We start from the raw sequence: 143237 nt of genomic DNA, 5'->3' as shown, positions 1-143237 counted from the left end.
TGCCTATTTCCCTGCTGCTCGTGTAACTGCGGTCTATTTACTTAACCACTATCCCGGCCCCTCCAGCCCTGCTGGGACAGCACACCTAGGCACACAGGTACAGGGGGAAGAAAAAGGTAGAGGAAATGCAGACCTACCTCAATAAAGGTGTTTGGGATCTATGTAAGGGGTTAATTTTCCCCTTCTCACAGACCTCAAATCTATCCACATTCAAGGTCTTTCTCCATTTCATTCCATCACTCACGTAGGAGTGTAAGATAATGGTTCCCAAGCCTGCTTCCCTGGGAACCCTGGCATTCCAGAAAGCAGTGAGAATAATTGTCTGAAAAAAATGAGATCTCTCTCTATTTTATAAGACACAGTTTTAAGGGTTTTTTTTTTTTCCTTAAGTATTTCTCCCTTAAATTTTTTTTTTTCCCTCTCAAATTCCTGGCAACAGTTACCCTGGGCAGTGTTTATATGAAACAAAAAAATTTAACAAGAGGCTAAATTGTTTCATCCATTCATCCCTCATTTGGTCACCCAACAAGTATTTAGTAGGCTCTTACTCTGTGTCGAGCACTTGTTGCTGGAGACATTTGGATGCGGTCTACCATATTTACACAAGCAGCCTGTTTGCTTCCTGGATGTGTGTGCTGTGCTTTATGCTTTATGACGTGTGAGTGTAGTTAAGTAGCTAGGTACTTAATCCCTGTGGTATTTTATCTTAACCTGCTTAAAGTGACTCCCTTAAAAATATTCTACATACAGCTAGATGATTTTCATTCATTGGCAATGCAGAGACCTTCCCATACAGTCTAGTCACTTGGGGATTTTTTTCCACTAACCATAATGATCCAGATTCTTAGAATGGAATTCAGTGTGGCCGCGTTGCATGATGGTCTTGAAAGAGCTGGGCGAATTCCAAAAGAATGTCCACATAACCAGGGTTGGGAAGGCAGTTGGCTGTGTGGGAAAGCCCTCAGGATGGGACTCACACAGGCCTTCACTCAAAGCCCGGCTCAGATGCTTCCTAACTGTGCAGCTATGGGCAAGCCAGTTCAGGATTCTGCGCCTTATGTTCTTCACCTGTAAAATGAGACCCTAAAAATCATACCACCCTCCAAGTGTTTTTGTGAGTATAAAGGTAATATACTCACTTTATACAAGTGAGTATAAAGGTAATGTCAAACGCTTGGCACATAATAAGCGAATAGATGGTAGTGGTGTTATCACTAATAATGGCAATGGTATTCTTATTAATATGACATTTTCCCAGTCAAGTTCAACTGGGTGGGCATGTTTCAATTCCCAAGCAATTTTTTATCCCAAACCCATCTCCTTTCGCCATGGGATAGTGTTTTTAAAAAAGCCCTGGAGCCTGCCCCAATTATAAAAGGAGATAAGTTGACTTCATTTAACTGCAGCCCGAGCATTTGAATTTAATTGAATGGGAAATAATTTTTCCTGAAGAGCAGAGGTTTTTGAGGTTCTATAAAGCGATATAAGATATGTATCTCATTACATTAGACCTCGGCAAGTATACTTTTAATAATCAGCTCCTACTTAACATAATAACTTCCTCCTCCTATTAAATTTCCAGCAGGAACTATGGACATGAAGTATTGGGAAAAGAGGGGGCTGAACTGCCGATTAATTATTTAAAAAGTGATTTATTTGCCAAGGTGAGCCATTTGCAAATTCAATAATAAATCTATTAAGGAGCAGTTAACCTCTATAACTCTGTTTTAAATAATCAATTGGTGTTTGGGTAACAGGGGAGCGTCTGTCTCATTAGGTCGGCATTAACACCTTATTTGAGGCACTTAATCTGAAGTATGACCAAATCAGCCACGAGGTGGTAATTAGGTATTCACCATGGGTCCTTCAGCCTCCAAGGAACTGGGTCCTTCTTCCCTGCCTGCAACAGCCCTGGTTGGGGGGCTTGGGGCATGCTGGGTCCTCTAATACCCAACTCTGTGCTCCCTACAGTGCCTCCCGAGACAAAGACTTGACGCCACCACCTTCCTCCAGGGGGAAGAAGAAAAAGAAGAAATCCACCCGGAAGAAGAGAAGGAGGTGAGCGTCCTAAAGGGGCATGAAACCTTGAAGATGGGAGAAAGGACCAAATAGGGGTCAAATGGGTTTCAGAGTCAAACAGTGACTCCCCCTGGGTTCGAATCCCCGCTCTGCCTCTTAAGTAGCTGTGTGACCTTAGGCAAGTACCTTCACCTCTCTGTGCCTGTTTCCACTTGTATAAAATAGTGATAGTACCTACCTCCTGGCGTTTTGTGAGAATCAGATGGAGAAAAATGGATGTGGAAGGAGCTGTCACAGTGTCTGGCACATAGTAAATGACCAGTGTAATCAGCATATTCAAGACCATGAATATTGATTTTTTTTGAGAACTTCTTCTGTGTAGAGGGCTATGCTATATATAAGCATTATGATCTCCATGATGTCTTTCACCTTTGACCACGATTTACCAAACACTATTGTCCCCATTTCAGAGATGAGAAAAGAAAGGCACAGGGAGGGGGTGACAGAATTTACGGGGATCCCAGGCTCCTCAGTTGCTTCTGCTACTCCCGCCTAGCAGGTGAATGCCAACGATAACAAACGGACTTTATATTTTTTGCCGGCGACGGACTCTTATGTACCCCATGGATTTTTCTCTATGTACAATTCCTTTTAATTTTTTTAAGTTTAAAAATATTTCCAGATTTTCTTCCACGCTGCCACCCGCTAGATTAAAATCATGTCCAGTGTTCCAGACCCAGAGGGGTAGGTTGAAAATCACACGGAACCTGGGAGGCTGTGTTTGAAGAAGCCTGCAGGGGGCAGCAGAGAGTAGTGTCTGGATGACTCTGGCCCCACCTCCAGTTTTCCGGGTTCTTGCCACCTCGACAGCCTGGTTCGAAGAGGACAGGCCCAAGGAAGACCCAGAAGGGAATGTGAATGAAGACCCTATGTTGTAGGGTGAAGGGAGGAATTGGGGCAAGTGGCTTGAAGCTCCTGATTTTAGGGGTGGGCAGAACATTTGAAAGAAGGAAGTCAGGCTTCACTGATGTGCTTGGCGACAGGTGTTGTGGTTCCCTAAGAGTCAGGTTGTTCTCAGCCCTGCGTTTCCCCCTGTAGATTTGTTCTGTTTGGCCTACAAGATGTTCTTTTGTCTTTTTAATTGGTGGCCAGCATTTAAAAACCAGGGGATTTCACATGAAGTTATGTTTCTCTGGTGACCTCTGTTGAAAAGGCAGGTGTTCCAGAAGCCCAGGGCTGCATTCCCATGCAAGACCTTCAGCTGATCTGAGAAGCAGATGCTCTCTGGTTCACCGCGGTCCCCACTGCTCCCTATTGTCTCGCACCCAGCCTGCTCTCTGAGAGGCCCTTGTTGGCATCCTCACCTGTTTCAACCTCAGTATTTTGTCACTGGGGAAATAAGAGACCCAGAGATGGGTGGTGACATGGCCCAAGGTGACTTCATGAATTGGGGGTACAGTCAAGGTTGGAACTCGGGTCACTTGAACCTCAGTCTTGAATCATAGTCATAATCATGGTCCTCGGGTGGCTCTGTTTCTTGGGGAACCCCTGATAGCACCATGCTGACCACAGCCTGATGAGGTCTTCTCCAGGGGCTCGATCTTACCGGGGGGCCAGGGTAAGGCAGAAGAGAGGCCTAAAGTATCTGAGAGGAGGGGCATAGCTGGGGGGTGGGGGGTGGTGGAGAAGAGCAGACACAAAGTGTTTGACCTGACGAGGAGGGATGATAAAGGGATTGAGAGCAAGGCCCCTGTCATCGGTTTGAGTCTCGGCCCATCCACTTCCTAGATGTGTGTCTTTGGGCAAGTCACTTTACCTCTCTGAACCTCCTTTCTTTGTCTGTAAAAAGAAGGTAACCATCCTGCCTGCCTAAGAAGCGTGTGGAAAGATGAAGTGAGATAATGCATATAAAACACAGGGCGATGTTGAAAAAAAATGCAAATCTGATTATAGCAAATCAGTAAATGCAAGTACTGATAATATCAGGATTGATATGATTCTTGTGTGTGAGATCCTGTGTGGGGGCTAGAGAAGGGTCTCTGAAGCCAACCCTGGTCCTTAAGGAACTCCCACTGAAGGTGTCTTCTTCCCCCGCAGGTCCCCGTCATATAGTCCATCGCCTGTCAAGAAAAAGAAGAAGAAAGGCTCCAAAAAACATAAGCGACACAGGTATTGTTCTTCTGCCTCGGCAAACAGGTCCGCCCCAGGTGGGCTGGGGGTTTGGGGTGAGAGTGGGGGGCGCCAAAAGTTCACTGGTGATAAGCTTATCATTTCACTTACGTAAGATACTCATCTGTGTGTTGGTATTTCCTTTTCCTTGTATAACTTGGAACTCTGGTTGCAAGGACCCAAGGCCCCCTAAAGCTAACTCTGGCCAGAAGGGGGTTTGTTTGATGATAAGGAGACAGGAATGTCTGAGGGACCAGCCAGGCCTCAGTGAGGATCTAGAACCAAGGAGTGGAGAGCTGGTAGCACCCAGGCAGGATACACAGTCCCTGGTCCACGTGGGGAGACCCGGCTGCACCCTGTGCCCATCCCTCTGTGTGGCCGGCCCAGCCTCAAGAAAACACTGAAGCTCTCTGTCTTATTTGTTCCTCATTCCAAATTCCCAAGGTCCAACTCTGTGGTTGGACCAACTTGTCCTTGAGGATGGGGTCATGTAAAATGTGGCTTCTGGGATTGTCCACCCTTGGGGACAGTAGTTAAGGGGCATTGTGAACTGGACACACATTCCAAAAGGTGCCTACTACACACACACACACACACACACACACGTATATGGGGAAGAAAGGACTGGAAGGATGTACACCAGAGGACTCAAATCTGTGGTCCATGGGCCAACTCAGCATTTTATAATTGGGAAATTGTGCAATGAAAAAATCAGGTTTTCCAGCTCCTCTGTAAAAAGCAGCAGCTGTCTTCACTGGATGAATTTTCCCATAGGAAGCCATCAGCGAAGCTGAGAGGTTGCTGTGCATGTAGACAGAGCGTAGGTCTGAGCCTACGCGTAGAGGGGCGCAGGTCTGAGCCCACTGAGCCCCCCTCACTGAGGAAGCCCTCTGGGCCCCTGGGGGCAGGGAGTGTGAAATTCCGCACATAAGTTGTTTGCTGTGTTTGGCTGTGGATGACAGGGGAAGAGTGGTGTGTGTCCTCTCTTTGCTCAGCCCTATCTTCCAATCTCCCTACATCAGCAGTGGATTACTTCTGCCCTTAGACAGTCACAGTGGAACAAAAGGTAAGGGTTCATGTGGGTTTTCCCCCTGCTTCTCACCCCTGGTTCAAAGTTCCCCCAAAGTGGCTTTTTCCAAGCCAGGGCTGTGGTCACATCTCAGCCCTTGTTGCCAGAATGGTCTCAACTCAGTTTGGTTTCACCAGCTATGTCCACTGTCCCAGACATTTCGACTGATGCTGAGTCTGTGCTTAACACAAGATGTGGGCAAGCCGATGAGCAAAAGGTTGTTAATTTGGTGTTAGAAGCCTTTCCCGGTGTCCTGCCCCTGAGTGGGACTGCCATCCTGTCACCTTCCTGTGCTGACCAATCGGTCCCAGTTTGGGGGACTTCTCCATATCGGGATTGTGGAATTCAAGTGGCTTCTCACTCAAGGGTTTCTCCTCATGAAAAAGAGACTGTACCAGAGGGTTAGAAACAGGCTTTTTCTGCCAGGCACAGCCAGCCCAGGAGGTGGAGGTGGAGAGGGAAGGAGGCCCATCAATGGGAGATTAGGAGGAAGAGATACTGTTGCTGATCCTTTCCAAAGCACCTGCTGAGTACTACCCTCCTTCTGGCCCAGCTTCTCCAAGCTCTTGAGATATTGGGTTAATGATAGTTGACTGTTTTGGAGATAGGAGCAGGGGTGGGGGATGCATAGAGATTTTTCTTTTTTTCCCCTCAATTAGCATGGCTTCAGGGCTAAAAAAAAAAAAAAAAATCCCATTTTTCACATCTATTTATTGAATACTCAATATGTGTCATGAATGAGTAATCTGGGCCCCGGGAACAGAGCAGTGACCAAAATCCAGCCCTTGCCCTTGAGTTGCTCACATTCTAGTCAGGGAGATGGATAATGTTAATAGGCAGAGGTGTGTACTATAAGGCTAAGCTCAGAGCTCACCCAAGCTCGTGGGAGCAGAAAGTTGGCACCGACCAGCCTGAGGGGATCAGAAAAAGCTACAAGGAGGGGATATCTGAATGGAACTCTGAAGAATCCGCAGGAGTTACACGGAGCTGTGTGACCTTGGGCAACTTTAACTTCTCTGAGCTTCAGTGTCTGTAAAATGGTTGTTAGTAGAACTTCGCAGGGTTTGGGTAAAGACTGAGTGGGACTGTATGTGACAGGCACTTAGCACAAGGCCTGGCACACAGTGAGAGTTCCACATATGGGAGCTGGTTGTCCCTGACAATGAGGAAGATGGTGATGAAGAATCCACCACTAGGGAGAGAAAGGTGAAGGTGAGACTGGGTTTCGAGGAGGAGGCAGAGGACTCCCGTATATCCCCCACATCCACCCCCATCCGAGACAGGCTCACAGACAATTTGGGGTGAGGATTGAAGCACTGGTCGTTTAGACTGGAAATTCAAAATGCAAACCAATGTCTCCCATATGGTCTTTGAAATCTGAGGGGGTCCCAACCGACCTCCATGTAGCATGATCACAAACGCACTGATAACATTTGTCCCAGGAAAAAAAACCCTCAGCTCACCTATGTTTATTGTCTTCTCTCCTTCTCATCCTCCCTCCATCCCTTTCTTCCTTCCTCCTCGCTCCCTTCCCTCCCTCCCTCACTCTCTTCCTTTTAATTCCTTTAATCAGGTCGTTCTCCAAGAAGAGAAGGCACAGGTAAGAATCTTTTCACCTCTGGCTGCTTGCTTCTCTTTCCTGCTTTCCTAAGAAGGTTTTAGGGAGCTTCTGGGGTGTGCTCTTGGTCACGCCCCCTTCATCTTCCTGGGCCTCAGTTTCCTCCAAGATGAAGGCCTTGGGTTGGTTTCCCTGAGAGTTCCCAGCCAGCTTTTGACTTCGGTGAGGCCAGATGGCTGCTCCTCGACCAGCCCCTACCCCTGCCCCTCCCTGGAAAGTCTCACTACCCTGGTCAGAGTCCGTTCGTTTTGGCACTCGTTGAAATCCTGGATTGGGGCATGTCGGGAAACCTCAGCACCCCGCTCCCGCCAAAGCCTCCCCAGATCCTAGCCAAGGGACAGAAGCCAAGTCCAACTGTACTGGAAACACTAAGTAAGCATAAATAGAGCTGTCGCTGACAGGGTCTTCGCTATAAATTGGATCCTGCACTGAGCCCCTGCTCTGTGTGTGTGCCCATTGAATCTCCGCTGATCTCCCTCATAACCCGGTACAGTGGATATGTTTATTATTCCCATTTTACAGATGAAGAAACTGAGATTCAGGCAGGAGGTGTGACAGCCGTGTCCACAGACACAGTCAGGTGGCAAGCCCAGATCTGTCAGACAGGGGATCGGGACTCCCTACCGTGGTGTCTTGAGTAACAGCCAAATCTGCAGCAATTGTCAGAGTGCAGAGTCCTTCTGTTTATCCAGTTAACAGGTAGAGAGCGATTACCAGTGTCATCCATCCCCTCAGCCCAGCAGCCTGAGCAATGGCCCCACTTCACGGTCAAGGAAACCAGGTCTTCCAGAGGACAGGTAACTTGCCTCAGGTCACGCAGCGACTGAGCGGCAGAGCTGGGGCGTGAACCTGGATCTTTCAGTGAGGTCCTGGGCTCTTCCATGGCCCAGGCTGAGTCTCAAGCATGGAGAGAAATCGCACAGCTAACGCCGAGGTGCCATTTCAGTTGGATGAGGTTTCCCCCTCTCCAGGACCGGGGCCCATCGTCCATTCTTGGTGACCCTCTGAAGCCAATATTACCAAACAGCATTCACCCTCTGGGGCCTCTAGCTGATAATGCTGGGACCCCAATTCATCACTGTCCATTGGACCCATACCCCAGCCCTCTGACTTAAAAAACAAAAACGGATAGTTAAATATCCATGAGCAGAACATTTCTGAATCTGCCAAGCTTCATGAAGCTTCAGAGTATCTCCCTGCATATACCATTCTTCTCTCTTACAAATTGATTGAACATCAATCAACAGCATGGGCTCTGGGGATCCACGGTCTGGGGCCACATCCCAGCTCCCCTATATGATCCTGGCCAAGTTTCTTAGCCTAGCTGAGGCTCAGTTTCCCCATCTGTAAAATAAGTACGCGTTAAACGTGCCTCTTCCCATAGGTTGCAGGGAGAATAAAATAAGATTGCTGACAAAAAGTATTTAGCAGAGTATTCACTTATAAGAAGTCCTCAAAAAATGACAGGTATCACCTTTATTTACCAGTGTTCTTATTAAGCTGCCAAAGCTTGCCGTGGCCCCCGACGCACCCCATTCTCAGTCCGTGTGTGGGTCCCTGTTTGTAGCTGCACCTGCTGGGTGAAAAAGTCAGCATCGGTGACTGCCCTGGTCTTGGAAATGATTAGCGTCTGTTCCCAAACTGCCCGGATCTGGTGGCCACTGTGTGTTAAGCATTTTAATTACTTGTTTCTTTTTAACTGTAACTGGAATTTTGCATCTTGCAATTAATTGGCCATTTCTCCTTTAGCTCCTCCAGCCCAAAAAGCAAAAGGAGGGATGAGAAGAGGCACAAAAAACAGTAAGTAGAGACCACCTGGAAAATTCTCTCCAGTTTGGGGGAGGAGGGGAACCTGGCCTTGTAACAGCTGGAGTGTTGGAGTTGCCAAATAAACAGGGAGAGGGAGAAGGGGGTGGGTGAGAGGAACAGAGGCAGGAAGAGGCAGAACCAAGATGAACGGCGGTTGTGGGTCTGGGTATGTGTGAGTGCACAAGGCCGTGTATACGATGCATGTGTGCATGCATTTGTGTGAGCATGAGAGTGATTGCGGTACGTCTGTGTGCCTGGCGGGCACCATGTATATATTTTTCTGAAGGATGTCTATGTGTAGGGTGCACCTTGTTTGTAGACCTTTGTACATCTTTCCCTCCTGCAAACATTTGTGTGACCGTGGGTACGAATGTATGCCGTGGGGGTAGTGTGGGTGTGGTATGTACTTGTGTTCACACGAATGCATTCTCTAGGCTCCTGCTTGGGTGAGCATGAAGGCAGACAGTGTGCACGGAGGTGCTGATTTTCTGCACGCTGCGTGCGCGCTGCTTACTTACCTGTGTTACGCATAGGGAGGGTGGGTGCGGGGTGGCTTTTCCCTGTGCACACAGGTGTGCCATGTGTGCGTGAGTGGTGATGGGGGCATGATCACGTGTGAGCACAGGCGTGAGCGTGCATGTGAGTCCGAGCCTTGGCTGATGGCAGTGAAGCTCCTACCCGTGGTCTCGGGGCCCCAGCTGGTTCATGGTTTATGGCTGGTAGTAGAAATTCAAATCAGCTAGCTCTGCCTGCGGAGTTCAGTTCCCAGACAAATTAAAAGTAAATGTGGTTACAACCCACCTACTTTATACCCTGCAAATGTTAGTGCATGTGTTTTCCAATCAACTAATATTTTATCTCCCGCCAAGAAGCTTCTAAAGTGAGGATCAAAGGCAATAGGATGAAAGGTGGTTGGCTGTTGGGGAGGGAAAAGAGGAGGCAGGGATGCAGAGGGAGGGCACCCCGTTTTGGTGCCCGAAGGGTCACTTCATCCAAGGTCAGTGCAAAGGAGGACATTTGAGCCATCCCCACAGGGGGCCTGTGGAGGCAGGAGGAAGGAAGCAGTAGACTTTGAATTAGCTCAGGGAACAACTTCCCGATCATCAAGCTTGTTCAATTCGAGTCAAAAGACAATTATTGGTCATATGTATTGGGTGTGCATTCACGCTAAGCGCAGACAGAGTGCATATTCTCAGAGACCTCTGCATTACTTGTCCACTGGGACTGCAGTATAGACAGAGCCAGGGGATAGACTCAGACTCTGAGAGCACAGGCGGAGGGGGCAGGGTGGGGGGAATCATCACTGAGGCAGAGGCTGCCTGCTTGAGGGCAGCAACGTGGCCACCCTCCCCGGTGCCAAGAGCTGGATAAGTCCCAGAAATTGCTAGGTTACACAAGCCAAAAGACAAGAGTCAGGAGAGGGAAGAGCAAGAAAAACAAGGTGCCGCTAGGATAAAGGATGGTTCTTCTTGCCAAGTCCCATGGTCAGAGCTGCTTCTAAACAAGTGATCACTGGAGAGATTTAGCCTCCTTGGATTCGACATCCCTTAGTAAGGCCCTAATACATGGCAGGCCCTGGGCTGGGCCCAAGGACAGAGAGTAGCCAAATATCCTTCTGGACTCAAGGAGCTCACAGTTCCCAGCGGGACACAGGAGACATGGGACTGGTCACAACACAGCGGGGACCACCGGGAGCCCAGGGCACTGTGGCAGCTCTGGTGTTGGAGAGAGGGCTTGGTGGTGAGCAGGGGCATCTGACAGGAGGGAGTGTCTAGATTGAGGGTAAGGATGGAGGTAACCATTCTAGGCTGCAGGTTAAGCAAGTGGTTTAAACTCGGTGCCTCAGTTTCTTCATCTGGGAAATAAGAGAACCTACTTCATAGGCTGTTGAGAGGAAGAGATGGGTCCATTTAAGAAAAATACTTAGGCTACGGTGCCTGGCAGGCAGTATGTGTTGGATACGGGCTGCTGTCATCATCACCATCACAAGGACATCATGAACTGGGACATAGATGAGCCAGAATACAAGCAGTTCAGACTTGCTTAAGTCCACCCAGCCAGGGCAGAAGATGTCACACAAGGAAGCTAGAGAGCTTCGTGGGGGCTGACTCCTCCGGGGTGCTTGGGGTGCAAAATGAGAGTGCAGATTTGACATGAGGGCAATGGGAAGGTTCTAAGCAGGGAAGGAATGTGGTCTGCTTATCACATTAACAAGAATCCCTGAGTCCTTTATTGGGATGACCAGACTGCCTCCCGATAGAGCCCTCTCTAATTCCCACTGGCTTCCTGCCTTGGCCCAAACCATTGACATTCGTTGTACATCCTCAGTGACCACTGCCTCTGCGGCTACTACTTCTGAGTCCTTATTATCATTTAGGGGGGGAACTGAAGTAATCTGTAATAAAGTGGTTAGAATTTTTGTTGCCAGCGATGTTTGTAACTCTGAAAGTAGGCTTTTGACTCCGTGTGAAAAAGCCGGACTGAATTTTCCAGGTCTGAGGTTATAAATTGGCAGCCCAAAGGCCTCATTTACTCTGCAAATGTGTTTTCTTTTCCCCTAAACAGTGTCTTTAAAAAAAAAAAAAAGAGCTTCCATTTAAAATAGAAATATTTTATATGAAAAAAGTCTGTATTTCTACATTCATTTGAAGAGTTAGAAGATCCAGCAGCACGCCAATATTCTGGAGGCACATCCACTTCTTTCTTGAGCTCTCGCCTGACTGAGTCACACATTAGGGTAGCTGACTGAGATTGAGACTCCTGCTTTCAGGGGGAGAGAGGTGACTAGTGGAGGTGACACTCCTGCCCACGTGTGCTCGCCGTCAGGGCTGCCTCGGCAGGGTGGGAGTCTGAGTCCCCTGGGCCGCTCCTCCACAGGAACCCTTGCCACTCACTCATGCTCCATACGGCTGGTTGGAGCCCCTGAACGCCCAGGGGAAGAGCTGGGGAGATGCGGGGTGGGGGGCAGGTAGGAGGAAATGCCTAACTTTCGAGGGACAGTGACTTGGATGCAAGAGGATGATGTGTGTCACAAGACCGAAATCTCTCTCTCCCTTTCTCCCTACCTCTTACCCTCCCCTCTCTTCCCCTCCCCTTCTCCCCCTCTGACTTGCTCCCCATCACCCCTTCCAAGATCACGAAGCCGGCCCCGAAAATCTCACCGTCACCGTCATCACCATTATCCCTCCCGGTCCCAGAGCTCCGAGTCCCGCTCCTCAAGCTGTGAGAGCAGGTAACCCCTTCTCCCCGGGGGGAGTCGCCCCGCCCAGCCCCTGCCCCCGGGGGGCAGCCCTTACCTGCTCATGTCAGCACCGCCCTGTAGAGAAAAGGGGACCAGCTGCCTCCGTGTCTAGGAACAACAGCAGTGGCCCGTGCGCACACGTGTGCTTCCGAGTGCCCGCCCCCGCCGTTGCCACCGTGTGGGGTGTGAGCCCTCTCCCTGTATCGACCACACAATCCCCTCTACTACCCTATGAAGTAGCTACTATTGCTCTCCCCCATTGTAAAGATGAGGACACTGAGGCACAGGGAGGTTAAGGACCTTGTTAGTCGTGTAGCTGCTAAGTGACAGAGCTAGGATTGGACTGGGGAGTCCGGCTCTGGGCCTGGCCCTCTCACTAAGGGTTGCTCTAAGCACAGAGAGGCTGAGCAACCTATGAAAGGCCACACAGCCCAAGTCCCGAGTTCTGAGGCCCTTCCAAGTCCGGTTTCTCCTAACTTGGACCTGCTCTGGGCCGACACATCAGCTGTGCCGGTCGGAGAAGGGGGAGGAGGGCTCTCTCGTGGACGAGAAGAAGAAGAACAAAGAGTGGGACTTTGTGGATGCTGATCTTTGAAACCAGCGCTGTCCAGCAGACACAGCAAGGCCAGCTTCCGGATGTCAGAGGCTGCTTCATCCTTCCTCACGTGCATCCCACACACCTGGCTACGTGTTCGTGTCGCCTGAGGAGATTTAAAAATGCCACTGTCCTGGTCCCACTGCATCCCAGTTAAACCGGTGCCTGGAGGGAGAAGGAGATGGAGGAGAGGGGGCATATTTGTTGAAGTCTTACTTGGTGCTAAAGTTTCAAATACATTTTCCCTCTTGATCATCCCAAGAACACCATGAGCTAGACTGGGGCTGCACTTCGCAGTCACCTTGGAAGAATTTTAAAATACCGATTCCTGGATCCCGCCCTCGAGGTGTTCTGATCTTGTTCAGATGAGGCGGGGCCGGGGCGGCGAGATTTTTAAATCTTCCCCCGTGATGCCAGTGTGGAGCCAAGTGCGAGAAGTATTTGAAGAAGAGGAAAACGTCCCTGACACCTGCTGCTATCACTCATAGGCCTCGGTGTTCCCGCCGGACACCAACAACTGTAAAAACCCAGGCAAGGTTGCTCTGGGACCCTGAGTGATCAAGACAAAGACCACATCCCTCGGTAGTCAGGTCAGAGCCCCAATGACACAGGAACTTTGTCCAAAACACAAAAGTGACCCAGCATCTCTCTATCCTGGCTAACACGAGGGACTGCTATTTCCTGACCAGCTAGAGGGTTGCTCTAAGCAAGAGCTTTGGCCTTGGTCTAGGGCCCAAGATTTATGAAGATACCCAATGAGAGTCTCACCTCCACTTAATGCTAGCATCCAATCCAGAACAAAGCCCCAGTTCCTTAAACGCTCCTTAAAGTCACCTGCCACCCACCCATAATAGGCTGTTCCCAAGAGACATACTCCGCTTCCTGGCTTCCTGTGGCGCGTGCTCTCCCTCGCTGCAAGGAGCCGTAAACAAGCTTATTCAGCCACAGGCATGCTCCTGCTGGCCTTTGGAGGGCATCGGCTCACTGAGCTCAGCTGCATTACTGATGTGGTACAGCTGAGAAGACTGCATCGTGGCGAGCACAGGCATCCGAGCCAGGTCGCCGCGACTGGCAGGGCTTGGACAGAGCCCTTGACCTCCAGCCCATGCTGAATCAGCTCTCAGCAGCTCAGCCCCACTGGCCCGGGTCAGAGGATGGTGCAGAGAGCTTGCTGCCCTCTGTCCTGCCCTCTGCCTTACCGCTTAGGGAGATGGCTCCCACTGCAGAGCCCAGCCTCGGTCCCCTTCTTATGTCACCTCTTCTGGGGTGTTGCTGCTTGAGCTCCCCCGTGCCTGTTGGGCTGAGGGACACTCCAGGGGGCATCGAAGCAACCTGAGAGCTGGCTCTGGGGCCACACACCCAATAAAAATGATCTGGAGGCCCCAGAGCACAGAGGGACATTCCAGAGCATGACCAAGAGGCATCGGTCCCTCTCGGGGCAGAAAACCCTGCCCTGGCCCTGTTCTGCCACTCGCAAGCTGTGTGACTTCCGGCAGGTCCCCAAATAGCTCTGAGCCTCAGCGTCCTCATCTGTAAAATGGGAACTACCTGCCTTGTTTGCGTTGTGTCTTCAAGTTGGAGAGAGGACTGAGAACTGCCCCAAGAGGGGATTGCAAATCAATAGGGTGTTACCATTATTACTCCTGTGGCCCAGAGCTAATAGGCCAGCAGAGTCTAAAATATACCCTTAAAGAGTCAGAGATTCCTTCACTTTCCGCAGCAGACAGGGCAGCCCAGGGTCTGACAGGCTTACAGAAGGCCTCCTTGTTATTTTTGTCAGCTACTCTTTTTTCAAAAGTTTTGGGTGGCAGTCACTGGGATGCGTCTATTTTACAGATGGTCAAGTCACATACTCGAAGACATACAGATAGGCGTCATCATATTTATAGACAAACACAGATGGACACACCCAGACATACACACAGTCATGTACAAACATACCGATAGACAGTCCCACACACCCAGGACATGAAAGCAAGTCAGGCTGGGACATTTTCTGTCTTCCCAGCTGCCTCCCCAGCACCCCCCAAACAGAGTCAGGTACATTTGTCAAATGAACAAATGAGAGAAGGAGTGAATGAACAAATGAGCAGGTCGTGGGTGGGGGGGTGGATGGAGAGATGGATGGAAGCACGTGTCGTTTATATAAGCAGTCCCAGACACATCCTATAGCCCTCCGATCCTGTGGGCCCTGCAGCCACCTCTCTGCCACACTCCCCTTCCGAAGACCCTCTCATCTCTCTCTCCCGCTCCCCCAGGCACCGCGGCAGGTCCCCCGAGGAAGGGCGGAAGTCCCGCCGAAGGCACTCCCGCCGCTGCTCCAGGACCCTCGGCAAGGCCAGCCCCGAGGCCCGCTCCAGCCACCCGCCCAGCCAGCCCCTCCGGATGCTCAGCCTGCTGTCGGCCAGGGGTGTAGTAAGTATTCCACACGGCCTCCTCGGCCAGTCTTGGCCGTGACCCTCGGGGCAAGGTGAAGGCGCAAGTTCAGGGCAGTGTACGGCACATTTTCACTCAGTTTTGGGCAAACACCCCACTGGCTTTCAGACCTCCTTATTGATTAACAAAGTGGTCATTCAGCAGCCTTTGGCAGCACTCGGTTGGGGGGAGGAAGCAAAGCTAAAGTACCCAGGCTTTCTATCGGGGGAGCGTTGAAAGATACACGCTGGTGTCCAGAGTGATACCTGCAGGAATGCATGTGTGAGGCACTGTAGCAGGTTTCTTCGGGGAGGAAGGAAGAGAGGGGGTCTGTGATGTGGCCGAGGCATTCCAGCTTTCCAGTGAAGTCTGCATCTTTGGTGCCAGCTAGCCTGCAGCATTGATTAGCGGCCGGGATTTGATCTCACCTATAGAAACACGGCCTTGAATGTATATGAGAATTTTCCTTCACGGAGCTCCTAGCGCTTGATCTGTGTCCTCTCATGTGTTCACACAAGGTCTCAGGGCATCGAGGGCGTGGCTGCTCTCCCTGGTCCCTTCCACAGATGGGACCGAGAAACCAAGGCTCAGAGAGGTTACGAATCCGATTTAGCAGCCCAGCATTGAATGGAATCACGTGACGCTCCCTCAGGTCCACAAGGAGGAGCCGGAATGTGACTTCAGACAGTCTGATGCCAGGAAGTTTCCTGAGCAAGGGATTCAGGGTTGGAGCTGAACTCAAGTCCTAGCTTTGCTACTCCCTAGTTGTGTGGCTTTGGGAAAGTCACTTCCCTTCTTTGAAACTCAGTGTTCTCATTGGTAAACTTGCAATAATACCACTTTCATATGGGATTGGTGAGGACATCCAGTAAGATAAAGTACGCGAAGGCCTTTTGTTGATGCTAAAGGGACAGATACACAAGCGGGAGGAGACGCAGTATGGACGTAGCCTACAACCACGGCTGGCCGCTGGAAGGGACCTGTCTCCTCTAGCTATGGGTGAAGTTGTAAATTTCAGGTGAGATGAAAGTGAGGAGAAGCTCGGGGTGCTTGCAGGAAGGTCAAGGAAGGGAAGGCGATGATAAACACTAGTTGGGCCTGGTTGACGCAAGTTATCACCTGCAGTGCATTCTGGGAAATTCTTCTTTACCAGTTGAGGCACCCTGTGCCGCCAAGGTCTCATTTTGCCCAAATCCTCTGCCTAGCATCCACAATGTTCCCAGCGCCCCCCTTTGTAGAGGTGTCTTTGGTTGCTGAGTATTTTGCAGATGGAAAACGCCCACCTGCATTTCCCCCTCCACTGATGTCCTATAAAAGGTCTTCCCAGCACGGCAAAGAGTCTGGAGGCCTGGGTGGGAGTCTTGGCTTGGCTGGACAATTCCTTCTACCCCCCCCCGGCTTCAACTTCCTCACCTGGAAAATGGGCATGATGATCTCATTTGTCTCCCAGGAGAATTGTTGCGAAGTTAGAAATCAATTCAAAATAAAAGCCTAAGAAGTAGAAGAAGCAAGTCAAAATCATCCAGTCTTTCTGGTCCTGGTATTTGTGGCAGCCCACTTGGTGGCCCCCGCTGACCCTCACTAAAAAGAGCCATTGGGAGCAGCTGGCTTATTTGATCACCTGCCTGGGATGGTTCCCTACAGGCTAGGTCTGTCAAGATGTTGCGAAAGGTTGGATGTTCCTAAAAAAAAAAAAAAAAAAAAAAAGTGGGGTCCTCCCACACCAGCTGGTGAGGAGCCAGACTGGCTGTTGGTTCTTGAAGCCTCGGTGTCTCCCATGGGCCCAACCCCTATCAGAAGAGCTGAGAGCTCACCCATACCTAGAAGGGACAGGCGTTAAGAGCTCACCCAGCTCAGTGCCCTGATTCCAAGAAAAGAGACTAAGAACCTGAGACTCAGAGAAGAGAAATGACTTCCATGGGCTATGTCAAGTTGGAATCTTTCAAAACACGGGGCTATGATGATGCCGTCAAATCCTGGCTCTGAGATACGGAGAGTTACTTAAACCTTTCTGAATCCCTGTTTCCTCATATGTTAAAAAAATGCAGAGAATAAGTCTCTTCTTCAAAAACCCTGCAGTGTGGACAAAAGCAAAGTAATATTGTAAACGGTTGATCCCAGTGCTTGGCACAGGGGAAGAACTCAGCAAATATTCGTGGGTGTTACGACTACAGCATCCTGGGTGCTCACGCCTCTACACTTACCAACCTTGGGACCTTGAGCAAGTTCCATAAACTTTCTGTGCCTCAGTTTTCTGTAAATCTGCAGAACAATGAGACCTGCCTCCTAGGAGGTATGGTATGGAGATTCAGGGACTTGATGTAAGTAAAGGTTTTATTTTTTTTTACTATTTTTATTTATTTATTTGACAGAGAGAGATAGAGCAGGAACACAAGCAGGGGGAATGGGGGAGGGAGAAGCAGGCTTCCTGCCGAGCAGGGAGCCCGATGCGGGGCTCGATCCCAGGACCCCGGGGTCATGACCCGAGCTGAAGGCAGACGCTTAATGACTGAGCCACCCAGGTGCTCCTAAGTAAAGGTTTTAGATTGCAACAGACAAGTGGGGAAATGCTACTTCATGCTCGCTGCTAATAATAGTAGTGGCAGCAGTGAGAGTAACCATGGGTATAACAATGGGGTAGCGACAATAGTTAGCACTGGTAATAGTAGGAGTAGTCGTAGTAATAATAGTACAGCTCCAGGTCCAGGCTAGTCCGTGCACGACTTGGGACCAGAGCCAGGCATCCCCCCCGGCCGCCAGCTTCCTCTGCTCTCAGCTTCCTCTGTCCCAAATAGCAGCTGCAGCCCTAATGGCTCACCCCACCCCATTCCTGGTTGCCTGACTTCTGGGGGCATCAGATACCCCCAAGTCTAGCCCTCTGAGTGCCCTCCACGCTAGACCCTTTCTCCTCCTCTCTCCTGCAAAAGGCAGAGTTGGACAAAGGTGCCAGGTTGGACCCCAGGTTTTCTGAGAGTCCTGGCCCAGGATTTTCCTGAGCTCCCTGTTGAAGAGAACAGCAGAGTCACTGCCCCTGAAGAATCCATCCAATCACTCATTCAAATCTACCAATTATCTCCCAAAACATCTATCAAGGGTCAGCTCCGCCATGGCTCTCAGGATCCGGTGAATATAGAACAGTCTGTGCCTTCTTAAGAGAAGTGAGACAGACAAGGTAAAAACTGTAAAAGACAACACACAACAATTAATGCAGAGATGGTGAGATGGGGTGGGAGGTGGAAGGCAGGGAAGGGATACTAGGGTTAGCATTAGGTTGGGGCAGAGAAGGCAACAACTGAGAAACTAGTGGTGAGCAAGAATCAGCCAAAGGAAGCGGGAAACAAAGACTGGAGTCGGGGATGGAAGCAGAATTCCAGGGCAAGAGTTGGGGTTCTGGGGATAAGCAGGAGCCTGAGTGTGGAGGGTCTTCTATGCCCTGGCTCCTGCCACACTCCACTGCAGGTATTTCCAATACACGGCTCTTTAAAAAATCAAGGATAGGCACATTACATCAAGGGGCATATTTGCATATATGAATATGCAAATTCAGGGTTGTGTCTTATTGAAATCCTAGTTGGTGAGCTAAAGATAACCTGAAGCCCTCTTGCTCAGTCAGAACCCAAATCCAAATGGAGGGTCCCAAGGAGATGATTTAGGGACCCTTCACAGCCTCATTCATGTTCTTTATCTCCACTCAACCATCTCTGTTCAAGGCATCAGGGAGACAGAGATGAATAAAACACTCTTCCTGAACTCCAGGGCTCAGTCTGATAGTCAACAGAAGACTGCACTACAGTGAGATAAGTGTTGTAATTAGGGCTGAGATTGAGTCAGTGAGCACCATTTCCTCCTCAGTTGTCGAATATTCAAAAACTTGCGCCCTAGTTGGTTAATAGACCCTGTCACCACCCTATCCCCCTGAGTCACCAAAGCCACCCCCTCCCTCCCCTGTACCTCGGGACCTCCTCACAGCTCAGCAACTAGAGTGATACCTGACAGCTGTCAGCACCAAGGCCAGCTACCTTCGGATGAGGCAATGTCCACACCCCACCAGTTGCTGAATATCCAGACTATCAACCCTGGTGGTGATGGAAGTAAGTACAATGTCGAGAAAGACCACAGGGAAAGGACAAGACAGTGCTGTCTTGGTGCCTGAGAGGGCTTTACAAAAACAGGGAACATTTGAGCTGGGCTTTAAAGGATGGGTTCACCAAATTGAGATGACTGATGAATAAAGGGAGGGGGAGATACCTCTATGTACCAGGCACTTTTGTTAGAACAAAAGTAAAGCAGCATTAGAAACTATCCCATACTCTACCCAGTTGTTGTTGTTATTGCCATTTGATCCACAAAGCAGTTCTTTGAGATAGATGCAATTATTATCACCATTTTTCAGATGGGAAAACAGGTTCACAGAGCTGAAGTGACTTCGGTAGGTGGCCCAGTTGGGAGGAAGGGGAGCTGGTATGAATCATGGCTTGTGTCTCAGAAGGTTACTGTGATAGCCAGAGTACCGATTGGATGACAGAGAGGTTGGTGGCACCAAGGTTTGGCCAAGCCTTTTCGCTGTTGGCATGGGGCTCTCTGTCAAGTCTGCCCTCACTGGAGAGGGAATCTGGAAGAGGGCTGATCACAATGGAAGCTAGACCAAGGAGAAGCACAGGCTCCTTTTCTCCTCCTCCTGCCTCCAGCTTGGGCCAATAGTTGCCATGTATTCTTTGCCAACAAAAACCTGCAGATGCCATGACAAGAAGAGGAAGGAGGAGGAGGAGAAAGGGAAGAAGTAGAAGAGAAAGAAGAGGAAGAAGAAAGAGGAGAGGAGAAGTGGAGGAAGAAGAGAAAGAAGAGGAAGGAGAAAGAGAAGAGGAGGAAGAAAAGGAAGAGGAAGGTAAAAGAGAAGAGGAAGAAGAAGGAGAGGAACAAGAACAAGAAGGAGAGCAGAAAGAACCTGGGGTCCATAAAAGAGGGCCTCATGAAATCTGTCAACAGGAGGAGGCAGCAGAGCGCAGTGATGAAGTCATGGGCTTTGGGGCAGATCTGTAGACTCTGGGGTTCTTGATCTTGTCTCCCTGGGCGACTCCGGGTGACCCTGGGTAGCAACAAAAACCAATGCCAACTGAGCACCTACTGTGTGCCAGGTGCTAGACTGAACTCTGTACATGTACCATCTCACCTATTTCTTATAATAGCCCTTCAAGGGAGTTTCCACTAATACGCCCATTTTAGTGGGCACCTAGAAAATGACGGCCATGTTCTATGGCCTAGAACAACTCAGTGAAGAGCAGCTAAATGAAATGGAGAAGTTAGGATCCAAACCCAGAAATTCTGCCCCCAGAGTCCAGGTGCTTAATGACATGACTTCCCTTGTGTCATTTCACTTCCCTGGGCCTCAGTGTCCTCATCTATACTTGGGGCTAATATGATTATGAGAGCTGCGTGGAGAGCTTTTAGCTCAACCTACTTCATAGGTTGTGAGGATGGAGCGAGTTGGAGTATCCGTTCATTTGAGAAATGTGTATTCAGCACCTACTGTGTGCCAGGCACTGTTCCAGGCACTGGAGGAACAGCAGTGAGCAAGACAGACAAGGATCCTACCCTCATGCAGTTTCAGTTCTGTGTGAGAAACTTAGCCCAATGCTTGGGACATAACTAACACTCAATATGCAATCGTTGCTGGCATTATTATTTGTCATCTCAGTGGTTTTATTAAGCTTGCTCCTAATAAACCCAGATGTGATGGTTTTGAAGTATCTCTGGGTTCAAAAAGCTTAATCATATCCACAATCTGAGGTGAATTTCAGAACAAGGAGGCTAAGGGGAAAGCATATGGTGGCCCTGGCCTTCAGACCCCTGACCCAGGCTCTCACACATTCTGCAAAAACCTTCAAGCTCTCGCTCAGCCAAGAGACTCAAAGGTGCCACACCATTCACTGCAGTTTCGAGAAGAGAGGGACCAGAATGCAGAGGAAGGGCAGTATGAGATGGGGACTTTGTGGGACCTGTTGTGGTTGTTGGGTTTTTTTAAAATGGAAAGTGGGCATAGCATTGTCAACTTTTACTTCTACCACGTCCATTCAGAATAAAAGAAAACCACCATTTTCTATCACAAAGTGACGTCTTACCACCAGAAAAGGTAGTACCGACATGGCCTCCGAAGAAAGGATGAGCCCTTAAATCAAATGCATTTAGCTGGATGAAAAACTCATTACATTGAACTTAACTATTCTCCATTTCAATTTGGGCTGGTACAGAATTTGTCTGACTGGATCCATATTGAGATTTTTGAGAACCGGTGGGCTGGGGGCCCCCGAAGCTGCCATTTCCCCTCAGCTTCCTGCCCAGGGTGGGGAGATGCACAGACAGAGGTGGCCAGGCCACATCCTGTGGCCCAAGGTCAATTGCAGTGCGCTGCCCCGTGGGATCGCCCCAGCCCTGAAGGACTCTGTTATCTTCTTGCCGTCCCCACATCCCGCCTCCTCTCACGCAGACTCCCAAAGGTCAACGAACCCATTCTTTTTCTGTCTTCCTAATTAGTGTACAAAGGAAGATGAACAACAGCAAGGAAAATAAACTTAATGTCTTTGTGGAACAAAAGGATTTTTTTTTCTTTAAGGAATAACCAGAACCCTTGAGCTAAAAGCTCTCCACGCAGCTCTATATTCACATGAGAATTCCCAGTCCCCCATATGGCAGGGAGGGGGAAAAAAATTTATAGCCACTTCTCTCCATGGGGCCATTTGAAGCTCAGTAAATGGACTTGTTCAGTTTAATTGGAATTCTCTTCTTGATTGTATTTTTGTAACCTATTAGGCCGTGCTGCCTCTTGATCTCAGAATTCAGCTGAAATTAAATTTTGAAGTGTAAGTGAGAGGTTGCCTTTTTTCCCCGTTCTTGATTAAATAATGATTTGAAACAAAAACAATAAATAACAGTGCCAGCCTCCCTGGAGGGCTGAGAGAGACTCTCATTGAAATGCCAGGAGCTGGAGTTTGTGGTGGGGGGATTTAATTACTTATTAGAAAAACCCAAGTGTTAACGTGGAGTATATTAAGGAACAAGGAGATGAGTCAAGCTTATGATTTCAAGAGAGAAAAAAAAGAATCGGAGCTTCACATTGGAGGGGGCCAAGGGAGTAAAGGGGAAACGCTTGTTTGCTTTCTTCCAGTGGCCATTAGTTTGTGAAATACAGTATGTCCTTAGGGGGGAAGAAAATCTGAGATTGGCCATCCTGATCCAGAAGGGAAGAGCTTGTCATAGCTCCAGAGTCTGGATATGGCTTGATGGCTCTGGTCTCCTGGTTCCTTCCACTGGCAAAAGCCCAAGAGGGATGAAAAGGATCAAGCTGGGGACAATGGAGCAATCCATTCTCATAGTTCTGGAAGGGAAAGATGGAGCATAGAGGAAGCACTGTGTTTGTGGTGACTTTGGAGTCGTCAGGGTGGCAGCAAACACTGAGGGTTACAGACTCAGACGTCTTAGGGGCCAGGCAGTTAACAGATATAAGCAACTGGGATCTCGTGGGGCTGGGCACCAGAAAAGCCTAAAACGGGCAGCTGCAATTCTCTCGAGCTGATTATTAGCGAGCAAGGATGTGGACCCAGCATTGTCAGATCTTATTCTTCAGCATAAACTAGAAATAGAGCTGTATTGTGAAACTGCCCCATTCTACAATGTTGGCAGTTAATTCAGAGTTACTGTCAAGCAGGCTATGTATCCAAGTACATAGGTACTAAGTGGGCTGAAGAAAACGTAGCTGAAACAAAACATAACTTGGCCTGTCAGTTTTCTAATGGTGATTTGGGGGGTTGAAGCAGACGCTGTTCATTTATATCCCTTCACCCTCCGCGCTTCAGGGCACACGGCCAACCTCCAGCTTCCGGAAGATGCTCTCTGGCCGCCAAAGACTGCTTTGCTTGGCCGTGTGGCAGTATGGACACCCTAGAGAATTGACACCCACTGGGTGCAGCCTTCAAACTATGAGTGATGGGGCATGGGTGTATAAATACCCCAGCTCCCTCCTCGGTTGGGTCAGTTCCTCACTGGCTCCCAGAGTGTCCTCCAGCTGCCCTCCATGGTAGCTGGTTTGATAACCCATCTTTCATTGGTGCTTCTTCTCCCTCATCTCATTTTCCCACTCCCCTATAGAAGTTCCTTGTCCTCTCAGATCACCTACTAGCATTCAAATTCCTGTCTTGATTTTAGGGATAATCCATATTACGACAGATGTTTTGTTTTGGTTTAGTTTTCACTTGGTAATTAAGCAGATCTTACAGGGGCTGAGTTTTTAGGCCAGGCCCCACAGGTAGGCCTTTGTGAAGATAGGGAAAGAAGAACAAGGCCGATATGGAGGAAGGGGCCAGAGTAGACCAAAGAAGAGTTTCCTGGTATGAGGGTTCCAGGTCTTAAACAGGGGCCCCAGGTACCATGAGGGCATTGTTACTGGACAATGGTGGGTCTAGAATGACTCCTCCTAGCAAGTATCTTGAGCAGTGTTTTGCAGCCTAGCTGGGAGGACAAGGGCAAAGGTCAGTTAATGCTTAGAAGAGAAATTCCCAACAGATGAAGAATTCTTCAAAGATGAATTTTGAGAGGGCTGTTATGTAAATGAGGAGCAAGTAGGAGCCATGTTGTCATGTCAATGAGTAGACAACTGTTGGCATCTTACGTGAGCGAGTACTTGTCTAGGAAGGAGCAGAGACAAGAACACAGAGGCCTCTGTTGTGGGCCTGTCATGAAGGTCTCCTTTGCATTATCGTGGCTGTCACACACACACACACACCCCAAACACACACACACACACACACACATTCTGTCTTTGGCTCCCCTCGATATCTTTCCTCCTCTTTGCGTAGAGTGAATAGAGAGCTCTGGAGAAGGTGGAGTCTGAAACAAAGAGGCCATTAAACTATCCAGATTTGTCTGGCCAGAGGGAGCATCTTTTTCTCACTCCTGACCCAGAAGGAGCACCTTTTTATAATCTGAACAAAGTACAGGCTAACAGCCCTGTTATGTGCAAATGGCCAGCCCCAGCCCATTTTTTAAGCTGACTTGCCAGGGTAGTAGACCGTGGAAGGGAAGTAAGGAGACCAATCATAGCTTGTCTCATCTGGAAGTCTTCTCGATCTGGAGCTTCCCACCTCAGCCTGGAACTTAGGCTGTTGAGAATGTGTAGACAGAGCCTCTGGGGGCTTTCTCTAAGGATGCTGGATCTGAGGCGGGGCCAGGAAGGAGAGGAAGAACAGAGGGTATTCCTTCTCTCTGCCACAGGCCTGCACCTGGAACTCAGTTCTAAAGTTTATCTCTTGATCACACAGCCAGCCCTGAGCTGGTCTCAAGACACCAGCCTTCAGCCAAGAATCCACCTAGTTTTTTAGAACGACTTTGAATATGAGGGGCGCCAGTCCCTCCTTTAAAAAGCCATCAAGTTGCCGAAGTTGGCAGTTACCCAGTTGGACCTCACCAGGGCCTGATCACTCAGCCATCTTAACCACTGAATCAAGTTAGGATGGGCCCCGGCTTCCGAGCTCAGGCTTGTAAAGGGCTATGGAGCAGGTTTGTTCATTTAGCCAGATTTAGTGAGCACTTACTCTGTGCCAGGCACTGCTGGTTACTTGGGCACAATACTGAACTGGTCATGCATGGCCTCTGCCTTCAACAGACTCCCACTCAGATGGAGAGACAGGCAATAAAACAAGCAATTACCCCACTGAGTAACAGTGCTGTGGCATACAGAAGCCACTCATTTTTGAAAGAGTAAAATGAATGAAAGATCAAATGAATGAACGATGGAGTGTTGTGCCATCCTGACCTGGGGGGTTAGAGAAGGCTTTCTAGAGGAGGTGGTATGTAACCTGGAGGATGTAGAAATTTAGCCATATGAAATGAAGTAATGGGGAAGAGTGGCAGGGGAAATGGCAGAGGAAATGGCATGTGCAAATGGCCTGGGGTTGGGAGAGCGAGATGTGGTGACAGAACCAAGAAAATTCTAACCGATCGGCTTAGGTTATGGGGGCCACAGTGGGGGTATTTGGAAGAGATGAGGCCTGTGAAATACTCCAGGTTGTGTTGTAAATTATATTGTCATCCATGTTGAAGAATTTATATTCATCCAAAGAAATGGGACTTTTAAACAAACAGGAGATGTTGGTATTTTCAGGCACCAGGGTCAACCCAATGAGAACATTGCAGACGACCTTTATCTCTGTTTTCTGGAAAGGATGGAAAAGCATGATGCTTGATATAGTTCTCAGTTCTAATTACACAAGTTACATGTGGGTATGGTCATGGTCAGGTGGAGACGTGCTGAAAGTGTGTCTGTGATCTCAGGGTGTAGGGATGAGAAGGTGAACAGGGCAGGGTTCCCTTCTGTATCCACTAGCCTAGAGGGGGCTCACACTCAGGAAATCCTTGCCCATGGGGGCCCATGATGCACCAGGACAGATGCTTTGAAATTGGTAGTCAGGGCTGGGAACAAGGACTTGGGGAGAGGAAGGCCAGCCTGGATGCCCCCAGGTATCGAGTCAGTTATAATGGATAGATAATGGAAGCCGTCATACTCACAGGCCCCTTCATTAGAGATCTTCCAGCCTGGCCCCCTCCAAAAGGGCTTGCCTGATTCACTGGCCACCAAACATTCACCATCTCTGAGGCAAAGATTATCTGTACCCATTCTTGGATCAAGGCCCAGTCCGAGAGCCCATCAGACCCCATGATGCTTTCTCATTCCTGACGGAGGTGGTAGAAATACACATGTTGCCATTGAACGCCCAGAGGGGGGCAAGATACAGCATCCATACTGCAGATGGGAAGACAAAAAGGAGGAGCTGAATGGGAACAGGGCCTTTACATTGTTTTTAAAGAAGTCTCACTTAACAAAACTCCAGTTGAGCAATATTCTTTTGAGGTCCCTTGTCCCAAAGCAAAGCTCGCCAGGTCACCAGGCAGATAAAGCAGTAGCTGTGCTGGGTAGAACTTGGTAAAGCTGGACCATCACCTTGTCTGTGTGCAAAGCCTCATGGGAGAATGCACAAAGGAAGTTCCGCCTCCCCCGTCCAGAAGCTGACATCCTGAGCTGCCAGAGTTTGCTGTTACCCTCACAGCTCTGGTATCTCTGTGTGTCACCCTCATGACCAATTGCTGAGAAGGCAGACATGGTTCTCTAAGAAAGCCCCAAAGTCCCACTCCTTTAGGCCCAAGGTACAAGGAATGAGGGGTGGGAGGGAAGCAGACCCTTGATGGTGAGGCCTTGCTAATATGCGTGGGGCCCAGGGCAAGAGTAGAGAAGGAGTCCCACACACTCTACATCTCAATGTTTATAAATCAAGCCAGCAAACATGAACATGATACGTCCTCCTGTCTTGGCAAACGTACCTTGAAAATGGATCTGGGAAGTCAGGTTTGATTTTAGAATCTCATACCCCTCGGAGTGGCCGGCCACAACATGGCAGTGTGGCGGGGGGGCGGGGGTTGGGGACCCTGCCTCAAGGCCCTGGCCCCTCCCTTTCTCCTCCTACCGCTTGCACCAACCAACACCATGGGCCTCCCACACGTGCACGTGGACACCTCAGCCTGGACATCAAAGCTCTGTCCAGATGGCCACCCTTGGACCTGAGAGCGTGCACATCTGAAGCATGGTATGTCCCCAGTAGAAGAGATCCACGGATGAGCCTGCAGAGACCCTGGAAGGGGGCTCAGAGGCCATTTAAACAGAGAATTCTGGGATCTCAGAGACCCATAAGGTGCTCTCAGGGAAAGTGGTTTCCAGGTAGTGTCCTCCCGGCCCCACAGATTTCTTGCTGCCTGAGGATGGTTATCGCCTGAGGAGGCCCAGGGCAGGAGTCCCTCTTGCCCACAGCTAAATAAGCATGGTACTGTTGGCAGGGACCACGGTGTCATCACAGCTGTGACACTGGTCTGAACGTTTAAAGAAAACCATGCACTGTGCTTCTGAATACACCACTGCCTTCCCAAGAGCTGGCTCAACCTCCGTTCCTCCTTCATCTGTCCCAGATCAGACCCACACAGGACTCTGGGAAGACCTCCCCATTCCCACTCACCCCAAGGCCAAATGTCCAAGCCCCTCCCAACGCCCTTTGTCCCAAGCACATCCTCGAGATCTTGACACCTCCACAGAGGCAAGCTCTAGCCCCCACTGCATTTTCAGCAAGAGTTTCTTGATCCAACTTGGGCACCAAGGGACTGACGAGGTTAGTGTTGATGGCTTGAGGTCCCCTTGCTGAGAAAACCAAACAGAACTGATGCCTCACCTAGTAGGAACACTGAAAAACCAAAACTCAAAGCTCAGGGCCAAGTGCGAGGGTGTGCAGAAAGGTGTGTGTTTTTTCTTGTCATTTTCGACTCTAATGATGGACTCACGTTGCCCGCTCTTCCCTTTCTCTTACACCTTACCTACCTACTAAAGGAGGAGCTCTTGCTTGGTAAGTGGATATAATCCGCAAAGACATGAGAGAATTTATTAGAAGCCACTCGAGAGCCTTAGCTACCTTCTCCAGGGGGAAAAGGACACACACAAATATCCGTAGAGAGCTTTTTTTTCGTTTGTTTTCAGTCAGACTATTTGACTTCCATTTTTTTTGCCCCCCTTTCTTTTCCCCTTTAGTTGAAAACTACTAAAATGTCATTTTGTGACCTTGACTTTATATTTAAAAAAAAAAAAAAACTCTCTTTATTTCATTTCTTTTCCCCATGCGATATTTGTTTAGGGTTCTATTCAGGGAACTTTTTCTTTAAAAAAAAAAAAAAAGTCAAATTCGTTGAGGATTTGGTTGAAGTTTAAAATTTTGGCTTTATCTCTCTTTTTTTTTTTTAAGTTAAAAGATATATGTTTTTCATGCCCATTGTCCCATTTCTTCTCCCCTTCCCCTTCCTTCATTTTTATTATTGTTTTAGGTTAAGGGTGTGACACACCCCCGTTTCGATTGAGTTGTCTCTTTTGTTTGAGTTAATTCATTAGAAATTAAATTTTGTATAATTTCCTTTTTCTTTGGTTTAATCTGGATCGCATGCTTTTTCTCTGCATGATACTTAAATCTTCCAGTTATTCTAACAGGGGGTAAAAAAATATCTCCTTTCTGTGGAATTCTTTCAGGAATTTGTGCTTTTGTTTTTTTTGGCGTCTCTCTTTCCTCTTCTCTCTCTCTCTCTCTCTCTCTCTCTCTTTCCTTTCGTTACAGTGCATCATGACGGTAAACATTTCTTGGTTATTTAGACACAGTGCACAGGCCCAGCGATCAGCAGTGTCCAACGGGTGTTTTTGCTTTCAGATCACTGGGTCGGGGTCTGCAGCTGACCTCTTTACCAAAACAGCCAGCCCGCTCACCACCTCCCGAGGACGCTCCCAGGAGTATGACTCAGGCAATGACACCTCGTCACCACCCTCCACGCAAATCAGCTCAGCCAGGTCACGGGGTCAAGAGAAGGGGAGCCCCAGTGAGGGCCTCACCAAGAGCCGGGAGCTCAACTGTGGTAATACCTCCGATTCAGGGAACTCCTTCACCACCTCCTCACCCCAGAACAAGGGAGCCACTCTGGAGAATCTCTCCCCCACCAGCAGGGGCAGAGAGTCAAGGTCAGTGCACCTGGGCTGGAGGAGGGGTGGGGGGAGGGGTTTCTGCCTTAGCTCTACCATCTCAGTCTCTCACCTTAGCCCCGTACCCATGCACTTCCCACCCATAACCCAGGAGGCTTTGATTTGCAAGAGAGAGAAAACTCAAACTGACATCATTTGGGCGGGGGGCGGGGTGGGGGGGGGGGGGGAATCCAAAGATATCAGCTTCAGGTACAGCTGGATCCAGGGACTCAAAAATACATCATTGAGAATCTGCCTTCCCCATTACACCTCTCATTTCTGCTTCCCTCTATTGGCTTCATTCTCAAGCAGACCCTCCCAAAGCATGGCACATATGCCAACAGCATTCACATATGTTAACCATTCTATCTGTTTAGCCAGCCAATGGAAGGAGAATGCCCTTTCCCAAAAATTTCAGCAAAATACCAGGGCAGATTCTCATTGTTTCTGCTTGGCCCATCTTGGGTCATTTGCCCACCCTTGGACCAGTCACTCTGGCCCAGGAGACGCTGTGCTCTTGGCAAGAATATGTCACATGCTACCCTCAGGGTTAGTGAGTAGTCTTCCCACATACACAAAAGTTGGGGGAGGTCCAGTTGTCTGAAGGAAACGTCAGGGTACTGATATCAGGAAGGATGGAGATGGGCAGGAAAAAACAAGTATCAGTTTTACCAGGAGAAAGTCTAACATTAAATTCATTTAAAGTTGCGGTCATGTTAAAACATTTAAATGTACCGAAACCTTGTGTCAACACAAAAACCTGCTCCTGGATGTTTGTAGCAGCTTTATTCATAATTGCCCAAACTTGGAAACACCTAAGACATTCTTCAGTAGGTGAATAAACTGTAGTACATGCAGACAAGGGAATATTATTCAGCACTAAAAAGAAATGAGCTATCAAGCCATGAAAAGACGTGGAGGAAATTTAAATCTATGAAAGAAACCAGTCTGAAGGCTACCTATGGTACAATTCCAACTCTATGACATTCTGGAAAAGGCAAAACTAAGGAGACAGTAAGCAGATCAGTGGGTAGAGAGATGTAGAGGGGCCAGGGGTTAGAGAGGGATGAACAGGTGGAGCACAGATCCATAGTTTACATTTATCAAAACCCATTGGGTTCCCAAGAGTGAACGCTAATGGAAACCGTGGACTCCGGGGTGATGACGTGTCAGTGGAGGTTCACGCTCTTATGTGAGATGTGGAGAGGGGGGGAGGTTGTGGGTGTGGAGAGTACAGAGGGTTCCCATACACCTGCAGTGTGTACATGTGTGCCTGTGTGTGAGTGTGGGTATCTTCACACCTTGCTAGATGCAGTTTTCCTGCAGAGAACCTTGCATGCAGCAGCTTATGAGCCAGGTGTAAACTCTACGTCATTACCCCCTTACCCTCTCATTCAAGAAATCACAGCAAAATGCTAATCACTGAGGATAATGTCACAATTACAGCTAGTAGAAATCGCTGATCATTGACTCTCTATCATTCATTCAGCTACTTATCCGTCTCCTGGTTATCAGGCACCTCCTAGAAGCCAGCCATTCAGCTTGGTGCTGGAGAAAGGAAAATGGCACGGTCCTTTTCCTCAGGAGCATATAATGAGGCAGATGCAGGAGGGGTGGAAGAGATTTGCTGGTACATTCTCATGCTAACAGTGGGGTCTTCTTTCTTCTGGGGGTGGGAGTCTGCTTTTGCTCAAAGTGGCCAAGATGTCAGAATGATAAGCAAAGCCTTAGCAGTGAAGCAGTTAACGGTTTCTTCAAGGACAGGGCGCCCTTTGTCCCCAACACATAGCCCACTTCAGTTCTGGACAAACAGCTTGGCATCTCCACGGAGCCTCTGGTTTGCCTGCCCTGGGACATCCCTGGCCTCAGTTCACACCCAAGCCTGCCAGGGAGCCAGGGCTGGGTCAGAACAAATGTCAGTATCTCCGAGAACAGGCAGTGAAATTCCCAGATGAGTTAGGGAGGACAGGTGTCTACTTACATACTGCAGGGCAAAAAAAAAAAAAAAAAAAATAAGAACCAAAATAGTAATAGTAATAACAACTGATAATAATAATGACTGCTAATATGTGTCGAGCCCTGATTATATGCTAGGTGCCATGCCAAGTGCTTGCCGTGGATCATCTTCCTTCAGTCCTCATAGAACCTTTATGGGATAAGTATTATCAGAGATCTTTTTTAGCTGGTGGGGAAACTGAGACTCAGAGTAGTTAAGAAACTTAGGATCATAAGGGCCAGCACCAGGATTCACGCACAGATCTGTCATAGCATTGAAGCTAAAGCCTGAGTGGCATCTAGCAGTTTCCTGCTTCATTTGATCTCTATGGACAGCCAAATTAAATCATTTAGACCCAGCCTTTCATTTTGAAATATAAATGATCTCTAAATTCATGGCTATTTATGTCATGTCAGCAATGAGCAGAGAGCTGAGAGGAGGAGACATCATCAGCTCTAAATTTAGGGAACCTTCAACAGTGAAGATAGGGGACTGGTGGGGTGACAGGGGCAAAGGCTTTGAAGCTGGACAGATCAGGGTTTGAGACTCTGGGTGGCCTTGAGGAAGTAACTAACTGTTCTGAGTCTTCCCTGTAAATCGGGGAGAATAGTGCCAGTTTCCTAGGGTTGTTGGGAGGACCATACAAGATGATGCTGGTGGAGGCACCCAGGATACTAAGAGGCTCAAATGTTTATTTCACAACTATTTATTCATGACCTATGACAGATGTATCAGGCTCTGTCCGAGGTGCCGGGATACAGTTTCCAGAGACATGAGTCCTCTCCCCAAGGAGTTCAATGCTCGGGGAGGAAGAGACAATTGTAAGACCAAGTGAGTCCTTCTAGGGACAGGGGGTGCATAGAGGCTGGGGGCCGTGGTAACACATTGAGGGTCACCCAACTAGACTCAGGGAGATGTCAAAAAAGGCCTCCCAGAAAAGGTGAGGTCAAACTAAAGCCTGAACCATGAGTAGTTATTGTCAGGTGAGGAGGGGAGGGAAGAGGGTTCCAGGCAGTGGGAATGTTCTAAGGCCTGGAGACAGGGAAGGAACAGGGATATTACAGGAGGAACAAGTAGTCCATTATGGTGGAGTCCAGAGAGGAAAGTGCCAAGAGCTGAGATTGGAGGGGTGTGCAGGGGCCGGATCATGATGAGCATGGAAACCATATATTAACAGGATTGGAACTTGACTCCTGGCCCAAACCAAATGAACACGCCCTTACTGAGAACCCAACAGGAGCTTCACATGGCTCCAGGCAGGGTGGGAACACAGAAGACAGGACCCTGTCATTGGGTGATTTTGAACAAGCCTTCACTCTTCTTTGGGTCTCAATTCCCCCATCTGCAAAATGGGCTACATCAAAGTTTCCCAAATTTAAACCACCTATATGGCCTTTTGTTGATTTTCACCATATCCCTGTACTACTGGTACTCTTACTTTAATAAACTCACTTTTTTATATAAGGAAACTTACACCACTATCTTACCTAGAAATTTTATAGCACTCGTCCTGAATAGAAAGCACCTGCAAAATACATGATTTATATATGAAAATACGTAAAGACGGTGTATTTAATTCTAGTTGCCTGCCCAAGGCACCAGATCTGGGAGACTACAGTGTTGAACCCACTAGTACCCAACCCGGAGTTTCTCATTAATGTAATCAGAAGGACTAGAAAAGACTCAAAAGGGAATAAATCTCTATGTGATTGGTGTTATTTACCATTATGCCCATGCCCACTGACCTAAAATGCTCCCAAGTGCCCCCTGTGGAATGTGTCCCCCTCTGTCCCTATTCCTCTGACATCTGTGGCCTGGAAAGTTTCCGCGAGGCAGTAAGATGGGAATAGGTGGAAAGGGGTTTCTGAGAGTACCACAGCCTAGGCGCAGGTAGGGAGAGGAGTATCAGCTCCAGATGCCTGCAGACCAGCGGGCAGGCCATTGCTAACAGGCGTTCTCCCCACATCTGCAGAGGATTTCGGTCGCCATGTCTGGAATGTGCAGAAGTGAAGAAGTCCAGTTTGGTCCCATCCACAGCCCGGAGCTCCCCCATGAGAGGGTGCTCCCGCAGCCCCTCCTATGCCAGCACCCGTTCTTCCAGCCACTCCTCCCGATCCCCAAACCCCAGGGCCTCCCCCAGGTACACCCGAAGCCGATCCACCTCCTCTGGAAAAAGGTGAGTGCCGCTTTGACCTCTGTTCTGCAGCGCTTTCCTCCTTAGGGAGCTAGTTATGGTAACCGGAGATGGCCTTTGGCCCTCGGCGGGGAAGAAGTCAGACAGACTTGAGTTTTGAATGCCCACTATACCCATTCCTAGCTGGTGGCCCTGGGCCTCAAATAACCTCTCCGAGCCTCAGTTCCCTTATCTGCAAAGTGAAAACATTCACCTCTCTGTGCCTCGGTTTTCCCATCTGTGGAATGGGATTGATGATAGTACCTAATGCTAGGATGTGTTGAGGATTCAATGAGAGAATGCACACAAAGCATTAGTTCAATGTCTGACACGTAATAAAATACACAACAATCATAGCTAACATTTCCTGTGTGCTGCCTATGCGAGGTATGTGATTGACCCTAATTTACTCATTTAATTTACAACTCTATAGGGTAAGTACGATTATTTATCCCCATTTTATAGATGAGAAAACAGAGGCCCAGAGAAGTGAAATCACCTGTTCAAGGTCATACAGCTAATAAGTGGCCTTAAATGGTAAGAATTCAAGAAGAAGTTGTCAATATTATTATTAATCGCCCAGAAGAGAGGGAATTTCATTCTCAGGAAAGGGCCAGATTCCTCGGCCTGGCGTCCAGAAAGAAGAAGGTCTCCCTCAGGGGACCAGCTGAATAAAGCCCTACACATCCGGGACGACCCCGTCGAAGCCCAGCAGGCCCCTCGGGGACTGTTTACTCTCCCGCAGGTCCTACTCGCGCTCTTCCAGCTATTCCTCCAAGTCCGGCAAGAGGAGCCCACCCAGCAGAAGCTCCCGATCGCGCCGCAGCCCCAGCTACTCCCGTTACAGCCCCAACAGGTACAGGCCCCGCCCCCAAGCGCAGGCCCCGCCTCCCCGGCCTCCTCCCCCACCCACCTCTCTGGGGAGCTTCACCCAAGCCCCGCCCCTGCTCCCCCCTCGTCCAGCATTGCAGGAGTAGGGATGGGGAGACGACCCAGCATCCTTGTAGTTTTCTTCGTCTCCGCTGGAGTGGATATGTTTGGGCCCCCAAACATATCCTTGAGTCCTAACGTACCCCCGTAATATACAGCCAGCCACACCCCAGAATTCACATCCCGGCCCTCAACCTCTTCACACACCTAATACTACCCTTCATCCCCATATTCAGAGCCCCCAGTTCTTACGCATGCACCAGGGCCCTCTTGACGTCCACATTCTCACCCCCGCAGCACCCGCACCCCTGTAATGCCCACCCTCGAAGGCTGAGCACCCGGGCACGCGCCCGGCCTCCCCCCACAGTACTGAACCACAGCCCTGTCCTTTTCTCTCCCGCATTCCCTGAGGCCCCGGGAGAAACCATCCCCTGCCCCAGCGGGGTGCAGGGCGCAGGTGAGAGGAAGTGCCCCTGGCTCATGCGGATCTCCCAGCTCCCCAGTAACCCCCGCATCCCTTCAGGGAGCGGGACCCCAAGTACAATGAGAAGGACTCCCAGCAGCGGGAGCGCGAGCGAGCGCGTCGGAGACGGCGGTCCTACTCGCCCATGCGGAAGCGCCGGAGAGACTCCCCGAGCCACCTGGAGGCGCGGAGGATAACCAGGTAAGGCCAGGAGGGCCGGGGTGCCCACCTTCACCCTCACTCCCACCCCTCCCACCCGCTAGGGCCCCGGGTTCTCCCCGTGCCCCCTTGGAGCTGGATTTCAGGATTGTGGGAGCTCAGACACACTTTGCGGGCTCTGCTGGGAGGGGGCAGGGCCTCCGGGGCGGGGCTAGGATGGGTGCCTGGAACAGGGGTGGGATCAGCCTGAGGAATCCGGGGGGGGGGGGGGGGGGGGGGGGGGGGGCGGGGGTCGGGGAGGGGGGGTGGGGGGTTGCGTCGAGGAAACGGGGGCCAAAGCAGTGGGGCAGGGCCTTTGCCTGGGGGGTGGAGCCGGCCAGTGGAGACAGATCACGCCCAGACGCACAAACCAGGCTTTAATAGTCTCTGATCACACCCTGCACCAAGTGTGGAGAGGGCAAGAAGGATCATTTAGGTGCCAAAGGGACTTAGAGGGAGCCCTGGTGGGTGAGGGGGAGAGGTGGGTGAGGGGCTCTGGAGTGGAATCCCGGCTGTGCCACTTTTCAGGTAAGCCGGGAAAGTCTCTTCACCTCCCAGATCTTCAGTCCTCACCCATGACGTATGGAAGGAAATAACGCCCAGGAATATCATGAGGATGAAATGCAAGGGGGCAAAGAGATGGGAACCCACTTTGTAAACTGAAATGCAGAACACTAGAACCCTCAGTGTGCCGTTGTTTCGGATTGAATGGTCAGACTAGGTGGATGTTTCCAGTAACAGCTAAGGTCTTAGATGAGAAAAGCCCTAGAAAAGAAGCCTGAGGTCTGAGCGGACACGTATTTCTTAGGCCTTGAAAGCAGTAGGAATGGCTGAGTCTTGCCCTAAAATTGGCTGCTGACAATCAATTGGGCTCTTCCTCCTGGCCCTCCAAGGGTCAGCCACTCCATCCAGAGACTCACGGGACTGGGGCTGGGGTGTCCTCCTGGCTGCCTAGTGCCTCCTCCCTAGAGATGACCTGGAGGAGGAAAAAGCACTTGTGCCCCAAACAATAAGATGGGGATAAAGCATCACCTTCTCAGATATCCCACAGAACACCCTGGTACACAGGAAGTCCTACACCCACCGCGTTGACCAGAGGTGTCCTTGAGGTTGACTTGGAGGACGGCTGAGATAAACAAAGTGGCATTTCTAAAAGGCCCTCTTGTTTCCTTAGTCAACCTCAAATAGTCCATCTTGATGAACCCATTCAGTGTTTCCCAAACTTCAGTCACCCAGAGCATCTGAGCACTTTTGACTTGTCTGTTTAGTAAGTGTAATGTAGCTTACTTAATTTTCTTTTAATAGATACGCTCTTTCTTAGAGGTCCATACATTTAATTCAAAAGGAATACACCACAGTATGCTATAGTAAATGGACAACCAGCCTCTCTTACCGTAAATAGAAGGTTCTAGTAAAAGTAAAAGCACAACAAAACTGCAATTAAAGTCTAGGTGTTGTAGATCCTATTGCCAGTTGGAGGTTCCGAGCCCCAGGCTTGCTTTATTAAAAAGTGAGATCGGTGACTTCTCAAGACCCCAGCACTAGGCTGAGACCATCCCCTGGATGTTCTCGGGACAGCACGAGGAGCGTAGGCGGAGGGTGTCCCCAGGGGCCTGGGAGGTGGAAGTTAGTGCTCTGCCCCGCCCCCCGCCGGCAGGCGACGGGAGCCGGCGGGCGCCCCCGGGGCCGGGGTGGGCGGAGTCTGGTCCTCAAGCGCGCTCGGTCTGGTCTCCGCAGTGCCCGGAAACGCCCCATCCCCTACTACCGGCCCAGCCCCTCCTCATCCGGCAGCTTCAGCAGCGCCTCCTCCTGGTACAGCAGCAGCAGCCGCTCGGCCAGCCGCAGCTCTTCCCGCAGCCGCAGCTATTCCCGCAGCCGCAGTCGCAGCCGCAGCCGCAGCCGCAGCCGGACCCGCACAAGCAGCGGCTCCAGCTCGCGCAGCCCCAGCCTGGGCTCCCGGAGCCGGAGCCGGAGCTACAGCTCGGCAGACAGCTACTCCAGCACGAGGCGCTAAGCAAGAGCCCTCCCTTGAGCCGGCTGCCTGCAGGGGGGCCCCTTTCACTCTGCCAGCCTCCCCCCCCTCCCCTGCCCACCCTCCCTTCTCCTTGGGGACGGACCTTGCGGGCTCCTGGACCCTGTCCTTCCTGCTCTCCTGGGGAGGAGGAAAAGAGGGTACGGGGCCTTCAGCCTCTATGTCAAACCACCAGGAGCCTCCACCAGCACCACCCCGGGGCTCGACTCGGGCCTGGGCGTATGGAGAGAACCACCCTCTGTTGGCACAAAAAACCTCAAGGTTCTGTAAGAAGCAACGGGTCCGTGACTCCAACGCTTAGGCCTGGCCAGGAAAACAGAGTTCTGCTCACCCACTGCTCCTAGGATGCATATGGAAGGCTAGCATCACACCTGCCCTCCTTCTCCCCTCATTCGGCCTCCTGAGCGGGTGTGTGAACCCTCGTGGGGTGGGAGGAGACGAGAGGAAACCAAGGGCAGTTAGGCCCGGGAGAGGGGGTCAGGCCTTTCACCGCCCACCCACCCCCGAAACAGGCCAGAGCAAAGGCTAGAAGGCAATCGGAAGGGGGAGAGAAGGGATCTGAGTAGGGATCGTGGAGGTTTCAGTGGGGAGGAAGTGTCAGGAGAGAGGAAATGGGTTCTCTGGTTGTGAGTATAGATGCAAAAGGGCAGGGGTCATTCTACTGCCCCACCCACCCCCCCGCCATTATCTTGGCGTGGTCAGGAAAAGCAGTCCAGTAGGTTCTAGCAATGGAGAGGCCCCACATGGCTTAGACAGCCTCTTGGCTGTTCACAGGGCTCCTGAACCTCCCTGAGAAAGGACACAGTGGACAGGACAGCTTGGTCCACAGCCCCACAGCCCAGATTTGCCTCAGCTCCCACTAGCTGGCACCAGCTTAATTCCACGAGACCATCTGCTGAACGTCCCCCAGTGCCATGGCCAGCTGCCAGTCCCCAGCGCCGGCCAGTCTGGCCTTACCCTCCCGTTGGTGCCTGCCCGCCCCCTCCCCCACCGCCCAGACGGCCACACCCTGGAGCCCACCCAAAGCAGCCGAGCATCGGCTCACCCGCCCTCAGCCCCAGCCAACCCCTTTGCCTCTCAGGAATTTTGCCAGGATGGGGCACAGCAGCTCAGGTTTTGGGGGGAAAGACCCAAATCCAGAGAGTGTGAGGGGACAGGGGCTTGGATACTCCATAGCCTGGGATTCTCCTGGCTTCTGAGGCTTCTCTATCAGCTCAAGCCCCACCTTCATCTCTGCCCTCCCCCTATCTTCCCTCTGCCCAGGGCTGGGCAGCACGGGTAAGCTGATCTCCAACACACAAATACCACCAGTTGCTTCATCCACAGCAGGCACTGAGAACAGGGGTGTGAGGGAGAGGATCCTTAAAATAAACCCTTGGGCATCCCCCTCACCAGCTGACTGGCTTTCCGGAGCCTTGTGGGTGAGTTTCAAGTTTGCGGTAGCAAGGGCAGCAGGACAGAGCATGGAGGGAGACAGTGAGGGGGGACAGTTCCTGGCTCTGGATACTGGGGCCAGCTATGGGGAAGCAGGGACCAAACACTATCCTTCCCCCCTCGCGGAAAACATTGGAACAAAAAATTCCTTTTTCTTGAAAGCAGTGACCTGTTCCCCCCCCACCCCCCAATCTTTCCCATTACATCAGCCCGTGGGGCCAGAAACTGCCCTGCAACCACCCACAAGTCCTTCCTCCATCAGGAGAGCCGAAAGCGAGGCGCCCCAGACAGCACTGGACGACCTGGCCTTCCCACGATGCCCTCTGGCCCAGGCCTGGGCCCCACCCGCCCAGACTGACGGATGCCAATGCTGTCACCGCAGAAGGCCGGATGGCAGGTGCCTGGGACAGGGGCAGGTGCCCTGGGAGGGCATGTACAGCAACTGTAAATAACCCTCTTCCTGCCCAGGAACGCAAACTGGGCTCCAGTCTCCTCCCATCATGGAGCCACGGAACCTCATTAGCGGGACAGCAGTGAGCGAGGCCCGAGAGCCTCCCATCAGACTGCCTTCAGACAACTCTAGGGGACCATTTTGCCTGGGGCTCCTAGCAAACCTATTATTTATTTTATTTATTTATGTTTATTTATTTATTTATGTGATGATTTCTCTCTCTCTCTCTCTCTCTCTCTCTCTAGTTGCCATTAGCAGTATTCAACTATTTATTTACATGGAGAGGTGTGTGTATGTGTGTGTGTGTGTATGTGTGTATGTGTGTGTGTGTGTTTCGGGGTGGGGGGGCTTCTAAATTATTTTTGCGCATCTTTTTTCCCTCATGTCTTTGTGGGTGGAATCTGAGAGGTCGGGTGTTGAGTAGGGATGTTGGCTTTGTCCCTGCAGGGGAGACCCACAGAGCTCTAAGTCCAAACATCCTGGAGTTGGCCTGAGAGGGTGGGGGGAGCACTTCAGACCCAAGGTTCGGGGTTACGTCAGTGAGGTTTAGGCTTGCGCCCCAGCTCCCTGCCCACCAGCTGCACTGAGGCATCAGAAAGATGAAGAACAGTCACGAGGCTTGTGAGCTAAGGCCCCGAAATGGTACAGTGGAGTCACAGCTCACGTGGGGGTTGGAGTCTAAAGTTAGCATAACCTAACTAAGGCAAAATTTGCAGAGTCCGAAATCTCGGTGTGAGCGCTTTAGGGAGGCACCTGCTGGGAGACAGCTATACTGTCTCTGGCCCACTGAGGAGGCTTTGTGCAGTACTTATTGAAGTAGCCGCCTTGGGTTTGGGCGGCCATGGTGGTTGAAGCAATGTCTGGTTTAGCAGTGGGATTGAACTTCGAGGTGACAAGGAGAGAGTATGGCAAGAATTAAGCTGACTGAGGGGAGAGAAGATGCACCTGTGGTCTCTCACCCTTACTCCAGGGCATACGGTAGTGGGCAGGATCCCTCACTAGCTTTTCTGAGCATGCCTGGTTGGTTCCGTGTAAATTATACATGCTTCTGCCTCCCCTGTAGCCCATTTCTCCCCATCCCCTGAGGTTTTTCCAGGCTGCTCTCTTCCTTCTGCAGTAGACACACACTGCTTTCCGGAGCAGTGTCCACCATCCTAAGAGAGATACACAGACTCAAAGCAAAAAGCCTTTTACTGTGATCTTTTGCTTTCCATCAGAGGAGAGCACAAAGCTATTTCAGAAATTAGGGAAAGGGGGGAAAAAAAAGACAAGATGAAAGGAGCAGCCAGAGGTTCCCCCAAGAAGGTCATTTCGGGGCCCATCAAGCCAGGATCTAGAGGCCTTTACCAGTCCTGCCTCTGACTAACTGCAGGGTCTTCTTGCTGCTTCCCAGAGAGGGCCCCACCCTTTCCAAAGTCACCATTCACTGCCTTGAAATCGCCAGCTCCTCTGGGTCCAGCTTTGAGTTTGGAGAGATTTCTGCAACATCCCTGGTTGTTTCCCTGGCAATGTGATTTTACCCAGCTCTAACCCCCAGCCAGGGGAAAGTTTGCAAGAAGGCTGCTTAAATGCCTCCTGGGGTGGGGGGTGAGGGAGGGAATCTCTGTCCCTCCCTCTTGCCGGATATGCTTCTCTAATTTCCCTTACATTTCCTTTCTTATGCATCTAAAAATAAAACGCTTGTTGGGGTGCCGGTAACCTTGCTTAACCAGAGCCCCCAGTTCCTGGCATCAGCGTTCCTCTGCCTACTTCGCCCACATTACCTTCTGTTTCCAGGGAATGAGACAAATTGCCTGAAACCTGCGTGTGGTATGCACTTATTTTAAAAGCCAGCATTGGGGGGTGTGGCACGCAGCCCAGCAAACATGCAGCCTTCCTGGATGAATGAACCTGGACAGATCACTCCATTTCTCCAGGCCAAAAATTACCCCTTTGAGAAGTGGCGGAGTTTTTGAGATATAATCCAGAATGTTGACTGGAGGCCTGGGAAATTGTCCAAAGGCAGGGTGAGTTCACCAGGATTGAGAAGAAAAAGGAAAACAGCCTCAAATCTTTTTAGGAGGTTCTCAATCATTAGAGTAAAACTTAAAGCAATATGTGAATTCCCTTCAGTTAAATTAAGAAAAGCTAACTCCCTCAAAGCCCCCATCCAGGAACATTCTAGTTCCTCGAGGTTCGACTGCCTTCCTATCTCTGTTTCTTCCCTTCTTGAAGGAAAGGCAATCTTTCAGAAGCCAAACAACATTTAAGATGTTTGAAAGACACGAGGGTCTTGGTCTCAGAGAGCCCCCATCATCCATGAGCTCAGAACCATCCTCTTTCCCAAAGGCTTTGCTTGAAGAGGGCCAGCGTTCGGTGCTCCCAAAGGTTCCCAAGCACTTTTTTTTTTAAGTCCCACTCCCATCATTTCTTCTGCTGTATTCTTTTCCACGAATATTCAAAATAGTCTCACAAGCATGTGTCTTGCCTTGCTTCACTCTCCAGCTAAATAGAAAAGTTTGATTAAAAAACAAACAGGATTCCTCAAACCGCTCCCTCCTCCGTTAGGCAGCTGCATCCAGCTGAGGAGCTCATGCTAGATCCAGTGTCATCAAGCAATGCTTTATCGCAACCTCTTCCTCCTCACTTCTGCACCAATGACCCAGTGATACGGATGACTTGGCATCTCCCCTCTGTCTGTGGCTGCTGTTTTGGACTTTTTTTTTCTTTATTGAGGGTTTTTTTGGGGGGGGGGGTTGTTTTGCATTGTAAATACCATGATGGGGGGCCCCTCATCAGAACATGGCTTATTTAATAATTTATTGCCTATTTATTGAGTGGTATCGGGAGAGGAGAGGGACCACCTCTTCCCCTGAATTGCTATTGGAAGTCGGTGATCTCCCAGCTCTGGGTGCGGCTGTCCGCAGCAAGGGGCGTGATCACCCAGGTAATGAGTGCTAGAATCACCCAGCAAATTGGAATTGGCAGAAACGGAGTCTTCAGTCATACAAATTAAGCTCAGATGGAACTAAAACACTGGTTATCTCCAGGAAAACCTCATTTTGATGGAAATTAATTGCAGAATAAAATGCCTGTGCACGAACCAACTTCTATTAAAAAGTCACAACCCCTTGAAAGAAAAAAAAGAGAGAGAGACAAAATTGTAATTCCTTTTCTCTGGCCAAGAAAAGATATGCCTCATCTTCTAACAAGTTGAGCCAAAGAGACTGGAACAACATTCCTTTGTGATTCTCTGGCCTGTGTGTGTGTGTGTGTCTGGATGAAATGGAGTGGGTCTCGGGCCTCAGTGTTATCATCTGTAAAATGGGGCTTGGCCTAAGTGTTCTTGGCAGGGGAGAGGGCGGGGGTTGCACCTCTGATGCTGTGAGCTCCAAACTATAAGGTACACGGTCCCTGGTGTCTTCTGCCAACTGTAAGTCGAAGGATGTCTCCTAAGGAAGGAAATAAAAAACCAGGGCATGGACCTCATTTGCAGGATAAGGTGGTAATAGTTGAGTCCTGCAGTCAAAAATGGGAGGCCTCCAGATGCTGCCACCTGAGTGGTGACTCTTGTAGCCTGGGTCAAAGAAGCCTTCTATATGAGCTTGACCTTCTCTCCAAGCCCAGCCGTTATCAAAGGAGAGACCAAGAAGGCTTCGCTGTTCTCTGGAGTTCACCACGGTTCATCATGTCAGACCACATTTTGTACAGTTGTTCGAACAAGCCAGTGACCTAGGTCATGCTGCCATTTGTCAGATGAGAAAACTGAGGCCTGGGAAGGGGGGATCTGGTTTGCCGTAACTCCCTTGAGCTCAGACCCTCCTGGCTCCATGCCCCACTCTCTCGGTAGCTCTTTCTCGCCAGGCCCCTGCTATGAGGACTTTGTGCAGGGTCTTTTCTCTCCCAATTCTCGGCTGCTCCCTCAAGCAGTCATTGGCCAAGGACCTAGCAGCATCCACCCTATCAGCCTGGCAGGCTCGGTGCACCCCAAGGCCATTTCTCCACATCGGGGGGCTAGAATTCCCATCTGGAAAACCCCATGCCGGGGGACCCACCACCAGCCCAGCTCAGCCCGAGCAGCCAGCCTCTGTCTGGAGCATCCACATCAGAGCGGGGAGAAGCTCCTGTGTCCTCCAGCATCCCGGGACCCTGTCCTCTACCCAGTGACACAGCGGCCGTGGCTTGTTTATTTCTGGTGTCCACAGCTAAGCATAACCTTCCTGGGGTTTCCGATTTTTCAGCCTGTACGAAACATGTCTCTCTGTTCTAATAAAAGGTTCCATGGTATGGTGTTCTCAAACGTGGCCCAGCCTCCTCTGTCTATGTGGGGTGCCCAGAAGCGGGGGAGGGGGGGAGGTGCGGCAGGGAGACGGTGTGGGGGGGGGCCGAGAGCCCCTGGGCACGACCTGCTGCTTGCGCACATGGTCGCATTGCTCACCTCCTTTCTTCAGTCTTCAAAACAAGCCTGTAGGCACTTTGGTTTTACATAGACATTCATAGCATCCACGGAATGCCTCGGGGAAACCTTTCTGTAAGCATTTTACGTGCATTATCTTAGTCTTCACCACAACCCTCAGAGGTAGGCATTAGAATCTCCTTCCTCCCAAGAAGGAAACTAAGGCCCTGCAAAGCCCAGTCCCTTGCCCAAGGCCACGGTGTCAATGATAGGATCCATGCAGGCTGAGTGCAGACCCCAGGCTGTGCACAGCTCTGCTCCGCAGCACTTCAGCTGATGCAGAGAGGATGCAGTTCTCTCTGGTAGGACTGTGTTTCTCCCAGGCCTTCATGGGCAGGAGGAAGTTCGGTGTGTAGGGCACGGATGTGGGAGTCCAAAGACCTGGATTCTAAGATAGACCCTGCCATTACTCGCTATGTAGCGCTGAGCAAGGATGATACCCCATTGGGGCTTGGTTTTCTCATCTGTAAAATGGAGGCAGCAACAGTTCTCTCCCCGGGCTGCTGTGGGAACTAACTGGAATGTGGCTCTAAAAATACCTGATGCCTGGGAAGCACTCAGTGAATGTTAGCGTGACTACTCTTCCCTCACCCGAGACTCAACTGTGGGAGCGGGGCTCATGGAGACAGCCCTAAGTAGCCAGCTGGGAACAGTGGGGTTCCTGCAAGGCCCTGTGAAGGCCCCCCGGATACGTCCTCAGCGTCCAACTTCAGAGTTTCCTGCCATAGGGAGCAGAGGTTGAAAACACCCACAGGGGCAGGCAGGTGAGGGAAGTGGGCAGCGTTAGGACTGTGGGGACCCAGGGAGTCCAGCACACCGCAGCCAGCTGGCTAGCTCAGCTCAGTGTTGCCAGATCTCCCCATTTCTCAAGAGGATGAATTTTTAGGTAAAATGTACTGATTTTTAAAACGTGGGTAACTCATTCTTTTTTTTCAAACATTATGCAAGTCAAAAAAAGTTATACAAACACATGTGTGGATAACGTAGATCATCCCAAGGCCCAGACAGCCCTGCCCCCGCCCCCCCATCCCCAGGGCTACAGCCCCCGGCTGTAAACCTGTCTAGGTTCTCAGCTAGGAGAGAAAGAGCAAACAAAATAGGTTACGCTGTCGCATCCCCTTGTATCTTGCCCCTCTGGAAATCTCCCTTAAAAATCATTTGAATGGGACACCCTCCTTGGGGTAAATCCTTTGCTATCCACCGGGGCCCACCAACACCACCACACGCACGATTTCTTTCTTCCCCAACAGGCTAGGGTAAGGCCACAACCTGTGTCCCCTTATGAGGCTTCATCAATAAATAATAGTAGTAGTAATAATAAAAATTAACTTTTTATGGATCAGTGATCCCGTGCCAAGCCCTTTTCATGCCTTAACTTACTTCCTTTTCGTAACAACCCTGTTTAGCCCCATCTGACAGATGAGAAAGTTGAGGGTCACAGAGGGAGGACCACATAGCTAGAGGGTATTTGAATCTCGGTCCGTGGGCTCCAGGACCATTTCTGCTGCACCTCTTTGCCTCTGAAGGTGGGAGCCCCATAACTCAGAGCTAGCCCTTCGTAAGGGCCCCCCCCCAGGACTTTTTCTGGAAAATGGGGCTGCCAGGAGGTTGTGAGGCCAGCCGTCCCTCAGTGACTCACGGAAGAGGGCTCTGCCTTTCTACCTCCTGCTCTGGCTCCCAGTTAGGGGAATCGGGTGTTCTTCTGGCTCTTGGTCTGAAGAGGCGCCCACCCCCTCCCAGCCCGCACAGGGGAGGCCGGGCGGCCTTGGGCGATGGCTCTCTTTCAGGACAAGGATGGAGCCGAGGCAGCCTGCGGCCGGCACCCTTACCTTCCGCAGTCCCAGGGACACGCACAGCCTCTCCTCGGGGTGAAGGCAGGCAGGCAAGCAGGGGAGGCAGGAGGACATCAGAAAATTGAGCTTCGCAAGAGGCAGGGGCCGAGAGCCCTGGTTTGCCTTGTGACCTAAGCAAATCGAGCCCCTCTGGGTCCTAGTTATTTCACCTGTGAAAAAAAGTTGGGTCAGGCCGGTGGTTCTTAACGCTGGCTATGCATTAGGGTGAACTGTGACCTTTACAAAGCCAGACACCCTTGAGTCCCCCACCACCATCCCCAATAATAAGGGCTGCTGAGGGTGGGTGCCGGGGGCGGGGTTTTCAAAGGCTTCCTTGGTCATCAGCTACGAAGTCAGGATTGGGAACCACTGAATTACATGACACCATAAATGTGTGCCGCTCGGTGTGAGCGCGTAGGTGGGCTCTTAGCCGCGGCGACGGTAACGACAGCAGGACCAACAACCCTCCACGCCCCCGTGAGACCGATTCCAAGCCCTTGACGTATATTAACCTAAACTACTTACGTTATTTCATCCCTGCAACAGCCTTATGAGGCAGGGACTATTTTTATGCTGATCTTACGGATGCAGAAACTGAGGCACAGACTGGTGGCCCCACTTACACAGCTAATAAGTGGCACAGCTGGACTCCAGGATGCAGGGAGTCCAAAGGGACGCCTAAAGCCTAAAACCACCTCGGAAGGCATCACAGAAAAAAACTGACCCCTTGGCCTGGGAAATGAGCAGAATGGGCCAGGCCAGGAAAGGGGGCTCAGGAAAGAGGAGGGAGGACTGGGGATCCCAGGCAGGGGCGACTGCGTGTGTACAGGACCAGAGCAATGACTTCCACCTGCCAAAAGTAGGCTCTTGGTCCCCCGCCTACCCCATGCATTCCTTCCATAGTGCTCTACTGTCCGCACCTAGTTTATTTGTTTACTTGTTTATTGCCCGTCTCCAAGAGGACAGAAGCCTTGTCTGCCTCATTCATCCCCCATCCCTGTGTGCCCGGAGGGAGTGCGTCTGTCAAATGATTAAATCTGCCTGGGGCTGACAGATCTGCTTCCTTCTAAATCCCACGCATTTTTGAAATGGTTAATTTTTACTTTAAGTTGCAGGTGCGGAGTATGGCTAGGAGAACTGTGGCAAAGCAACAGCGTGTCCCACACAGGCACCCTATCTCTCATGCACACATTCTACCCACGAGGAGCTGTGTCCCTCCCTGGGAGTGAGAGAACGCAGCACGGGGATGAGGCAGACGGATGTGAGCACCTACTATTCATCCAGCACTGTGCCAGGCTCGGGGGTATAGTCCCTAGGGTTAGAGACAAGTGTGATCTTTAAAAGGCAGTGGCTTGGGAGTCACTAGACCTGGGTTTGAGCCTGACTGCTGCTTCCTAGCTGTGTGTCTATGTGTAAGCAGCTTAACCTCTCTGAGCCTCCAGTTCCTCATCTTTCCAATGGGGATGCTAAAAATATCAATCTCATAAGGGCGCCACGAAGATATGATACATGTAAAGCACTTAGCCCAGCCCCTGACTTAGTATCATTGTTACTGACACAAAAGGGGGTGGGAGTTGGGTAGGTTCAGTTGCCTAGGTAAGATCACAACAAGTTTCTGGGAGGGTTCCAGGTCACCTCGGCAAAGGTCCAATATTCTCTCACCTTTCATCACCTCGAATACCAAATTCTCAAGAGAGGCACTCCCAGCTGCCTCCCTCCATGAGTATCTTCTCCACTCCAAAGAATCTAGAGTCTCCCAAGAACTTGGCGATTTCCCCAGGTATATCTCCACCCTGATATTTCATCAACATTTTCAAGCCAAGTAGTTCTATAGTCCTTTGACAATCTACTCTCAAATCTAAACCTAAAATAAACAACACCAACCACATCATATAGACTTATGTTGCCAAATGGAAAGGGGTTGGGACAGGTGTACGCACACAAACACACACACGCTCACACACACAGAGAGTTTGGTTTTTTCCCTTCGGTTTCCCTCACCTTGAACCCTATTTCTAGATTCAGAATCCATGGCCTCCCATGCTTGGGCTTCAGAGAGTCTGTGAATCCTTTGAAATCCCAGGCAAAGTTTTTACGTATGAAAATACCAACATGTTGATGCAGAGAAGGACATATTCCCCACTAGTTTTCCAAAGGAGCCCAACTTGAAGCCTTTAGGATGGTTCAGCAAAATCCGTCTATACACTCTTGGGATATGGTAGAGTTTCTAGTTGCCTCCCAACAGCCACTGCCCTTTCATCCATAGTAATAATTTCAACTAGGTTCATTGCCACCCAGAATAAAGACGGCATTTCCCAGCAATCCTTGCAGCTAGGTGTGGCCATGTGACTAATTTTGGCCAATGAGATACAGGCAGAATTTTCCACGGTAGCTTCCAGGTATTTCTATAGAAGTGATTTGTCGTGTGCTTTCCCCCTTGTTCTTCATCCCTTTCTCCTTCCTGCTGGCTGGAATGCAGACATGATGGCCAGAATTCAGGTGGCTCCGTGGTCCATGAGGTGGCTTTGGGAATTGAACCCATACAAACAGAGCAATAAGATGGAAGAGTCTCAGTCTCTGAGGACTTTGTGGAGCAGGGACACCATGCCAGCAACAAGACAGAATGTCTCTGGACTTTAATATTAAGAAGAAATAAATTTCCCTTTTCTTTCAGTCACTGTGATTTTGACTCTCTGTTGCTCACAACTAAAATTAACCCTAACTCATATTCAGGGTGAAACTAAGACAGTCCCCGGAAGGAGATATCTTGTTTACAGCTCTCCTCGTCCATCTCTATGCATCCTCCTCAGCTCCTCCAAACTTCCTCCCCTCCCAGCACAAACCATGAGAACCCTCTCAGGCTAAACCCTCCTAGGAGAGGTCATTCCCAGACCTAAGAAACAAAACAAAACAAACAAAAAACAAAAAAAAACTTTCCAAAGCAGTTGCCTTTGGACACCAACTGGTCGAACCAGCTCCCGCTGGAGAAGGAGGGCCTCAAGATTACAGACTCTCCAGGACTCCCGCCCTCCAAAGATCTGAGCCAGCCCTCTGCCGAAGTGCCTCCAACAGCACCATCTAAATGTCCCAAACTGAGAGGAATAGGTAGCCGGTGCTATGAAGAAAAACCAGCTGACGGAAGAGAACCTGACTGTAGATCAAATGGTTGGAGAAAGTTTCTCTGAGTAGGTGGAATTTAAGTAGAGACACAAATGAAGTGAGAGACCAGTCTTGAGGAGATCTGGGGAAACAGTGTCACAGGCTGTGAGAAGAGCAGGAGGGAAGTCCTCAGACAGGAACAGTCCGAAGGACAGAAAGGAGACCACAGGACTCAAGCACAGTGAGCAACGGGCGGATGACAGCAGGGAATCAGATCAGAAAGGTAGCCGGGAGCCTTCATGTACTTCATGAAACTTTTCAGTTTCTAAAATTATTTTAATTGTTGATTCGACTATTTGTTTGACAGATGTGAGAACAGAGACTTTTGTCTCATCTCTAGCCCCTAGGCCAGTGCTTTGTACATAAGAACTTAATAAATATGTAATGAATGAATAATGAATGGAGTCTCCCCACTCCCCGCATCTGCCCCTCCTCATGTGTTCATTAATTGGCACCACCACCCACCGGCTGCCTACGTCTAAACACTGGGCAGTACATCTGACGTGCCCTCTCCTCTCCTCCAGGGCAGTCCCTCAGTCAAAATGCTTCTGCTTCTTTAATATATCATGGATTATGTCCACCCTTTCTCTCTCCTCAGCCAACAGCCCAGCCCAAGCCACCATCTTCCCTGGACCCTACTTTGCTGGTCTCCCTGGAGTTTTGTCCCCCAGTGCCCTCTCCACCAGTGGCTGGTGATTTTCCTAGAACTCAGATCTCATCACACCATTCTCCTTCTCCAAACAGCTCAATGGGTACTCAAAGTGCTCAGGACAAAGCCTAACTCCTAAATGAGGTCCACAAGGCCCTACATCATCTGGCCCATGCCCACCTCCCCAACCATTTCCCACCTCACAATCCATGCCAATGGACGACTGTTGTCGTCCCCCTTTTACAGATGACAAGGCAGAGGTTGAGAGAGACTAGGCCACTGACCGAGAGCAGCACAGCTGCTCTGTTCAAGTTCTTACCCACCAGGCTTTACTGTCTTTCTTAAGCTGTAAGTGCTAACACTGTCACTTCTTTAAAGACCTGGTTAGTTGAGATATTATTTCCCTCGATGCAGAATAATTATCCGGGCCCTGAGAGGAGATTTCGGAAGCCGTGATAAGCTCAGGAGTAAGTAGAGGGGCCCCTGAGAGCCCTTGGCTGGGGAAGTCCCTCTTTGAAAATAGGTAGAGGAGGGTGGGATGAGCTGACCCCTGACTCCCTTATCCCAGAGACACATGCAGGTAAGAGGCGCCCCTACTGACCCCTGACTCCCTGTCTCCCACTGAGTCCACTGAACCCCAGGCCCCTGGCCCGGCTCTGAGCAGCTTTCACGCTCGTGACACGTAAGGATCTCTCTGGCCAACACAGTGATGGCTTGTCCCAGGCAGCCTCCAGGCTCCCAATGTCAGTGGGTTCCTGGCGTCACCTGTTCTACTGAGAAAGTCTGCAAGGGCTAAAAGAAGTTTCCAGACCCAGTGAGGAGGTAGAGGGAGAGGTGGGCTGGTGACCTGAAGGTCAGCTGTGGTCTGTTGGGTCCCTTTGGGTTCGGAGAGCCCTTGCTCCCCACTAGGCAGCGAAGAGTACAGGCTGAGCCATCAGCACAGATCTGACTCTGTGCCTTTACTTTTCAACATAAAATGGGGTTGGGGGCGTCTGGGTGGCTCAGTCAGTTAAGCATCTGCCTTCGGCTCAGGTCATGATCCCAGGGTCCTGGGATCGAGCCCTGCTGTGCAGGGAGCCTGCTTCTCCCTCTCCTGCTCCCCCTGCTTGAGCTCCCTCTCTCTCTGTCCAATAAATAAATAAATCTTTAAAAAAACATAAAATGGGGTTAACAATATACTACTGCCTCATAGGCTTATCATGAGGATGAAGAGAGGTAAGGTATGCAGGGCATTCGGTAGAGCTTGGCACATAGGGGTCTCAAGTAATGGTGGGAACCATTACTGTTTTGTGCTTTGGGTGGTTGTTATTCACAGAATCACGTGGTGGTAAAGAGCACAGGTTCTGGAACCAGACTGCCTGGATTTGAGCATCAGCTCTGCTACTGAGTAGCTGGGTGAGCTTCAGCGAGTTCTTTAGCCTCTCTGTGTCTCAATATCGTCATCTGTGAACAGGGATAATCATACTGATCTTAGAGCAAATTGGAGGAGGATTAAATAAATTGATTTATGCAAAATACAACTCTTACAAAATGTTAAATAAGTGTTATTATTATTATTACCTATAGAGGTGGTCAGAGCAAGTGATCCCTGGAAAGAACTTTGGAGATAATAGTAAGAGGAAGCTAGAGCTCAATCAATAAGCATTAGCTGTGTGGGATTGTGAGGGTGCTGACTTGTGTAGGGAGGGAGCATGTGGGTTGTTTATTTTATTTATTAATCATCTGTTTTTGCACGGGTGTTTGTTGGAGGAAAGAGCACTGGGGGGCTGGGCCTGAGATTGAGACACAGCGGCGTTTTAGAAGCCACAAGCTGGTGGTCTTGGGCAAGTTCCTTCCTGTTGAACCTCAGTTTCTTCATCTCTAAGATGGGGATGATGAGAGCATGAACCTCTGGGAGGGGGCTGTTGTGAGGAATAAATAAACAGCACGCTTGGAAATCATTTCACTTGGTCCCTTCTAAGTATCCTGGAAATTGTAGTTGCTATTCTAGTGCTGTTACTGTGTGCAGGGTCTGTCCCACGTGGGCAAGGCGATTCGGACACAGGGTTGCTAACACGACATCATCTGCTCGGCCAAGATCTGCTGAGCTCCTATAAGGCACCAGGCACCCTTCTAGGCACGGGGGATGATGCTGTGAACAAGACACCCAAGGGTCCTGCCCTCCTGGAGCTGAATGTGCTGGAAATTCCACTAGTGTCATCTGTTGGGGGTTCTGAGAAAGGGAAGGAAAAAAGACATGAGCATATGCACCCCCCGTTTGCTGGAAGATGTGTTGGGCTCCGGGGGTATCCACGGAGGGAACTCTGAGACGGGGCTTCCTGGACCTGGAGCCTGAGTGAATGCGGGAGGCCACCAGGATCGGCCCCATGCCCGGAACGAGAGCTCCGGAGCCCTAGAATTGTAGAGAAAACAGTGAGCAAAAATGCGGTCCCGAAAGCCATGCACTTGAGGGAGCCACAGAGGCTCCTCCTTCAGTCCCGATAAGACTCCACCCCACACAGGGTTAGGGCTGGGCCTACAGGTGAAGGGGTGTGAGGCTGGGCAGGGCCGGGGGCTGGAAATACTTAGAGGAGGAGGGAACGTGGGGTCTTGCTGCCGTGCAAGGGAAGAGCACAGAAGTGGGCAGCCAACCAACAGTGTCTTTGTCACTACCGGGGTGACCTCAGGCTGCTGCCGTTCCCTCTGGACCCCCCCTCCCCCCGTTTCCCAACTGCAGGGTGATGTCACCCTCCTCCTGGGCTGTCTGTTCGAGGATGAACAGTGGTCCTTCCCAGGTGAAAGCTCTAAGAGGAAAGCAGCCCAAAGAACACTTGTTCTGGAACCTGGGGCCTACTATTGCCCCCACCCCGCCCCAACAGGCACAGCCATCCCACAGGGGCTTTCCTTCCCGGGGAGAGCCAGCCTGGCGGCCCCTCTCCCTCCCTGGCTCCTCCTGGGCCTGGCCCCATGTTTTCATCTGACTAATGACAGCCCGTAGGGTTTACTGACCCCTCTCCAGGTGGCTGGGCCAGCAGGCTGAGCATCTGCCTCCTTCCTCAGCTTCCCAAAACAGAAGGCTGGCCTGACCCAGAAATGTGCTGAGAATCTGGGGGCGGGTGGACAGCATACAGCAAGCATGTGGGAAGATGACTGGCCGAGACCCGGGGGCCCCCAAATTCCCCCAAGTGTGGCCCTTGGCAGGTGGCTTCACCCCTCCGAACCACGAGGGTCCAGTGAGGTCATGAATAAAGTGCTGAGCACATGGCCTGGTATACAGTCAGCGCTCAATAAATGTGAGCCATGCCTGTGATTATAAGAGGTAATGCAGCAGAGGGGCCAAGAGCCAGACTGCCTCGGTTCGAATCCCAGCTCTGCCACTTAAGCGGGTGTGTGGACTCGGGTGAGTCACATAATCTCACCGAGCCTCAGTTTTCTCAGCAGTACAATGGGGATAATGAAAGCCCCTTCCTTGTAGGGTTGTAGGAGGGATTCCGTGAGTTAAGATACATAAATCCAAAGGGCTTAGAACAGAACCCGGCACATGGAAAGTGCTGGATAAATGCTAATGATTGCTATTTCTGCTTTCTAGCTGCATCCCTTCCTCTCCTCTCCTGCTGGCTTTGGGGCTGCAAGCATCCTTGAAATGAGAAGGTGGATGAAGGCTCTGTGGGGTTGTGGCAAAGAGACCTAGAGAGGAAGAAGGAGGTTCTTCCAGCTCACACCCATCAGCAGACTCGCCCATAAATAAACACAGCCCCATCCGGGCATAAACACAATCCCCGCTCCACCCACTCAAATCCACACACAAACGAACTGGGGTCCCAGCCCAGGTCCCAGGCAGGGCCGGCTTTCTTCTCTGTGGCAGGCAGTGAATCTCCCCATTGGGGCTCCAGCCCAGCCGGCCCCGCCCCAGCTGTAATGACAGGGAGAGCCAGGCTTCTGTGTCCCGCTATGACGTCAGCCTGGAGCTTCGAGCCCCATGATCTCACCAGAGTCAAGTGGGGACCCAGTCACTCACTCGGGATGGGGGAGGGGGGCGCCTCAGTCTCCCTATCTGGGCTAGTGGGGGAGGGAGAGTGGGGGTCTCCACCAGTCAGCTCTGCGCGGACCCAGGTGCCCCCCCACCCCAGGCCCTGCCACCCCGGAGCTGTGCCTCTGCTTCCTCACCTGCAAAATGGGGGTGGGGAGAACACCCCCGTTGTTGTTGCTGCGAGGGTTTAACATGAGGGGCAGCCCGGGGCTGCCCATGGAGACAGGTCCGTAGGAAGAGGCTGTAAATGCTGGTGGTGGTTGTTCTCCACACTATTATTTTTAGCAAACGGCCTCATGCCCACACTGCCTAATATCAAACTGATTTCTCAGCCAGTGACTCACTGAATTCCTTAACACCCCACCCCACCCCACCCTGTGAGGAAGGCAGGGCTGAGACCCTGCAGCCCACAGATGGAGAACTGCGTGCCCAAATCGCCCACCTGTTGTTGGGGACAGATCAAAGATTGGAACCCAAGCTCAGGGGGCCGTTAGGTCAAAGGACAATTTGTAAGTTCATTCTCCAGAAGCTATGGGGGAGGAACAGGGACATCTAGCAAGTAGGTCCTCTCTGGGCAACGGGTTCAGGCCAGACCCACTGCACCTTCTGATAATTAGCATTATTAGCAGTCATGATCCGAGGACTACTACTACTAATAGAGGCTACCATTGGTTATCACTTCCTAGGGCAGTTTCCTCACAGGATTGTTACTATGGTTGAAGGCAGTTTAGTATTTGGAAAGCACTTAGAACAGGGCCCAGCATACAGCAAGCCTTACGTAATTGAGAACTCAAAATTGAGTATATAAAAGTGTCAGTCTGCTAAATGTTTAAGGATGATCACCTCATGTGGTCCTCATGGACACAGCCACGAGGTGGCTACTATTATGTCCATTTTACAGGTGGGAAGACTGACGGGCTCACAGATGCCCAGGGAATAATGTTACTGCTCCCAGAGGACGCTGAAGGCAAGCTCCCAGGTCGGGTTGTAAGCGGGGGGAATTGCTGCCCAAGGCCACCTGCCTTCAAATCCACTGGGCTCCCATCCCTCTTCTCTCCTTCGGCAGGTCCCCAAGGCGGGCAGGACGCAGCAGGCTCTGGGGAAGGTATTACTGGGGTGACCGGAGCCCTGGCAGGCGGAGGGTTATTAATAGCCTAGCCGCTCTTTGCACCGGACTTGGGGAGGCGGGCGGGGGAGGGAGCGGCGGGAGGGGGCGGAGCTGAGCCCGGCCGGGGAGGGGAGTGTCCGGACTGGCTGGCTGGACTTGGCCGCCAAGGCCCCTCCCCGCCCCCTGGGAGCCCAGCTGTTCCCTCAGCTGATTCTCGGGGACTGGTTCATCACCTCCGAATACTCCTGTGACAGGACGCACTGGTAAAGCCCGCCCCCAGCCCCAGGCAGCAATAAATAGAAGGCTCTCAGCCCAGGAGAAGCAAGGAGAAGTTTCTAGGCCCGTGTCCCTGGGTTTATTAAGCTCCTGACGCTCCTCCATGAGACATCTCAGCGGCTCTGGCTGAGAGCCTGGACAGCCTGGGAGGACAGTGACTGGCTGATCGCCGGTGAGGCAGTGCGAAGAGGGGCCCTCTGGAATTCTGCTGGGCCGGCTGGTGGTCGCCTTTGGAGTGTCTTTGGGGGCTGGGACCCCAGCCGGGTACCCCCTCTGTCCTGGGCAGTGGATGGTTCAGCGTTTTCTGAAGCTGAAGAATAAGCTCGGAGGGCCAGCGCCCCCCCCCCATCACCTTGCTGTGTGACCTTGGGCAGGTGGCTCCCTCTCTCTGAGCCTCCGTTGCCCCTCCAGCTCAGCAGCCATGGCTGATGGTCAGATGCCCTTCTCCTGCCACTACCCAAGCCGCCTGCGCCGGGACCCCTTCCGGGACTCGTCCCTCCCCTCGCGCCTGCTGGATGATGACTTTGGCATGGACCCCTTCCCCGACGACCTGACGGCCTCATGGCGCAACTGGGCCCTGCCTCGATTCTCCCCGGGGTGGCCTGGGACCCTGAGGTCAGGCATGGTGCCTCGGGGGCCTACGGCTGCAGCCAGGTTTGGGGTACCTGGGGAGGGCAGGAGTCCCCCACCCTTCCCCGGGGAGCCCTGGAAAGTGTGCGTCAACGTGCACAGCTTTAAGCCAGAGGAGCTGATGGTGAAGACGAAGGATGGATACGTGGAAGTGTCTGGTGAGTGAGGGGCAGGAGTGAGAGAGAACCAGGAGAGGGGTGTAGGCCTCAGCCCCGGGAATAGTCAAGAGAACGTCTCTTCCCTTAGAGGGTGAGCTGTGACAGCAGCGTGTGACTCAGGTGACTTCAGGGCTGAGGAATGCAGCCCAGAGAGCCCACAGAAGTTATCTTTCTGGAAAAGCGCTCCTGTCCTGTCTTCCAGGAGACACCTCAACCTGACCCAGCTGGGGGGGCCTTTGGGGGCTGTATCAGTCAGAATAGAGGCTGGGAAATGGAAACCACGGCACATGTTTTGACAGAAAAAAAATTTCATGTAAAGAATGAGTTCAACAGACATAGAAGAAATACAAAGACAAGAGATAGGACTCTCGGCGCCCCAGGGACACAGCACAGTCTAGAAGGGTGTGCCATGATAGAGCTAATAATCAGCACAGGTTTCAAGAAGAACACCTCCCCTTGTCCCAGATAAGGAAACTGAGGCATGAGAGTCACTATAACGATTCTAATTGGTAACCTTGATTGAGCGCTTACGCTCTGCTAGGCACCCCACTACACGCTTTACCGGTAGCATCTCAGTTAAAACAACTAGAAGAGGTGGGGCCTGTTTGTCTCCTCTTTTTACAGATGAGGAAACTGAGGCACAGAAAGCTTAAAGTAACATGCCCACGGCTGCCTGGATTCAAACCCAGGCTGTCTTGGGAACTGGGAGGCCAGAAGCGATTTGACAGCTTATTGAGCACCTACTGGGTACCAAGAACTGGGCTAAGACTCTTATATTCCTTCTACCAAATAATCCTCACTCACTCCAGCCCTGGGAAGCGGGGCTGTCTACTCCCATTTTACAGCTGAGGAGGTTGAGGCCCAAGCAGGACTTGTCCAAGGTCACGCCGTGAGTCAGCAGCCAGCAGGAAGAGTTTGGGCCTGCCCAGGACTCCAGGCCCAGGGCTTGCGCCACCTCCCAGCCTGGGCGAGAGGAAGAGGAGACAGGAGCCTCAGTCCCCATTAAGCAGGGCAGCAGGGGAACGGCTTCCTCTGTCTTCCCTCCCAATTAAGGCTGCATTAAAAGGAGTGTGTTCCTGGCAGGCTCCCAGCCAGAAAATCAGTAAAAGCCATTGCAAAGCCAGGCTGGGCAGAGACAAGCCCGGCAGGGCAGGGCGGCGTGTAGGGGGAGTTTCAAAGCCTTGCAGGGCAGAATTATAAACATCAGAGGCTCGGGGCTGGGGGGGGGGGGGGGCGGGTGTGGTGGGCCACGAGGCATGTTGGGGCCACATGCGGATGGAACTGTTCAGCCGGGCCTTCCCAACTCGGCTGCAGTTGAACCTGGCTCTGCCATGGACCAGCAGGATGTGCAAATTGTTTATGTTCTCTGTGCGTTGTTTCCTTACCTGGAAATGGGGGCTCCAGTGGCTATGCGGCATGAGGATCGCTGTATTACATGGGCCGATGCATGTCCAGTGTGGACCTGCTGCCTGGAACACGAGGCATCAGTATTCCTATGGCTGTGATGTTGCTGTTATTAAAATGCTGGGTACAGAGCAAGGCCCCAGGAGACCGTAAATGGTAGATGCTCTTTGAGACCTGGGTTCCAGTCCCGACCCTGCCAGATGGATAAGGACAAGAAAGTCTTCCCACCACTCAGAGGCTCAGTTTCCTTATCTGTAGAACAGGTTGTGTAATAATATAGGCCCTGCAAGTCTGTAGGGAAGATTAAAAATACATGCAGACAATATATGATAATAAATGCAGAGAGTCTGTAAAATGGGGAGAATGACAGTGTCTGTCGGGCACTCTGTGAATAAGGGGATTATTACCAACACCTCTCCCATCTTTGTTTTAATTGGGATTCTAGAATCTTCCACCCCAGGTTGGAGGGTTTCCCGTGCCCTGTGGCCCCTCCAGGAGACCTCTGGAGGATGTTTCCTTCATTCTCCTTTCTAGGTGCTTCTTACTAACTGGGCTGTGGCAACTCCAGGCTGAGATCCCAGATAAGTACCTTACTAATCCAGCGGCTCTGCATGAGGCTTTGAGCGGGTCATGGAGCCTCAGTTTCCATATTTGTAAAATGGGGTTGTTGGGTGCTTAAGTAAGGCAGACAAAGCCTTTTAAAGTTGTAAAAATGCCTCCCAGGTGTGCACTTAGCAACCTCAGCTTGACAGAAGCCAAATCCCCTGAGAGTACGTACAGAGACTTTCACAAATGGATTTAAGAAATCAGATTGATATCAGGGCTCCATTTAAAATCAGATCCAGTCTTTTCTCCTGTTATCACATAATGACAGACCTATTCTTCCTCCAGCACCTGGTGCAGGGCACTGTGCTCAATGCCTGTGTATGTTGGCTCCCTGGTTCCTCACATGGACTCTCAAGGAAATATGGGTAGGTTTGTAATACCCACTTTACAAGTGAGGAAGTTGAGGCTCAGAGAGAGTAACTCACCTGAGATCCCCTGTCCTCCATGGCACGTATCTGCAATTCAAAGCCAGGCCTGCTTAGATGGTTCCGAGTCAGGATGGCTGGATTTTCTTCTGCTTATACGGCCTTGGGCAAATCCTGCCACCTCTTGGGCCTCAGTTTTCCTTAGGAGGAGTTGAACTCAATCAGTATGTATTTGCCAAATGGTACATTTTAAGATATCAATAGGTATCTAAGAAATGCAGGATAGGCGGCCCAGAATTTTAAAAATGTGCCAGAGGAAACAAAATCATAAACAGGTCTCCTCACTGCAGGACTTATCAGAGCTTTGAATTTGCTTAGGTAGTTTGTGGATCTCTGGAGGCAGCCCTGTCTTATCTGACCACATCTGAGTGTCTAGTTCCAGGGAAGTATTTGGAAAATGCTAGACTAGATGCTTTCCATGATGCCTTATCCACCCTTACTCCTACCCCGCAGCCACCAGCCAAGAAATATTCTCTTCATGGGCCACTGGGCCAGGACCTGGCCAGGAAGGAACTGGAAAATCCAGAGGCCTTATTCCCACCCCTTCTCCTTAATCCCAGGGCCTCTGCCTCCCCTGGAAACAGCACCTTCTTTCTTTAGCTGGGCCAATGCCTTTCCCCGAAGTGCTGATGCTTGCTTCTTGGCACCTACATTTCTCTGAGGCATGTTGAAAAAATAGTAGCTGTGAGGCCTCTGGCTTGCCCTGGCCTCCGGATGAGTTCTTTTTTTAAAAAAAGAATCACAATTACTTTTTTTCTGTTTACAAAAATAAAATATTTCCACAGTAGAAAATGTAGATAGGAAAGCAAAATCAGAAATTAAAAATCACTCATAATCCTTAAGCTGCCCTAATAAATAGATATTCAAATTATATGCAAATTAAACTTCAACATGAACCTCTGGTAGCAACATCCATTTTCAACCAGGCTTCTCTTTATGGAAATCTTGGAGCTGCGCCTGCTCAGAGATCTTCCCCTCCCTAACCCCGATACCCTATTTTCAGGGTGTGGACAGGCAAGCTTAGCCTTTCAGGAGCAGTCCTTTCCCGGACATCAAAATAAGCCACAAACCTTCACCCTCACACAACATTTTTACAACTTTCAAAGCAAGTTGAAAGCAATCCTGTGACTCATTCTCATTTGCTCAGCAACCCAATAATTAGGAAGGTGTTGCCATCCCCATTTTAGAGAAGAGTAAACTGAGGCTCAGAGAAGAGTGGGGTTGTGCTAAGAAGTGTTAGAGCAGGGACTGAAAGTCCAAAACCTACATCCCTTTGCTCCAGCATTTCCAAGCTGTGTGACCCTGGGCGTATCACTTAACCTCTCTGAACTTCCGATCCCCATCCACAAAATGGTAATAACGAAAGTCCCCGCTTTCTAAGGTTGTCGTGAAAATTAAAGAAGTAGCTGTAGCCAGGGGCTGGGAGGGTGGCTGGCACCAAGTAAGCGCTATGTAAGAGTCTGTTATTGCTATTGTTTTGATCATCATCATTGTTTATTATTCTCAGGACACCAAGTGTGCAAAAGGGCTGAGTCAGAGGCACTGGCCGGTCCCCAGGGGAAGCAGGCCTCCAGAGGCCTGGGCTCTGGGGAGGGTTTCAGGGAACAGACAATGTTCCCCTGGCCACAGGCCTGGGTTAGGGCTGGACAGTTGGTACTCATGGACTTGGCAGGTCCAAATCTACTCTCCCAGCACCTTCAGAGCATAGCGTGTTCTGGGTAACCAGACACTCCGGTTTAAAAACTAATTCCTATCTGGTACCACTTTCTGCCCCCCTTGTGAGTGAATAAACGGATGCAGCCTTTCCTAAGGGCCATTTAGCAATACAGATCAAGCCTCAGAAATCCTAGAACTTAGAATTTATCCTAAAGAAGTCATCAGGCTGGATGCGAAGATCCAGCTGTAAGGATGTTCGGTGCAATGTGGTACAATAGGTTCTTTCTAAGGTCACATATCTGTCTCAGTGCCCAAAAGCCAGGGAGTGACTAAATGAACTTATGTATCCCTACAGTGGAATGTTGTGCAACCATTAAAAAGTCACGTGGTGGAAGAATATTTGGTGTAACATGGAAAAATATCATGTGTTAGCAAGAGATAGCAGTTTTGAGCGTAACATAAAATATGATCCCATTTGCTAAAATACATGATATACATCTATGCCATATAACATTTATGTGTGCCTAAGTAACAGAAAGAAAAGTCTGGAACTTACACAAAAACGTGGTTTCGTTGGGGGGTTTCAATCATTTATTTCTTTATTTTCTACATTTTCTAGGATACCCTTGTATTATCTTACAATCACAACAAAGTCATTAATAAAGTATGAATAGTAAAAAAAAAGCAATTAATAAGGTAATCACCTATAAATTGTCAGTTTTTAAAAAACCGGGGCTGCAAAAAAAAAATCCCACAGGGTTATTTACAGTCTGGATTCCAAAGCTTCTCAGAAGGGTGTCGCTGTGCGCATGAGGGTTCTTGGCCGGGAAATGTGGCCCCACAGATGAGGAACAAATAAAAGATAGGAGCTAGAAAGCTCCACTGGGCACTAATCTGGTTTGTGTAAAGAGAAATTAGAGAGGCACTGGGGTGGCTCAGTCGTTTAGCGTCTGCCTTCGGCTCAGGTCATGATCCCAGGGTCCTGGGATCGAGCCCCGCATCGGGCTCCCTGCTCAGCGGGGAGTCTGCTTCTCCCTCTGCCCCTGCCCCCAGCTTGTGCTTACTCTATATCAAATAAATAAACAAAATCTTAAAAAAGAGAGAGAGAGAGAAATTAGAGGCTTTCCCCATTAAAAAGAAAAAAAAAGACTGAAGAGTGGCCAGGAGGCTCAGAAGTTGCTATATAAATTGCAAGGTGATAGCCAGTTTGGGCCCAAACCTTCATGTAATCTTACCTTTTTCCTTCCTGAGGAAGAAGAACTGCCCTCCCCTGCTACCCCGTGGAAGGCGGGGCAGGTAGAATTTCAAATCTGTGATGTCTGACGTGTTATTTCTTTTTTTTTTTTTTTTTTAAAGATTTTATTTATTTATTTGAGAGAGAGAGAATGAGAGACAGAGAGCATGAGAGGGAGGAGGGTCAGAGGGAGAAGCAGACTCCCTGCCGAGCAGGGAGCCTGATGCGGGACTCGATCCCGGGACTCCAGGATCATGACCTGAGCCGAAGGCAGTCGCTTAACCAACTGAGCCACCCAGGCGTCCCTGACGTGTTATTTCTTAAGGAGACCTCCCCTCCTTTGGAGATTCTGGGTGTTTTTGTTTTGTTTTGTTTTTTAGCAGATTGAAGCATTATTTCCAGGCAACTCATCCGTTTTAGGTACAGATAATGTGGCTCAAAGAGCTAATTGCAAGCTGGAACAGGAAGAGGGGCGTGAGACCCCAGCACTTGGCATAGATTCAGGGAGAGCTGGTTCAGAGCCCAGGCCTGCCGTGCCCCTGCTGGGTGACTGGACCCATCACTGGGCCTCAGTTCCCGCCTCCGTCACCAAGGAGGAAGGAAGCCCACCTTCAGAGCCAGGAAAGGCTCTGTGCGTTGTAAAGCCCACTGGGTGGCAAGCCAGCCCTCAGCATGTGACCCCACTTCTTTCCTACCACCCCTCCTGGGATGCTAGCGTCCAGGTTTGACTGGCTGGCTAGGGGGAAGGGCTGAGGTTGCTCAGACAACTGGTGTCTCCAGACTGAGCCCCGAGCCAAAGGGTGGGGAAGGGGCAGGGGCTGGGGCAGGATTCGAACCCAAGCCCGAGTCCTGACTGAAGTCCAGGGGCATAGATGCTTACATGTGGCATTCCGCTCCCTTCTAGGCAAACATGAAGAGAAGCAGCAAGAAGGTGGCATCGTTTCCAAGAACTTCACAAAGAAAATCCAGTAAGTCACCTGGCGGTGTGGTTTCCGGGGTGGGGGTGGAGCAGCGGGTAGTGTCTGGGACCCGAGATCTGGTGTGTCTCCCTCTTGGGCATCTCTCTTTCAAGACAAGCCCCAGGGCGGGGAATTGAACCCTCACCGCTCACCCCTCACACCTAAAGGGGAGAAGGTGTCACAGCAAACCTGTGATTCCGTGAAAATCGGGGCACTCTCCGACCCACGCGGTATGTCTGGGGAGTATCTCCATCACCATCAAGAGGGCCTGTCCCCTGATGCCCAAATGCCCAGTAGAATCTTGCGAAGGTTGCTTGCTCTGAGTGTCCCACCACCACCGGGAGAGCATGCCGCCTTCCCTAGAGCATGAAGCTGGAAGGTGTCCCGACATTGCTGTTTCCTCCCGGGAGGGCTTTGGAGGCTGAGACTTTGGGACACGTGAAGGGCAGGTTTTGCTGAGGGGTGTGGGAAGGGCTGAGCCTGGGGGAATCATGCCAGCACCAGGAAGACCACCAGGCCAGGCCAGTGAATCAAAGCCAGCCGTAGGGAGGGAGCCTGCGACAAGGTGCTGATGAGGGACACCTCTTGCCACGCACACCCTCTAGGCAGCAGCACTCCGCCGCATACACTTCTGGCCCCAAAGTCTTGTCCCAGTCAGTGCATTTAATCTCTGCTGCGGGCAGAAGAGACATTACCCTCCTTGTATGATGGGGAAACTGAGTTCCCAGAGGTGAAGAGACCTGCCCAGAGTCCTTACGATTTGAATTTAGAACAGCCCCCAACCGATCCCTGAACCCTGAGTGCCACGCTCATGCCTGGAGCAAGGGATGCCCCTTCCTTACCCGTAAAAGGGATCGGGTGGGTGTTCATTCCAGAGTCACCAACTGAAAATGAAATGAAATCATGGCACAGCCACCAGCGCACAGTAGGTCCCCAGAAGTGGCAGTTTGTTGTGACTATTACTGGTGGTGGTGTTGAGTCTTCACGCCTGGCCCTGGCAGAAATGTCCCGGGGCTGGAAGAGAGTATGCTGGCTGCATTGAGGCTTCTTTCAGCTTTGGGATTCGGCAGGCCTGTCTCTCCTGCCATGTGCCCAGTCCTGACCCGCCCAGCGCCTCTGGAGTTCTTAGAAGCCCATGGACGCTTCCTGATAAGGCAAACGGCTGTTTTTCTTCACGCTCGCTGGCTCGCCTGCCATCCCCAAGACCCACACCTCTCCCTGGTATAGCAGCCACATGAAACGCTGCTCAGAGGGAGAGGGGAAAGGAAAGGGTGGGGGGAAAAGGTGCAGGGGGAGCTGATGTTTCTTGGAAGAGACTCAAATAAGGTCTCAGGATGGAGTCACAGGCAGGGCAACGCTGGGGAAGGGACTGAGCTGGAAAGAAGTCAGGGGGTTAATCATCTTTATAAAATGTGGATTTCCCCATCTCCGAGGCCTCCGAGAAACAGCTTGCTGGGGTGACTTGACCAGACAGAAATGCCTAAAGCTGCTCAAGGCACGGCTGGGGTCCAGCAGCGGAGCGGAGCTACTTGTTACAATATTGGACTAGCCATTGTCCTGAGCCCCCCAAGTGCCCTCCCTAGCCAGCCTGGCCACCCTGACCCTATCCGCAGGACCCTCCGAGCTTCCCCACATTCCAGAAACAAAGGGTCTCCAGCACCCTCCTCCATCACTGTGGCACGTATCCATCCATTCTGGTGGGTCATTGTCCCACTGGGCCAGTTGCTAAGTATTTTGAAGCTCCTCTGGACGTAGGGAGTCCTGGTTCCATGATAAAGAAAGTGGATAACTTGGAACAGCTCCCTGAACTGTCCTGAACTTCTGTCCCCACATTCCCTCATGGACAGAGCTGTGATGGGGGATGAGAGGAAGCGTGTAAAGCATTTAGCATGGGGTCCAGACTCAGTGTTCAGTCCGTGGGGACTAATATTATTTAAAAACTCTGCAAGGCTGGAGTCACATGAGAGCAGCTGGGACCTCCTGGGACGCCCTGGCTCTGCCCAGACTCTAGACACCAAGGATGGCCCTGGCCCACTCTCAGGAGACTCCATTGCCTCTCCCAGGAAAAGCTCCGGTCATCAGAGGACAGGGAAGCTCCTTCAGCCAGACTGAGATCCTTGGAGATTTCCTCCCAGGCAGGATTCTACAGCCTTTGCCACGGCTAGGAAATTCTTCCCAACACATCCATCCCCATGTGAAAGGCGCCATTTTGACTGGGTGAGGGGGAGAAGGAGAGGTCTTGGAATTTGCCGATCAGGTTGGGGGCCAGGGCAAGACTGTAGATGGGATCTTTCCACACCCAACTTGGGTGGGAGGACAGGAAGCAGGGGACTCAGGAAATCATCAATGGAAGATGCTCAGAGTCAAAGCAAACTTTAGTTCCTTGCTCCATCTCTTCCCAGGTATCCGCTCTGCCTTTATTGACATCTGCAGTGTGTCAAGAGCCATGTGACGAGGGGGTTAGGTTTAATATTATTTCGCCTTTAAAAGAATCCTATGAAGTAGGTATTATTAAGCCCATCTTCTGCATGAGAAAACTGAAATTCAGAGGGATTTTGGAATCCCACAAAGGTCACACAGCTAGTAATGAGCCAGATCTGGGATTTGAACCCAGGTCTCCCCACCTTCAAAGCCCATGGCCCTCCTACCTGGTTAGGTGAGACCAGATTGCAGTCATTCACAGACCATCGTCAAATACTTTTTGCCTTATGTGCTTATATTCCCATATTATTATTTGCTTAAGATTTCTTTTCTTTTTGATCAGGTCATTTTTGCAAAAGTTAAATTCCTACTAAAACGTTCACTGAAGAGGGCAATCGTAAAACAAATCCAATGAAAGAAAAATGCGGTTGAATAGGTAGCACTGTCTGCCTAAGGGTCCAAGCCTTAGATCAGCTATTTGTTAAAAACAGAAAATAGCAAGGGATAGAGGCTAAAGGTGTTTAGGTCATGTTAACACTTAGCTGAGACCTTCGTTTGGATGCAAATGGAAGGATTGAAAGAGAATACAAGAGGAATAGTTTTCCTACAGCCAGTGACTGCCGTAACGACTAACACTTACTGAGCACCTACTGTATGCCAGGCACTGGGCTAAGCCTTTTGCTTTCATTATCCCGTGTAATTCTCGCACTACCTTAAGAGGTAGAAACCAACCGTTAACCCACTTTTCCTATAAGGAGGTCGGTTCAGAGAGGCTAGCTCACTAGCCCGAGGTCACACAGTCGGGAAGAATCAGAATTCGAACTCAGGTGTGCCTGCCTGTAAAGGCCATGCTCTGGATCGCGGTGGCCCTGCCCCATTGCATCAGGTGTGCTATGTGTTAGCATGCAAATAGTTAAACAGAGTTGGCCCATCCCCAGTAGTGGGAGGGAGGTCCAGACTTTTGGCCTCCTCTGTGCTTCAGAAGTTTGACTTGGCGGCTGCCCAAGTTCCCTCTTTCTCTTCCCTCCTTCCCAGCGGGGCCCTTGTTAATCTCTGTGGCTCTAATTTAGCAGGAGTCTCCTGGGTAGATGAGGCTCATGTGGTTACATGTTGCTACTCACAGCAAAAACTCCCCACCCTCTTCAGGAAGGATCCTGCCCTGGCCAGGAATGGGTCTGCCTCCTTGACTGGTTCTTTCATCAAAACCTCTGCTTTTCTAACAAGCAGGGCCATCCTGGACCAGTGGAAAGATCTATGCTGATCAACTCTCCTGGCTTCCTTTTTTTTCAAAAGTCTGGTGTCGGGGGAGGCAATAGGACATCATGATCAGCTGCTCTGACCTTGGAGGCCAAGATTCCAATTCCATTCCCATCTGCTTCTTTACGGCAGCGTGACCTTGGGCAAGTCACTTCACCTCTCTGGCCTCAATTTCCTTGTCTGTAAATGGGGACAGTAACAGAATTTGCCTGGTGGGATCATTGTCAACAACTAGAGGAGATGATACACAGGTGAACTACCTGGCACATAGAAAGTACTCAGAAGGTCATAGTTTTTGTAATCTTTATTAATAATGGCATCCCAATGAGGCCATGAACATGTTCTCACAATTCTCCAGATTGTCTCTTTCACCCAAAACAATCAAAAAATCATTAAAAAAAAAAAAAAAAGCTTCAGAACTGGAACCAGAGTTGGATTCAGAAATCCCTTTGAGGTTCTCACTCACTGAGCCTGCCACTTGATTTCCCCAAGTCTCTGCTAACTGTTCTGTGCAATGGGCATATTAATTCCTACCTATGAACCACTCTGGGCTCTTTATAAAGTTCTAGCCAGGTCACTTCCTACAAATGTGTTTTGGGAACAAAGCAGTTACGACCTGTTAAGAGATACTTCAGCTGTGACCCAAATCAAGGCTCATTCTAAGCATCAGAGAGAATGTTGCCAGGTGGCCAGCCTGTTCCATCCTTAATTCACCAGTAACGCGTCCTGTAGGAAAGCACCTGCAGCAGGCACATGGCAAATGAAAGTGTGTTACCTGCTGTGAGTTACCACCTTACCTGCATTTTATAATGGGATGGTAGTGCGGGCCATTTCTGCCAGCAGCCGGTCCGATGTGGGCGAAGACCTCAACCAAAGGCCAAACATCTGGGCCACAGTGATCTTGTAAGTTAACTGTTGGAACACCATGTTACCATTTGCAAAGCGTGTTCAGACTCTGGCTTCAAATACTATAGTATACAAGTTTTATATTGCTGTCTCCATTTGCAGATGAGGGCATAAACTCAGAGCAATTGAGTGACCTTCCCAAGATTGCCCAGCTAGAGAGGGGCAGAGCCGGGCTTCAAACCCAGTGTCTATGCCCTCAAAGCCTAAATTTGTATCAAAGCTATGTTCTTCCAGATGCACGAAAGTTTGTTTAAGCTATATGAAACATAGTACATGAATAGTATCTTGTGCTTCTCCTAGGCTTCCCGCAGAGGTGGATCCTGTGACAGTCTTTGCCTCGCTTTCCCCAGAGGGCCTGCTGATCATCGAAGCTCCCCAGGTCCCCCCTTACTCACCATTTGGAGAGAGCAATTTCAACAACGAGCTTCCCCAAGACAGCCAGGAAGTCACCTGTTCCTGAGACCCCAGTCTTGGCCCATCTTTTTCCCTCCCCAACCCCAGGGCTTCTCTGATTCCTGGGTACATGACTTTAGCTGAATTCGTAGATTTAGTGTGACTAAAATTTTGGGGGGGGGGGTTGCAGGGTGGCCTGACCACCGACTCCCTGGATAGGGTAGTAGTAGGTGTTTCCACAGGATGGCGCAATTGGCAGACCATGCTCAGTTGCCTGCAGCCAGAATGCTGGGAGATTTTCTTTCTTTCCTTTTTCTCTCATGATGAAAATGTTGCCCGTTCTGTAGTTGCAAAACAGAAGGGGACATGACATTTCACACTGTATCTTCCCTTGCAGCGAATGCAAGGGTTGCTTCTCTCTGGGGACCTCCCTGTCACCCAGATTCCTGTTCTGGGTTCCCACTTTCCATGCCTGCCCCATGGTTTGCTGGATGGAGCCCATTAGCTCACTCTACTGTGTTTCCGCAGCGCTGGCCTACAAAGGGGGATAGCTAGGTCTTCCCCCCCATATGGGATTTATCCAACAGCCACATGAAAACAGTGCCTTCTGCTCTTCACCCAAGCGTTTATATAGCATGTTCCCAAGTTGGCACTCCCTGAGGACTCTGGAAGCCCATTCATTCTCTGCCTAAAGTGCTCCCCCTCCCCCGCTTCTTGTGCCTCCTATGTCCAATTTGGGATTTTTACAGAGGGGGCTGTCTCCAAACAGCTCCACCAGGAACCAAGCAAAGGCCAGACAGACTGGTAGGCAGGCTAGTGGTATTATGTATATGAGTGGGACTTGTGTGTCATTGTTATTTGAATTGTGCTGTTGTTTGGGGGGAAATAACAGTAAATAATAATAATAATAAAAGAGCTGATGTTCTTAGCCTTGTGTGCTTTTTTGATGGGGAATGCTAAATGCTATACCATTGAGAGAGCTGATATCAATTAGGAATACTTGTAGCTACAAATAATGATACGCAACAAATAGTGGTTTAAATGACATAAACATCTATTGTCTAACTTTACAAGAAGTTTAGAGATGAGCGATTTCAGAGTTTTTTTTCAGTTCGTACGCCACCAAGAGCCCAGAGATCTTTTTCCTCTGCCATCTCTGACAAGTCTACAGGATCTGTCCTCATGTTTGCAATATGGCTGCAGCAGCTCCAGTCATCTCATCTTCATATGACAATGTACAGGAAGAGAAGGCAGGGGTAAAAAAGTCTTCTCATCTGGCTTTCTCTTTTATCAATGAGCAAGATCTTTTCCAGACGCTCTTAGAAGACTTCCCTTTTATCTCATTGACCAAACTGGGCCACATGCTCTATCCCTGGAGCCAATCCCATTTAACCCCCATGATACCCTAAGAAGTAGACATTCATTTTACAATGAAGAAGCTGATGCTAAGCGGCTTTGGTGAGTCACAGGATAACAGCAGAACTTGAACCTGGACGTTTGCTTTTGGAAGAGTTCATGAGGGGCTTCTGGGCTGCAAAGGCAAGGGCATCTCTAAACGCCCAAATTGACAGCAGAAGTCAGTGACTATTTCCTGAACACTTACTTGCTGGGTCCTGTGCTAGAAGCCAAGGATATAGTGAACAATGAGCCACCATTTCTGCCCATAGGAGCTCACAGACCCATAACAGGAATAGGCAGATAAAGGCAGGCCTGTCCCTCACTTACCTCCTTCCACATACGAGACATCACTCTAGGGTTTCATGTGTCTGCTCAGTTCCATTGCTCAGCAATTCTCTGAGGTATGTTCAACTCTCACCTCCACTTGACAGATAAGGAAACTGAGGCACAGAAGGGTTAAGGGCACTGCCCCAAATCACACACCTGGTAAGCAAGGGGCCCAGGAAATCTGACTCCAGACTTACTATGAAATAGGACCTTGTTCTGCTTTTCTCTCAACAAAGAAAACGTAAGCGTGGCGTCAGTGAGTCCATTCACCTTGTGGGAAGAAAAGAGAGATGGTATTTCAAGTTGGAGCTTTGCAGAGGGGTGGGGGTAGGGATGATGGCTTATCAGAAAGGGGGGGGCGCTCCTTTCAGACTTGAAGATGGACAGGGTTGCAGCACTTGAGTAAGTAGGGGGAGGGATGGGGAGGGGCCTCACCGGCAGAAGAAAACACAGGAGCCCAGATGAAAGGTATGTCCCTTTTAAAATCCTTTCATGGTTCCCCACCGTCGGAAGGATTGAGTACAAGCTTCTTTGTGAGACTGGCAAGGCATTATGGGATCTGTCCTCAGGCTGTCTTTCTCCACCCTACCTTAACCCCCTACCTTCACCCTCCAGCCCCACCCAGCTTCCCCTCTGTTCCTCCAACCAGACAAGTCCTCTCTTGCTACCAGAACTTTGGACACGCTGTTCTCTCTCTCCACGATTACTCTCTGACCCTCCTCACTGGCTCATTGTTTCGGGTTCCAGCTCAGATTCCCACCAGGGTGGCCAGCGCCCCCTCTCACCCTCGTCCCCACGCAGCACACCATGTAACAGCCTGGGTATTTGTGCAGCAGAAGAAATCATAACAATCATAAAAACCCAACTGACCTTGACTGCCCTGCTTTAAGGGTGAGAGGAGGAATCATTCAAGTCAAGGGGGAAAATCCCTACCCACTTGATGTTTGTTCAACAAAATATTTATGGGGCATCCACCAGGTGTGACTCATTGTGCTGGGTGTCGGATCCCGTGTCTTTACACTGGGAGGGTCAGCTGAGAGAGAGAGAGGAAAACAAAGCTATGATTTCCTTGTTTGCCACTTCTGGGCTTAGGGATGGTGAGCCCCCGAGTGGGGAGAGTGGCGAGCCCATCCTGTGCGTCTTCTGGGCTAAGTGCAATGTTTGGTACATCAAATAATAAATATGCCTTGAACGATTGAATGGTGAGTGTGGGTCACCCTGGAAAATTAGGCCAAAGGCACGATCTCAAATCCCAGAAACCTGGCTCCTTGCGGTTCTGAGCGTTTCCGGCTTAAACACACAAGCCTTGTCATCAAAATAGGTGACTCGGCCCTTCGCAGGAGATCTCCAACCAAATGAAAGAGTATTGCTCCTGTGCCCTCACTTGCGTGATGATGCTGGGACACTGAGTGCCGGGGAACCTGCTTCCCCACCCCATTCCCTTGACCCAGCTCCCCAGAACTTCTTATTCGCTGCCCCCTCTGCCCCCTCCCAACTGCCTGCCAGCAGTGGCTACCAATGGTGATGTATGGAAATGCCTTGATTTGACCTTGAAGGGAAGAAACAAATTAATGTGTCTCGAAATAAATTCCGGGAATCAGCGGCTGGCTTCTCCCTCCTCCCACCCCCCACCCAGGTGCCTCACGAGTTGTGCATCATAATGTGAAAATCAATACTGTCTCTTAAATGAGCCAACACCTGGAACTGGCAGGGTGTGGGGCTGCTGGGAGGTCCCTCCCCACCCACTGTCCTGAGCCCGGGAGTTGTCAGAAGGGGTGGGAGGCTCCAGGCCGGCTGTGGGAGCTGCTGTCTGGCTGCTGAGGGCTGGCTGAGTCACTTTGTCTGCAGCAGGGTCAATCCACCTGACCCCCAGCTCCGGGCTTCCCAGGTGCAAGCAGACGTGAGCTACTTGGGAGGCTCCTGAGGGAAAGGGAAGGGTGGCCACGTACAACAGCATCACCGTAGCCATTCTCCAAGGATAACTGGGACATGGGGAGGGGGGAGACTGTAGGCCCAGCCCCCCAATCGAGCAGTGCAAGGTATATTTACTTGAGTGCCTTTCTTCAGGCTCGGCCCCCATTCAACTGTATGCCCAGGTACGTTGGTGCCAGGTGTCCAAATATTGAAATACTTCAGTATTTATCACTTGATAAATATAACACCGCCTGAGCCTCCAAGGTGACCCTATTGTCCTCGCCTGTATTAAGCATCTCTTTTTAGTCTGATGTTTTGATCATGTGGGGGCTTACTGGCCCTGGAGGGACCGCCCCTCCCAAGCTTGGCTAATTCCTAGACATAGTAAAGGACTCACCTGCAGGCACACTTTTCATAGGAAAAGCAACCAATCCAGAGACCACACTCCAACCACCTTCTTCATCACACTCTTAACTCTCTGAGCCACTATCCACCTGCCCTGATCATCCAAGGTCAGGTGCCAGACGCCGGGAGACAGCCCCTGTGCCCCAAAACTGGCTGAAATTATTCAATCCAGCCAATCCTAAACCTGCCTACCCTGCCTCACCTGTTCCTTCCTGCAGAAACCACGGTCAAAGCTCCTGCTCACATTTCTGCCTATTCCCTTTGCCTCTTAACTGCCTCTCGTGCTTCTCCATGTGGCCCCCCGCAACGTGGCCCCCCGCAACGTGGCGAGCCCTCTCTTCTTGGGATCTGTAAGTATAACAGGCTATTTTTTTCAGTGGCAGTCATCTCTCCTGATCTTTCGGCCCGGCCATAACTGAATAATAATAAAACCTACATTCCAAAACATAGATACCTCCCCTGCCCTGCCAGTCCCCCTGGGAATAAGGGGGTGCCTTTGGACCCGTGGCCATTCTGAATAGTCAGGGCCCCGGCCCTACCTGTTGTTAAAGGTTTGGAATATCATCCCGCCCTGCCCAGCCTACTCTGTATCAGTTACCGCACTAGACCCTGGAGAAGAAGACAGACGTGGGGATCTGCCCTCGTGGGTGTAGTGGGGTCGCGGGCAAGAAGAAAATAGCAGGTCCCAGGGCAGGACTGAGCATGGGCTCTGAGATCAGGAAGCAGTGGGGCCAGCAGGAATCTGAGTTCTGACCCCAGCTCTGCTGCTCACCACTGCGTGTGACCTATGTGACCTTGTCACTTGACCTCTGCAAGTGTTCATTTCTTTATCCACAAAATTGGGTGATGGCGATGCGGGGCTAAGATGAGGATGAACACGTGTGTGTGTGTGTGTGTGTGTGTGTGTGTGTGTGTAGTGCTCAGCCCATCGGTGCTAATACAGTCCAAAATAAGTAAGGAGTGGAGGGTCCCTCCAGAAAATCCAGCCCCTCCTGAACAACTGAGTCCAGGGTCTTCCAGGGACCCACGGTGGGTTACTGAGCCACTGGACAGCCTGGAGTCTGCACGTGCAATGGACACTTTCCCAGCACCTGCCTCCCAGTCCCCAGTGTGTCCGACTGGCAGAAATTAGGGGCACTGAAGGGATTTCGCTTTCCATTATCAGAGGTCTAGAGGTAACGAGACACCACATCTCCGTAATCTTAGTGGCCAGGCCCACCCCCGGCCCAAGAAGGAACCTGTTATTGTACCCCAGGAGAAACCAACTTTGAAATCTGAATTATGCCATTTTTAATGAAAGAGGAGGCTGGTTGTAGCCCCTCAGCTGTCCTCACAGTCCCTAGGGCATGGCAAGTGCTCAGAATATCAGCTATTGTCATCACCTACAAAACCGTGGACAGGGTTCATTTTTTTTTTTTCTTTTTAAGAGAACAGGGAGGGAGGGAGGGGGCCAAGAACCCGCTGACGGTGGACTATAGCATTACCCTCCCTGGAAGACTTGGAAGCTGGGGACAGACGCAAGGTGGGCAATGCTGCTTGGCTGGGTTCGCGCTCTTCCCCATCAGGCGCCCAGTGGAGGTGTGGGGATTCTCTCCTAGGCTGGAGCCCAGACGCCCAGCCTCCAGCACCCCTCACTGGCCCGAGGGAAGGGTAAGGGTAAGCTCATGCTCTAGAAATACTTCAAGATGGGACGCCTGGGTGGCTCAGTTGGTTAAGCATCTGCCTTCGGTTCAGGTCATGATCCCACGGTCCTGGGATCGAGCCCCGCATTGGGCTCCCTGCTCAGTGGGGACCCTTCTTCTCCCTCTCCCTCTGCCACTCGCCCTGCTTGTGCTCTCTCTCTCTCTCTCTCAGAAAAATAAATAAAATCTTTAAAAAAAATTATAGAAATACTTCGGGAAATTCTGATGTTATTGGTCTGGGGTGGAGCCTGGGCAGGGCTATTTTTTAAAAGCTCCCCAGGGGATTCTCATTTGCAGCCAAGGTTAGGAACCACCGGAGGGCTGGGCAGGGGGACAGGGGCTCCCCTGGAGGAGCCCAGAGGAGGCTTGGACTCTGCCCAGATAGGCCGTGAGTGGTGTCCAAGTTGAAACCCGAAGGATTAGTATTAATACTAATAGTGTTATCCAATGTTTATTGTCTCTGCTCTTCACAGCTGTTGTTCCATTTAACCTGTAGCCAAACTGCAGTGATCCAGAAATGTTCCCAAGGTCCCACAGCTGGGAAGTGGCGGAGTCACTAAGACAGTTTTAAACTCAGGCAGACTGGTGCCGGCCCTCTGTGTCACTAAGCCAGGGAGCAGGTGGGGTGGGAAGGATTGTTTCTGGCAAAGGGAATAATGCATGGGTTCAAGTAGATGTGTGACTTAGGAAAACAAAAAACCAAAAACCAGAGCCCTTAATCCTCTGTTTCTTCATCTCTAAAGTGGGACTCATTCATTGCCACCCTGAATGTCCCCCAGAGGGGTGGCTGGGAAGAGGAGCAGAAAGTTTGGAAACTGCAAAAGACCCCACCTCAGCAGCTCAGGAAAGCAGGGGGAGCAGAGGAGAGCCGAGGCCAGCTGTCTTGGAAACGATGCCTCGTGACCCGCTATCATGGGACGGTTTCATTCTCCCTACGCCTGTTTGTGCTCTGTCTGAGCTGCGTGACAGACTGGCTTGTTCTGGTTCTAACTGTGACAGCTTATAAGATCCACAGCAGACAGGATGACAGAGCTCACCGCCAAGAGCTGGGCATGCTTGTGCGCACACACGCGCCCGCAAGACCCTCAGAGCTGAGCCGGCCCAGACACAGTTTGGAGGACAGATCATGTCTTTGCGGAAGTGACAGAAATTGAGACTCTCTGGGGACGTCCAAGATTTCACACTAGATTGGCAGCTCCCAAAGGGAGTTCCATAAGAAGAAAAGGGAGCGGGGGTGGGTTCTGTGGTCAAGTAATTTTGGAAAGTGCCAGGGTAGACCCACTTAAACATCCTTCTTTAGTCTGCCAACATGCATCGTGACCCCGCAAAGGGAGGGCGTCACTGGTAGCCCTGGTTGCATTACAAATGAACCCTAACACGCACTGACCTAAAACCACACGTACTACTGGACAGTTTCGAAGTTTCAGGAATTCACCTGAGTTCAGCAGAGTGGTTCCGGTCTGAGTGTCTCATTACATGGCGTCAAGATGTCAGCCAGGGGTACGGGGGTACGGTCATCTGGAGGTTTGACCGGGGCTGGAGGGTCTGCTTCCGAGCTCACTCTCATGGCTGTGGGATGGACACTGCTGGCCCTTACCCCGCGGGCCTTTCCAGGGGGCTGGTTGAATGTCCTCGTGACATGGCAGCTAGCTTCCCTTGAAGCAAGGGATCCCAGAAACAGCGTTAAGACGGAGGCACGTCTGTCATGTCTTTTGTGATCTGGCCTTGAAAATGGCACTACATCACTTCCTCTACAGGCTATGGGTCAACAGCCCCGTAAAGGAACGGAGAGCGGATCAGAATGTGTTCCAACCTTGTCAAGGGATCTGAGCTTTCATTCTTCCATGCCGACACCCATTGGCTAAGGTCTGCCCTAGGGATGGAAGGGGGGGGCGATGCAGGCATCGAGCTCTGATCCTGTGGGCAAAGTGGTTCTAGGAGCCCCCGGGTGGTTCTGCAAAGAGTCGTCACAGATACAAACCCACCCAGAAGCCAGGGCAGGTGTGCACAGATGGTTAAATCTGAGCAGACCGCTGCCAGTATCTGCTGCATTTATACTCACACAGAATTGGAAATGACAAAACGGCTCAACTGTCCGGGGTTCGCCGGACAAAGGATGGTGCTTCCGTACAATGGGAAAAAAGTATGCAGCCGTTAACTGTCATGCTCCTGAAGATGATTTAATGTCACAGAAGCAGTCCAAGAGAAAAGCTGGCCTCACGTAATCAGTATGTGTGATCACCCATGTAAAAGAAATATAAAATCGCAGCTGCATTTCAGTTGTTTCGTTGTTATAAATTTGCATTAAAGTTATTTTTCTAAAGAAGGTGTGTGTTCCGAGTTTTTTTTTTTTTCTTTGTGCATTTCTGGGTTTTCCAAATATTCTGCATAAAGAATGTATTGCCTTTGAGACCAAAAAAAAAAAAAAAAAAAAAAGGAAACCGAGTGGTTAAATCTAGGATTTGATTCTCCTAAGAGACACTTTGATGGACTAGATCACCTGACGCAGATTTCCCTTCCTCTCCTACCACAGGGCATTTGCAGGGCGGTAGAGTGAAACAATCATGCACACACACTGCAGAGCAGGGCTGCCCTGCTTTGAATTCTGTTCCATCATTTACTAGCTGGGTGACCCTGGGCAAACGTCTTAACTTCTCTGTGCCTCAGGCTCTCGGGCAACAACATAGGGGTGAGGAGGGAATGCTTTGCAGAGCTGCTGTGAGGAATAAATGAGTTAAGATATGTAAAATACTTAAAACAATTCCTGGCATATAAAAAGACAGGCCGTGTGGACACCCTCCCCTAACCACCCCGCCCTGTCCCTAATTACTAATCTGAATGGCTAAGGTCTTAGTTTGCTCTTCCTCCTCTCGTTAAAGCTATCCTGTCCCACCTTCTGTCGCATCCCTTTGGGATCCTGCCAGGCGTAAGTGGGTAGTGATGAATGAATGAATGAATGAGGTTGCCCAATCACATCATCTGTGCTCAAGTCTCGCCTCCTCTGGGGATGCCCTTTGAGCCCCGTCTCGGAAGCCCTGGAGAGCCCCGGAGAGCCCTGTGCAGGTCCCAGGGGTGCATACCTATGGCTTCTCCCTGGCAGCATCCAGGTCTCTTTCGTCTCAGCCCCTGCATATGTTTTTGGGGTATCCTCACCATTATGTGCGGCTTCATGGGGCTTTTCCATCAGAGGGCCCTGTCCCAAGCTACAGCCATCAGGGCCTCCCTCGTGGGAATTTGAAACTTCTGCAGAGACTCAGGGATGGAAAGTAGCTGAATTGATTCATCCCAGTGACAGTACCCTGAAGAGATGTTCATTTTTCTTACTTTCTAGATCCCTGGAGCGGCCCCATTCCTGTCCTTCCTGGGGTCCAGTGCTTAGCTTTCCTTTCAATTATATGAGCTATACCACATCCTTTTCCCATAAATTAGGTAAAGTCTATTTCTTTCCCTTGAAAATGACAAACACCAGCTGCTATTATAGCGAGAGAGGGAGAAGGACAGAGAGAAGGAGAGGGACAGGTGGTGGGCCAAGTGACATCTCCCCTGCCACCTGTAAGGTGACACCTGGACATCCAGTCCAGCTCAATGAATGACTCCTTCTGGGACCCTGGGCAAGTCTTCCCACCTCTTCCTTTGATCCTCTGTCTCCTGGAACCATCCCATGAATGCAGTGGTGCTGGGAACCCTGTCCTAAGCTCCCCATGAGTCTCCCTGGGATCATCACACACATCCCAAAGCTCCACTAGCCGTCTTGTCTAAGCTAGCACCCCCAATCCCTCTCTCTGGCCCAGATCAGCAATCCTGAGCTGCAAATGCCTCCTGGGCATTTCCATGCAGGGGCTTCTCAAGCTCCACGTGTGCAAAAAAGAATTCAGTCTCTCTTCTTGCAAACTGCTCCCTCCCTTTCTCTGCCACTTTAGAACGTGGCATCAGTATATACCCCTCCTTGTCAGCCGGTCACCAGGCATTGTCCATACTCAGGCGTCTTCTGTCATATGAGTCCTATTTGTCTAGCTGTGGTCACTTTCCAACATTCATTCATCTGCTTATCACTTAACCCTTAGAAGTCCCAGCCGTGGGTAATATCATCCCAATGGGAGGAAACGGGGAATCAGAGAAGGGAAGCAATCTGCTCAAAGTGACACAGGAAGTAGGAGAGCAGAGCTGGAATCTGAACCCAGGACTGTCAGAGCCCATAACCCACGCTCAGTCCCCCAGGATCCCCTGTCCATGGTGCCCGAATTCAGGAGGAGCAAGATTTGGGCCAAACTCTGGCCGGTTACTAAGGTCCCCCGTGCAAACAGCAACAGTGTTGCTCATGAGCTCATCTGCTCCACCTTACTCCACCCAGTTCCTGATCTGGGCTCACGACCTTGGAGCTCATCTCCTAGACGACCAGAGGGATGCAACAAACAGAGGGGACCTGCCAACTCGGCGCTGAGCCTCCAGGGCAGGACAGGTGGTGCCAGCCCAGGACGGGGAGGTGGTTGGGGGCGCTGACGTCCCCAAGGGCTCCAGCCCAGAGCCTCCACTCTGCGTAGCTACCACCACGTGCCCCGAAGGACCAGAGGACTCCAAGACCCGGTCCTAGCTGGGCCAGCAGAACCAGGAAGCCTTGGGTGGCTGGAAGGGCGTGACCTGCAGTGAGCAAAAAACGCTCGTTGTGTGATCCTGGGGCTCTCGGGAAGGTTCCAGAGACCCAGGTTCCAACATGGCTCTGGGAACCACTGACTCCACAGCTTGTCAGGAAATTCGTAACTCCCCAGTGTAGCCGGCATCTGAGCACCTCTCGCCTCTTCTGCCTCCACCTTGATCTGAGCCCACGGATGTTACAGCTGAGGTCACTTCCACCCTTGTCCCCACAGTCAATTTTTAAAAACTATGTTCATGGCAGTAAATAACATATATAATAGAATTTACCATTTAACCCTTTGTTTGCAAGTGCACGATTTGGTGGCATTGATGACATGCACAATTTGTGCAACCGTCGCTGCTATTTCCAAAACCTTTTCATGACTGCAAACGGAACTCTGTAGGCATTAAGCACAAAACTCCCCATTCCTCCCTCCCCCGGTCCCTGGGAATCTCTAACCTACTTTCCATCTCTGTGAATGTGCTTACTCTAGACAGCTCATAAAAGTGGACTCATACAGTATTTGTCCTTTTGTATCTGACTTCTCTTGCTAAGCGTCATGTCCTTAAGGTTCGTCCATGTCGTAGCAGGTGTCTGAACATCTTTCCTTTTTATGGCTGGATAATATCTCCCTGTATGGATAGACCACATTTTGTTTATACATCCATCTGCAGATGGGTACCTCACAGTCAATTCAGCCACAACAGCCAGAGTGATCCTGGGAAAATATTACTCAGACCATGGCTTGACTTTACTCAAACCCTCCTATAACTCCTTAATTCATTCAGAGTAAAAGCTGTTGTCCTTATTATGGCTACAAAGCCCTAAAGGATTCTCTCCGTACACACACTGCATTCCCTCTGTGGCCCTTCAACCTCATCCCTTCCCACTTTCCCCACTGCACCCCTCTCTGTTCGTGAACACCTCAGGCACACAGCCTGCCACCTCAGGGCCTTTGCACGTGCAATTGTCTCTGCCTGGGAGGCTCTTCCTCCATCTGAGTGGCTGACACTCTCATCTCCTTCAAACGTTTGCTCAGCTGTCACCTTCTCAATGAGGCTCATCCTGAACACCCTCTTTAAAACTGCAGGCCTCCCCCTTCATCCATCATTCCTGAGCCCCCTTGTCGCGATCTATTTTTCCCATAAGACTTATCACTTTCTAACATGCTATATAATTTCTGTATTTATTATTTCCATTGTTTGTTATCTGTGTCGTACCCCTAGAATGTAAGCTCTGTGAGGACAGGGATATTTTTTGCCTGTCTTATTCATCAATCTATCCGAAGCACCTAAAACAGCAGCTGGTGTGCAGTAGGCACTCCATAAATATTTGTTAAATGAATGAATATGAGTTGAGACCAGTTGCTGCATTTCCCTCAGCCCGTTTCCCTATTCATGAATCAGGGACTGGAGTGTCCCTGATGAGTATACGCATCAGATAATGAGGATCAGGACCCTTTGTAAATCGTAAAGCATTTTTCGAGTAACGAGGGGAGAAGAAAATCGATCTTCACAGAATGCCGTTGAAGCCAGCTACTTTCCATTTGACAGGTGGGGACACAGAGGCTCAGAGTACCTGGCCTCAAGATCTCACACAGAGAAAGTGTAGGAAGTCAGAGCTTCAACCCAGCTGTCTGGCTTTTCCTCTAAGTTGCTTCCAGCTCTGGTATCTCAAAAGCCTGAAGGGAACACTCCCTCCTTCTCCAGGGACCTGTTCTGAGCCCAGGGGAATAATAATGAGGATAAAGATAGGAATAATTGCTGCCTTTTTTAAAGAACTTCCTTCATATGTCAGCCTCACTTTACTACGTGTCAGGTGCTTTAAGTATTCTATCCTCACCAGACAGCGGGGAAATGGGTGTTATTATTCCCTCATAACAGATGAGGAACTCAAGGATCAGAGAGGTCAGGCCATTCGCTTGAGGCCACACAACTAATAAACAGCAGAGACAGCATTTGAGCCCAGAGCAATCTGATTCCTGTGGCATCTTAAAAAGGTCCATGACTGTAAGATGTGGTTTCTCTGATTCCACATAAGGCCTCCCTCCACCTCCAGCATCATCCCCCGGGACCACCCCACCCAAAGCAGACCCAAAAGGGTGCTTCTGCGGGTGAGAAGGCAAGCACACCACGAGCCCCTCATGCCTACCCCGTTCAGTGTGAGCAGCAAGATACGGAAGAAATAAGGCATTGAGCCGAGATGGGGATCCCACGGGCTTGCACTGCCAACAAAGACAAATGAATGAACCACTCAGCAAACCAGGGCACTTCCACCCCAGAGCAGAACTGTCACTGGTAAATAAATCATTGACGCTCCACACCGGACGTGCCAATTTCAGCGGGAGAGGATGAGCACATTTATCTGCCTGGTGACACCCTGGCTGTCTTCAGGCGGTGAGGGGGTATGAAAATACTCCCCAGCATGCAGCCTGCCTGGGGCTAGTTCCGGGGCGGGGGCGGCGGGAGGCGGGAGAGGGTCTCTTTGCAGGAACGGTGTTTGTCTCAGACTCCCCACCGGTGCCCAGATGCAGGATCCTCATGCTTTTATATGCCTTTCCAAGGGGTCATAAGCATAGTAATAGCACATATGGCGTGCTTTCTATGGGCACTGGGGTGAGTTTTTTAGGTTTATCTCACTAACTGGCTAGAAATAAGTTATTGTTGCGGAGTCTCTTTTGCATAGGAAAGTGACTACTTGGAGGATGTCTATTCTCTGCAATTATTCTCAGATGTTAAATGACGTCTAGGAAAAGGCGGTCCAGCACCAGGTCACCACCCAAGGGCTTCACCAACTTCCCATCATCCACAGCATCAAGCTTCTTCTCTCGGTGGTGGGTCTCTGCAAAAAGACACAGTTGGGAACTGTGAAGGAACACTAAGCAGGAAGCGGAAGAGGAGGACCTGGGGGTGGGAAAGCCAGCCCCACCCCCACCCCGTGGGGAGAGAAAGGATGCTGAGGCCCAGGGCACAGGGGCCTCAGAGCCAAGTTCCCAACATTCAGAGGCACCAGTCACGCTGTCCTGCCAAATTCTGCTGTGCCCTGACAAACGTTACTGTCTTGGAATAAACGCTACTCGATTCCATTGTCCTTGGGAGGGGCTTGCAGACCCTCCAGTGTCAATGGAAGTGTCTTGTGTTAGATCCACGGAGCTCAGAGGGAAAAGGAGTAGGCGCTGTGTGGGAACCCAACGGGTTTACCACATACAATTCTCAAAGCAGCCCCATTTGACAGAGGAACCTAAGAAGGTGAGGGCACCTGCTCACAGCCTCATGACACTGGCGGAATATTATTCTAAGGGCTCCCCAGATTTTCCCCATCAGCAGTCTCCTGAGCCCTGACTAGCCAGGGAGAGACTGCAGGTGGCCCCTCCTTAAAGACCCACCCACTAAAGCCCTCTTATGTCCCCTCTGAGGGTCCCTGACCCTGCAAATCAACACCCCAGGCAGGCCCGAAGTGTTTCCCCATCTCTCACCTCTTTGGGGACGGGGAATAGATCATCAACAAGCAGAAATCTGCAATTAATAAAAATGATGTGAAGTTGCTTTTATGAATAAGATCATAATACATTAAGGGAATCGGGTTATGAAATAACATGTGCAATATGATCCCATTTGAAAATTGCATAAAAACAGCCCTGGGGAAAAAAATATATCCATTATTAACAATGATTTTTTGGAGTAGGGGAGTGAAGATTTATTGGTGATTTTTATTTTATTATTTTAGCTTATATGTATCTTGTTTGTTTGTTTATCAGCAATATACATGCAATGTATGTCTTACTTGGATAATAAAGAACAAAAATAAAAGGGCTTTTTCCCCCTGGAAAGAACAAAGTGAGTATTTTGGAAAACTTCTATAAAGTTGCTTCTGGAAGCCAAGCGAGCTTCTAAGCCAGTGGTTAACGTTGCTCTGACCACAGTTCTTTGTGTTTAGCTTTTTTTATGTTTCAGGAATGTAATATAGCTGGATCTGAGCTCTAAGTGTCTATGGGACAAATAAATAAATAGATCATCAGAATTTCTATCATTTTCATTTCTACATGGCAAAGAGAAAGAAAGGGAGCCTGTCCATGTGACTCATAATTCCTTCTCCTGCTTGCTCTAACATCCAGATGGACATGCCACCAAATCCCCTTATGGCTCCCAGATTCCTTCACTGCAAAGCCCCAGGCCTCCAGACCTTTGTTTTTCTGTTCACGGATTCCCTGTCGTCTTTGTGGGAGAATGTACGGTCCAATGGCCTAGACCTCAAGTTCTGAAATCCCACTGTCTCAGTCCAAACCCTCATTCCACCTGAGTTTACATCCCCACTCAGCCTGAGTTCACATCTCCACTCAGCCTGAGTTCACATCCCCAGTCTGCTGGAGTTCACATCCCCACTTTGCCCCTGAATAACTAGATAATGTTGGGCAAGTCTTCCCATGTCTGAGGCTCAACGTCCTCATTAGTAAAAGGGATAATTTTCATAACCTTGGGTTGATTAAGAGAAATAAAGCCCACAAAGTCCTTGGCAGTATGTTGCAGCCAAAATGAGCCCCCCCCTCTCTCTTTTTCTCTTCTATGTTTTTCCCCTCTCACAGAAGTGACCAAAGGGTCAAGGTGGTATTTGGGAACATAATGATTTCTTATCCTCTGAGGGTCCAGATACAACTCATAGTCTTGGGGGTGGGGGAATGGGTTAGCCTGGTGATGGGTATTAAGGAGGGCACGTTCTGCATGGAGCACTGGGTGTTATGCACAATGAATCATGGAACACTACATCAAAAACTAATGATGTAATGTATGGTGATTAACATAATATAATAATTAAAAAAAAAACCAACAACTCATAGTCTTGTAATAGGACTTGTCCCTCCCAAGTCTCCCATGGAATCGAGAGATGCATGGCCCCAGATGGGCACAAGAGACCTTGGACCAGCATGTGCTAACAGACTGACCCCCAACTCACCGGTTTGCTATATTTGCCAAACATGCCTTGACTAGCTTTCTTGAAGATTTTCAATGACTATGAATATGGTCCTCTTAATAAATTGGTCTTGAATATATTCTCAGCAGCATTTCATATTCTCAGCAGCATTTCCAGCTCAATTTGTCTAAAGCTAAATATCATGGGAGCTGTTTAGTTTTCTTATGACTATCTTTTAATGAAGAATATATTCTTGAATATCTTAGAGTCTTGAATATAATTAAAATATCTTGAATAAATTTGGGGGTAAGATATTCAAGAAGTATAAATTCATCGAGTATTACCAGGGAGCATATTAAAATACCACATGTAGAAGAATGTAGTCATTGACTATATTCAGGAGGAGTATATTGATATTCATTAACTATAATTGATGAGAATTTTCCTTAAATGAGGTTTGGAAAATTTGACTAATTTGAGCAATTGGTCATTAGCAACTTGATTTTTCAGAGAACTACATATCATGGATTTGATTTTTGGTGGATTGGCCTCGGAGCATCTTTTATGAGGTCTGAGGGAAGTCCACCAAGATTCACAACCAATTTTGCCAGTCCTGACCCTCCAGCTCTGTCCTTGGCCCTCTGGGGTACTCCCACCCTCTCTGGGCTCTAAGGGAAGCCCGCATTTTGAGAGAAGCCTATCCTCTTCATTTTTTTTCAACTCACAAGCATTTAGTTATGCTCCAGGAATGTGGATAATGAACTAAGCCAAAACTCAAACACCTAACTCTGGGTTTGAATCCCAGTTTCTGCTACTGGCCCGCTGTGTGATCTTGGGCAACTGACATAACATCTTTGAGCATCTCATGGGCCTATTATTATTTTTAAATGAATTTCTAAATAAATATTTTAAAAATATGTTAGCTTTAATTTCTAATATGGTAACTACTGATAGGTCTAATCACACACACACTCTCTTTGGGGTCCTCCGTAATTTTTAAGTGTGTCAAGGGATCCAGAAACCAGAGCTTTGGAAACTGCTGAATTAGATTATTTCAAAAGGTCCAAGAATCTGGGATTTTTATGGTCCAGGCACTCCTATGTTGCTCATTCATCTTCGTTCATTTATTCTACAACAGATATTTAATGATATTTAATGAGTGCTTCCTATCTGACAGACTTTTCTAGGTGCTGGGGATAAAATGAGGAACAAGACACACTTCCTGTAGGGAAGAGACCAACTTAAGGGCCCATTGAATGATACAGGCTCACACACCTTATGATGGTCATGAGGCAAGAGCAGGGAGAGACTTGTGTGGGCGGGGGGCAGGGGGCAGGAAGGGGATGACACCCTGGGTGAAGAGACCAGTGTTAACATTCTCACTGCTGCCTTGTTTTGCTCTTGGCATGAAGCTCTTGGCATGAAGAGGGAGACTCAAGCAAAGAATTTACGTGAGGGGTGCCGGGGGGATATAGTTGGTTAAGAGTCCGACTCTTGGTTTTGGCTCAGGTCACGATCTCAGCCCGAGATCAAGCCCCGAATGGGGCTTACCACTCAGTGGGGAGTCTGCTTCCTCTCTCTCTGTCCCTCCCCACTCCTGTCCCCTGCTCATGCTCCCACAGGCTCTCTATCTCTCGCTCTCTCTCAAATAAAAAAAGAATCAAGGTGAAAAGGGGGATGAGGGTCCAAACATCTTGGCTATTGATCAGGAATGATGGTCTCTGCCTTCAGACCAGGACAGATCCTCAGTGTCTCAGCGAGAGGCAGCCAAAACAGAGTTACCTAGAATTCCATAGTCTCAGCGGTTTAAACAGTGGAAATCTGGTGCTCAGTTTTGGAGACTAGGAAGTCCAACATCAAGGTGCTGCTGATTTGATGTCTGGTGAGACCCACCTTCTGGGCTTGCAGAGGGCTGCATTCTCACTGTGCCCTCAGGGACCCTTCCTCAGTGCATGTACATGCATGCATGAGCACACGCTCGTAGGCGCGTGCACACGCGCGCACACACACACACACACACAGTGAGCTTATAAGGACACCAATCCTATCAGATCAGGGCCCCACCCTTATAACCTCATTTAAGTATTATTACTTCCTTAGAAACCCCATCTGCAAACACAGCCACCCAGGGGAGAGCTCCAACATATGAATGTTGGGGGGGGGGGAGTGTGGGACACAAACCTTCAGTCCCTATGAGAGCCAATTCCAGTAATCACCACCTCCCTGTTGCATTCTTCTACACATACCCACTGAGAAAGAAATTGCTGGTGGCCAAAACAAAAGCTTCCTCCCTCCTACAGGATATGGAGAGGAAAAACAAAAGAAAGAAATGTTTGCCCAAGCAGGGAGTATTTACAAACTTGGCATAGCCCTCCCTGACTTCCCACCCAAATGCAAACACACACTGGAGGCTTCCACTACTGTGGTCTTGGTTTACGAAAGTAAACATATTTGCCACTGAAATGCTTTTATTAGTGGTATAATTAGGATTTTTTTTTTCAGCAGACAAAGTCATTACTGGAATAGGAGCCCATGGACGTCTAAAGAGACATCACAGAGGAAGCCTACGCAGGTGGCTCGTCTTCATTTCTCTCCTAGGATCTACATCAATTCCTTTTTTTCCCCTCTCATTATTTTTAACTATATGAAAATATTTTTTGAAAGAGAATCAGAAACTCAGACGAAAATAAAAATCACTCACATTCCCCCCTTTCACAGAAGGAGGCAACTACTTTTTTTTAATGATTTTATTTATTTGAGAGAGAGAGAGCCCAAGTTGGGGGGGAGGAGAGAGGGAGAGAGAGAGAAGCAGGCTCCCCACTGAGCAGGGAGCCCAACGTGGGGCTCCGTCCCAGGACCCGGGAGAGATCACGACCTGAGCAGAGGCAGATGCTTAACCAACTGAGCCATCCAGGCGTCCCAGGAGGCAACTACTATTATATTTCATGTGTTTCTTTCTCGTGAATATTCATATATTGAATATAGAGACCTTATCACTACTACTATGATGATTACTATTTTACAAAAATGGTATCAAGCTTGGCTTGTATCCTCCTTTTTATTTTATTTTTTTTTTACAGACGTTTTTAACGTCTGCCTACTCTACAATTCCATTAAATGGATGTCTTATAATTTAAGTTCACTCCTATTGATGCACGCGTAAATTATTTCTAATTTTTTATTCTTTTTTTTTTTTTTTTTTTTAAAGATTTTATTTATTTATTTGAGAGAGAGAGAATGAGAGACAGAGAGCATGAGAGGGGTTAGGGTCAGAGGGAGAAGCAGACCCCCTGCCGAGCAGGGAGCCCGATGCGGGACTCGATCCAGGGACTCCAGGATCATGACCTGAGCCGAAGGCAGTCGCTTAACCAACTGAGCCACCCAGGCGCCCCTCTAATTTTTTATTCTTATAAACAAAGCTGAGGGAAGCATCCCGGCAACTAGACAGTTGCACTCACTCATGCTTTCTTTCTCGGGATAAATTCCTAGGATCCACATTTCTGGATTCATGGAGATACACAGCTTTGCTTGTTATTGTTGCATGTCCATAAAACACATGCATATAGATTTCAGAATAAAGGGGTCTCTTTTTCCCCTTTCCTACCTCTTGTTGGGAGACATTTTCAGAAAGACAGAGGGAATAGTTCAGAAGTTTTTTTAAAATACAATAACACTTCAATGTTATACCACGAGAGTTCATTGATCATGAAATTGGAATTGCATCACGGAAATTTAACTAACTTGAATTCAACCGTCTTTCATTAAATCCATCATTGATCTTTTCATTTTTTTATTTATTTTTTTTAGTAATTTCTGCACCCCATGTGGGGCTCAAACTCACAACCCAGAGATCAAGAGTCTCATGCTCTTCCAACTGAGCCAGCTAGGCACCCCCATCATTGATCTTAATATACCATTATTTTTCATAAAATTAAGAAATTTTTTAAATAAACTTTTGTAATTGAGTTACCACCCGCTGCCTTTATAGTCCTTTTAACACCTTAATTGGTCACACCATGCCTCATTTAAAATTCCCTTCATCTTTTCTGAGGGATTTGGCAATTTCTCTTGCCTCCTGTTGCCTGGCTTGGTATGTGACAAGGAATCTTTCTGCACAAATCTCGGTGACAAAATGCAATCCATCCTCACCGACTAGTCTCTTACTTTTTAGGCGTTCAGTAAAATTTGGTTGTTACTTTGCAAAAAATATAAACCTGGAGTCATTCCCCCAAAGACAAGCATTTGCTTCACTAATGTGAAAACTCCACCCCACTGTCCTGCTTGGGGGCCTTTCTGTGGACACGGAAACTTTCCACTTCAATGCCAAACCATATCGTAGTGTAATCTTTTGAAGACATTTTAAACAGCAATTAAAATCAACCCGTGAAGGACTGGCAGTGTGCATAATTGGGCGGAAGTGACGACAATATGAACGACTATGACCAAGTTTCCTTGGACACGGGGAATGGAACCACATTCATACCTGCCTGCTGGCTGACCGACAGCAGACTGGAAAATGCATCTCCTTTTCAGAGAGGTTAAAATTAGACAAAGTGTGCTTAGAACTGATAGTGTGCTTAGAATTAGAACTGATGAAATACGACTAGTGGGAGCCTCAAAAGTTAAGATAAAAAGAGAAATATCAACACAAGTGTGCTGATAATAATGCTCCCTTATTCCACTCATTAAGCGTCTGCCCCAGAATAGGCATGAGATGGGAAATGTGAATTTATCAAATTCCCAGTTGGTGTCATTTCTCACTTAGCTCTCAGGGTGAAGACATCTTTGCCACACTGAGAATGATTCTAGAGTTTAAAGATACATAGATACAAATAATATACCTACTTAGATAAATAGATCATAGGTAGGTAGATAGATAGATAGATAGATAGATAGATAGATAGATAGATGTAGCTCAACATGTTTCCTAACAGAAACCCAATAAACAGTCATCAACTCCAATTTTGGAGGAAGATTTAGTGAGAGACAGCATGTAGCTCTGTAATATGATGGCTCCTAAGGGATTTTCAAGGGCAATTTTAAATTTTTGAATTTTGAGATCGTCACCTTTTCTGCTGATTCAGGATAGGGCTGGGACACAGGAGGAGAGGAGGGGGTGGAAGGGAATGTGAGCAAGAGAATGTGAGCAAGGGGAGAGAAGATGAACAAAAGCCACAGAGGAAAGACACAGCTGAGTGGGATTCTAGAGGAACTCAAAGGAATAGAATGGAAAAGCCATTTTTGCCTCAATCTCTGGACTCCCCATTTGTTCGAGACCAGCCTCCTCGCATATGATTGTGTTCTTTTTATACCTGTGTGCCTTTCCAGATGCTGTGAGGTTCAACAGCAGGATAACGTTCATTGAAGGGCCACCATTTTGCCAAGATCTCTGATTTTTCTCCTTCATCCCCCATAGCAACCTTATGAATTCGGGATCTTTATTATTCTCATTGCCTAGATGAAGAAACTGAGACTTTGGCAGATTGAGTAACTTGCCCAAAGCCCCGCGGCTGGGAAGGAGGGAGGCAACAAGGTGAAAAAGGTGGAGTGAATGGGATTTGGAGTGAGGATGACTGGTTTCTGTCCTGTAGTAGTTTTCTATTGCTGCAAAGTAAATAACCACAAACCTGGAGGCTTAACACAATACACACTTATTACATCACAGTGCCTCAGAGTCTGAGAATGGCTTATCTAGACTGTGCTTCGGAGTCTCTCATCAGGCTGCAATCAAGATGTTGACCAGGGCTGGGGTCTGACCTGAGTGTTGTAAATGACCTGCTTTCAAACCCATAGGCTTGTTGGCAATATTCAGTTCCCCAAGGCTTGTCCCACCGATGGCCTCAGTTTCTTGCTATTTTCATCATATAAGCCTCTACAGCATGGCAACTTGCCTCTTCAAAGCCAGCAAGGGACAGAGTATGCTATTGGGATGGACGTTATGATCTTATGCAACATAATCACCTTTGCCATATTCCATTGGTTAGCAGCAAGTCATGGATCCTACCCACACTCAAGGGGAAGGAATTACACAGGATAGGAACACCAGGAGGTGGCATCATTGATCAAAGGAGGCCATCTTAAAGCTGTCTGCCACACATCCTCACTACACTTCTCCCTGCTAAACCAACCTTTCTGTGTCTCAGTTTCCTTACTTGTAAAATGGAGACCCTACTTCCATAAGCCAATCTCATAAAGTTGTAACAGGGATTGGTTGTGTTCATCTTTGTAAAGTGCTTCAAACAATACCTAGTTCATAGCCAACATCACACACACACAAAAAAAATCTGTTAAATTAATAAATACCAGAACTAGAATCCAGACCCAGATTTGAAGGCTCTGAAGGCCATGCTCTGGATCATCATACTTCTGTAGAGATATTAGAAAATACAGAATAAGCAAAAAAAAGGAAAAGTATTCCCATTCAAAATCCCAGCAACCCAATCAAAATCCCAGCAAGCTATTTTGTGGTTATTGAGAAACTGATTCTAAAGTTTATATGGAGAGGCAAGAGACCCAGAATAGTGAACACAATATTGACAGAGAAGGTCAAAGTTGGAGGACAGACATTACCTGACACCAAGACTTACTATAAAGCAACTATGATCAAGACAGTGTGGTATTGGTGAAAGAATAGACAAAAGATCAATGCAACAGAATAGAGAGCCAGAAATAGACTCACACAAATAGAGTCAACTGATCTTTGACAAAGGAGCAAAAGCAATTCAATGGAGAAAGGCCAGTCTTTTCAGCAAATGGTGCTGGAACAACTGGACATCCACATACAGGAAAAAAAGAAAAAAAGAACAACCCACAAGATTCCAAACATAGATAATATCCCTTTAACAAAAATTCACTCAAAATGTATCATAGACCTAACTGTAAAATGCAGAATTATAAAACTCCTGGAAGATAAGAGGAGAAAATCTAGATGAACTTGGGTTGGCGATGGCGTTTGAGATTCAATATAAAAAGCATGATCTACAAAAGAAGTAAATTGCTAAGTTGGACTCCATTAAAACTAAAAATTTCTGCTCTGTGAAGGACATTGTTAAGAGAATGAGAAGATAAACCACAGAAGGGATAAAATCTTTGTGAGGCACATATCTGGTAAAGGGCTGGTATCCAGAATATACAAAGAGCTTTTAAAGCTCAACAATATGAAAGCAAACAACCCAAATAAAAAATGGACAAAAGATCTGAATAGACACCCCACCAAAGAAGATACACAGATGGGATCTAAGTATATGAAAAATGCTCAACATCATAGTTTATTGGAGGACTGAAAGTTAAAGCAATAAGTAGATACCATTACATACCTATTAGGATGGCTAAAACCCAGAACATGGACAACACCAAATGCTGGTGAGGATGTGGAGCCATAGGAACGCTTATTCATTGCTGGTGAAAATGCAAAATGGTACAACCATGTTGGAAGACAGTCCTGGGGGTTTCTAAACATACTCTTACCATACAATCCAGCAATTGCGCTCCTTGATATTTACTCAAATGAGCTGAAAACTCATCTCTACAAAAAAACAAAAACAAAAAAACCCTACACTTGAATGTTTACAGCAGCTTTATTCACTATTGCCAAAACTTGGAAGCAACCAAGATGTCCTTTAACAGGTGAATGGATAAACAAACTGTGGTCCATCCAGACAATGGAACATTACTCGGTGCTAAAAAGAAATGAACTATCCAGCCATGAAAAGACAAGGAGGAACCTTAAATGTATATTGTAAAGTAAAGAAGCCAACCTGAAAAGGCATCATACTGTATGATTAAAGCTGTATGTCATTCTGGGAAAGACAAAACTATGGAGACATTAAAAAGATCAGTGGTTGCCAGGGGTTTGGGGGGAGGGAGGGAGGAAGGGAAAGATGGGCAGGTGGAGAATAGGGGATTTTTAGGGCAGTGAAACTATCCTGTATGACACCATAATCACAGATACATGTCACTATACTATGTCCAACCCATAGAATGCACATCAAGAGGGAACCCTAAGTAAACTGTGGACTTCACTTACTAATAATGTACCAATATTGGCTCTTCAATAGTAACAAATGCACCAGACCAATGCAAGGTGGGGTTAGTAATAAAGGAAGCTGTGGAGGAGGGGTACTGAAAACTGTGCTTCCTGCTCAATTTTTCAGCAAATCTAAAATTGCTCAAAAAATTGTCTATTAATTTTGAAATATATATCCTTAAAAACCCACCACCCAGAAACAACCACTGTTCACTGTTCCGTGGTTAAACTTGCAGTCTTGTTTCCTTGCGAATATATTTATATATTTAATGAGAGCATCTTCAACAAGGGAATGCACATTTTTAAGAGTTTCAATGCAAGTGGCCAAAATTTTCCTCCAGAAAGGTACCTATTTCCACCACCCCCAGAAAGTACGAGTGCTCTTCTCCCTGAACCCTGACCAGCACAGAACTCCAACCAGGTTCACAGGCGACCATGCGGCTTCTTGGGTTAGTTTTCTTCCCTGCAGTAGGTGGCAGGGCCTGGGGGACGTCCTGCCTACTGCCTGCTGTACCAGCTGTTTGAGGAGGAAGCAAGAACAGACCTGGCTGTCTCCTTAGGCTTCAGCTCAGAGAATTTAAGAAGCTCGAGGCAGGATGAGATCTGGCTTTTTGCCAGGATAAGATCTGTCATAACTGTTGAAAAGTCTCGTCAAGGTCAAGTCCAGACCTCCCCAACACATCCGCCCCAAACTCTGGTCCTCTTGGGCAATACCAATAAGTACATTCTACAGAGTCCTACACACAATTCCAGCCCAAGGGCAAGACAGCCCAGAGCCGAGCGTCAGACTGACATTTGGAAGTTGCAAATCTAACTGTAGGTGACCTTGGATAAATCATCTTCCCCTAGACTGTAAGGTGAAAAATAGTCTGAACCCTTAAGATTATTGTTAACAAAACTAAAACAGAGGGATTTAGACTGTAAGGTCCATTGCTGGCTTTCAAATCCAGACCCAACACTAAGTAGCTGTTACTCGTTAACAGCTGAACAAGTTACTTAACCTCTCTGAGCCTCGGTTTCCTCACATAGTAACGCTGACGTCATAGGATTCTTGTAAGGATTAAATGAGATAACCCTTATAAAGAGCTCAGCACATCATAAGCCCTTCCCTAAAAGGAAAACGTTATGAATATTCAAGAGCCATTAGGGACCAATGAATGTCCCCCTTTCCCCACTGGTTTGTGTATGGGGTGACTGAAGCCTAAGAAGGAAATGTCTTGCTCAAAGTCACACTGTGAGTCACTGTTCCTGCCTGGAAGTTTGGTTTTGGAAGCTCCATGCAATGAGCTTTTTACCGAACTCCAAAGAACTCTTGCAGAATGCAAAGTGCTCAGACCGTGACCTCTCCCCACTTACTGGGCTCTGTTTTGCCTTGGGAGCCCTAATGAAATACAGGGCAGATGCAGTTGGCATCTCAGACAGCAGGTCTCTTACAGAGACATTATTTAGGACCTGAGTCTGTTCAGCACCAAATGTAATCACTCCATCAGTCCTGTGACACAGCTTGTCAGAAAACTGGGGACTGGCTGGGGGGCACCTGGTTTGCCAAGAACGCTTATATTGGTTTGCTTTGTCCTTTGGATCTTAAAGAGCCAGCCCCGAGGTGTGGGGACAGGGAGATTCATTTCCCGGGTGGGGCATCTTGTTTCCAACTAACAGCAAAGCCCCAGCCTTCATTTGCAAGCATCTCTCATTATTACTGGAGAGGAACAGTAGCTCTTCACAATCTGTGAAGATCCCCTGTGAGGTCCCACCTCTGTACCTTTAGTCACTAGGGACTCCCACCACCCCCAGCCTGGAGAGTCATTCCCCACCAGGTGTTTCTAGCTTGTCTCTCTGCTTCTACACTGACTCCTTCCCCCTCTGATCCACAGAATGACTCCAATAGGGGACACTATCCTGCACTGCTCAAATACCCCTTCAGGCTCATTTCCCGAGCATCGGTGGAGAGCTATCTTGCCCGATGTCTCATTCCCTTTCCAAAACAGCTAGTATAGAGACTGGTCATTATAAGAGCATAAAGATCCAGCCTCTTCATCCCAATCTAATATAGCCTGAAGGCATGAACATGTGAATCCAACAAAATCCCTGCCCTCTGGGGCTTATATTCTGATGGTGAGGACAATCAAATAAATCATACACAGACCACAAACACATGCACACATTTATAATATATGACGCATGTGTTCTGATGGTAAGTACTATGGAGAAAAATCAGAGGAAGGGAGTTAAAGAGAATCGGGATAGAGTTGTCATTTTTAAATGGAGTGGGGTCAGTCAGGGAAGGCCTGACTGATGAGAAGGTGGCATTTGAGTGAAGACTTAAGGAAGTAAGGGGATGAGTCACATGGATATCTTGGGAAGGAGTGTTTCAGGCAGATAGTTCGGCAAGTGCAAAGGCCCTGAGGTAGGAGCATGCCTAGCATTTTTGACGAAGACAGAGGGTGGTCTGGCTGGAGGGAGTGATAGGAGATGAGGTTAGAAGTGGGTGAGGGTTGGGAATCATATAGGGCTTAGTAAGCAATTCCAAGGACTTTGGCTTTTACTCAGAGCATATGGGAGGCCACTGGAGATTTTTGAGCAGAGAATAACATGTTTTGCCGGGACTTGTGGCTATTGCTTTCAGAATAGACTGAAGAGAGCCACAGTGCAGGTGGGAGACTATGACAATAACCCAGGTAAGACTCAGTTTATTGTCAGTTTTCTAACAAATTCCATTCTCCCTTTCTTCCATAGCAATAGCTGAGCACGTGGCTGCTCAGCTGAGGACTACATTTCCCAACCTCCCCTGGGCACAAGATGGCCCATGTGACTAAATTTTAACCAATGGAACGTGAGCAAAAGTGATGTATTTAGCATCGCCCCATTTGCTTAAAAGAAGATTGTGCATCATGTTCTTTTTCTTCCTTCCCCTTTATACAAAGGCCTAGGGATGTGCTCAGATGCAGCTGAACCATGCAGATAAGGACAATGCTAGGGAAGGAAGCTGGTTCCCTGTGCGAGGGTGTGGAGCAAAGCCTAACGTTCCAGTTACCACTCACCCCAGGACAGCTCCACGAATAAGAAACTTCTGTCTTCTTTAATCCACAGCATTTGGGAATTCTTTGTTACAGCAGCTTAATCTTTACCTCAACTAATACTCAGACTTTTATGGAAGGTTTAGTGATATCAGGAGTGAATTACAGCGCAGTGTGAAACAGGAAACAACCTAAAATGTTAACACTCAACATCTCCATTCTTAAAGCTCCTTAAAGTCTCGCAGACTGTCCTTCCCCCTAGTTCCCTGCCTGATACCTTTTCTGTTTATGCCTTCTCACTCCCCGGATCTGCATCCTTCTCCAACTTCCCTGTGCCAGGGGACATCTGCAAAATTTTATTCTATTTTGTGAAGCAAATGAATATTTTTCCTGATCTCCATCAGTGACAACTCCAGGACCGTCTGTGGCATTATTCAAAATTCTTGGTGGTGCATCCTCAGAAAAGAAAGATGCACCTAACCCAGGGTCTCCATCTTGACACTAAGCATTGGCAGAAATTTTGAAATCATGTTTTCCTTCCCTCTGTAAGCAGAAGGGAGGGGGGCTGGCGGTGCAGAAGAAAATATATTTTCTTAGAAACCTTAGGGTTTGCTCCTGGGGTTTTAGATTCCCTCTCCCAGATACTCAGAAACAAATATGCACACAATGGCACCTGTGGAGATGCATCCATGTGGTTCTTTCTCATGTACACACACTCAGGCACTCACGGGGACACAGACAGCTGAGGTGTGAGGGAAGACCCTGGGTTTGTCCATTCTGTTCCTTTCTGCTTTCAAACCCCAGCTCCCAACAACACTGTCACACTTTGAGCGTCTCACCAAAATTCACAGTGGGGACATGCTGTTCTCTCATTTCCTCCCTGCTTTTATGGTCTGTTACATTCATTAATAACACTGTAAAGTGAGTTGTAAAATGAATCAGAAGCCAAGCCCCGGTTTGGCAGTCAGACTTTGCTATCATGTCAGAAGGGCCATCTTTACCTCCAGAACAAAATGAGATGTCTAATAGGGCGAACTACTCGGGCGATGGCTGCAGTCCCCTGTGTGTCCACACCACCCCTCCATAGGCAAAGTCAATGACAGAAACAGGGCCAGGATCTGACCAGAATTAACCCCACTGCTCCTGGGGATGTGAGGGGAAAGGAGGGGAAGCAGTGGGGAATTATATGTATCTTTCTGTGTCTCCTTATGGACAGATGTGGATGCGCACTATGTGTTAACTGGCTGAGTCGCACTCATCCATGTGTACGTTATATTTTTACATAGACACACGTGTTGATCTCTCTGTGTGTGTATGTTTCTGTGTTATTGGTCCGGGCTTATTTCTCCAGCCCATTTCATACCATTCTTCTTCCATTCTATGTTCTAAATACATGCACTTCGTAAATTCCTTAATTCTCTCCAATCTGTCTCTCTCTACGCTTCTTTCTTTCACTGTCTCTGTTCTTCTTTCTCCCTTTGTCTCTTACTCTGCTTCTCCCCTCTTCCTCCTACCCTCCTCCCTTCCTATCTCTCTTCCTCCCTTCCCTCTCTTCCTCCCTCCCCTCCCTCCCTCTGTTCCTCCCTCCTCCACACACTAATTGCTTCCACTGCACGCATCTCCCCTGGCTGACTCCTACCTCCCCATCACTCCTCAGCTCTCTGTAGGGTGAGCGCCCCCAGGCCCTCTCCCTTCCCCTTCCAGAACTCTCACAGTATTGCCACTTCGTTTGTTACCCTCTGTCTTCCCTGTCTGCAGTGGTTTTGTATGGTGTCTTCTTGGTTAAGTGCAAACCTTTTCCCTGAATCACCTCCCCTGTAGGGTTCTGCGTTCCAGTTGGCCACAAGAGAAATTTGGGTGAGCTTCGAAAGGTGGACGTTGTTAAAGTCAAACACAGACAGAGACCACACTTGAGAATTCCTTGAGCAGACCAAAGCAGTTAGTCACACAAGCATAGCTTAATTCAGCTTATTTTGCAAAACAAGTAGGGTTAGCTTGACCTGGGTCACTGCTAGCTTATGCCTCCGAAAATCAGAAGCAAAACTTAAATAGTTCCCCCAGATTGATAGGAGATCACCACTAACCAATTCCCTTTCATTTAAGAACATTCAAATATTGTCCCTGGTCACAGTATAGAATGAACACTCACCGCCTACACACCATATAAGCTGCGTGGTAACAATGTATCTCTGAACCTCATTCCATGTTTTGGTTTGAGTGTCCCGGGTTTGCAAACTGTCTTTTTGGTGACTGCACAGTAAGCTTTTAGTAATTACTGTGTAATTGATTGGTTTTAATTTTTTTTTTTCATGAACCTTAACAACATGAAGCGCAAGCCGGCTGCGTTTATGGTCAGAGGGTCAATGTAAGTTCAGGTGCTATCACAACTTCCGCCCAGGTCATGGATCAGGTGGCCCATCTTGGGGGCTTGGGGGCAGCAGACAAGTCTATGGCCCCTCCATCTCCTGCCGGATCTTCTCTTCTACTTTTCCAAATCCCAGGCCAGGATTGGGTGCAGCTATGTGGTCCTCCTATAGGTCACAGCATCCCTGAAGTCTGGAGGCACCAAGAGCCATACGTGGGTCCCAGAGAAAGATAGATGAGGGTTCCAGCCCATCTTCACGAGTTCTCTTTTGCTCTTGCTGTCTCCCATTTCATGTCCATATGTTCTGACTGGCAGCCCTTTTGACTTCAGGCTCAGCATCCGATGCAGGGGTAATGGATTTACATGAGCAGCCCCACCAACTGTCTAGCTCTATAATAAAGCCCTTTGACCACTCATCATGGGTCTGCTTTTCCAACCTGCTGCAGAGCCTGGAACCTCTTTGGGGACAAGACTCCAGCTCTCAACTTCGAGGGGAATGCAATCGTTCACTGCTGAATCCCCAGGGCTCAGAGCGCACGCACCCACGGCTTGAGAATAGCTCAGTAAGAAAGCTCCAGACTCTTTCACAATATTGACGTATTCACATAGTGATGTATGCACACACAAGAATTTCTGTATCGTTCTGACTAGATTAGCCGTCACAGACTGGCAGCCCTGGATTAAATATGTCACACTTCTGGGTGTTACTAGGTCCTTGGTGCTTTCAAAATTTTTAATTAGTTGTTAACATTTAGGAGTCAGATGACACATACCAAATCCAGGATTTAAGCTCCTTTTAAAAGATCAAAAGATCAGGCAACGTTGAGAGCATGTGGTGCCTCCTGGAAGCAACTGGGTGAAGCTGGGTAACCACCGCCCCCTTCAGATGTTTACCTTACTTTCTGGCCCCTGGAGAACTTCAGGTTTGGACTGTTCTCCCTCTGGGCTTCTTTTCTGTGAAAGGGGCTAATCTTTCAACGTGTGCTAGCCAATATTTTTGTGTCTCTGTTTCTCGCAGCTGCATGGAAATCCTAAATGATGCAACAGGCACCAGCATATTGCACTACTAAGAGCGGAAGGGGAGGGATATATATACTACATGACCAAACACCTTCCCATGAGCTAATCGTGCATATACCCTGAATCCAAACAAACACACAGAACAGTCCTTTTCATTATGCTTCAGTCAAGCGTTTGTACCTGAACAGGGTCCCCGAAGGGTGGGGAGATGGGGTGGCTGTTCACTTCTATTTAAATCATTCCCCCACTTCCGAATGGCCATGGGATCTTCACTGCAGACTCTTGGATCTCCCCATCACCTCTTTGGAGCTCTCTCTCTCAGGTCTGTAGGCTGATGATGTTAGTACTCTGCCCATCCCCTCACCACACACCAATACAGGCGCCTCCCATCTATCGCAAATACCAATCCCCCCTATCCCCCCCATGAAGATGCCTTCTCCTAGCTTGGTTCAGGATGGAGCGGATACAAGGTAACTGAGCCTCTGGTGTAGCCGCACTGGATCCCTCTTAGCATAGCAATCCAGAGGAGTCCCTCTCTCTTCCTCTGCCTTGAGTTATTTTATCAAGACACCTCCTTTGTGGGGCGCCTGGGTGGTTTAGCAGGTTAAGCGTCTGCCTTCGGCTCAGGTCATGATCTCAGGGTCCTGGGATGGAGCCCCACGTCCGGCTCCCCGGTGAGTGGGGAGCCTGCTTGTCCCTCTTCCTCTGCCTCTGCCCCTCCCCCTGCTTGTGCTCTCTCTGTCTCTCTCTCTCAAATAAATAAATAAAACCTTAAAAAAAAAAAAGACACCCCTTTTCTTAGGACAGCTTTATTATGTACCTGATATTGTTTCTATATGCATATTTAAATATGTATTCATTTCTATTTGCATACTTCCTTCTATAAACACCTATGGGGTGGTGTTTCCCGTAGTATGTGCGTTACGTGATCCTGAGTACATGTGTGTGACACGACATGTATGTGGATATATTTATGAGAGGATACCTGCATATGAAGGTGCTTTGTACAGGCCTGGAACTAGACAGGACTCCTTAGGATCTCATTTGATTTGCACAGCCCCTTACAATGCGATAGCACTAGCCTCATTTTACACAGAGAAAAATTCAGGCTTAGAGAGGCAAGTCTTTCAGCCAAACGGACAGTGCAACAAATTTGTAAGCTTGTTTGTGCTGTTGGTGCCACCCTCCTGCCCCCCCCCCCGTTACCGGGGCACCCATCACCAACCACTGCCAATGTTGGCTGCCAACATCTCACACCTGCAAGCCTTGCTCAGAGATGCTGGAAGCTTGTGTCCCTTTTGCGGGAGAGATTCTGAGACCACTGCCTGGCTGGTGTGGGGGAGATGAGAGCCCACCAGTCACTTTACAGGAGAAGGAGAGTGAAAGAAGCAGATCAGGGCAGAGGAAGGAGCTAAGCAAATGTGATTTCAAGAGAAATCTAGTCTGAATTCCCATCTTCCGTTCAAATTCCCATCTTCCGCTCTGCTTTTGGGGATCCTGAGCTAGACATCACTGGACGGAGTTGGAGGCTAGGCGCTGTTTAACTGAAAGCCTCGGGATTTTGCTGCACACCACACTGCCCCCTCCCTTGACGTGCACATTACAATTCATGCTCATCTGGGTTGGTTTTCCTATACCTTTCTCCAGAGGTAGTCATGAATAGGAATTGTTTGTTTGTCTAAAAGGAGAGTGGAAGCTAACTCTTTTAGACTGTGAGGCAGTGTAATAGACACTGTGCCTGTTACATTACATTTTATGGTTTTATAGCAATTACACTGCATTTTATGGTGTCATAACATATTACATTTTATGGCTTAATATCAGCTTTAATACAAGACACCGTGGTCCAGAATTTTAACAAGGGGAAGCTTCTCCTGGTGGGATAGTAATGGGCTTTCTGCATGACCACACCAGGACGCCGGGGAAGGTGTAGCTGGGACGAAGTCTCCCTCAAGTCTCAATAGCCACCCCATTCGGTGCCCCCCCAGTCAAGCTTGGCTTTCTCGCTAGGGGTCCTTGTGCAAACTCCGAGAACAGATGCTGCTCTGGGCCTCCAGCCCCACACTCCCATCTTTCCCTCATCCCCATTTTCTTGTTCACACAATAAATAGGATGCTCTTTCTGTAGCACAAAGCTGATCATGTTACTGCCCTGCTTCAAACTCTAGACTCAGGTCCAAACTCAGCCTCTGGTTCAAGGACCTTCCTATTCTGATTCACAGCCTTGACTCATCCATCCCCTCCACGTACCCTGTGTGAAAGCCACCGTGAGTTTCCTGCCATTCCCAAATGTGTTGTGTCCTTTGCATTCTCATGCCTTTGCACATGCTGTTCCTTCTGCCTGGAATCCCTTCCCGGATCTTTATTTTTCTAGGCATTCATTCAACAAATACTTATTGAGCACCTGCAATGCTGGGCATTGTTCTGACTGCTAGCCTCTACTCTCATGGAGCTCTCTCTGGTGGGAAGAGGTGACATTGTATTAATCCTCCAAAACTCAACTCAGGTCCCTTCCTCCAGGAAGCCTGCCCTGATGGGCCCAAGTAGTGAGACAGGCATTCCATCCTGGGTCATAACAATGATCATCCCAACTGTAGTCATCTGTTCCTTTCTCTGCCTTCCCCAAAGGCAGGGACAATGCCCTACCCATCTTTACTTTTGTTTTCCCAATACCAAATAAAATCTCTGGCCCTTGGAAGTGCCCAGAAAGATAACCAAAAAATTGAATGAATAAAGCAAGAGAGAATAAATGATTAGTGTGATTTAGGGGTGCTGGTGAGATTCTACGCCCATCACAAAACCTCCAATCCTGCCCACCGGAAACTCATTACTTTAGGTTAAGCATTGTTCACTCCCAGCAGTGCTTTTGAATGCAAATGGCCCTGAAAGTAAGATGTTTGCATGAATTATTCCATCAAGCCTCCTGGAAGCTGGGGGGAGAGGAGAGGACTTAAATGAGCTGCTCACCTGTACTGGAAGATAAAGAGTGAAGGAAAGGAAGGAGGTTTTGCGCCGGGCACCAGGCTGAACCCAGGAAATTGGTTGCAGATATTGACAAATACATTGACTAAAAAGCCTTGGGAATCATAGCCTGTTAGAGAGGTCCTGGAGGGGAATGAAACCAGCTCTAGGCTAGGCATTGGATTCTAGCCCTGGCCCTCCCACAGACTTGCTGTGCAGCCTCTGGTAAGACCCCTCAGCCTCTCTGGGCCTCAGTTTCATGAACTATAAAATAAAGAGGTTGGCCAAGATATGATCAGAGCCTCTGAGGAGTTAACAGAGCTGACTGTCTTCACTAGCTGTGGCCTCAGGCAAGCTGCTTAACCCTGTGGACCTCCGTTTTCTCATCCATAAAATGGAGCTGGGTGTAAAAATATATATTCCTCAGAGTTTGGTATTAAGTACTTCATAAGTTAATACAAATAAAGCAGTTAGCACAGAACCTGAGCTATCATAAGCACCCAATAAATGTCAGTTATTATGAAATGAACCAAAGGGTCGGGGTACCTGGGTGACTCAGCCAGTTAAGTGGCCAACTCTTGATTTCAGCTCAGGTCATGATCTCGGGGTCGTGAGATCAAGCCCCATGTCGGGCTCCGTGCTGGGTGTGCAGCCTGCTTGGGATTCTCTCTTTCTCCCTCACCCTCTGCCCCCTTCCCCACGCCCCTGCTCACAAGTGTGCACATGCATACTCTCTCTCTCTAAAAAAATTAAATGAATGAATGAATCAATCAATCAATCAATCAGTCAGTCAAAGGGTCAACACTGGAATCTCTGTGGAACCACAGAAGACCAGAGCTGGAAAAGGCTGTAATAGAAGTCACAGCAGAACACTACCAGGGGCTCACCACGTTCCAGGCTCTGTGGCAAGTGCTCCATGAACCACATCTCCTGTGGGCCTCACAGTGGCCCTGTGAGGGAGGTTACTCGGTGAAGCTGGACTCACCACAAAGCTCAGAACAGGTGACTAATGTACCCAGGCTCACACGGGTGCTGAGGGGCATTGAACCAGGATACACTTGATGCCGAAGCTTTCCATCTAATATAGCAAATGTTCGGCCATTCTTTCTTCACATCTTTCATCCTGTATTTCTCTTCTTTCCCTCAAGGACTCCAATTAAACATATCTTGGGCTGTTTGAAGTTGTCCAACAGCTCACTGATGCTCTGTTCATTTTTTTAAAATTCTTTTCCCTCTGTGGGTTCCACTTTGGATAATTTCTATTGCCGAGTCTTCAACTTCGCTAATCTTTTCTTCTGCAACATCTAATCTGTGGTTAATTGCGTTTGGCATATTTTTCATCTCACACATGGGAGTTTTCATCCCTGAAAGGTCAGTTTGGGACTTTTTTTTTTTATGTCTTCTGTATTTCTACCTAACATCTGAGACTCATGGAATACAGTTAGAATGCCGGTTTTAAGGTCCTTCTTAGCTAATTCTAACATATGTGTCTGTTCTGCGTCCTTTTCAATTGACTAATTTTTCTCCTCATTATAAGTTATTTTCCTGCTTCTTGCCATGCTTGGCAACCTTCAACTGGATGCCAATCAGGAGTGGTGGTGTGACCTAATTTTGTCTAACAAGCACTGGTCGAGGCCAACAATAGAAGTTCTATTCCTCTAGCAAGTGACTGGCCCAGGAGTGAGCATATAACCCAATTCTGGCCAATGAACCATAAGGGAAAATCTGCAGGGAGACTCTTGGAAAAGGTTTCCTCACCCATAGGAAAGAAACCAGCTGCTCTGGATATGACCGCTTCCAGATGGAGCACTAGGAACTGCTACATTTATTGAACACTCAGGCCCTGTGCTAAATGCATCAAGTCATGTGATCCTAACAATACGCCTTTGCAGTATTCATTATCATGAGGATCATTTTACAGATAAGGAAACTGAGGTTCAGAGTGGCAAATGCCCTTTCCCAAGGTCACATGGGTAGTAAAGGGCAGAGATGGAATTGGAAGCCAGGTCTCTCTGACTGCAAAAGTACTGACCTTAAAATCCTACTCTATACTGTCTCTGTGTTTAAAAAAGAGAAAAGAAAAGAAAAAAACAACACCCTAATCCACATGATCCCATTCCTCTCACTGATCCATATTCATGTTGCTCAGAGCCAAGTAATTGGGGCTGCCAAAGGGTGCCGAGACACCATCCTAATGAGCTTGCTCAGCAAATCTGCTGAAACTGCATCCCCTGCTGGGCGGTGGGGCCTCTTCTGTCAATACTGATGCCTCTCTGAGACACTCAGAACCCACCATGGACAGAGGAGCAGCTACTGCTGAGATTTAAAAAGAGAAAGGAAAAGAAAAATACAAATCCCCTCAACAGAGCTACCGCCTGGCATGGCAGACCCAGCACCCCCCTGTGCATCTCGGGAACCTGGGGTGGAAAGGGCCAGAGCGCATGTGAGCTGAGCTGCAAGGTGCGTGGCCAGCCTCCTGCCCCCAGCGTCTGTTCAGCGGCACCATGGAGCTCTGGGGAAATCTGCTCTGGCAAAGGGATGATGCCTCCTTGCTCGGCCTGCCCCAGGGCAGCTGTGATTTCAAGTTCCTGCATCTGCTCATGGGCCCTCCCCAGCCTGCAGCCGGCTGGAGAGACAAAGTCAAGCCCCAGGAGGACATGTGCCTGGGAGGTAAGAAATCAGGGATTGGGAAAACAAGCCCTCCTTTTCCAGAAGGACGATGCAACAGTCAGAAGCACTGGTTGTAGAGTCAGATGGTCCGGGGTTTGAATCCCCTAATAAGTGGCAAACGGGATGTGTTCACTCAACAAATATCCATGCATCTGGAGACAATGACAGTCCAAGGTCATGGGGATGTAAGTAAAATGCCAAGCATACAGCCTGGCACCTAGTACGTAAGAAATCCAGGAACTCCAGATGGATCATGCAGGTGTCACCAGCCCGTGGCTGTCTTGTCCAAAGGGACAGTAACATGTCCGCATAAAACGAGGCTTGGAGACAGCCTCTGTGCTCCAGCCCTGTCACCAACTGTCATGCAACCTTGTGTAATTACTCTGTGTGATGTTTCCTTTTATGGGTCTACTTGACTGGGCCACTGGGTGCACAGACTTTTTGCCAGACATTATTCCAGGTGTGTCTGTGCGGGTGTTTCTGGAGGAGATGAACATTTGAATCAGTAGACTCAGTTAAGTAGATCGCCCTCCCCAGGGTGGGTGGGCCTCACTGAAGACCTGAACAGAAGAAAAGTCTGTGCGTTAGAGGAAACTTCTCCCTGCCTGACTGCTTGAGCTGGGATGTTAGTCTTTTTCCAGCCTTTGAATTTGGATGGAAACAGCAGCTCTTCTCAGATCTCAAGCCTAGCGGCTTTCGGGCTAGAAATGTATCACTGGCTCTCCTGGTTCTGGGGCCTTCGGACTCAGACTGGAACGACACATGGGCTCTCCTGGGTCCCCAGCTTGCCAACTGCAGATCCTGGGACTTCTCAGCCTTCATAATTGTGCAAGCCAGTTCCTTATGTTATCTATCTGCTTATCTCCTTCTGGTTGTTTTTCTGGAGAACTCTGACTAATACACTCCACTTCCCTAATTCTGTTTCTTCCTCTGGCGACAGATGATGATCAGTCCTACTTAGTGTCAATTACAGTATATGTTACAGTATATGTTACAATGTATTTTGCCGAGTGCTATGAAATGGATAAGTACAGGTTGCTGGGGAACCCAAAGGAACACATGATCCAGTCTTAAAGAATATCTTCTTATAGGAAGAGAGTTAGTTGATACCAGAAGAGGGTACGGAAAGGAATTTCAGGAAGACGGAACAGCATGTGCAAAGGCCAGGTGCCCTTCTTGGAACATTGAACATAGCTCAGTATGTCTACTGCCAAAGCACAGGGCAGTTTTGCATCACATTAATAGCTTGGTGTTTGTTTTGAAGGCAACGAGGAGTCATTGAAAATTTTTTAGGCACAGCGGTGACATAAATCTATGGGACTTTAAACCATTCATTTTGACCTCTCAGAGTATCAGTCTCCTATGACTAACATCAAATAATTCCACCTGCCTCACTGCATTTTTGTAAAGCTCAGATGAAGCTATGTACCATAAAGGGCTTTGTAAATCATTGAGTGCTTGGCAAATAGAAGGCAGGGTTATCAGCCAAGAAGTCAATATTGTTATATCAACTTCAAGGCTTTTGTGTCCCCAGCAGTTTCTGTAAGCAAAGCTAAAAGTCAAATAAGATATGGGGGAAGAACTTACCGAGCAAACTCTAGAACTTTTGATTAAAGGTAGAGATTTGTTGGGTTGGCTCAGTCAGTTAAGCTTCTGCCTTCAGCTCAGGTCGTGATCCCAGGGTCCTGGGATTGAGCCCCGCATCGGGCTCCCTGTTCAGTGGGCAGTCTGCTTCTCCCTCTCCCTCTGCCACTCCCCCTGCTTGTGCTCTCTCTCTCTCTCTCCTGTCAAATAAATAAATAAAACCTTGAAAAATTAAAAAAAAAAAAAAAAGGTAGAGACTTGTTAGTTGCCTCCCTGGCACCTGTGTTAATCCGGGTCTTCCAAAAGAGCAGATGCTAAAATGGGGTTAAACATGCAAGAGATTTATTAGGGGAAGTGGAGGGGGAGGCCAGAAAGGCCAGGAGAGGCTGGGAGAGCCATCACCTTGATGCAGGTCAGATGCCAAGTGAAGTGTAGAGAGGAGGAAAGAAAGAGGGGTGTGTGGGAAGATCTCACACTACAATGCAAAGCCATTCAGCGGGGTCCCTGGGGAGTCCTCAAGCCAAAGGCACCTGTGTCTCCGGGGAATGGGCCTGCCTCAGTATTCCTTCTGCACTCAGGGCTGGCTGGGAGCAGCCTCAGGGAAATATGACCTCCGCACCAACAAGGCGCTAGGTTTCCGAGCACAGCCGCTGAGGTCCCCGATCCATCATGCTTCCTGCAGCCAGAGGTCGATCACCACAGTCTGCATTGTCCTTCTTGCGACCACAGTCCTGAACTGCTGCAGAAAAATCCGTCCCCTTTCTGCTCTCGCTTCACAGGACTCGGATCTGAGACATTCTGAGCATCGCAGTCCCCTGGCTGCAAGGTTGGCGTGTTCACAGGCATGTGACCTAAGCCGGTCCAATTAAAGTGAGTTTCAGAGTTTCAGGAAGACCGCTGGGGAAAACACGCCGATTTCTTTTCTCTGGATCTGAATGTAGAAGGAAAAAGTCCAGGAGTTGTGGCAGCCCCGTTGGCCACATGAGGAGGGCCCCTCTGGGAGAGGCCACACAACCAGAGAAAGGGAAATTACACAAAGACGGTATCTTGTGAGCTCTTTGTCTTTTTTTTCCCAGACACTCTTGGAGCCAGAATTACTCCCTTGACTGTTCAATTTTTTCAAGTCTGTGTATTCACATTTTTTCTTTTTTTAATTTAAGGGCTCTATTGAGGTATAATAGGCAGTAACCAGCACAGATTTAAAGAGTACAATTTGAGATTTTAATGTATGTATACACCAGTGAAATCATTACCACAATCAAGATAAGAACATTATCCATCACCCCCCAAATTTCTTTCCACCTCTCCTAATCCTTCCCCCCCTCCCTTGCCTTGGGCAATCACTGATCTGCTTTCTGTCACTAAAGATAAGCTTTACATTTCCTGAATTTTATATAAAGAATCACACAGTATATACCTTTTTTTTGGCCTCACTTCTCCCACTCAGCACAATTATTTTGAGATTCATCTCTGTTATGTGTATCAACACTTCATTCTTTTCTACTGTTAAATAGTATACCATCATATGGATATCCCAGTATGTTTATCATTCACCTATTGATGGACACTTGGGTTGGTTCCAGTTTAGGGCTCTTACAGGTAAGGTTGCTACAAGCGTTATTTGTAAGTCTTTATATGGACATATGCTTTCGTTTCTTTCAGGTAGATACCTAGGAGTACAATAGCTGAATCGTAGACTAGGTATAATTTATTTTTTTAAGACTGCCCAACTGATTTCCCAAATAGTTGTGCAATATTCCATCGCAAAGGCAGCATATAAGAGTACAATTCCTTCACTCCTTGTCAGTGCTTGGTAGGGTCGGTCTTTGGGATTTTAGCCATTCTAATAGTTGTGTAATGGTATCTCAGGGTTTTTCAGTTTGCTTTCTCCTAATGACAAATGATGTTGAGCATATTTTGCTGTGCTTCTTTGCCATCCCCATAGCTTCTGTGGTGAGTTGTCTGTTCAAATAGTTTGTCCATTTTTTAATTGGAATATTTGTTTCCTTATTATTGAGTTTTGAGCATTCTTTATATATTCTGGGTACAAAGCCTTTATCAGATACATGATTTGCAAATATTGTCTTCCAGTCTGTGGCTTGTCTTTTCATTCTTGTAACAGTGCCTTCGAAGAATGTACAATGAACTGAACTTTTATGTCCCCTTAAAATTCATATGTTGAAATCCTAAGCACCAAGGTGATGGTATTAGAATGTGGGGCCTTTGGGAGGTGATGAAGTCAGGAGGACAGAGCCCTGCTGAATGGGATTTGTGCCCTTATATAAGAGAGCCCAGAGAGCTCCCTCTCCCCTCTCACGATGGGAGGACACAACGAGAAAGTATAGTCTATGACCCAGGAAGTGGGTCTTCACCAGACACTGAATCTGTTGGCACCTTGATCTTGGACTTCCAGCCTCCAAAACCGTGAGAAATAAATTTCTGTTGTTTATAAGCCACCCAGTCTGTAATATTTTGTTATAGCAGCCCCATCAGACTAAGAGCAGAAGATTTTAATTTTGATGAAGTCTCATTTGTTCATTTGGTTTTTTTTATAGATTGTGCTTTTGATGTTATGCCTAAGAATGTTTTGCTTAAACCAAGGTCACAAAAGTTCCCTCTTATGTATTCTTCTAGAACAGAGTTTCCCTACCTTCATACTATTGACACATTGGGCCAGATAATTCTTTGTTGTTATTAATAATTCATTGCTAAACTCACTTACTAGTATAGGAGCTTTTTTGTAGATTCCATAGGATTTTCTACATAGATGATCCTGTTGTCTACAAATGAAGATCGCTTGCTTCTTCTGTTCTGATCTGAGTGCCTTTTGTTTCTTTGTCTTGCATGACACCCCCTCTCCCCCAAACTGTGTGAGCTATGATGTCAGTCCCAAGATCATCAGGATCAACAATGATTTAATTTATTTGATCAAAGCAGAGTACAGAGACACAGGATCTGGTCCCCTGTGGATACGAGAGCTCTGAATTATTCAAATTCTTCGATTGCACCTTTGTGCTGAGAATGTCTATCATCCTGACTGCCCAGCCACAGAGCCTCAGAAAGGGAAATGCCTCTCCCCATGCCCTGATTAAGAGATGGCCCCGGGCAACCTTGATCTTGGCCCACTGCTGATTGGACCACACCTGATTAGACCCACTCCACCTGACTCTATAGACTGCTGATGACACAGGCCACAGCCTGGTGAGAAAGAGATGAGCCTGGCCACTCACAGTCTCTCTCCCGGAAGTGCGGACTAAGGTATATCCAGAGACTGAAACAGTCAGACGTTGGCATTGAAGTAGTGGGGTGGATCTCTGGCGAGGGAGGCTTTGATGGACCAGGAGCAGGAAGAGGCTTTGAGGAAGCAGCATGGTGGGTAAGCAGAAGGAACCCAGAGAAAAGAAGCCTTGCCCAAAGAGAACCCAGCTTGTTCCTAAAGCGGCTTCAATTCCCAAATGTTTCCATTCCATTTCCGGCTGCAATTCACACGTATCCCTTTTGGAAATAACTTTTTCTTTTCTGAACAGAAAAAAAAAAATCAGAACTGAAAAAGCTCAGAAAAGAATGTAAAAATAACCCTCATCCTCATTCTCATCTCCTCAGAGTGGTGCCATATATATATATATATATATATTTCCCCCCCCATAAAACTGAGATCATACTATCTACTATCCTATTTGGTTTCTTTCACTTAACAATATATCATAGACTTTTTGCCATTCAATACATACTCTTCTCAAATATGCTTTTAAATGATTTTATTCGAAGGATATGCCATCATTAATTTATGTAATTCCTTGTCATTGACAATTAGGTTTTTCAAGGTTTTTTTTTCCTTTGCTTTTACAAATAACGTTGCAAAGAACACAGCTGTAGCTAAATCTTCAAACACGTAAGTGATTATCGTCTTATCATAAATGATTAGAAGGCTAATTGCTGGGTGAACGGGCATGCACATCTCTTAAATCTTTTGATAGACATTGTTACATTGCACTCCAGGAAGGTTGCAAAAATTTATATTCCCACCAGTAGTGTATGAATGTGTCTGATCCAAGGAGTATTTTGATTGATTCTACCAGATCTTGGACACCATATCTCCACTGCCTGGCATGGTGTCTTGGTATACAGCAGGCACTCAATCCATGTTTGCTGACCCAAACTTAAGTCACAAGGGGTGATTGAAGAGTCTTGTTTCTTTCAAGCTCGGTCGATGATGGCTCTTGTATTCTTTGCAGCCACCACACAGTCCCTAACACACTTCCCGGCGAGGTCTTCTATGGGAAAACATTTCTAATTTCATCAGAGAATGTGGAACCCCTTGAGGGGGGCAGATCCAAGTCAGAGACCCTCCGGTCTTTGAGTCCATGGCCTCCCAAGAGTGGAGCCTATCCTTTCTTCTCTCTGAAACCCACTACCGGGTAGGGAAAGACAGAAGAAAGTAAGACAGATGGAGGGCTCATTAAAACAATCAATTATTTTGATGCATTTGGACATGACAAAGTACACCAGGGCGTGTGGGTTTTTAATAAGGTCTGTGCCGGGAGAGCAGCCGCGGGACCGACTGGCAGAGAATGAGACGTTGCTTTCTAGAAGGCACCTACTGTGATGTTACCTGCCGTTTATGCTGTGGCAGAAAATAGACATGGAATCAGAGAACGTTAAATCTGAGATAATGGGTTTTTTAATTGTTTTCAAATTTTGGATGAGCATTTTAATTGACGTGGTTGGGAGGTTAATATAACTTTTGTATTTGATTATCTGGCAAGGAGAGGGGGAAATGAAGAAAAGTGGGGGAAACGGAGGTAGTATTTTTTTTTTAAAACTAAACCTCTCATAACACATAGCATGATAAATTCCATTTCTGTACAATCGTTTTCATTATACGTGGCAGAAGCAAATGATTTCTGTACATAATTAGTGCCAAGATTAGAGAAATGCTAACAGCCTGAGGTTCTAAGTTAACCCTCTGCATGCTGGGAAGGGGAAATCTTCCTTCTCTCAATCAGTTTTTGTTAAGTGTTGAGAAGGATCTAGTATTTTGGAGTGGCCACTGTTGACAGACACAATGCCAGCCACCTTCCGTATTTTCTTCTTCCGTCTCTCACCAGCTCGAGATGTCTTATGACTCTTATTCCACAGATGAGAGAATATGGCTCAGAAAGGGTAAGTGACTTGCTGAAGGTCACACAGTGAGTAAAAGAAGGGCTGGAGGGGCGCCTGGGTGGCTCAGTCATTACGCATCTGTCTTCGGCTCAGGTCATGATCCCAGGGTCCTGGGATCGAGCCCCACATTGGGCTCCCTGCTCTGCAGGAAGCCTGCTTCTCCCTCTCCCACTCCCCCTGCTTGTGTTCCCTCTCTCGTTGTGTCTCTCTCTGTCAAATAAATAAATAAAATCTTTAAAAAAAAAAGAAGGGCTGGAGCTCTGACCCAAACCTAGTTGACTCCAAGGTCAGCATCCCGTCAGTATAACAAAAGGGAGGGCCCGCAAACCTGGGTTCAGCCTCCCCCGTCTAGGACCTCTATGACTTTGGACTTTATTTACTCAACTTTTCTGAGTTAAGTAAATTTCATCTTCTATAAAATGGTAATAATAATAGAAAATAATAATAGCACTTACCATCTGGGCTTTGTATTTCACTTTGTTTTTGAGGATTTACTGAGGTAATGATTCCTAAAGCCCTTAGCGTGGTTCCCGGGATACGGCAAGTGCTCAGTGAACCTTGGCTGTTAGTATTAACAGGAATCTGTTAAAACCTAAAACAAACAGAAATCTGTTAAAGCCTAAGTCAGATAGAATGACTTCTCATATCCAGATTCTGCAGTGGATCATCATTTCATTCAGAATAAAAACCAGAGTCTTTACAATGGCCATGAGGCCCACATGACCCAACACCTGTGCCTTTTCTGCTCCCACCTACCATTACTCTCCCCCTCATTCACTATGCTCCTTTCTAGTCTTCAAACATACCACAGGGCCTTTGTACCTGCTATTCTTCTCTTCTCCAAAATTTGCACATGGCTCACCTTTTGCCTGTGATATTGTAATTTATAATAAGAAATATATATTTGATCTTCCATCATTTCTAGCACAGAGCTCCTAAAACCCTTGGAATTTCCTAAGTAATGAGAGTGATACAGGTGCTTTTGTTATGTTAATGAGTGGCTTTTGCATCTCTCCCCCCACCTAAGGATAGGGGCTGGTTGCCAGGAGAACCAACCATGTGATTAAAGGGTTAGAAAATTCAGTCCCACCCATGACCTCCCGGAAGCAGAGAGGGGCTGAAGTTTGAATCAATCGCCAATGGCCAGCACATGGCCATCGTGCTTATGTAGGGAGGCCTCCGTAAAAATCCAAAAGGAGAGGGTTCAGAGAACTTCCGGGTTGGGGAACACATGGAGATTTGGGGAGAGTAGCGTGCCTGGAAAGAGCATGGAAACTCCACACCTTCTCCCCAATACCTTGCCCTATGCATCTCTTCCTTGTAGTCTCGTAGGACTGAACCTTTAACCTGTGGGATCTGATGCTACCCCTGGTAGACAGTGTCAGAATTAAGTTGAATTCTCAGATATGCTCCTGGTGTCTGAGAGTCATGTGGTGGTGTGGGGAAGCCGCCAACCACCAATACTGGAATTGGCAGAGAAACCCAAATAATTGCCTTTTTCAGGTCTTTGCTCAACTGTCACCTTTCCAAGGGAGGCTTTTCCTGACCACACTTTTTTTTTTTTTTTTAAGATTTTATTTATTTATTTGACAGAGAGAGACACAGCGAGAGGGGGAACACAAGCAGGGGGAGTGGGAGAGGGAGAAGCAGGCTTCCCGCGGAGCAGGGAGCCCGATGCGGGGCCTGACCACACTTCTTAACAATGCAAGCTCATCCTACCCCCACCGTGGCCACCCCCATCCCAGGCTTTCTCTTTCTTCCAGCACTCCTCGTCTGATACAGCAGATGGACTTACTTGTGAGCATCCGTGGACCCATAGCCTTCAAGAATGCAGAGTGTGGCCTTCTGGTCTGTCTGCTCTTCAGCTAGGTCCCCAGTACCTAGAACAGTGCCTGCCATATGCTGGGTGCCCAGTAAATGTTTGTTGGATGTATAAAGGATGTATGAATGAATACAGAAAGTGTGACCTATTTTATCATCCACGGGGCGATGAGGCCTGACACACGCGGGCTAGGCGGCCTCATAGGGTCATCAGGGGCGTGAATGTGGGCACATGGGAGGCGCTCAGTGGGAAGTATTATTATCAGTGTCGTTGTTGTTGTCCCACTGTCCTGGGCCATCTCTGATCCTATCCTCTCTGCACAGTATTCCCAGCCCCCCTCATCCCCTGAACTTGTTCTCAACGGGTCTCCTCTCCTCGTTTATTAGTTCCTAGCAGCCCTTCAATTTTCCTCTCTTGCTGCTACTCAGGGAAGCAGCCAGCCCAGCAGGCCCCTGGGACCTCATTCTGTGTCTCCGCTGGGTCGGCCTCGCTCCCTGGGAAAGCGAATCGTCGTGAATCACTTCCTCCCTGGGCCAGAGACCCAAAGCATCCTTGACAATATGCACCGGTGCTGGCTACTGACAGACCTTTTCAGATGGGACAAGCTTCAAATCAATTTTCATTTCTTCCAGGCGAGAGAGAAAGGCTGTTTGGTGACCCAGGGGGCCCCTGTGAGCCTCCAGCAAGAAATCACTTTGGCTTCTACTTTTCTGCTTAGGTGAGCTGCCGGCCTCTCTACAAACTCAGATCTTTCACCAAATGACCCACAAAAACAAATGCTCCCCGAAGGCAGAGGCAGGCCTGTGCCTGTGCGCTGTGTCGCCATATACCGAAACAGAGCAGCATTATTACTTAACATTTAAGACAATCACTAAGTAATGGTGGTCATCATGAACCCTCATAAGCACTAACCAGGTGCGAGGCCCTCGACTGGTTAATAGTTGCTTATTTAACCCTCTCCACACCCTTGGTGGGAGATACTAGTCCCACTTTACAGAGGAGGAAAATAAGGCACAGAAAGGTTCAATAACTTGCCCAAGGTCACACAGCTAATGAATGGAGAAGCCAGGATTTCAACTGAGGCAGTCTGGCTCCATTACTGAACACATACCCTATGGCCAGACCCTGCTGGGTGCTGTGAATACAGGAAGGAAGAACAGAGACACAGTCCCTGCTCTCATAGAGTTTATGGTCTACCGGAAGGCAGGGGCATTAAACCATGAGGTATACAAATCCGTGTATAACTACAGGTTGCAGTGAGGCCAGGAAGGGAAAAGAGCATGGCAGGCCCTTGGGCATCCTCTTGGAATAAATGATATCTGGAGAGTTCACTTTCACCAGGGCCCACTGATAGCTTTTAGTCCATGAAGGCCTGGGCTTAGAGAAGCCAAGTGGCTATTGTTTCTTGGGCACTAGGTAACAAAGGGCATGATTCATACCCAAACTCCCTTCAGTCATTCCATTTTCATCCCCTTTGACAGATGGGAAACAGACTCAAAGAAGTCAAGGGACTCGCTCAAGGCCTTCTGCCAGCAACAGTCAGAGCCAGGGCTGAACACGATGCAGTCCAATTCTTTCTTCTGGATCGTAGATCCAATTTCTCAACTTCAGCACCACTGACATTTTAGGCCAGATGATTCTTCGTGTGGGGGACTGTCCTGGGCATTGCAGGATGGTGAGCAGCATCCCTGGCCTCCACCCACTAGAGGTCAGTGGCGCCCCCTCCCCAGTTGGGAGGGCCAAAGAGGCCTCCGGACTTTCCCCAGTGTGGGGGGTGGGGGATCAGTCCTGCTTGAAAACCATGGCTGTAGATGCCCACCCATCCCCACCCAGTGAAGACTGTCTTCTTTATCTCCAACTACCTAACACCCAGCACAGTATCTGGCCCACAACTGGTGCTCAACTAAAGTTTGTTAAATAAAAGTAAGGGAAGAAGTGAGACAGGGAGAGGAAAGATGAGGGACAGAAGGGGGAAGTCCACCCAGTATGCATACTATTGACAGTCTGTAGGTGACTCAACCCAAATTGATTTTGTAACTGAAATTCTATTCAAAGTACCCCAGGGGATAGTCAAGGTTTTGGAGAATCTTGTGAGAAATTCTTACACGAAATGAGCAGTCTTTCCATGACATGATTCAGTGCACACACACACACACACACACACACACACACACACACATGGGTAAAAATGCCTTGCAGGTTTGACTTTTCTGCATGGTTTAGCCAGTGACCACCACCCTTGGCTCAAAGTGGGGTGAGCCAAGCCATCGCTGCTCCGTTCAATGGGAATCCAATTACCCATTTGGCAGAACACCCCGGGCTCCTCCAAACCCCTTCAGGGAACAATATTTGTCAGTGACTGACTGTCATTATGACCAAGAGGGTCCCAGTTGGCCTGGGAGCTGCATCTCACCACCCGGGTTCTCCCACTCCCAGCTCTGCAGGATATGGCTGATAACACCACAGTCTCAGCTCAGAATGTCCCTGGACCCAAGGACAGCTTTTCTGTTCGCACGTTTCAGTCAACAGAAGCTCCAGTATTTCCAGGGCAGGTGTTTCCTGCCTGTACTTTCTGTGTCCGGAGCAGGTGGCCTGTTAAGGCTGCATTGTTGGACAAGCCTTTCAAGCAGTTTTTATTCCTGGATATGAGTGATGGGCAACAGGAAAGGGAGTTCTGATTTCAAAGCCGGGCAGGAAAGAATTGTGCAATCAACTGTCTCTGTGTGCTTCCACATGAGACCAAGATACGTCCCTGCCCTGGGCACCTGGTGAGGAGCAGGGCATGTGAGAGCCACGCACGTGAACTTAAATCCCGCCTTCAACATCCAGTAGTTGCGTGGCTATGAGATCATAGAAAATATATATATTGGCCACTGCCCCTGGTTCCTGACACAAGGATCCTAAAACCCTTGTAATTTTTTAAGTGCTAAGAGCATGAGGAACATCTTTTGCTCTAATAAGATGACTCTGGATGGGCTCCTGGATGGGGGCTGGTCCCCAGAAAGATCAAGCCATGATTAGAGGCTTAGAATTTTTGGCCCCAACCTCCCATTGTCTAGCAAAGGGAGAGGATCTAGGAAATGGAGTTAATGATTAATCATGCCAATGAGAAGAAGCCTCCATAAAAATCCCAATAGCATGGGGTTTGGGGAGCTTCCAGGTTGGCGAACACATCACATACTGACTGGGGTGATGCACCTCAACCCCACAGGAACAGAAGCTCCTGTGTTGAGGATCCTCCCAGACCTCACCCTGTGTACCTGTTCATCTGACTGTTATTGGTATCCTTTATCATATCCTCTAACAAGCTGTAAACATAAGTGTTTCCCCAAGTTCTGTGAGCCACTCCAGCAAATTAATAGAACCTGAGGAGGGGGTCATGGGAACCTTTGATCTGTAGCCAAGTCTGACAGAAGTTGCGGGTAACCTGGGGACCTACTATTTACAGCTGGCATCTGAAGTGGGGTGGGGGGCACTCTTGGGGGACTGAGCCCTTAACCTGTGGGATCTGATACTATCTCCAGGTAGATCATGTCAGAATTGGGTTAAATCACAGGACACCCAGCCGGTGCCGTGGAGAACGGCTTGGTGTGGGGGAAACCCTCCACATGTTCGGTGACCCCAAGTGTCTGAGGTGAAGTGCTGTTCTGTGTGAGTAGTAACGGAAACACACAGCAGGGAAAAACTGGGTTTTGCTTAATGCAGTGACTTTGGAGGGGCTACTTTAGCTCTCTGGGTCAGAGTGCCCTTGTTTATAAAACAGAAATGCTAATATGACCTACCTCCTAGGCAGCTAGATGCACTGTTAGCCAGTTCCAGGCGCTGGGGGCAGAAACGATTTTTATGGAAATGAAATGGAATCCCGGAAAAGGCAGCGTGGCCAGGGTGGGGAAGTGGTAGTCACAGCGATTTGATTTGTGACACAAGAATTCACTTGCGCACCCTAAACCTGAGTCAACTTGACTTAGAAGGGTGTGTGCAGGGCCTCGAACAAAATAGCTGAAACTTGCTTCCATACAGCTATTTCCTATAACAACACTGGGATTCCTACGCACTCAAGATAATGCCGAGTACGCGATCATTTCCTTTATTATCTGCAGTTTGGGCTGTCTGTATTGAACGGGCATGGACAGGAAGTTCCTGGCTCAGAATGATGGGCAGGAGTTTTCCGGTGTTTTTTAAAGAACAGAGCTAGTAGATTAAGTATGAAGGGTGGTTGGATAATTCTCCAGGTTTCTAGAGAGAAGCCTGGCATTTATAGCATTAGATTTGAGACAGAAGCCCTGAATTTATATCTTAGTCCCAAAAGCCGGAGTCTGTGTGACTTTGGATGTACCTCTTAACTTCTCTGAGCTACCTCTGAGTGTAGTGGATACTTTGGGTTATTTTTCCAGACCACTTCTCCCTTTTCCACCAGAACATTCACATTTTTTGTGAGTCACTCCACCCCCCCCCCCCCCGTTATCTTCAGTTCCGCTGTAGTCAGTGGGATTGATCCCACCCTGTGCTCTATGGTGAGCTGTGATTGGCTTAAGCCAATGATGTCTTCCACTGTGATTGGTTCAAGGATAGGCCTCTGACCAATAAGACATGGGGACAGGTTTTCTGAGGTTTTGGGGATAGAGAAGTGCTCTGCCCTACAGGAGACCTCAGTAGACCTCATCTGTGTCCCTTTGGGGCATTGCCATGTGAGGATATAAGAATTGGAGGCCGCAATGAATCAGCCTGAGAAAGAAGACAACGAGGCAGCAGAGAGAACCATCCAGAAACAAAGCCAGAGCCTTAATGACAGCATGAAGCTCTGGATCAAACCATTCTTGAATCAGAATATCCCAGGGCACTTCAGTTATGTGAGCCAACAGTCTTCCCAGCCCCCTCCCCGATTTCTTTCTTCCTTAAGCTAGTATAGGTTGAATTTTCTGTTGCTTGCAACCACAATATTCGCAACTAGAGCACTGTTTTCTCTGCCTTACTCCCTCCCCAAATTTCTGGAAGAACAAAATAGGATAGTAAGGCATGTGAAAATGGTCTGTAAACTGTAAAGCACTGTACCAATTAGATGTGACAAAAATCAGAACAGTTGTTGTCACTGCCTCAAGGACTTCTTAGCCCAGAATAATCCAATTTGCAGCAGTTGTGGAATATTTCCTCCCATTCCTCTGAAATATATTAGCTTCATTATGTTGAAATTATTAGATCACACATCGATAATGGTGCTTAATGGGACTAACAGTATTATTCTCCTGTAAACAGAAATGTATGTAATTAATAACTCTTTGAGACTTCTTCTATTCGTGGGTACTAACTACAACCCAGCCCTTACTGATGTGAGTCCAATCTGAGTATTCTGCGTGAAAATGGACACCCAATCCTCGAGGAGAGAAATATGAAGACTCCACATCTACACTGACTGCCAACTGGCAGGCTTGTCTGAAGAAGAGAGCATAAGGCTGTGTTCCAGCTCTGCCACTGAATCTCTCTGTGACCTTGGATATGTCACTTAACCTCTGTAGACCTCAGTGTCCCCACCTACAAAATAAGGCAGTTAGACTTACTGGAGATTTTTAACTTTTGGTGAACATCTGTGAGAAGCTGCTGAAAATTCTGGGTCTTCTCCAGAGGAATGCTCTTCTACTCTTTATATATGGAATAGTATATATTTTATTGCAGAAGGCCCATGGAGAACTTGATTTGCTCTTCCTTTTTCATCAAGCCAAACCAACAAGTAAGAAATCTAGAGTAAATGACCTCTAAGGGCATTTTAAGCTCTCTATATTAAGTGTCCATAATTCCATGATTCCCAAGAAGTCATATTTGGGTTTTAGAAAGATTACTTTAAAAAAAATGGAAATTCGGGGCGCCTGGGTGGCTCAGTCGTTAAGTGTCTGCCTTCAGCTCAGGTCATGATCCCAGGGTCCTGGGATCAAGCCCCGCATCAGGCTCCCTGCTCGGCGGGAAGCCTGCTTCTCCCTCTCCTACTCCCCCTGCTTGTGTTCCTGCTTTCTCTCTCTCTCTGTCAAATAAATAAATAAAATCTTTAAAAAATAAAAAAATAAAATAAAATAAAAAATAAAAAAATGGAAATTCTCTGGGCATGGGTGTCGGTGAGGAGAGGTTAAAACAGGGAATCAGTGAAGAAGCTGTCGCAGTCATCCTGGTAAGATATGATGTGGCTCAGACAAGAAGAAAAGGGGATGGATTGGAGAGAGAGCCAGAAGTTAGGACTTGGTATAAGATTAGATGTAGGGAAGAAATCCCAGGGTTCTGGCTATCACTTAGGATCAGGTTCAGCTGCAAGTCACAGAAAACCCCAAATTATAGTGGCTTAACTAAGAAAGAAGAATCTTTGTCAGGTGAAAGACATCTGGGGATAGACAGTCCAAGGCTTTTGGGCAGCTCTGCAATATTTAGAGAACTTGGTTCTTTCTACCTGTTCCGCCATCCTATCACATTAGTTCTATCCTCAGGGTCCAAAATGGCTGCAGGAGCTCCAGCCATCACACCTGTGTTTCAGAGTATATGAAGAAGAACAAGTGGAAGTGCAAAACAGAGCCCGCTTAAAGAGCTTTCCTGGAAGCAGAATTTCCACTTGTCCTTCACCATAGAATAGAATCATGTGGCCACACCTACCTGTGGGGGAGGCAGAGAAATGTAGTAATTAGTGAGTTGCTAGGCATATTGCTCAAGATTCTGTTACTAAGGAAGAAGGGAGAATGGGTATTGGGAGGCAACTAGCAGTTTCTGCCACAGGTTCCACTGACAGACACCGGGAGGTGGAGGGGGATGGAGAAGAGTCCGATTTGGGGAGGAAAATAAAGAGTTCAGTTTGGGACATGCTGAGTTTCAGTGCCTGGGGAATAACCATGAGAGCTGTATGATAGCTGGAAACACAAGCATGAAACTGAGGGAAAAGGCTTGAACTGGAGCTAAAGATTTGAGAGCACTAGGATAGAAAGGACACGTGGAACGAATCATCTCAAAACAAATCTGATGGCCTCAAACTTCCTTGCCATCCTCGAGGTAGTTCACGGTCTTCTCCCAGCTCTCAAGGGTGAAAATCCTTCATGTCATCTACACTGATTTGTCATTTTCCAGCTCCAACCACTGGTTCCCTCTCATACCACTTACCCCTTTGCTCTCTAGACCCGGGACACGCTCGTCCCTGCCCAAGACCCTTGTGAGTGTTGGCCGGCCCCCCTCCTCCATCTCCAGCTCTCACATTCTACTGAATTACCTCTGTTGGCCTTTACAAGCCTGACAATGTTGGAAAATGACACTACTCACCCCATTTTACAGTAAGTGTAATACGAGCTCAAAAAGTGGTGGGATATCTCTAAGGTCACACAACTGGTAAGCAGCAGAATCAGAAATCAGAGCTGAGTCTCCTAGCAGGTGGTACCCTGTTCTCTGCACTCAGCACGCCAGACCACTACCATTGGGTGCCTCTCCATTCTCCAATAAGAAAGGATGGACAGAGAGAGAGAGAGAGAGAGAGAGAAACCCAAGACACTCAAAGAGCTGATTCCAGTGAAGGGCTTATTCAGTCTGGACAAAACCCTGCCCCATCGTTCTCTTCCCCCCGCCCTCCCACCTTTCCTTCCCACTTCCCAGAAAAACTTGATTAATCCATTAGATTTAACCTCGCTTTGACTTCCTGATTAGTTACATTTATAAACTCCATTTGTTTTTGCTTTCTCATCAAGCCAAACCAACACCCCCAGAAAAAAAAAAAATAGGCCAATTTTCAGTGCCACTGATTTACTGCAATTTCTGAAAATCAGACCGAACTGAGGAGAGACACGACTGGAATTTCAATTTCTTCTGTTCACATTGCAGGGATCTTTGCTGAATGCAAGGGAAAAGTAACAGGGAAGAAAACTCAGTAATGGCAGGATCCCAGATTTGACCAAGGCAGCAAAGGACCAAGCCCGTTCATAAAGCAGATGAATAAATTCACCTCCTGGTTGAGTGACAAAGCCACAAAGTACAATAACAATAACAACAACAACTAAAGCAATTATATGTTTTTATTGGCAAAGCGAAAGACTCAAAGGGATGGTTCAAGTGGTTGGATGATGGTTGGTTGCCCTGCCTCTATTTCCCTCCCCGCAACCCATGGTGCCCACAGCAACTAGAGGGGATATTTAAAAATTAAATGGATTTTTACTTTAACAAAAATAATGCATGTACATAAAGTCCGGTTTTATTATAAAATTGATGACAAACTTTCAGAGGTCCCCTGTACTTCCTCATACACCATCTCTCCCGTGTCCCGCTCCACCAACGCAAGGACCTTCAATACTCTGGGCTGTCTTTTCTGGTACTTATCTCCATATTTTAAGTAACATACCAATACTGCTATTTATTGGGTTATCAATTGTAAGCACTATTATAGTTCTATTATGAACAATGAGAATTTAAGTCTCTTATGTCATGATGACACCCATTATATATATATTTGTATATATATAATATTTTAAGGCACTGATGCATTTATTTCCATCTTCCAATATTACTGTTAGCTGACTGATGCCATTCAGATTCTTTCATGTAACCTGTACTTTAATTTTTTTTCCCTCTGGATGCTTTTATGATATTCCTTTTATTCCTTCTGTTTTAAAACAGCACGGTGGTATGCCTTAGAGCGGATATATTTTCCCTTTCCTGATGTAGATCACTCAAAAGACCCTCTTAATCTGAAATCTCATATCCTGTGGTTCTTGGCATTTTCTTGTACTGTTTATTTAATGATTTTACTCCCTCCGTTTTTAAAATATTCTCTTTCTAGAACTTCTTTTGTTTACCTTTTGAACCTCTTACACCAAATCTCTGATGTCCCTACTTATTCCTTTCTAATTTCCAACTCTCCATCTTTTGGTCCACCTTATGGTAGATTTTTTCAACTTTTCCTCACACCCTCTGTATTGATTTTTTTTTTTAGCAGTATAATTTGTTTTATCCTATTTTTAATCTTTTCAAGTTGTAAAATATAATATACATATTGAAAAGTGCACAAAACAAAGATGTACCCTCAGTGATTTATCACAAGACATCCATGTTCTTTTAAATTATTTTAATAACTCATTCTTAATTCTTACTGTCCCTTTTGATAGTATCCTTTTCTTGTTTCATGGATGTAATAGCTTCCCTGAACTCAAAAAGGATATTATGTATTTCTTTTCTTTTCGCTTTACTTTAGTTTTCTGTTCCTCTGTCATCTCTGTTCTGATTTCTGTGTGTTAACTTTGTATGATTCATGTTAGAGATTTTTCTGAAATGTTGGCCAATCATTGTATGTCCTGACATGTAATGTCATGTAACATATTTATTAGTTAAAAAAAACTAGAAAGCCAATTGGAATTTTTTCTTGTTCACAGGATTTTTCAACCAGTGGACTTTATAAAAGGTGACCAGATAGGAATCGGTCCCATCTTCTGGGTGTGTGTGTTGGCGGTATGGGGGTATCACCCAATCAGCACCAAAGGGCCTGGTGCATAGTTGATTCTCAACAATTACTTGTTGAGTGACTAATATTAATTCCTGTATTGTTTATATTAGTGAAAAGTTAGATTTTCTAACTTTTCTAACTTTTTATTATGGAAATTTCAAAGATACATAAAAGAAGAGTATCACAAATCCCATGTATCCATCATATCTGGCCAACTTTGTTTCATCTATAGTCCACTCTCCAGAGGATTTTCAAGGAAATACCTGACATCAGATCACTTCATCTGGAAAGAGGAAGCCCTTTTTGACATGTTGCCTTTGCACATGGGAGGAATCTCTCTGGCTGGAACTCAAGATTGTGGGGATTGTCATTCTCCAGTTACCCTTGGTTTCAGAAGTAGCTCTTTGTCTCCTTCTATAATGGTGGGCCAACCCCACCAATGGCTTTGGGCTCAACCCAAGGAACATTCTTTGGAATATTAGCCCCAAGGAAATAATTCGTTTTAGCAGAACCAAGACCTGTCCTTACCAGGTCTTGCTCTTTGAGGAATGAGGACAAAGGGAACCCTGCTAGCAGAACTTTCGGGAGCTTTACTGTCCTCAGGAAAGCCTATGGTATCATGGCAGCAGGTGACAAGATGTTTAAATCTAAACTCCCACGAGGAAAGTTAAACCAAGTTTTGTCAAGCTTAATCTGCAATTCCACCTTGCACAATCCCCTTTACCTCTCCTATCACTATAGCAACCCATAATAAGTAGTCAGGACATTGTCAGAAGAGACAAAGGGAACTAGCCTGAAAATCCAGACTTCATTCCCAATCATTCTCAATTCCTTGATGTTTTCTTCCTATAGGTTTTTGGCATCTTGTGACCCACAAGACCTACCTATTGGTGTCTGGAAACAGCTCCAGATGAGTCAGAATGCTCATAACATCTCGGCATCAGGCTCATTCAACCCCAAATTTCCCAATGTCCTACACCCATTAGTATTACATGAGTCTTAGGAATTTCAGCTCAGACTTTGCAACCTGCTAACAGAGGTGGTCAACCCACAAGGCACAGTTTCTAAACCAATGCTTCTCAGGTTATCCTGAAAGGTTAATTAGTTTTCCTAATCCTTCGTAAGCCAAAACTTGCGGTCTATACTCTGTTCAATAAGATGACTCTACTATCACACACTTGGATGTTGTAAAAAATGTTAAATTGCTCTGTAAGTTTCTAAATGCTTACCCTTGATTTCTGTGTTTATCTTGTCATGGCAAATAACAAACAGTTCATGAACCAGTGTACTCTCTATCAGTGTATTCTGCCATTCATGGATGGAGTGGGCATCCATCATGTGGCCAGGCTGTCCCAGCATCTGTCTCTTCCTCCCACTTCTTTCCAACAGCTCTTAATTCTCTGGGGAGGATGACACCATTCCTGGCTATAGGCATGGGATATGTGACCTAAGAGAAGCCAATCAGTGAATTCCATCCCTCTGGCCTCAGAAATTGATTTGAGGGTTGATATGTGACCCAAAATGGTCCAACTGGCCAACTGGAATGAATCTCAAAACATTTCCTTGGAATACTGGGGAAAAGATGCTCGCTTCCCCTGGATTTCTGTTGTGTAGGTATGAGATCTGGTTCTGCAGCTGCTAATTTTGCTGTAATGAGGCAAGCCTTTCTGAGGACAAGGACACAAAGGATGGCAGATCTGAGAAAATTATAGAGAAATGAAGTCATAGTTCAGATCACATCCTGAACCTCTGGACCAAAACATGCCACAGCCCACCTTACTCCTGAACACTTCTCTTTTTTTGTTAAATCAGATTGAGGTGAATCTTCTGTCCTTAGTAACCAAAAGCTTCCTTTTCGATTTCTGAGTTGCATTCATTTTTCCTAACAGGCACCTATTAAGCATCTACTGTGTGCCAAATATGGTGTTAGGTATAGAAAAAAATATTCCCCACAAAAAAGACTGTGACTGAGTCCAGTGAGGGATGGGTGGCTAATATAGCTAAAAGCATTCAGGGATAGCATCTGGCTCACTTCAAGAGTCCTATGCAATTTTAAGATAATATTTAAAGCACAGGTGTTTGCATTTTATTTGCAAATTATTAACTTTGAAATTAAAAAATGGAGCAATTTTAAGGTTATCCCTAGAAGGACAGCCTGACTTCCTTGGATGACAAAAATCTGCTAATTTTATAATCTCTTCCATTTTTGCATACCATCTATTCATTTTTATTTTACTATTTTTAAATTGATTTGCTCATAGAACTTAAATAAATGTATCTGAAGAGGAAACTTCTATAAACCTCTATAAATGGAAAACCAGCACCACTTTACATGAATAAAGGTAAGCATAAAATAAATACAATGAAATTATAGAATGTTAATAAATTCTGAGTACTGTAACTTGACCAAAGTCCTACTCCTCTGTCTTTCATGAAAGGAGAAATTAGCAAGTGTCTAAAAGATGCTAAAGACATGTGAGCACCAAAGCTGAGATTTTTTTCCTTGTTGTGTTTAGATGGGATGAAAGGAAATTGAAAAAGGGGATTAATTTCAAGCAATTCATTGCTATTTAATAGTGCCTCTGTGTATAACTGCAAATTCTCTCCTCTGCATAAAATGTTTTCTCCTTACCACTTTTCAGGAAACACTATTCTGGCCAAACCCCATTTTATAGCTGAGCAAATGGAAGCCCAGAATGGCAACGGGACTCTCCCAAGGCTCTCTGATTCCCAGCCTGCTCAGCTCCCCAGTGTTCAAATATTTGATGACTTTCATTGGATTCATATTGTGATTACCTTCTAATCATGACAGGTGACTCTGTTTTTTGTTTTTTTTTTTAAATTTATGGCCATGGTATCACATTTCCTTTTATAATAAGCTTTGGTCGCTGTGAGGGTCCTTCCCTCCCCAGGCCTGTATGGAAAACTAGAGGCTGAGATGCCGAGGTTTCTCTAAAGTCGGATCTCTCACTATTGACATTTGTTTTGGAGCCTGTCCTGTGCATTAGCAGCGTCCCTGGCCTCTGCCTGCTAGATGCTAACAGCACCTCCATCTGGTTGTGACCTCAAAAAATGTCTCCAGACATTGCCAAATGTCCCCTGGGAGCAAAATCATCCCTCCTTGAACCACAGGTTACTCTGGCTGGCTGGCTGACATATTCTTAGCCAAGCCCTACAAATTTCCCCAATAAACTTGAACTACAGAGCATCCCTTTGCCAATAACATTGGGGCAACTGAAGTCATTTTTTTTTTTTAAGGCTAGGATACTTTCTAAGAAAGAAAGGGAAGTAGTATCAACTCCCCATAAAGTTCACTCCCTTTAGACCATTCACCTACATCCTCCCAAGCCAAGGAAGCATACAGGGTGGCACCTCCGGCGGGTCCTCACTCCTGCTCACCCCTGGCTTCTCCACGGCGCCTCCTGGAGTGGGTATTTAGTTCCTCCAAATCCTGTGCATCTTGACTTTCGAAATTTAAAACCAGGGGTATTTCCGGGCCTCATCCTGGCATTTGGGGTCTGTTCACGACAATGGTGTTAATGATGAGATGCTGTACCTGAGAAAGTTCAAGAAGGTCTTAGGGTCCCAGAGAGCTATGTACTCTTCTGAGAGGAATCACAGATGTTAAAATATAGGTACCACAGTAAAGCGTGACTGACTGACTGACTGACTGAATGAATGAATGCATATCGATATTTACCCATTCTTTATAAAATACCATTGTCTTATTTTGGGTTCTTCTAAAAAGAGACCCTGAGATGAGAATGTGGGTACAAGGAGTTGATTTGGGAGTGATCCCAGGAGGTGCAATGAGAAAGGGGGGAGGGGGAACACGAGACAGCGAAGGGAAGACAGCCAATATGGAGCGCAGGAAAGAGCTGGTTTCTACTGTGGGCTGCCGGGGCTTGGTCCTGCTGGGGAATTCTAGGAGGCAGGGCACAATATGCTGCCAACTGTCTCACTGAGGGGCATGGGAGCTGGGGTATTTGTCCATCTCTTCCTGTTCCTCACGGGTTGAGGTGTCTCTCCTCTGGCTTTTCCTGCCTCCTCTGAGGGATACCCAGCACACTGCCATAGCCAGAGGACACCCTGAGGCTGAGAGACCCAGGAAGTCATCAGAGCGCACAGAAACTGCACAGTCTAAGGGGTAAGCCTAGGGGACAGAGGTGGATCCCAACAGCATCTGCCTGGAATAAGCACAAGAGGCTGCCAAGCTTAGAGCAGACGCTTGCACCTGGACCACCGCCCCATCCAGGTGCAGTCTCTGGGATCACTCTAACAACCTCCTTGTCCTCATGTCTCCATTCGTCCACTCTCCACCCGGCAGCCAGCGCCATCTTCCTAAAATACAAGTTTGGGTATCCACCCCTCCCCCCTAAAACTCCTCAGGGCCTTTAAGGGGCATCTCAGTGGCTCAGTGAGTTAAGTGTGTCCAAGCCTAGTGTCTGACTGGAGCCTGCTTAAGATTCCATCTCTCCATCTCCCTGCCCTTTCCCCACACCTCCCTCTCTAAAAACAAACAAAAACAAAAACAAAAAAACAGAAAAACTCCTCAGGAGCTTCAAGATGAAGCCCAAACCTTTCAACAATCCAACCTCACTTACCTCTGTGGACCACACGTTCTCGACCGAACTCCTGCAAGTCCCCAAATGGAGCACCTAGTAATCCCCAGAATTGTACCAAGCCCTGGAGAGGAAGGAGACAGTACAGTCTACTCCCTGTCCTCAGTGACACCATGAGGTCTACGGAACAGTCTAGCAGGGTGGTGGGGGCCAGGGAGACCAAGATGGAAACAAGGAATTCTAATATTGTGTACACCCAAGGAAGCTACTATGGAAAGAACGCATCACCTAGATGGAATCCACAAACAGAGATCCGTTCATTTCAGATGAACCCTTTGCAGTCACCTCACAGAAAGTCAGAGGAGGGGGACACAGGACAGCTATGTTTGAAAAGAGAGTCTCTCCTGATGGGTGCAACAGGTGGCATGTGAGCCCAGGAAGCAATGGCATGGTGACTGCTCCGGACGGAACCAAGAGGGAGAAACAAAGGGTGCAGAGCTCTGCCTCTTTATTAGCAGCCTCCGTGGCCCCAGGTGACAGGCCCTCCAGTGAGTGTCTCCTGGGATCCTCAGAGCTCAGCAGCTCCTATAGACCTTCAACTGATGAGCCTCAGAGGTGGCTGGGCAGCCCCAGGAAGCTAGAAGCAGAGCAAACGGGGGTGGGGGTGGGGGGGAAGCGGGAGGGTGGATGGGTCTAATTATGCAGGAACCATTTTCTGTTTACATAAAATATCTCGAGTAATCAGCAGTGATGAGCAAGAGGAGGAAAGAGCCTGCCTGAGAGTCTGAGGATGTTATGATCAATTAAATACCACCTTTGCAAACGTTCGCAGAGGGAAATTTTAAGGTGGAACTGACTTCAATTTGGCAAAGAAGATTTGAAGTGCTTCTCCTTGGGGCTCCAAAATGCATGCATATCCGCCTAGCCTATGTCGCTAGTTTCACGAAGGTGTATATTCCGAGTTTTATCACCCCTATAGTTTTAGGATGAGTGAAAGAACAAAATGTAAATCATGTCGCCTACTCTGTGCCAGGTGTTTTGCAAATATTATTTCTGAACTCGTGAAAACCCCTATAAAGATGAGCATTATAACTCCACTTTATAGGTAAAGAAATGGAGGCTTCAAGAGGTAAAGTGATTACTCCAAGGGGACGCAACGAGGCGGAGAGGTAAGGTCCATTTTCACAGTTATGCAAAGTTGGTGTGATTGCCATGGGTCCATTTGCAAAGTCAAAGACAAGGACTGGAGAGCTGCCAATGTACCCCTGTCCCAGAGGATAGAAGCTGGGCTCGGCACGAGCATGCTGAGATCTCACACCAGACTCTTCCTCCTCTTCACTGTACAGCAAGACTGGACTTAATGAGAAACAGGCCCTACAAAACTCTTACGGCCTCTGCTGGTCAGTGGGTTTGGCCATGGCCTTGTTGCTCAGGAGAAGTAACTATTCTGAGCAATAGAGCAAGGTGGAGAGTAAGTGTATTCTGGAGCCAGGCAGGCTCTATTTGCAAGCTGGGTGATCTCGGAGAAGTTATTCAACCTCTCTGAGCTTCGATTTTTACATAGGTGAGTGGGAGGTAAAATTTACTCTGAATAATCAGTGCAAAATTCAATGTGAAGATGTATGATCATCAGTGATGTATGATCATCAAGTGATCAATGATGATGGTGATGTCATGCCTGGCACAGAGTGGGTGTGTGTTAAAGTTCGGCACCTCCCTGTCCCTTCTGCCTCATCCTTCTAGGCCAGCCCCGTGCTTGGGGTCCTTATCCCCTTCATGCAGGAATACCTGTGCTGTGTTCAGAATAGGTCAGTTCTGTGAGCTTCGCAAGGCCGCACACACAGAGCTCACAGTCAGAGCATGATGATGAGAATTATTATCATATCATAAGCACCTTTAATTATTATTGCTTTAAAGTGTACCACTATCATCCGAAGATAACCCCTATTAACATTTTCACATATACCCTTACAGATATATAGAGCGTAAGAAAGAGATCATACTGTACCTACTCTTTGCCCTGAATCGTCCACCTAACTTCTATATTGTCAACCTCTCTTCATGTCCATAAATATCCATGTGCACCATTACTTTAAAAAAACTCTGTAGTATTCCAGTGTGTCTGCACACCTAGAACCTTGTTGTTGGACATTTAACTTTACATTCTTTTTGCTCTTTTAAAGCTGCAATAAATATCACTATAGCTAAGCCACCATACACGCTCTTACTTCTGTTCATCAAAAAAGAAGATATTCATCACAGTTTTAAAGCCCAGAACAGAGGCATGTCATCAATTATATATTTATCGATTCATTTATTTAAACCAATGTCCTACAGCTGGATATTTAGGTCATATGCCCTTTTCCAGCTCCTATAGATAATATTGATATATGTCTGCATATCACATCTTCATCTTATCTGATTATTTCCTTGGGATAAATTCTTAAGAAGGGGAATAAATGGTGCCAGAGGGAATTTATTTATTTATTTATTTTTTAAAGATTTCATTTATTTATTTATTTGAGAGAGAGAGAGAGAGAGAGAAACAGCATGAGAGGGGATAGGGTCAGAGGGAGAAGCAGGCTCCCCGCCGAGCTGGGAGCCCGATGTGGGACTCGATCCTAGGACTCCGGGATCATGACCTGAGCCGAAGGCAGTCGCTTAACCAACTGAGCCACCCAGGCGCCCGGGAATTTATATTTTTAAGGTGTCACAAAGGCTCAGCAAAATTGCCCCCAGAAAGGCTTCCAGGGGCTCATTCACCCACCATCTTACTCAAGTGCTTGCATTCATTCAACAAACATTCACTTTGTTGGGAGGGGCTCCTAACCCAAGCTTTCCTTCTCAGTAATGCACTGCTGCAACCGAGCCCCCAGCTTGCTGTGTACTGGAGACTTGGCTCTGCCCCCCTTTGGGCCTGCATGACTCTGGGCCCCTCCGCCCACCATCTCACCAACCTGCAGGTTCATTGGGACGATCACGTGAGAAGCAGGTCTTTGAAAGAGCTTTGGGCACTGAACAAATTGAGGGGACATATTGCTAACACAAAGGGACTTTCTCATGCAGAGTTCTCATTATTATGTTTTGGCACAGAAACTTTAAGTTTGCTGGAAGACTCCTTATTAGGTTTTCTTCACTCTTCCCTGCTGTGGTTACCAAGACACAGATGGAATATAATTTCTGATGGAGAAAACAGGCCTAGAGAGACTCATGGTTTTCTCCAGACCACATCAGCCTCGGGACTGTTACCCAACTTATCATCAGCCTGCTCTCTGAGCCGTATTTCCTTTTTCTAGATTAGCAGCATAAAAATGGCTATTACCCCCAGAAGATGCACTTGTATTCATAGTGAATCTGATGGTGCCAGCAATTTAAAATGGAAAGGCAATTTGCCATTTAGTGCTTTGTAGCCAAATAAAATGCAGTGACCCTTTCTTTCTCTTTCCAGAAGATTTGGAATTGTCTCTGAGGGTTGGAAGGGAGGAGAGAGAGATTGTAAGACTGTGCAGTTCCTTAAGCATTGAGTTTGCTACTTATTTCTGTGTTTACCATGATATCTGAGCACAGCCCTAGGCCCCCATCAGAGGCATCTGTCATGCCAAAGAATAAGCATGAGTCTCAAAGCCTAAAACCTACAGCCTAAATGGTTTTGCCACTTACTAGCTGATCAATCAACGTATAACTTATCAGTTCCTGCTTGTGTGTCAAAACTGCACTTGGTGGGGCGCCTGGGTCGCTCAGTCAGTTAGCGTCTGCCTTCGGCTCAGGTCATGATCCCAGGGTTCTGGGATCGAGTCCCACATTGGCTCCTTGCTCAGCGGGGAGCCTGCTTCTCCCTCTGCCTGCCACTCCCCTTGCTTGTGCTCACTCTCTCTCTGACAAATAAATAAAATATTAAAAAAAAAAAAAAAACTGCCCTTGGTACTGTGCAGCTTTGAGCAAGCTCATTCACCTCTCTGAAACTTTGTTTCCTTTTCTAGATACTGGAAATAATTTCTACCCAATATGAGAATAGAGAAAGACTTGGTCATGTCATGGAGCTTCAGTGACAAGTCTGAATAAAACTCATAAAATGACTACTCAAATGACACAGCGGCACTTCTTTGTGTAAATATGTAATTGCACCCACGACGTACACCCCTTGAAACTTTGACAAAGGGAAGTGTGATTGCCCTCCTAGGGTACCCCTTCAAGGCATATAAATGATGCAGGGTCAGTAATATATGGCATACATACCTATATCAAACACATTAGTCTTTGCCGAAATCCTTCTAAAATAAGGATTTCCAACCAGTTATAGCCAACAGAACAGGGTTGACTAGTGTGATGAAACCTAGCCAATCCCAGATTTAATTGATCAGAGCACAGTTATTTGAAATAATCCTCCTCGGAGATTTTCTTCTTGCAGTTGCTAGAACACAATGCCCCTTTAAGGATAATGCTGGTGAAGTAACATTTCCTCTGCACTGAAGATCATCATAGTATCCCTTTCAAGGGGGTTCAGACCCCTCCTAATCAGTGGACCACAACAGTAGCTTCTTACAAATGCCGGGAATGCCAGAGACTCCTCAAGCCAGAAGCCACCCAAGCTCAGGCTTACAAAAGACTGGGGTTTGGTGCCAGCTCTGAGTGGCTCTGGGCTCTGCCCTCCCACCCCTCCTCCAGAGAATGTGTCCAGTCCAAAGACAAACTAGCCCTCTTACTAGATGTTTAACCTTGGACAAGTTATTTGACCTCTTTGTCCCTCCGTTTGCTCAACTCTAAAATGGGACAATTAACAGTATCTACCTCATCGATTTGATAAGAACATTAAACGAGATGATGCGTTTAAAGCCCTGGCATATGGTATGTGCTCAGTAAGCATTACTTATTATTTGCTATTATTATTAAGCACTTACCAGGTGCTAGGCATCGTTGAGCATTATCTTAATTGCATCTTGAAAACAATTGTATAATGCAGGTTTCATGTTGTTACATTTTTTTTAAAAAACTAATTGTTGATTGATTTGCGCGAGCATATGGTGTTTGTTGGTGGGAAGCATTTAATGATGAGCGTGTTGAATTTCATGCCCCCATGTTCCTGGGAGTTCTCGTCACAGCTTCAGGAATATCATGCAGGACACTGGACCACCTGAATTTTACATGGCTTCAACCAAATGATGTGGCCATTATGCAGTGGGGGTCAAGATTTGAACCCAGGTTGTGTTGGTTCTGTGGAGCCACAAGGCCCCCTCTGGGTCTCTACCACCCCTCTCTTCACATCCACTTTCATAGAAAACAAAGACACAAAAATAAACAAACAACAAACATCAGAAACCTAACCTTTGTGCTCTTATTGTGTACCAGGTAATTTCTGACGTGTTTATCCTCTTTGCTTCATGTCATTGTCAGGAAAGCAACCCTTGAAAATATAGCCTTCCTGCCTTAGGCCTCTCCCACCACTTTTACTAGTTACGGGAGCTTGGGTTAGTTCTGGATCCTCCATTTTTAGAGATAGGGGTAATTACTGCTAGCCCACAAGACTGTCCTTCATTCATTTGTTTGCTAAACGTGTACTGGACATCTAATGTCAAGAATTGTGTTACATGCTTGATATATACTGGAGGGAACAAAATGGGCATCATCTCTGACCTCAGGGAGCTTCCTGTCCAGGATTAAATGAGATTATTTGTATAAAACTCTAAGCACAGAGCCTGGCAAAGAAAATATACTCAGGAAAAGTTAACATCACTGTTACTGTTACTGAAGGGGCCCAGTCAGGATGTGAACAAACATATTTTCGGTTCTAAAATCCTTTCCATAAAATAGGGTTTTGTAGGGGGCCAGCAGGAGATGAGACTAGAAGGGGACTTGGGGATGTCCAGAGAAGGCTTCAGATGCCAGCTTTTTAATACATACAATAGCAAAGTGCATTCCTTACCCCCCCAAGCATTTTTTTTAGGTATTCTCACTCTCTTTCTCATCATCGAGCCCAGCCAGATGTATCCATCTTTAAATTTCCATAAACACACCCCTCTCTGCGGGAATAAATGCATTTTTCCCTTGAATGTGGACCCTGTGTGTTTGATTTGCCTGGAAAGGTGTAGAAACCACCCAGACACGGTGCTAATGGGATGTGACAGAACTCGCAGCTTCCCCGGGCCTGGAAGGAAGAATGTTGACGAAGTGGAGCTTAATGAGCTTCCACCCACATTTCAATTATCCTAACAAGCTGCCAAAGGAAGCCCTGTTTGCAGTACTGTGTTCTGGAAGGTTTTGACAAGCCCAGGAGGAATCTATCTGGGCCGAAGCTGAGTATGTCTAAGGAAGGAAAACACTCTTCCTCTGGGAGAGAGGTACACAGATGACGAGGTCCAGCCGGCAGTCAGCTTTGTCACCTGGTACTTGAGAGGGCCCTTCTCGAACACAACTCCCTCATTAGCTCTCCCTGTACAATTGCATCAGCTATCTACTGCCACCATAATGCCACATAACAAAGAACCACAAAACCTCAGTGGCACAGCATAAAAATTTTTAACCGCATGTCAGTGGGTCAAGTGGGCATTTCCAATCATCTGAGCTGAATACAGTGGAGTTCACCCATGTCCCTGTGGTCGGCTAGGTGGCTTTGCTGATCTTGGTTGGGCTGTCTCACTTGTTGAGGACAACTGGGCTGGCTCGGTATTTCTCCACAAAATCACTCATCCTACCCACAGGTTTCTTGACAGGGGAGCAGAAGGGTTCCAAGAGAAGAGCCAACATTATGCAGGGGCTCTTGATCCCAAGCATAGGAAATGTATAATGACACTTCTGCTGTGTTCTGTTGGTCAAATCAACAACAAGCGTAAATGAAATTTAAGGTTTGGGAAACAGAGCCCATCCCTTGAAGGGAGGGACTACAAAGTCACAGGGCAGAGTGTGGATACAGGAAGAACATTGATTGGGTCCATCGGTGCAATCAAATTCCCACAACAAGATACAAAATGACAACCACCATCATTGAACAGCAACTCTGGGCCTGTTTTCTGTGCATAAGAGGATGTTAAAATGGGATGCTTTGGGTCTTGGCTTCACCTGAAGCCAAGAGTAAAATGAAACGTTCAAACACCTGACATTTCAGAGCAAGATGCTGGCCTTGCAAAGATTCTAGACGAAAATAGTTTTGTAACCCTTGGTCCAACACCCACCTCCAAGGCATAAAAAGGTTGAGTTGAAAACCGGGGAGAGAATTTTTGAAGGGAGTAGTCCAGTGAGAAGTGAGGCTCAGTCCCACTTAAGAAGGAGAGAGGGGGTAGCAGTGGAAGCAGGTGCCAAGGATGCATGAGTTTCCCAGGAGTCAACTGGATAGAGGTATCTGCTGGGATCAAGCCATCTTAAAAGTATCCTGCCTTGCCATTTGCAACGACGTGGATGGAACTGGAGGGTATTATGCTGAGCGAAATAAGTCAATCAGAGAAAGAAAGGTATCATATGATCTCACTGATATGAGGAATTCTTAATCTCAGGAACAAACTGAGGATTGCTGGAGTGGTAGGGGGTGGGAAGGATGGGGTGGCTGGGTAATGGACACTGGGGAGGTTATGTGCTATGGTGAGCGCTGTGAATTGTGTAAGAATGATGAATCACAGACCTGTACCTCTAAAACAAATAACACATTATATGTTAAAAAAAGAAGATAGTAGGAAGGGAAAAATGAAGGGGGGGGGAATTCGGAGGGGGAGACGAACCATGAGAGACTATGGACTCTGAGAAACAGACTGAGGGTTCTAGAGGGGAGAGGGTGGGGGGATAGGTTAGCCTGGTGATGGGTATTAAGGAGGGCACGTATTGTATGGAGCACTGGGTGTTATACTCAATGAATCATGGAACACTACATCAAAAACTAATGATGTAATGTATGGTGATTAACATAACATAATACAATTAAAAATAAATAAATAAATGGAAGAGAAGAATTTAAAAAAAAAAGTATCCTGCCCAAAAGCAGCAGAGAGGGGCACTAATGTCTCCCACCTGGCATGGGAGCTGGCAAGGATGGGAGGAAACTAAAAATCTCTACCCTGTCAGGGGACTGTGCCATGCAGAAGGCACTAGAGGGGGCCCCCCAAAATCCACAATGCACCTGGAGGAATAGACTCAGTTTTGAACACCTGCCAAACCCAGAGGAACTTTAAATACCTGCCAAGCAGACTGTACCAACACCAAATTGTGACAGACAGTACTGGCCACAGAAGCCCTTTCCCGCCCTCACCAATTGCCCCTCTGCTCCCTCAGGCCCTTGGCCAGGAAGCAGGGAGGAGGTAGGGACTTAGGGAATCCAACTTCCTTCTCCAATGTCTGAGTTGAGAAAGGGGCAAAGCAGAACTACTACTAACCCACACTAACACTACGCCTTTTAACTGGAAAAAGGCGCCCCCTGCAAGAAGCTTTACTTCCATGTACCTGAAATTTGTCCTAATATATTGTAATAGCTACCTATTACTGTGTAACAAATTTTTCCAAAACTTGGTGGTTTAAAACATCATTTATGACTTCATGGTCTCTATGGATCAGGAGTCTAAAGTCACGGTTTAGCTGGATCCTCTGGCTCAGGATCTCTCACCAGGTTGCCGTCAAGGTATCAGCTGGGCTGTGATCTCATCTGAAGGCTTAACTAGGGAAGGATCCACTTCCCAGCTCATTTGCATGGTTGTTGGAGGGCTGTTGGCCAAAGGCACTCTTCATTCTTTGCCGTGTGGGCCTCTCCATAGGAAAATTCAACATGGAAGCTTGCTTCATTAGAATAAGAAAGAGAAAAAGCAAAGAGGAGAGTGCCAGCCAGATGGAAATCAGTCTTCTTTTTTTAAGATTGTATTTATTTATTTGAGAGAGAGAGAACTTGCACGGGGTTAGGGGCAGAGAGAGAGGAAGAGGGAGAAGCAGATTCCTCGCTGAGTAGGGAGCCTGATGTGGGGCTCGATCCCAGGACCCTGAGATCATGACCTGAACCGAAGACAGGCGCTTAAACTACTGGGCCACCCAGGTGCCCCAGAAGTCAGTCTTTTATAATCTAATCTCAGAAGTGACATCCCATGACTTTGACCATATTCTGTTAGTTAGAAGCAGGTCACTAGGTCCAGCCCCAAAGGTAGAAGGTCACACAGGGTGTAAATACCTGGAGGGAGATAACTGGGGGGGTCATCACAGAAGTCAGCTACCACATATACTGATTTTATTAGCACTACACACCACTGCTATCGGTCAAAAGTCTGTCATAATAAATACACAGATCCACAATGTCCACGATATGAACCAAAGCCACTAGTCTTAGGTGCTGCACAACCTGCCAATCATATGTGGCTGCTCTGTGGAGATGCTTTAACATTTTTAAAACTTTTTTTTGTGGAAGTTTTCAACCATTTACAAAAGAAAGGGAAATAATAAGATAAAATAATAAAAGCAGTCATTCTTATTTCACTTACACCCCAACCCATTGCCCCATTGCCCCCAGTTGTTGAAAAGCAAATCTCAGACATCACCTTATTTCATCTTTAGGAATTCAACACCAAACTCCACATACCACATTTACCATTACACCATTAACAAGAGTCCCCTAATTTCATCTACGAATTCAGTCAGTGCTCAAATTTCTCCAATTTTTTCCAATTTCAGAAATGTCTTTTTTACAGTTGGTTTGTGTGGGAAAAAGCTTCGATGCAGATTTTTTAACCATGACTTAAGAGTGGGCATTTTGATTACCGAGACAGAACTATTCTGGGAGTGGAAATGACTGCAAGGTGTTTTATCATACAGGAAGAACCAGTGAAGGGATGGAGGTTGCTCGAGATTTTACCCAGCGGCCGAGAAAGCCTAGCTCACCATGGCCTCATCCAGGGACAGGGAGGAAAAGAAGGCCGCCTCCTTTTTGGTACCTTATCACGTGCTGCTTGCTCATCAGGATGGTGACACACAGGTTATCTTGAATGCTCACTGGAGTCCTTCAAGCTGGGTGTTCTAACTCTCACGTTCACGTGTGAGAAAATGTCCTAGGACATGTCCTCCTAGGACATGAAGATACTGTCAATGCCTTGTTACTTGACCATACGTCTTCCTTGTGAGAGCCTTTCTACCTGACGTTGGCAGGAACTGGACCATATCTGCTCCTCACTTTTGTTTCCTAGTACTCAGCACAGAACTGGGTACATCGTAGGTGCCTAATAAATGTAACCCATACAAAGCCTGGCTAGCCTGCTTCAGCCCTGAAGTCACCATAACACAGAACCTCATGCAAAGAAACCCCCGTTCTGATAGTCAGACAACTGGTCTGAGGAGCAGTTTAACTCCCCTGCCCCAGCCCCATCAGCCACAGAGGGGCAATGAAACAGATTCATGTTCCCACTATAGAAATTCACCTGAGAACATTCCATTTTCTTTGCTTTCTGGAAGCTGGGTGTTGGGAAGAATCTGGAGGAGTTCCCAGCATTGCTTCTTTCGATGGGGCACCTATGGTCAAGTGAATGGTAGTCTTCCATCCCATGAAGCTTTCTCAAAAGTGGTTACCTGGGTCTGAAACCATCCATACACCGCACCCCCTCTCTTTGCCTGACAAACTCCAATTCCTTCAGGGTTCAGCATAAATCAAATTTGCTTGATGAAGCCTTATCTGTCTTTCCAAATGAAGTGTCACCCCCTCTGGTGTACCCATCACGTGCTTGTCTGTCTTTCCCTCAAAACTGTAAGCCCGATAAGGCAAAGACTGCATCTGTCATACCTGGAACATGGTAGGTACTCAATAAGTACTTGTTGATTGATTGTTTCATTTTATTTTTTTTTAGGTTTTATTTATTTAAGTAATCTCCACACCCAACATGGGGCTCGAACTTACAACCCCGAGATCAAGAGTCTCACTCTCCCCTAACTGAGCCAGCCAGGCACCCCTCTCTTTATTTAAAAGAAAAAACCCCATAATTTGAAAACTGCATTTACTGAAGTCTCTCAAAAAATACCACAGAGCCCAGATGCATTGTCTCCAGGAAACAAGGCAAAACTTGAAATCCACTTTCTTCTCCCCATTGCTGTTCCCACAGTTCACTCCACCAAATTCTTCTCCTTTGTCAATTTCCTAAACTCTCCAAACCTAACCAAACCATAGTTCATGCTCTTCTCTTCTGATGCAGCCTTTTCTCCTATAATTAACTTGGCCCTCCTGTCTCTTTTGACCCATTCACCCATTCATTCTCTGGATCCCAGAAAGCAAAGAAGGCCTTGAGAGTAAAAAGAATCTTACCTCCTTAGAAGGTGAGAGAGAATAATAAACTGCTGAAGACATGGATTTTTGCCCATTTTGTTACCTGCTGTGCTCCCGGTGTTTGGGATAGTGCTTATCACATAGTTGGTGCTCAGTCAAGATTGACTGGTTGGGTAATATATTTTCTTTCAAAGTCACATGTTTTCGTTGTTGTTAAATGAACGGATGGATAAATAACAAGAGGTGTTTCATGAGAGAAAGGAAGCAAGGGAAAGATGAACAACAACAAAAAAAACCACTATTTTTTCCCCCTCTATTTGGAGGACTAAGATGGGATGTTTGCCTGAAGAACCAAGTAGCCATAGCAAGCAGGACACAGCCCCCGGTCATTCTCAGACTTCAAGGGCCGTCTGCTGCTCAATCAGCAGGAAAACAGCACCGGGGACAGGGGCTAGGTGCAGCTTGGCAGTGTGGCAGCAATTTAGCTGACAATTTCCTTCTATGTTTCAGCATAATTGAATTAGCATCCATGGAGACTGTCTCCCAGACATCGGCAAATGCAATACTGTGGAGCAGGCACCACAATTCATCTGGCATTATGAGGCATTGAATTGCCATCCAATCCTGCACCTCTCCTCGTTGCTTTGTGTGTGCTCGTTAGAGGAAATTAGGTGGATGCGACGAGCCTGGGAACAATTAAAATCTTCCCACTTAGGCAATTCCCAGCAGTGGTACCCAACTTCTCTTGAAAAGCACTCAGGTTTGCTCAGCAAGTGTGTATGCCCAATGTTCTGGATGTGCTTTCTCATTCTGAGCAATGGATGACGATTCATTTTGCTCCAGCTAAGGCTACGGACTGGTAGGGCATAGAGGAGAGAGGACATACGGGGACAGCCATGATATGAACCAACCAGAACAGCATCCATAATGGACAGTGCCACAGCCAGGAGTCTCGGGACTCAGTCCACGGGGAAAAGCTCAAGATGAGTCTAAGCAATGGGGCTTGATGGTGGACCACAGACAAGGACCAGGAGGACAGCACCCAGCAGCAAGTTAAGACTAGAAGTTGGGAAGATTAAGAGCAGGATGAAGTGGGGAGTGAAGAGTGCCATTTGGGCACATGGTTCAGAACCAAGATTGTGAACATTAAAAGCATGCTAGATTGAATCTACTCTGAGGCTAGAGGCCACTTAAAGGACCGTGTTTTACTGGCTGGAGGGAACAGCTGATAGCTCCTGGGAGCAGAGCGGTATGGGAGAAAGAGCAGATTTTTGGAGAAATACGGATTGGAGATTGAATACCAGTCCTACCATGTTTGACGGTTAAACCACGTCACCCCTAGGATCTTCTGCCTCCTCGATGGAGAAAAGAAGACATTTATCTTGCAAGACTCGGAGAGGCTCAGGGTTGTGCTAAGTGATACGGGGCGGTGTCATGTGTAACAGGACTTTGTCTTGGTTGGGGTTCCACCAGAAAGGAACCTTTAGATAAGGATTATAAGGATTTGAGTGCAAGCAGTTTATTTGGGAGATGATGGAGGGGAAGTGGGAGAAAGAGGCAGGGAGAGAAAGAAACCAAGTAAGGATTTGTGATCAAGCCAGCGACCACTGTGGGCTCCAGAACTCATCCCATGGGCGACTCTGGGAAACCACACAGAACACAGGTCTCGGTATTAGCTTAGTGAGAGATCTGGGAATTTTAGACACTGACTCCCATCAGTCATTCGCTGAGGGCTGCTCCTGGGGGCTGTTCACTGCCTAGCACTTTTGGTCTGCCTTGGGAGTGGGCAGGCCTGCCTTCCTCATCTTCAGAGAAAACCCCAGGCACACAGATGCGGATACTAGCAGAGGGAAGTTGGCCTTTCTGCTCTGATGTGGGGAGTCCTGAAGGGGTACTGACAACTTCTGCTGGTGGGTGACACATTGTCCCAGTTTGGACTGGGTCCCCTAAGCAAGCCAAGAGTGAAACGGTATGTACCAAGTGTTCCCATGTTCCAAAGACAGGTACAAGACCCCCAACAGGACTGGCAAACTATTTCGTGACCCTTAGCCTTTCACCAAATTCGAGGAGAGTAGGGAATGGGAAGGATGATTTCTTTAGAGAGAGTGGATGGAGCGTCACTGTTCTCTCCCCAACCCCACAGGGGCAGGAAGAGCTGTGCCCCCCTCACCGGCAGCCTAGTGGAAGGAGCTTAGAGGGGAACACATGGGAACATGAGTTGCATCCTCTGAAGACTGGAGTCCCTATGGGCTGGAATCTGACTTGTGCCTGAGAAATCTAAGAGATGCAAGGCAGGCTGAAGAAGGCTGCAGTCTGACAAGCAGCTGCTCTCCCACCAAAGTGTTTTCCTTGGGAAAGGAGAAGCAAAGAGAGAGAGCGAGAGCGCTGACCCAGGGATATCTGAAAGATGCTTTGCCTAATAAGGCCCTCTAGAGGAATGATGAGCCCCCAGCCCATGGAGACAGACCTCGAACAACCAAAGCCAGAGGGAACATCATTACTGGACAGTCAGAACATTTCTAATGCCAGACAAACACAGGTGAGAGATGTGCGCCCAGGGTCCCTGCAGACGGATGCGCACTTGGTGCACTGAAAAAGGGGGGCTGGTTCAAGAGGGTGCTTGTTGCAGAAATCCAGCCACGCTCCGCTCTCAGGGTATGCACACCGATGTGGGCTTGCAAAAACCTAGAGAAGGAGAAGGCTTTTCCTAACTTGCAAAAGACAGCATCCATGAGCCAAACTGAGCACCCAGAGGCTGCATCTGAAGGCAGGGCAGACCTTTTTTCTACTTCCCACAAAGGTTTTGTTGTTTTGGAGCCAGTGGAGACAGAGGTTCAGAGTTCATGCAAGCAGCCCAGGAGAGAGCACTAGCCTGCAGAGCCCAGCTCATAGTAGTCCAGTCACGAGCAACCTTCTCCTCTTATCCCCCCTTGCACCCTCGCCCACCTCGGAGACGCAGGGCAGCCTGGCTTGGGTCGGGTTGGAGGGCAGAATTACCACCCCCTTAACGGCAGCTCAAGAAGCTGACTGGTCCCTTTCCCACTGCAGCTTCTGCTGGCAGCAAGCCTGAGCAAATGAAACCCAGGGGTTTGTTTTTTGTTTTTTGGTTTTTTTTGACAGAGAGAGACAGGAGAGAGGGAACACAAGCAGAGGGAGTGGGAGAGGGAGAAGCAGGCTTCCCGCTGAGCAGGGAGCCCGGTGTGGGGCTCGATCCCAGGACCCTGGGATCATGACCTGAGCCGAAGGCAGACGCTTAACGACTGAGCCACCCAGGTGCCCCAAAACCCAGGGGTTTGACCCTTGCACCAGACTGGACATAGGGATCACTGAACTGCCAAAGATGTTTTTATAACCCACAAATAAGCAGATGAGCTAAAGAGTCTGTCCGACATTCATTCACAGAGAGAGAGGGTCAGTCCTGTGATTGCACAACTGGGGGAGAAACAGAAGTAGCTCGATGACTGTACCCCGTAAGTCCTGCTCTTTCAGTACACAGATTATTTAGAGAAAGCATCCAACAGGTGTTGTATATGGGAAGCATCTAAAATGTATCAATAAATAGCCGCTCTTGTCATTATGAGCCGGTTGTTCAGGTGAAGTTTAAATGAGAATTTTCGGACCGTCCGAGTTAACTCCCAGCGTGTTAGAACTTGCTGATCAGCCCTGGGCTGTACCAGCTCCTGGCCCAGTGGGAGAAAATGAGTGGCAAAGAACAGGGTCTGGGTTACCAAGCAGAACGTGAGGGGCCCCCGCACCCCGCCACTGCTGTGGGGCATCAGGCCCAGGAAGGCTATGTTTGCTGTGCTCATGATGCTGGTTCCTGGGAGGGCATCTTGCTTGTTCCCACCGGACAGCAACTGTAGAAGGAGACTTGCTCATTATTCTTCCGAAAGCTAAACCTCAGGATGGATTGGAGAGGGCGGTGGGGGTAGGAGCCAGGAGGGTCTGCAGCCTACAGGCGCATCAGAGCACAGCAAACCGCTTACCCTGAGCTCAGATCCCGGGCAGAGGTGACAGACCTTGCAAGCTGGGAGTGAAGGCTTATAAAGGCAAAAGCCACAAGGTTCCATTGAAAGAATGACGATTGGTACTGACAGGGTTAAACTGACCATCTACCTAACAATTGGCCATTTAATTAATAGATGCTACATTATCTCTATTTCAGTCCTAAGTAGAAAGATGTGTTTTAGGAGGTGGTGGAGATGCAACTGACAAGCTGCAATTGACAAAAGTCAAGAGTTCTGGTATTCCAAGAATTGCAACAGGAGAGTTCAGAGGACCAGCTTCCTCCACATCCTCCCAACCCTATTTTGAAGGACTCTCTTAGCAATGTTTACTTCACTTTGGAATCTGCTCTCACATAGGAATCCCAGGGACCTAGCCCAGGGCTGGATATAGGAAGAGAGTGGGCTTTATTTTTATTTATTTATTTATTTATTTTTAAGATTTTATTTATTTATTTGACAGAGAGAGACACAGAGGGAGAGGGAACACAAGCAGGGGGAGTGGGAGAGGGAGAAGCAGGCTTCCCGCGGAGCAGGGAGCCAGATGCGGGGCTCAATCCCAGGACCCTGGGATCATGACCTGAGCCGAAGGCAGACGCCCAACGACTGAGCGACCCAGGCGCCTCGAGAGTGGGCTTTAAATTCGCACAAATCATGGTTTGAATCCTAGCTCTGCCATTGACCAGCTGTGTGACCTCAGGTAGGTCACTTCACCTCTCTGAGGGTCAGCTTCCTCATCTGAAACGTGAAGAAAAAAATACCTACCTCCCAGTCTGGAGAAGACATAACCATATTTAATATACTGATTCCAGTGACAGGCCCCCAGCAAAATAGTAGGTGTCATCATCATCATTATTTTCTATGGACATCCTCTCATTTCCTCACAGTTCTGTTCAGACAATTCCGGTTCTCTTACAGAATTTAGTGCAAAAATGGCTGGATCATTCATCTACTCAAGATGCTTTCCATTTTTGGTAAAAATCCCTAGACATTGTCAGAGCTGAAAATACTTTTTCATTATCAGATAAGAAGATCCCTTCTGCAGTCTTCTCATGTTCTAATTCTGCCTCCAGTTGGTCCTGAGGGAAAGTAATCTTGTGTGACACTTGAGCTTTAGAGCTAAAATCAGATTTAGCATCCCAGTTCCCAATGGGGCAAACCCAACATTTTCACACACTTCCCACATGTCAAAGAGAATAGATGCATCTTTTGTTTGAAGCCAATTTTCTCCAAGTCAGTTTTCTGCTTAGTAGTTTATCTGAGCCTCAGTTGTTCCATCTGTGAAATGGAACCAGTGATACCATCCTCTCTCATAGGGTTGCTCTGCAGATGGATGAGTGACTAGAGAACTCGGGTTAGTCACACTGTTGTTTCCATAGACCCCCTGCTGCGTCAGTGGAGGAAATCCGTGGTTCTAGTCCCTTATGGCTGTTGGCCAACATTATGTCCAGGCTGAATTGGATCCAATTTGCTCTGTTCAGCAAAACTGATCAACTAGGACATTTGTGAATTCTGAACAAATATCCCATCTGGTGTGACTGCCAGGGCCTATTTAGTTTTTGCTGTTGTTAAACTTAAAAATAAAACTGTCAGTTATTTTACCAGCAGAAATGGGTTTATTCAGGAATGGCAAGAGAATCGCAATTCAGGATGAATGATCCAGCCATTTTTGCACTAAATTCTGTAAGAGAACCGGAATTGTTTGAACAGAACTGTGAGGAAATGAGAGGATGTCCATAGAAAATAATGATGATGATGATGACAGCTACTAATATGCTGGGGGCCTGTCACTGGAATCAGTATATTAAATATGGTTATGTTTCCTCCAAACTGGGAGGTAGGGATTTTTTTCTTCACGTTTCAGATGAGGAAGCTGACCCAAGCAACCTACAGGACAAGCAAGCTATGCCTACAACCATAGGCAGGCGCCCAGAACAAAGAAGAGAAAGTCTCTTTTATGGGGGGGGGGGGGGGCGGGAGAATTGGGAAGGCTGTTGTAAACAAGAAGGCCATTGGAAGAAACTGGGAGTTTGAAGTGTAGCGGCTTCTCATTGGCTGAGTTGTGACAGTCTCTCATTGGCTGGGCTGCTGCTGGGGGAGGGGATAACTTTTCCTCCCACGGGGGTAATATAGTATGACTTACAAAGTGTCTCTCTTCCTGTTGGGTTTGCAATTGACCGTAAGTGATAGGGCATGAGCCTTTCCCCTATTGGCCTCCTGACTCCATTTTAAAGAGGTTTCCTTTTATTAATTTTCACACCGTTGAACCATTTCAGAGTTCTAATGTATAAAAAGAACATGGAAGGGGGAGGCAGAGTGCTTTAGGGGAGCGGAAGGCCAGGCCACAGGTGGGCGGGAGTGGTTAGGGACAAAGCTAAAAGGAAACGGGACAGGACCTTGAAGGTGAAGCTGCCGGCTGCCAGGTGAAATGCCCGAATGTTCTCCCCTAAGCATCAGGGAGTGATCAGAACACGAAAGAGTGCCTACCCCTTGTGCAACTCAACCAAGTGACCCCCATGTGGAAAAGTGTGCATTTCTGGTGTGGGAAGTCCCCAAGGAAGGGCAAAGGAGAGGTGAGAGAAATTGCAGCTACAATCGCTGGGCCCCACACATTATATATGGCATCGCACAACTCTCCCAATAATCCAGTGAGGTGGGTAGTATTGTCCTCATTATACAGAGATGGTCATCAAGCCCGGAGAAGTGAAGTAGTCAACATTCCCCAACTGACTCTTTCTATCTGCCAGGCCTTTCATGTTTCCATCTTTTATTCAATCTTCAACAATTATTTACTGAGTGTCAGGCCCCATGTCAGGCACCGGACAGGTTAGTATCAGGAAAGCAGAGAACAGAGAGGATTTCAGACGAAGGGTTCTGGGGAAACAGAAGGTTTTGTTTTTTTCCAAAGGGTTCTGGAGGAACAGAAGGTTTTGTTTTTTTCCAAAGTGCCTGGAACAGTGGTGCCAGCAGCCTGTGCCCGAAGGCAATCAGAAACAAAAGGAGAGCCACAGCCCCTGGCAGGGAGGGGGTGTCCCCTCATCCTACTGGAGACCTAACTGTCCTTGAATCAAAGGCTTCCTGGAAGCACTCAGAGTAACAACAATTGGTAACACTTATCGAGCAATTTGCTTTGTGCTGAGCATTTTATAGGCTCACTTCCCTGACACCAGCCCATTTTACTGTCACAATGACGCTACGAGGCAAGTAGGATAATAATGATGCCCATTTAACAGACGTCCTGAGGCTCAGAGAGGTGAAATCGCTTGCCCAAGGACACAGATTGGAAGTGGCTGATTCAAATCCAGATCTACCCAGTTCTAAAGGCTGTGTTCCGACCTTCCCGGTGACACCAGCCCTCCCACAGCCCTGCCGTCACGGACTCACCCCACTTCTCTGCGGACAAGGACTGACCACTCCTAGGAGGGCTGTAGCACGTGAGGGCTGAGAGGCAGGGCCAACCACACCACAGCTGTGTGACCTTGGGAAAAGCAACTTCACCTCCTGCAGCCTCAGTCCCCTCATCTGTAGAACGGGAACTGTATCAGACAGGAAATGTGAGGACTTCACATGGGCCCTCATCCGCAGGAAATGGGCACACTGTCCACCCTCCACCCCTCTTAAGGGTCTCCCGACCCATCATACTGCCCCACAGAAAAAACGAAGACAGAAGTCCTTGGAATGGCAAAGAAAAGGCGGCAACTCTTCTGTTACCACTAAGACTGTGGGACCCAGAGGCCAGGGAGGGGTCTTATCTGTTTTTCCCACAGGGCTGGTCATATGACAGGCAGGCAATAAATGTGTCTTCTGAAAACACACACACACACACACACACACACACATACACATACAGAGCACAGGAAGGAAATACATCAGCATGTTCTCCCCGGTTATCTCTGAGTTATGGCACCTTATCTTGCTTTCTGCTTATCTGCATTTTCTGACTTTCTTATAATAACATGTATTATTTGTGGCATTATCTAAGATCTTGAAAGACATACACCCAACTGGTACTATAGGTTACCTCTGGGAAATAGGGATGGGAAGGGCTAGTTAATGGGGGGTGGGGGGGACTTTCTTTCTATTTTTTTTTTTTACTTTATGTACATACAACACTGTTTTTGTTACTTCTGTAATTTTTTTAAAGAAAAAATATAAGCTGTGTGGCACATGATGGCAGAAATAGCAAGAACGTCGGTCTGAGAAAGACTTGCCTTTAAATGCTGACTTGTCTACGAAGTCACCGCTCTGAATCTCAGTTTCTCCATCTGTAAAATGAGGTAAAAATGCTGCTTCGTCAAGTTTGTTGTAAGGATTAAAGATACCTTGTGGGAAAAAAACACACCCCCGCATACAATAAGTGATCAATAATTGAAAGCAGTTATTAAGGGCTTATTGGGGGGTTATTTTGT

At 48.0% G+C, this 143237-nt stretch overlaps 2 protein-coding genes and 2 long non-coding RNA genes across 5 annotated transcripts in view; 2 read left to right on the top strand and 2 right to left on the bottom strand.

Annotated features, from left to right (window-relative positions):
* Nucleotides 1-42462, top strand: part of SRRM4 (serine/arginine repetitive matrix 4) — a 151350-nt gene extending 108888 nt beyond the window's left edge. Inside the window, exons 3-13 of one of the 2 annotated variants that reach the window (XM_032431504.1) lie at nt 1972-2058; nt 4117-4188; nt 6831-6857; nt 8625-8675; nt 11818-11916; nt 14779-14935; nt 28216-28520; nt 32489-32692; nt 33435-33545; nt 34143-34283; nt 36018-42462. In XM_032431504.1, the coding sequence (XP_032287395.1) occupies nt 1972-2058; nt 4117-4188; nt 6831-6857; nt 8625-8675; nt 11818-11916; nt 14779-14935; nt 28216-28520; nt 32489-32692; nt 33435-33545; nt 34143-34283; nt 36018-36294 (1531 nt within the window). In that variant the 3' untranslated portion in view covers nt 36295-42462. The remainder of the gene's footprint in view (nt 1-1971; nt 2059-4116; nt 4189-6830; nt 6858-8624; nt 8676-11817; nt 11917-14778; nt 14936-28215; nt 28521-32488; nt 32693-33434; nt 33546-34142; nt 34284-36017) is intronic. The other variant, XM_032431505.1, reaches the window with a different exon arrangement.
* Nucleotides 42463-53597: 11135 nt separating this feature from the next.
* On the top strand, nt 53598-66642 carry HSPB8 (heat shock protein family B (small) member 8). Its single transcript, XM_032431426.1, has 3 exons — nt 53598-54453; nt 60683-60746; nt 65622-66642. Exons 1-3 carry the CDS (start codon nt 54087-54089, stop codon nt 65779-65781), a joined length of 591 nt encoding a protein of 196 aa, XP_032287317.1. The 5' UTR covers nt 53598-54086; the 3' UTR covers nt 65782-66642.
* An 11776-nt stretch (nt 66643-78418) lies between these two features.
* Nucleotides 78419-102708, bottom strand: LOC116648993. Its single transcript, XR_004302601.1, has 3 exons — nt 102627-102708; nt 79549-79588; nt 78419-78914 (listed from the first exon to the last, which is right to left on the bottom strand). It is a non-coding gene; the product is annotated as an uncharacterized LOC116648993 (long non-coding RNA).
* Nucleotides 102709-105142: 2434 nt separating this feature from the next.
* On the bottom strand, nt 105143-142359 carry LOC116649055. Its single transcript, XR_004302611.1, has 3 exons — nt 142213-142359; nt 108242-108378; nt 105143-107034 (listed from the first exon to the last, which is right to left on the bottom strand). It is a non-coding gene; the product is annotated as an uncharacterized LOC116649055 (long non-coding RNA).
* Nucleotides 142360-143237: the final 878 nt, after the last annotated feature.

Source organism: Phoca vitulina, unplaced genomic scaffold (genome assembly GCF_004348235.1).
Source record: "Phoca vitulina isolate PV1807 unplaced genomic scaffold, GSC_HSeal_1.0 scaffold46, whole genome shotgun sequence".
Lineage (NCBI taxonomy): Eukaryota > Metazoa > Chordata > Mammalia > Carnivora > Phocidae > Phoca > Phoca vitulina.
Note: the sequence above shows the minus strand (reverse complement) of the source record. Positions and strands in the feature narration are given on the sequence as shown.

Coding starts and splice junctions, on each gene's coding strand:
- HSPB8 (XM_032431426.1), top strand. CDS start 54,087: ATGGCTGATGGTCAGATGCCCTTCTCCTGCCACTACCCAAGCCGCCTG. Junction 54,454..60,682: donor TGGATACGTGGAAGTGTCTG/GTGAGTGAGGGG, acceptor GCTCCCTTCTAG/GCAAACATGAAGAGAAGCAG. Junction 60,747..65,621: donor AACTTCACAAAGAAAATCCA/GTAAGTCACCTG, acceptor TGCTTCTCCTAG/GCTTCCCGCAGAGGTGGATC.